The sequence below is a fragment of the Hyperolius riggenbachi genome, chromosome 1 (assembly GCF_040937935.1).
Source record: "Hyperolius riggenbachi isolate aHypRig1 chromosome 1, aHypRig1.pri, whole genome shotgun sequence".
Taxonomy (NCBI): Eukaryota; Metazoa; Chordata; class Amphibia; order Anura; family Hyperoliidae; genus Hyperolius; species Hyperolius riggenbachi.
Window position 1 is genome coordinate 135,107,724 of NC_090646.1, and position 144,179 is coordinate 135,251,902.

Below are 144,179 nucleotides of genomic sequence, written 5' to 3' on the forward strand. Positions count from 1 at the left end.
CTCAGAATTATTTGCATCTCATTGACTATCCCTAATGGTGCTAGAGGACAACTGGGAGCTAGTCTGGAAGCAAGTCAAGGCAGAAGTCTATGCCTCGTAGAGACATACGAGGCATGTGGCCTGACGGAGATTGGGATCCGATCCCTTGGGGAAATTGCAGGGCCGACACAGGTACACATACAGATGTGTCGCAAGCCTGTAGACTAATAATGTGTTCTGTTCCTATGTGGGGGTCGGAGGGCCGAAGGAAAGCTGCAGGTGTGATGCGAGATCTAGGTGAGTTGGGAAAACAATGCTCTTTGAGCCAGGCGCGTTGATGACTGAGCGGTCAAATATGGTTGGGGTTGCTGTACACATGCTGGACTCTCGGCAGAGGTGGTTGCTATAGGTTGTCTCAGCCAAATTTAATGTAGCATGTTTATGGGGCTTAAAGTATACATGAGGCGTAGTAAAGAATTGCATCTTTACTTACATGGGGGCTTCTTCCAGCCCCTAGAAGTTCCTGTGTCCCTAATTTCTGTCACCAAGTCTTCTGGTGTCACCTCCATAGTGGCTGGCATTCCAGTCAAGTTGGCTGCTTCTGCTCACGTGTGGGTGTGTGCATGCGTTGCTTGCGGTTGCTTTCTGGGCAAGTGAGTGCTGTTGTACCTCCGCAGAACACTTACAGCCATGGGAGCTCGACCACAAGCGGCACATGCGTGCAAATATGCATGCGCAGAAGCAGCCAAACTGGCCAGGTCGCTGGCCACTACAGAGAGGACAGCTGACAACTGGGTGACTGCAGAACTGCGCCGAGGGACAGAGACTTCTTTGGACTGGAAGAAGTCCCAGGTAAGCCGCAGGAGAGATACGTAGAGGGCGCACTTCTCTTGCAGAGACTGGCCGAAGTTACAGGACCAGGTACCGGCAATACAGAAGACTGAGGACAGTGGCGTGGGATCGATCTGTGCACATGGGGCTGGAGGAAGTCCTAGGTATGTATAAAACTTTGATTTCAAATCGTCTCAGGTACACTTTAAGACACCAGCAATCAAGAAAATACTCAGAATAATTTTAACAATACTTTTTCACCTACTTTTTGGTACTTTTTCAATTGCAGAGTGCTGAAAAGTTATTTTTAAAAGAAGATGAAAAATTTTCTCCTAGCAGAAAAAGTTAATGAAATCGGGCCTTATGCCCATTGTGTTGTGGTGCAACGGACAATATATTTGTATCACAATTATATTCCACTGGCAATTCCACACTGCGTTTGTGATTTTGGGAATAATGCACAGCATGCTGTACTGTGTACACCGCAACGGTTAGGTGTGATGCATCTTTTCACTGTTGCATTGCTGGTCTATTTTTCAGGATGCACATGTATAGTGTTCACCTACTCCTTACTCCACAGACAGTCGAACACAGGTTTAGTTCAAGAAGATTTTTAGAAGACAAAAGAAAATTAGTATTTACAACAAGGATGTTTCCTGCAGCTGCAGTTCAGATTATCTTGGTATACAGCACTTAGGCTTGTACAAGAGATATTTGTAGCACCCATTAATATAAATATATATATATATATTGACTCTGAGCCCTCCTTGGCAAAAATAGCATCCTTTAATTTACCTTGTGCATTTTATGGATTTTCTTGCATACAGTGTGTATCTGGGAAACGTAATCATTAAAGCTCTAAATGAGTAGAAGAGCTATGAATAAAAAAAAAGTAGCCTCCTTGTGAAATGGAATATCAATTCCATTCTCCATGTTACCAAAGGTTAGGAACCTCTCGGTTAGTACAAAGAAGTAGTACCATTAATTGATATATCTTGAGACTGACAGTGTTTATGCAAAGAAAATGTTTTGGCTGCTTTTGGTTGGCTAGTGACTTCAAAGAAGGCCACACAGCAACAGATCCAGATTGACTGTTCGAGCTTTAGTAAATACTTGAACGTTGTTTCTGAAATAAATCCTTTTATAGTAAACTCCAAGGGACCGGACACGCACGGGCGACTTGCTTGGAAGTCGCCGGATTACCGGACAGCAGCCTGAGAGGACGGCGAGGGACCAATGTGCCTGAAGGGGGCTGGAGGAAGCCTCAGGGATGTATACTGAATTTCATGACGACAGTTCATCCCTATCTGAGGGCAGCCTTTCTGTACCTAAAGCCCCTCCCCCCCGCACACACTTGTTATGGGACTTCTTCAAGAGACCCTGAGCTGTTCTTAAAATCAACATTGGGGCTTCCCCCGGCCACCGGAAAGATACACAGAGGGCGCACTTTTCTTGCACAGACTGGCAGCAACTGGCACAACTAACGGGTCCCTATACTGGAGCTGCAGGCAACGAAGGACAGCGGCATGGGAGCGATCTTTGCGGATGGGGCTGGAGGAAGCTCCAGGTATGTATAAAACTTTTTTTTTTTTTTTTTATGTGGCCTCTGGTTTCTTTTAACCACTTCCTGACTGCCCATAGGCGGCGGAAAGCGGCTGAGGTAAGTACCTCCCACAGGCACTTTTTTTTCACTGCGGGTACACTTTAAACATTGTCTGAGCTCACATGCTGAAGCATTGATGAGAAAAAATGACTCCGGCTAGATTCACAGTGGGACGTTGCGTTTTGATGCCACGTTAAAGTCGCACCGCAAGCTTACAACGCAACGCGCCCAAAAAGTGGCAACACAGCGTTACCGTCGCATACAGCAGATACAGTAAAAAATACAGGCAATGAAAAGTATGCTTCCAAGTCATTACTGAGCATGTGCAAACAGTCCAACGCAGCTAATAACGTGTATAACGCACTGCATGCAGTACTTTTACTTAACGTGCAGCGTTAGACACCAACGCAACGTGTGCACTGTGAACAGGGCATTGATTTTTCATTGCAGTGAGTTATTCTGCGTTAAATGCTGTTTTAACGCGCGACTTTAACGTCCCACTGTGAACTTAGCCTCCCAGTTATTGACTGAAATAAGATATAGAGACTGGATAGTGTACTCTTGCCCCGAGATTTGGGTGGTTTAAATACAGCGTTCTGCGGGGGGAATGCGGCATTTCACCTATGCTCATATTGCTAAAGATAAATGAACACTAAAAAGAAGAATTTTAGATTGCTTCAGACTTTCTTTAAAGGGACACTTAAGTCAAACAAAAAAAAAATGAGTTTTACTCACCTGGGGCTTCCAATAGCCCCCTTTAGCTGTCCGGTGCCCTCGCCGTCTTCCTCCAATCCTCCTGGCCCCGCCGGCAGCCACTTCCAGTTTCGGTGACAGGAGCTGACAGGCTGGGGACGCGAGTGATTCTTCGCGTTCCCAGACACATTAGCACCCTCTATGCTGCTATATGGTATAAGATATGTGCTATAGCAGCATAGATGGCGCTATTGTGGCCAGGAACGCGAAGAATCACTCGCGTCCCCATCCTGTCAGCTCCTGTCACCGAAACAGGAAGTGGCTGCCGGCGGGGCCAGGAGGATCGGAGGGAGACGGCGAGGGCACCGGACAGCTGCAGGAGGCTATTGGAAGCCCCAGGTGAGTAAAACTAATTTTTTTTGTTTGACTTAAGTGTCCCTTTAACCATTTCCGCCGCCCGGACGTGAAGCTCACGTCCGGGCGGCAGCTCTGCAGCGCTCCCGTGCTTGGGCGCGCCCCCGCATCCCCGCTGTGCCGCCCGGTAGCCCTGGAATCAGTGAAAGGGAACATGGTTCCCAATCACCGATCCCTTTCCCCCGCAGAAAAACCGAAGCGCTCACCTGTGAGGCTTCAGTTCTTCTGCCCGGAGAGAGTTTTGCATCGCCCTTGTACTTCCGCTTAGCAGGAAGTACAAGGACGGAAAACAAAAATTAAGGTGGCCATCTTGTGGCCAAATAGTAAAACTACAGCTACACATTTTAAACATTACAATTTACACAGATAACAACATTAAAAATTAACTGTTTATGCCCCACACCAAAATATTCCCCAAATAAAAATTTTAATGGAAAAAAAATTACAATAAAAAAAAAAAAAAAAAGACATAAATAGTTACCAAAGGGTCTGAACTTTTTAAATATGCATTTGAAGGGGGTATACTACAAACATTTTTTAAATTATAAGCTTGTAAATAGCGATGAACGCAAAACGGAAACAATGCACCTTTATTTCCAAATAAAATATTGTCGCCATACATTGTGATAGGGACAAAATTTAAATGGTATAATAACCGAGACATACGAGCAAATAAAATACATAGGTTTTAATTATGGTAGCGTGGATTATTTTAAAGCTATAAAGGCCGAAAACTGAGAAATAATGAATTTTTTCCATTTTTTTCTTATTAATCCTGTTAAAATGCATTTACGGTAAAGTGGCTCTTAGCAAAATTTACCACCCACAGAAAGCCTAATTAGTGGCGGAAAAAACAAGATATAGATCAATAAATTGTGATAAGTAGTGATAAAGTTATTAGCGAATGAATGGGAGGTGAAAATTGCTCCGATGCATAAGGTGAAAAATCCCCGCGGGCTGAAATGGTTAAAGAGAGTCTGAAGCCAGGCTAAAATCTCCTTTTTACCTTCTATCTGTTAAGAAGTATCAGTAGACCTAAAACACAGCATTCCCGCAGCACAACGAGGGGTTTAGACCCCCCAAAATCCCGGAGTAAACATCCATGGCTTTCCTGGTCGTGAAATTTGCTGCCCAGGGAGGCAGAGCTTAACGCTGTAGCTCTGCCTCTACTGATCTGCCAATCTGCCCGCGGATCTCTGCCTCTCCCTGAGCCTCTCTGTGAAGGAAGACTGAGAGGGGCTGGGGGGGGGGGCGTCGATCAGCGCAGATTGACTACAGTAGAGGCAGAGCTACAGCGCTAAGCTCTGCCTCTACAAGGAAGCGCTGCCTTAAACTTGCCCCTAGGAGTTGGGGGGGTCTAAACACCTCGTTCTGCTGCGGGAATGCAGCGTTTTAGGTCTACTGATACTTCTTAACATAGAAGGTAAAAAGCAGATTTTAGATTGGCTTCAGAGTCTCCTTAAGGGCTCTGCCTCTGACACAGGAGACCTGGTTTGGAATCTTGAATCTTCCTGTTTAATAGAGTTGGGCCGAACCTCCGATTTTAGGTTCGCGAACCGGGTTCGCGAACTTTCGCGGAAGGTTCGGTTCGCGTTAAAGTTCGCGAACCGCAATAGACTTCAATGGGGATGCGAACTTTGAAAAAAAAAAAAAATTATGCTGGCCACAAAAGTGATGGAAAAGATGTTTCAAGGGGTCTAACACCTGGAGGGGGGCATGGCGGAGTGGGATAGATGCCAAAAGTCCCCGGGAAAAATCTGGATTTGACGCAAAGCAGCGTTTTAAGGGCAGAAATCACATTGAATGCTAAATGACAGGCCTAAAGTGCTTTAAAACATCTTGCATGTGTATACATCAATCAGGTAGTGTAATTAAGGTACTGCTTCACACTGACACACCAAACTGTTCACTGAACAGAACAGGTATGCAGTGGCGGGTTCACTGAACAGGTATGCAGTGGCAGGATCAATGAACAGGTATGCACTGGCAGGATCACTGAACAGGTATGCAGTGGCAGGATCAATGAACAGGTATGCACTGGCAGGATCACTGAACAGGTATGCAGTGGCAGGATCAATGAACAGGTATGCACTGGCAGGATCACTGAACAGGTATGCAGTGGCAGGATCAATGAACAGGTATGCACTGGCAGGATCACTGAACAGGTATGCAGTGGCAGGATCAATGAACAGGTATGCACTGGCAGGATCACTGAACAGGTATGCAGTGGCAGGATCAATGAACAGGTATGCACTGGCAGGATCACTGAACAGGTATGCAGTGGCAGGATCAATGAACAGGTATGCAGTGGCAGGATCACAGTACAGGTATGCAGTGGGCTGAGGGCTCACTGAACAGAACAGGTATGCAGCCAGGAAGAAGTTAAGCCTAACTAATCTTTCCCTATGAGAGACTGCAGCAGCTCGCCCTACTCTCACTAATGCAGGCACACGAGTGGCCATAACGGCCGCCGCTGCCTGCCTTATATAAGGGGGGGTGGGGCTCCAGGGGCTAGTGTAGCCTAATTGGCTACACTGGGCCTGCTGACTGTGATGTAGAGGGTCAAAGTTGACCCTCAGGTGCATTATGGGGCGAACCGATTTTTTGCGAACTTTTGCCGCAAAACGTTCGCGTGCGACACCCGCACGCGAACCACCTAAGTTCGCGCGAACCACGTTCGCCGGCGAACCGTTCGGCCCAACTCTACTGTTTAATAAGCCAGTGCCTATTCAGTAGGAGACCTTGGGCAAGACTCCCTAACACTGCTTCTGTCTAAATAGTGCATCTAGTGGCTGCACTAGATTCTCCGCCAGGAGAAAAGTGCAATATAAATGTTACTTGTTTTGTCTACTATAGTAACGCTTCATGTGCTTGAGTATGACGATCCCTGATAAAGTAAACTTCAGATAACAACTTTGCCCCCATCCCTTGCAGTTTACTATAAAGGGATTTTACTGTAATAATAATTGGGTGTAAGGCTTCTTTAAAGGAATGCTGTAAGGGGAAAAAAGAGTTGAACTTACCTGGGGCTTCTAATGTTCCCCTGCAGATGTCCTGTTCCCACACAGCCCCTGTACCAATGCTCTGGTTCCCCCCCCCCCCCCCCCCCCCCGCCGGTTCACTTCCAGAATTTGCTACACACTGTGCCATTCGCCAGCTCCCAATCCCGTGGTGTTTGGGGACAAAGGGGACCCCATACTATCATTTTTTGCAGGTGAGTCCTTTTAAGTCTAGTTATGCCCCTGGTGGGAAATAACTGCTTTTTCCAACTGCCAAGCAATCAATATGTCCCTCTGTGTAGATGAAACAGGGCAGGTTGCTACAACCACTCCACTCCTAGGTCGGGAGCAGGACACCAGCACCCATATGTATTGTACAAGAGAAGAATCCCGCTGCATTGGCCTTGGATTAAAATTCCAATTTTTATTTTTTTATTAAGCAATGTAGGCAAACTGCATAAAACTGCTCATGCGTATCGATCGGAGTGATCTCATGGCTCCTTAAAGGGGAACTGAAGAGGGAGGTATATGGAGGCTGCCATGTTTATTTCCTTTTAAGCAATACCAGTTGGCTGGCAGCCCTGCTGATCCTCTGCCTCTAATACTATTAGCCATAGCCCCTGAACAAGCATGCAGCAGATCAGGTGTTTTAGACTTTAAAGTCAGATCAGACAAGACTAGCTGCATGCTTGTTTCTGGTGTTATTCAGATACTACTGCAGAGAAATAGACCAGCAGGGCTGCCAGACAACTGGTATTGATTAAAAGGAAATAAATATGGCAGTCTCCGTATACCTCTTACTTCAGTTCCCCTTTAAAGGGACTCTGAGGAGTGCCCGAATTTAAAAGAATACACTTAGCTGGGGCTTCTTCTAGCTCACCGTAGGTGGCAAGGTCCCGCGGCGTCCTCCTGGGTCTTCTTGTTCAGCCTTTGCCGGCCCCCGATTATCCGCGTCACCTGGCGACACCTGGGCCTGGTGTCGGCCGGCTCTTCCTGGTTATTGACGCAATGCGTCATCACGCCGGCTGGCGTGACAGGTCTGCGAATGCGCAGACCTGTAAGTGAAGCCCCAGGTAAGTGTATTCTTTTCAATTCGGGCACTCCTCGGAGTCCCTTTAAAGAGAACCTGAACTGAAAATAAAAAGTCAAAATAACCATACACAGGTCATACTTACCTCCTGTGTAGTCTACTCCTCAATCTTTCTCCTCTCCTGTGTCCCATTTGTCCACTGTGATCAATGGAATTCTCAATCCTCCATTTTAAAAATGGAGCCGATGGTCAGCACACTGTTAAACTGTAATAACACCCACTTGAGCCATAGGTAAACATGGACACTACCTTGCACATTCAGCTGTAACTGACAGCTGCTGATATACAACTGACAGCAACTGGTATATTTCAGTTCTGACAAAATATTGTCAGAACTGGAAGGGATCACTGTAAGAAGAAAAATGGTAAGCTTCTGAGAGGAACCGATGGTGAGGTTAGTAAGTAATATTTATTTGCAGCTATGTCATGTGCTTATTTTAACCACTTCACCACTGAGGGGTTTTACCCCTGAAACACCAGAGCAATTTTCACCTTTCAGCGCTCCTTCCATTCATTTGTCTATAACTTTAACCACTTGATGACCCACCCTTTACCCCCCCTTAAGGACCAGCGCTGGTTTGATTGATCTGTGCTGGGTGGGCTCTGCAGCCCCCAGCACAGATCAGGGTGCAGGCAGGGAGATCAGATCGCCCCCCTTTTTTCCCCCCTATGGGGATGATGTGCTGGGGGGGTCTGATCTCTCCTGCCTGCTGTGGGTGGCGGGGGGGCACCTCAAAGCCCCCCTCCGCGGCGAAATTCCCCCTCCCTCTCCTACCTGCTGCCTCCCCCTGGTGTTCCGGGCTGCACAGGACGCTATCCGTCCTGTGCAGCCAGTGACAGGATGTGGTCTGTCACATGGCGGCGATCCCCGGCTGCTGATTGGCCGGGGATCGCCGATCTGCCTTACGGCGCTGCTGCGCAGCAGCGCCGTACAAATGTAAACAAAGCGGATTATTTCCGCTTGTGTTTACATCTAGCCTGCGAGCCGCCATCGGCGGCCCGCAGGCTATTCACGGAGCCCCCCGCCGTGATTTGACAGGAAGCAGCCGCTCGTACGAGCGGCTGCTTCCTGATTAATTAGGCTGCAGCTGGCGACGCAGTACTGCGTCGCTGGTCCTGCAGCTGCCACTTTGCCGACGCACGTTATGAGTGTGCGGTCGGCAAGTGGTTGATATTACTTATTGCAATGAAATGAAAAAAAAAAATTGTGGAGTGTGGGAGGAGGTAATGAGTTAATTTATTAACTAATGTATTTGTATATGTAAAATGCTTTAGGCTGTAGTTTTACTATTTGGCCACAAGATGGCCACAGTGATGTTTTGTTCATGCGACCTGTAAGCGTCTGGAAAGACGCTTACAGGAAGCACTATGAGGCTGGAAAAATCACAATGATCGCACTGTTTCTCATAGAAGCAGCAGATCATTGCGGGGGCTTAAATCAACGAACGGGAATGGTTTTTCCCGTTCATTGATCTCTGGGCGAGCGGGCGGCGGCGTGCACGAGCGGCGGGCGTGCGGACAGCGGTGGTAGCGCGGGAGGTACGGATTTCTCCGTCCCTTGGTTTTATAAGGATGGAAAAAGGGACGGAGATATTGGTACCGCGGGGGTAAAGTGGTTAAATAATATTACTCACTTTGTGTTCCCTTTAATCATAGATGATATGTGTGAGCTGTGTTATGCTGTTTGTCTACATTGCTTAAAGGGGCACTACAGCGAAAAACTGTAAAATTTAAAATATGTGCAATCATATACAAATAAGAAGTACTTGTAAAATGAGCCATAAATTACTTTTCTCCTATGTTGCTGTCACTTACAGTAGGTAGTAGAAATCTGACAGAAGTGACAGGTTTTGGACTAGTCCAACTCTTCATAGGGGATAAAAATTGGACTTTTAATCCACGGCTGGTGCAGCGGGATTCTTCTCTTCTATGATGTCCCTCTGTGCATAGAACTCCCACTAAACGAACATTCCACACAGATTACCTGACAGGACTAAAGATGTTGCCAGCTGTGATAAATCTCAAACGTAAATCAGCTACACAAAATATTTTACAATGGGAAAACACTGATTAAATAATCTATAAATTAGTATTGTAAAAAAATAAGCAATTTTATTCATTATGTTATTTTCGCTACAGTTCCTCTTTAATGCAATCTCACGTTTACCGAGAATCGTGACGCTGGCTGGCACTATTGAGAAGCTGGCTGGCACTACTGCCCCAAGTTCTTCCTGACGTGAATATGCACTGAACAGCCTGGCAGAGGGCTCATGAGAGTACCTGTCAGGGCATACAGCTGTGGGGATAACGGTACTTGTGTATTATCCCGTCTAGCAGGACAGCTCGTCCGTTAGACAGGCTTAAAAAGTCTGCACTGTGTTTCTTTAGCAGCTGATTCATCACAGATCAGCTGCTCTGTTTGTTCTGCACGCCTAATGACTTAACGAGCTGAAAGACGTTTGTGCTGGGTGAAAGGAGAGGGTGTCCCGTGAATTTCTATCACATCTTAATTAGCCACTTAGCTAGAAAGCAGTTCCTTTGACACGAAGGCTCTGAAGTCCGTCCTCCTCCCTCCTCTCAATGGGCTTCAGATGGCTTTTTGATCCTTTTTTTTCCACACAAAACAAACGCCAAACCCCCCTCAAAGGACGGAGACATGAAAGCGCCCGGGCCGCCCCGCTGTCATGAGGAAAGCTGTGTTATTAGCCCCTCTAGCAGAACGGCTCGGGAGCAGCAGCTGATCTGTGGTGAATCAGCTGATCAGGTAACAGAGTGCAGACTTTTTCAGCCTGTCTAGCTGGTGCTCACACAATCCTTACTGGGCATATGTGTGTAATATTGTGAGTGTACAAAGAAGCATTTCATACTCTACTATAAGAAAACACATTTTGTCTCGAGCAGAGTATTACAGCAATCATTAACATTGAAAGATCTACATTTTTACCTTTACATTGACTCATGATTTATTGCTCTCCTTTCACCCAGCACAAACGTCTTTCAGCTCGTTAAGTCATTAGGCGTGCAGAACAAACAGAGCAGCTGATCTGTGATGAATCAGCTGCTAAAGAAACACAGTGCAGACTTTTTAAGCCTGTCTAACGGACGAGCTGTCCTGCTAGACGGGATAATACACAAGTACCGGGATAACTGCTGCCAGGACGGGTGACAGAGCAGCGCTGTCATTGCACCAGCCTGGCTGTATCCTCTGTTGACAGCTGACTATATCAGACAGGAGGACAAGCCCCAGAGACCGCTATAGGCAGTGCATTGGCAGGGCGTTCCTTTCTTTCAGCCACTCCTGTCTAGCAGCCCGCATAGGGGGTGTGTCACTGGGAGAGAATGGGTGACATCGCGATGGAGAGGGTGGACAGGGAAGGGTTGCTATGAGCGACAGGCTGTGTTCTATAGAGGCCCAAACCGGGCTTCCTGCGCGCCATTTTCAAACCGCTCGTCTGCCCGCCGCTCTGCGCCCCGACCATTGCCGCATCCCCTCAGCCGTGTCCTAGCAACCCTCGCCGGCCGCAGCGGAGGAGGCATGAGGCCGTAAGAGCGCTGTGCGGAGGGATACGACGGGCAGGACTTCCGCTACATACTCGGTAAGACCCCGAGTGCATACCATTCATTCTAGGGATATACTCCCTGTTATATGGCCAGGGAGGAGGGTGGCAGCTGACACTAGGCCTCTGTTGTATCGGGGCCCCGTCCCAGGATGCCTTGCGGCGCAGCTGCTGCTGAGGGAACTTCTCTCCCAGCCAAGAGGGCCAGTATGGAGAGAGAGACATCTACTTCTCTATGGAAATGCTTCTTCCTAACAGACCTGAAACTACCTTTTAGTCCAGTTTTGGGCTTAAATAAAGAGAACTGACTAGTCATTGCTTCCAAAAAAAAAGCAAAACTTTGTTTTTATCCTTATTTAGTTTTCTGAAGCTGAAAGTTTAACATCTCTCTGATTGGAGTGCTGACTATACATCACAGGCTGATCCCTGATCAATTTCAGCATGAAATCTTTTAAGGACCGGTCTTGTGACCCTGCCTCGCTGTTGCTGCCCCCCCCCCCCCCCCCAATGTTAGATGTCCGCCCCATTGTCTGCATTTAAAGCCAATGGTTACCACTTTAAAAATAAAAAAGTCAGATACTCACCTAAGGAGAGGGAAGGCCCGGTCCTTATGAACCTTCCCTCTCCTCTCCCGGTGCCCTCGGTGCTGCGCTGGCTCCCCCGTTCATGTCCGCCGCCGCCGCAGGGACTTCGGAGGTCTTCGGGAGCACTCGGGCTTCTGAAGACGGGCCGCTCTATACTACGCACGCGCGAGTGCGTCATAGAGGGTGCTCCCGAAGGCTTCCGAAAGCTCCCTTCGGCTGCGGAAGTGGCAGTATTTCACCGAACTGGTCGAATACTGCTACGGGGGATCCTGCGCGGGACCGGGCACCGGGAGAGGAGAGGGAAGGCTCATTAGCACCGAGCCTTCCCTCTCCTTAGGTGAGTATCTGACTTTTTTATTTTTATAGCGGTAAACATTCACTTTAAATACTTTACCTCTCTGCTGCCCCCCAATATCTGCGCCGTACTTTCGCATTCCATGGCATGTGACTACGTCACACATGCTCCCCACATGCAATATGCTGGTAAACGTGGGACGTGAATGTGGCAGTATGGCAGACACACGGGGGCAGCAGACGGGTAAAGTATTTGCAAGCATGGGCATCCATTGTGGTCGTCGCGATATCGTACGTCATTACTGTCGCTCTCGGCCTGAGATTTTGCTGCGCTTGTCTACTTTAGGTGACCCAGCAGGAAGCCTCATAGGGACATTGAGCTAATGTGACTGGGTGAAAGGCACCCTCTCGAATTGCTAGGTTTCCAATAGGTTGTTGCAAACTATACCCACACTATTTGGCCAATCATAATGCTTTGTGCTGTTAGGCCACATTTCCACTGCAGTGTGAAATTTTCACATCCAAAAAATTGTATAAGATTTTTCTGATTGATGAAAATTCGCTTGTAAGTTTGTGCGTTTTATGTAGGTAGAACAAATGTTTTGTAAAAAAATAATACCTTTTAATGGCTAACTGATAGAGTTAAATTATGCAAGCTTTCTTGGATTTAGTCCCCTTCTTCAGGCATATTTCCAGATGTTAGCTGAAGTAAAACACTGATGCAGGTAAATAGTGAACACGAAGATAACAGTTGTGCTGGTTACTGTTTATCCGGCTGGAGCCAGTGAGTTAGTGCAACCATACATGAAATCCAGCAGGTTTCTGAAGATCATGAAGCCAAATCAATCATGTTACATAAGGAGTCATCAGAATTGCTTTATTTCGCCAAGCACGGCTGGACCGTGCCCGGAATTGGATTTGGCACAGAGATAAGGCACAGTAAAAGTAACATGACATTGGAAGTAAGACAACACAGAACTACAGAGTTAGCAACATGTTACAGAAGGTAAAAGAGTAGTACTAAATACAGGTAGTCCCCGACTTACGAACGACCCGCCGCGATGACGTCACGCCGCCGGGGACTACCTGTTCTGCGCCGTTTTAAATGCAGAGTAAGCGCAGCGGAAGGTAAATAGAGGACATCTCACCTGATCCTCGGCGGTAGAAGGTCCCATCGTGGTGCCCGTAAGCTGCACGGCCCGTCCTCTCGCTCCGTCCACTGTCCTCCCGGCGGCTTCACATGCGTCACATAATGGCGCATTAGCAGACGCCGCCAATAGGGGGCTTCTCCTGATTGTGTCATTATGCGGCGCATGTGAAGCCGCCGGGAGGACAGTGGACGGAGCGAGAGGACGGGCCGCGCAGCTTCCGGGCACCACAATGGGACCTACTACCGCCGAGGATCAGGTGAGATGTCCACTATTTACCTTCCGCTGCGGTTTCTCTGCATTTAAAATGGCGCAGACAGGTAGTCCCGACTTAAGGACAGATTCAGGTTAAGAACGAGCTGACAGTCCCTATCTCGTTCGTTAACCGAGGACTACCTGTACACACTATAGCAGAGAACAGTGATCAGGGCAGCAGCAAACATGGTCAGATGACAGTCCGTAGTTGGCTACAGGGGGAAGCGTTTGTGGAGAGAGCAGAGTTCAGGAGTCTAACGGCTGTGGGGGAAAAAAGTGTTCCTGCGTCTTGTGGTCCTAGATGAGATGGACCGGAACCTCCGGCCTGATTTGTGCCGACTGAAAAGGCTGTGGCCTGGGTGGGAGAGGTCACCAGTGATTTTCATTGTTCCGGAAAGCAATTTAGTGTTGTGGATGAGGTCTAAGGGGGGTAGAGGTTTCCCAATTATTCTCTCCGCTGAGCTGATGACCCTCTGAATTTTATATCTGTCGCTAGAGGAGGAACTAGCGTACCAGACCAGGATGGATGAGCAAAGGACCGACTCGATGGTGGCAGAGTAGAAGGATCTCAGAAGTTCCTGGAGCATACCAAGCTTCTTTAGTAGGCATAGAAAGAAGAGTCTTTGCTGCGCCTTCTTCTCAGTTGAGATAGTGTTTGCCCTCCAGGTCAGGTCATCAGAGATGGTTGTGCCCAGGAGGCGGACACTAGATACCCTTGCAAATTCAGTTCCGTCGATATAGATTGGGGGTGGGTTAGTGGCATGCTTTCTGAAGTCAATGACCATCTCAACGGTTTTGGATGTGTTTAGGACTAGCCTATTCTGTCATGAATCCTGTTCCACAATGTAAACCTTTGGTTAATGTCTTGAACATTTTCATAAATTTGTATTTAGAAATTTTTCTTAATTGTTCATTTTTGAAGTTACAAGTACTTTTAGATCTTGCATGCTGTGTCCTGGTTCACAGAAGTGTTGGCCCACTGGTGTGTCTATTTTACCCTCATTGATTTTAAAGCGGTGATGGTTCATTCTTGTACGCAGTTTTTGTCCTGTTTCTCCTATATAGATTCCTCTTGAGGGGCATTTCATGCAGCGTATCATGTATATAACATTGGATGACTCGCAGGAAAATTGGTCTTGTATTTGATGATATTTCTGTGAGTTTTGTATTTGGCTTGTGCCCAAAATATAAGGTATTTGATATCTTCCTCAGTGTCTTAAATTTTGGATTGTAGGTTACCACAATTGGGATTCTGTTGTTTTCAGTCTTTGGGGTGTACTTCAACAGTTCCTCTCTTGATTTTTAAAGTTGTCTGTGTCTGTCTCTGTCCTCTGAATTAAACATATTCGGTTATACCTCAGAGCCTTGCTGTAAACAATAGATTTTTTGGTGTGTTCCGGGTTTTATGCAAATTTTTGTACGCGAATAACGTGGAAATTTGCGTTGCTATGCATTGCCTATGCTTAGCATTGTACACGAATCGCATGCAATGTTCGAAAAATTGATGCAGGACCTCAGAGATATATATATATATATATATATATATATATATATATATATATATATATATATATATATATATATATATATATATATATATATATATATATATATATATATATATATATATATAATATAACCTATGCTCATCCTTCTACAACTTGCTTATGCCCTTTATGTTGCTGGTGTAACTTTAAATTTACTTTGTGGCACTCTGACGTGAATTACTCAACCCTAGCAAGTTTTGATAATAATAAACCGTATATAAGCAAACGCCCTTTATTAATTCTGTATATTGATGCCGTGTGTGTGTGCAGAGGTGCGATAGCCTTTCTGCACCTCCTGTGGCCCGGCATCTTTCTCCGTTCATCTAAAAAATGTCCTGATACAAAGCAGGGGTCTGCACAGCAGCAGTAAGTCTGCGGGAGTATGCGCATACTCCGGCAGGAAGATACAGCTGTGTGCGTTCCCTCTGACCCAGATATACTAGGATATACTACGCGCGCATGCGCAGTATGTCCGCTTGGGCAACTCTGACCGCAAGGGCAGGCTTCTCGCTGGAGTGCGTACTCTCGTGTACGTACTGTGGCCCTGTCGACAGCTGCTTTGGACCGGCACCTCTTTTAGATGAATGGAGAAAGATGCCGGGTCACAGGAAGTGTGGTAAGAAATATGTGCATCTCCCCACACATACATGACGTCAATTACAGAATTATTTAAAGGGAACCTTAAAGGATATCCAAAGTGACATGATGAGATAGACGTGTATGTACAGTGCCTAGCACACAAATAACTGCTGTGTTCCTTTTTTTTCTTTCTCTGTCTAAAAGCGTTAAATATCAGGTATGTAAGTGGCTGACTCAGACAGGAAGTGACTACAGTGTGACCCTCACTGATAAGAAATTACCATTTTTATCTTTCTTGCTCTCAGAAGCCATTTTCTGCTAGGAAAATGTTTTATAGTTGGAATTTATCAGTGAGGGTCACACTGTAGTCATTTACTGTCTGAGTCAGGACTGAGTCAGCCACTTACATACCTGATATTTAACTCTTTTAGACAGAGAAACAAAACAAAAAGGAACACAGCATAGTTATTTGTGTGCTAGGCACTGTACATATCCATGTCTATCTCATCATGTCACTTCAGGTATCCTTTAACTAAAGGGGGAAAAAAAGTTTCACTTAACTAGGGCTTCTACCAGCCCCTGGCAGCCAGCCTGTGCTTGCACCATCCTGGAACAATCCTCCGATCCTCTACAGCGGCTAAGTTTCGTTTTCTATACAGTGAGGCGGAAGAGATGGCAGCGCTTTCCTAGACATTCTACATCTTACTGACTAACTGCATAGATGTGCAGAGCCTAATTATAGGCAGGTTACACAACTTGCATACAAATCAGATGCAACAAAATGGAGGATGTTGGCTTCCAAAAACAGTTTGCGTGGAGAGTGTTCCTGTACTAGACTCTTCCATCGTGTTGAGGGATTCTCATGGAAGAGACCCGAACCACTAATTAACAAAAAACATAGTGTGAACCTGGGGGCAACTGGCCATAAAATGGTTTACACTTTCTCTAGGAACAGGGAGAAATTGGAAGTGCTCCTAATCAGGCTACACCTGAAAATACTATTAACAGGGTTGGTAGTAATTTCAGGTGCAGCCTGATTAGGGGCGCTGCCAATTTCTCCCTGTTCCTAAGTTACGTTATTGGCAACTGGCACTTCGCCTGCGTGGTCCTGGCCGTGCGCATTCTTGCTCACGCCGCCATCCTGCACATGCGCATTATGAGATTTCTCTCACTGCGCATGTGCATGAAACTAGGCTGCTGAAGGAAACCAGAGGATTGTTCCAGGACAACACAGGGAGGCTGGTAGAAGCCCCAGGTAAGTGAAACTTTTTTTTTTTTCGCCTTTAGTTAAGGTTACCTTTAAGGGCTAAGGTGTCCTTTAAAGCAAACCTGTGACCAGGGCTGTGGAGTCAGTACAATAATTATCTGACTTGTGCCCAGTGCACACCAAAAAGCGCTAGCGTAAGAGCAAATGCTTAGTGCTTTTTGAAGTGATTTTATTTTAAGGCGATTCTAGGCGTGTGCCTAGCAATTTTCTAAGCTTGCCTAGCGATTTTTGGAGCGTTTTGGTGTAGCGTTTTTTTTTATATTTTGTTACAGTAGAGCTGTAACTGAACAGCTTCTGTAACAAAAACGCTTGGAAAATTGCTCTGATCTAGCGCTTTTCAGAGCCATTTTCCACTTTCCTATACTTAACATTGAGGCTGAATCGCCTCAGAAATCAGCAAAAATGTGTGTGCCAGTCCTTAGACTCCTCAGTGTATGAATCCTCCAACTCAGGTACCCAAAATTGCTTTGAGGGCTCGTTTCCACTAGTGCGGCGCGCGTCTCGCAAACGCACGCCGGCACTGAGCGGGTGGGCGGGATAGCAGGCGAATCCCATGAGCCGTGCTATGCACGGCTATGGGATTCGCAGCCTCCGCCGCAAATTCTGTGCGGCGCCGTTATCCCCTATGGCAGAGTTTCCCCGTGCGATTCATGTGCGAGGAAACTGCGGAATCGCGGCGGAAACCGCGATAGTGGAAACGGGCCCTGAATCAAACTCCACAGCCCTGCCTGTGACTATGAGATATTAAAAAGTTAGATACTTACCTTGTGAAGGGAAGCCTCTGGATCCCCCAGAGCAACCTTTCTCACCTTTTTACATTGGAGGAACACTTCAAATAATTTTTTGCATCTCAAGGAACCCCTACGTTAGCGGGTGAAGTGGGGATTTCTTTTGTATAATGCATGGTGGGTGTGGTTGTTCATTGTAACAGTCTTGTTAGCTTCTATTCCATGCTTCTTACTTACAGTCTTTCCTATTATAGTAGTGCAAGTTAGTGTTCTTTGCTATAGATCCCATAATTACAGTGCTCCCGTATAACAGTACTCTTTATTACACTGCAACAACAAGATGTGTGCATCACCAAGCTGAACCTGACTCATCAGGCTGCAAACTTAGCCCGAACGGCTCAATTAAGGGCACTGCTTGTGCAAATTTGCATTTGCTTTCACTTGCCAGAATATGCAGGGTCTTAACTAACTACACTGCAAAATTTTGCCCTGTGTACGGGGAGCTGCGAGTAGGCCACCCATGCCGCTGTGAAAGGAGAGTGGCATGAACAGAGTTCCAACCCTCTCACTGCTCGGAAGCACTGCAGCTGCATGCTCAGGGGCTGAGAAGTGTAGACGGCTCTCCCGAGCGTGGCCGCTCCAGGAATAGCTGTCCACTCCCACCCCCCATAGGATAGGTACTTACCTTGTAACATACTCTGTCCATCTGTATGGAAATCTGCAAAATTAGCACATTTTGGGAGCACCAAGGGAAGAAGGGGGAGCACTGCAGGGACTTATTATGGTGCCATTCGTTATACTGTCTCCCAATTCTATTGCTATTTATTGTGTTCCTTATTATTCTGACTTTCAATGTAATGCTTCTTCATACAGTACCCCCTATATAATTATAATTGTGTGCTCTATTATACTCCACCCCTACCACATTTGGGGTGAGTGTACAATGAGTGAAGAGGACACAGAGGAGCCAAAGAGGTACTATTGAAACTTTCTCAGCCCACCACTGTCACGGGAGGGGGAAATGCCAGGGAACCCCCGCGAAGACCTCAAGGAACCCTGGGCTTCCAGGGAACTTAAGTTGAGAAATTCTGCTCCAAAGGCTTCCCATGTCCTTCTCCAGACCCCTCCTGGACATTGGAACCCTATAGAACTTTGTGTTTGTGCTCCCTTATGTGAAACAAGTGCAGCCGCACTGCAGAGTAGCATGGACCAGCTCTGGCTTCAGTGAAAAAAACCAAGCCTGATTAGTCTGACTGCAGGCAGCAGCCATTGACAAGAGCTTGTGTACAGCCTTTGGGATGTCCTAGCACTGGAGCGATCTGGAGGCGGCTCTGCATTATTGAGGTAAGTATCCAGTTGGGGCATTTTTTTCTCGCTACAGGTACTCTTTTTAAAGATAACCTAAAGTCAAAAAAAAAAATGAGATGAACTCACCTGGGGCTTCCCTCAGCCCCCTGCAGCCGATCGGTGCCCTCGCAGCTCCGCTCCGATGTCCCAGGACCCGCCGGCGAGCACTTCCGGTTTGGCCGTCACCGGCCGACAGGCATGGGAACGCGAGTGGTTGTTCGCGTTCCCAGCCTGTATATCGCCCCCTATGCGGCCAGGAGGTCGCAATAGCAGCATAGAGGGCGATATACAGGCTGGGAACGCGAACAATCACTCGCGTTCCCATGCCTGTCGGCCAGTGACGGCGTAACCGGAAGTCGTCGCCGGCGGGTCCAGAGGCATCGGACCGGAGCTGCGAGTAGTTACTTCCACTGACATCACCTTCCAGCAGTAAAAATGTCACCGTGTGATAAATGTCAGAATGTAAATCGGGGAGAGGAAAGCTTTTACAATGAACAAACACTGACTAAATCATTTATACATAATTATTGTAAAAATGAAGCACTTTTTCTATTACATTATTTTCACTGGAGTTCCTCTTTAAGTGCAGGAGCTTTATTTTACACACAGAGTTATGTCTACAAAGCTACTAGATGACATGTGCCCGGAGATGGGCTTTTCCCATAGATATAGAAGTCTGCAACATTAGTGCAGTAATAAACTGAACCTTAGATCTGTAAAGCGCTATACAAATGTTGACATTATTATCACGATTTTATTTCAGTTTAGAAAGCAATGTATTGTACAGTAGATGGGGGTACTTGTTTGTCCTGCCATGTGAGGCTTCCTTGTTAAAGTCTTGACATCTTACAAAACTTATAGAACTGGTCAGATCATGTATTGCTTCCGTTTGGTAATCCTGTCTTCATTTTTTCCCCTCTTGGTGCACAAGCCTTGTTTCTGGTTCTGTCTTGTGGTCACACAGGCAGCAGGCATACATGTACTGTTTGAAGCTGGAAAGATTCAACTTAAAATATTTAGTATATTATTTTTTCCTAGAAGCACTTTAGTCCCTTGATGGTGTTGCGATAGAGATCTCTACAATGACCACTGCCGCAGAAAGAAAGTTCATTAATCTCCGGAAGCGCCTGGACCAGCTGGGCTACAAGCAGCCACTGGGCATTGAGTCTTTGCCACTTGTTGAAAAGCTTTTCAGGTATGCTGGTGTCAGAAGGCTATTCACTATAACTATACATTTACTATCCCTGACCTTTTTCAAGTAGATACAAAGTAACATGACATACATACCATCTAACAGGAAGTACCATCCTAATCAGAAAGTAAAGCTTTTAAAGGTACGTAGCCTGATCATGAGAGTAGACAACAAATTTGGGTTTGCTGTGTCACAAATATGTAGCATGATAAGTGCTCATTACCAAGCAGCACTTGGCTTATACAGTGCTGTCAATTAAAATAAGAGTTGAGAAATGTTTTTTTTCCCACAATAATGCCTCTTGTACATCTTCTTATTATCTTTTGGGAGACATGTCATTTCCCATCAAAAAATTACTTGCTGGTTGAATTAAAGTAATTTTTTTTTCGTTAAAGTGTAACTGTCGGGCATAAAATCAAAAATCAATTCTTTATTTGTATCTGGTAAACAAGTAATACGGATGCTAACCAGGCAAACCAAACGTTAAAATCACTATTACTTTTCTTGTTTATAAATGATCATTCCCCAGTTTACCTGACTCTTATTTGGTACGTTGCCGCACAAAGGAAATTGCAGGGCATGCTGGGTTGTCTTTTTTTTTTTGCTTCTTTATTTCCCCTCAGACTTAACTAATGTACAGAAGCAAAAAAGGACAACCCAGCATGCCCTGCAACTTCCTTTTTGCTGCAACGTACCAAATAAGAGTCAGGAAAACTGGGGAATGATCATTTATAAAAAAGAAAAGTAATAGAGATTTTAACTTTTGGATTACCTGATTGGCATCCTTATTACTTGTTTACCAGATAAAAATAAATAATTGATTTTTGATGTTATGCCCGACAGTTACACTTTAAATAAAAGTGTTTATTAAAGCATTTTTCAAAAAGTTACAATCATACACATTGAATATTCTGCAAATGGTTTCCAATATCATAATTAATAGGTTCAACACATTACAATGGAAAGAAGAATGGAAAAATGGGTACGGTAAGTAACATAGTAACAAAGTTAGGACATGCAGTTGTTTGTCCAGCGATCCCAAACTTTATTGAATTTACCCAGACAGTTTTGATGTGCATATATTAGTTTTTTGTAGGGGAGTGATTGATTAATGTTAGTTTTCCAAGCTTCTAGAGAAGGAGGAATGGGAGAGAGCCATCTATAGGTAACACATTGTTTGGACACAAATAGTGTTTCAGATAAGACTTTATCAAATTTAGCAGTGTCTTCGTCTAGGAGATTCAGTATGCAGGATTTTATATCAAGGGAGATGGGCAAGCCCATCAAGTCGTGCAGAAAATCAGTGACTTGTTTCCAGAAATCAGCATCCGGAGGGCATTGCCATATAAGATGTAAAAAAGATGGGTTCGGAGCAAGACTTTAAAGAGAATCTGTATTGTTAAAATCGCACAAAAGTAAGCATACCAGTGCGTTAGGGCCTAGGTTCTCAAACGTGTGGTACGCGTACCCCAGGGGGTATATCTGATGGTTCCAGGGGGTACTCGGGCTTGACATACTCAACCAAGAATAACACATTTAGAGTTTTAGAAAATGCTAAATATTATTTAAAACAATACCAAATTAGTATTTTAGCTAATTAAAAGCAATAGTAAATGCTTGGAAATTGTTTAGACCCAATTATGTACTACGATTAAACTTATATTTGTCAAGGGGTACTTGTGATAATGTTTACTATGCTAAGGGGTACTTGGTGAGTACAGGGTTTTAAAAGGGGTACACACCAATAAAATGTCGAGAAACCCTGCGTTAGGGGACATCTCCTATTTCCCTCTGTCACAATTTCCCCTCTCCCCGCCACATTAAAAGTAGTCAAAAACAGTTTTAAAAAGTGTGTTTATAAACAAACAAAATGGCCACCAAAACAGGAAGTAGGTTGATGTACAGAATGTCCACACATAGAAAATACATCCATACACAAGCAGGCTGTATACAGCCTTCCTTTTGAATCTCAAGAGATCATTTGTGTGTTTACCTTCTGTCCCCTTGCAGCTCTCATGCACGGAAGAGTAACAGGCTTCCTACGGACAGCTCTGCCTGTGCCTGTGTTTGTAATTCCTCAGTATGTGTCAGCCAGTTCCTTTCACAGCCTAACAGAGGAGGATTTTTATCCAGCTCTCTTTCACTGATATCAGATAGCAGAGACTCTGCTGGCTTATGTAAATAACACACACACTGGAGTGTGCATAGAGGGGCCTGGAGAGGGTTGTGCATAGCAGTTCAGCACGGAAGAGTTGGCAGCCTTCCAGACACAGGATGACAAGTCCGACAGGGGAAAGATACATTGATTTATTACAGAGACAGTGATAGTATAAAGTGCTGCAGTAAGCCAGAGCACATTAGAATAAGTTTAGGAACTTGTAGGATGGTAGAACAAAGCATGACATTTTTGTTACGGAGTCTCTTTAAGGACAAAATTTAGAGGCGAAAGGGGAAAACCTGATAATACGAGCTGGGGTAAGATAATTTTGGTGAAGAGTACAGAGTTGTGCGAGTCTGTCTTTCAAACGGGGAAACACGCTATGGAGAGGATAAGCAGTCATCCCATTCCTCCTCATCTAACTGTACTCCAAGAGCAGACCATTTTGTCATGGCTTTTTCAGTCACTGGTACAGCATGAGGATCTAGTAAAATATGGTATAATGTATGGTACCTACATGGTGTTTACAAGGGCCATTCTTTAATTCTTCCATAATCAAAGAGACTGTGGTGCAGGGTAAACCATTTAGGAATTGAGCCAGTAGAGCATGGCATAGTTGAATATACATAAAGTGCTGGATAGGTAACAGTGATAATTGAGTCTGCAAAGCAGCCAGAGCCATGCAATACTTGACCCAGATATATAATTCCTTTATCATAGCACATAACAGTATTTTCAAGTTTTGCTAGTTCAGGGAGAGATGGGTTGTTCCAGGAGGGGGTATGGTATTCTAAGGAGGGTATTGAGAATATTTTGGAAACTGATCGCCATATCAAACTTGCTTGTTTTAAGATAGTGTTATTGGGTAGATTGGAAAGCAGGGTACCTTTAAGCAAAGCAAATGGTAAATTGTTGAATAAAAGTAACTTTCAGTCAAAATTTGCCAGGGGTATGATTAATTATGGGCAGCACTGTAAATGGCTGCAGAAAGAGCCTCTCAGCAAATGTAAAGGCACACCTTGTGCAACTGCATCTGCAGTACCAGAAATAACAAGGGTCAAAACCAACAACACTATATCTTCCTGTCACTAAAAGACGTGGTTTACATAAAAATGCTGACATGTTGATAGGGGTGCCAAGTGTAGGCTTCCTTGTGCCTCCTCATCTCTCTTGAGCTTTACCCAAGCTATGGAAACACATATAGGCTATGTGACGTGGGAGCTACATTACCAGAAAGGGGGAGCAATACAGGCAGTGCACCAGGCAAATTCATTGCGTAGAAGTTCCACCCGCAGCTGCATCCCGGAGGGAGCACAGGTATAACCCCAACCCCGCCCCACCCAGTGCTGCCACCACCTGGGAGAGCCATGTACAACTATTTCCCAAAGGAAAGGGAATGTTGAAATGTCACAAATAAGTATCTCATTACCAAACAGCACCTGGCTTATACATGGCTGCAGAAAATAGTGTAGTTTCGGTCCTTGCTATTTCTGGTACTACAGATGCAATTGCTAGTTTTGTCGTTCGAATCCAGGTTTACTTATTTGGAAACCCAGATAATGCCGTCTAAAGCCGTTCAGTACCATTACGATTGCAAAGAGTCATGGAGTTGCGTTCCACCAGAATCCAATGCTTTTTCCTTCTGCCTTGGGGAAAGCTTCAGTCACATGAAACGTGACGTGACACGATTCGATTAATCCGTTTTCAAGCTGCATAAATTTGCAAACACAATTTGCATAGTCCTGAATCAACTGGTAATTATTTGCATTTCATTGACCATCCCTAAACAGAGGATGTTGGCGGTGTGTGTCAGAGAACTTCTTCATTTGTGGGGAAAGTTGTTTTTTTATTAGGGCCTATTGGATTAAAAAAAAAAATACTATGGGCCTGTTTCCACTACACGCAGATTGGATGCAGAAAAACTGACTCCAATGAATGCCTATGGGAAAGTCTGCATCAGAAAAATTGCGTTTAGTGGAAACAGGCCCATAAGCATTCATTGGAGTCAGTTTTTCTGCATCCATTCTGCATCCCATCTGCGTGTAGTGGAAACAGGCCCTAATGCGTGGATAAGAAAATAGTTGGGATGCTGGAAGGGGATATTTGAGTTGCAGATGGGAGGTTAATGGGGTTCCATTCTTGTAAAGACATTGGCCCAAATTCAATATGATATCTGGGCCTAGAATTTAAAGAGAACCAGAGACGAAGCACCCTCATGTATTTTACCATATATATCAATGGGAACATGACAGTAATCACCTACTCTGCTCTTTGTTTCATTCTTCTCTGCTAAATCTGCCTGTTATCAGCTCTAATAAGAATCCCTCACTGAGCATTCAGTCTAGCTTTGCCCCGGAATGATTATAGCTGAGTCAGTCTTCTGTGATGTATTTTCAAGCCCAAGTCTGACCCCTCCTGGCTCTGCTTTTTTGCTATGTATCCTCGGCGGGCTTGGACTTGAAAAGACATCGCAGAAGACTGACTCAGCTATAATCATTCTGGGGCAAAGCTAGACTGAATGCTCAGTCTGGGATTTTATCAGAGTTGATAACAAGACTGAGCAGTGAAGAATGAAACAAAGAGCAGAGTAGGTGTTTACTGTCATGTTCCCATTGATATATGTGCTAACATACGTGAGGTTTCTTCGTCTCTGGTTCTATTTAAATAACTAAGATGGAGAAGAGGTTAAAGGAATTAGAAGGAAAATCATACTGTAAAGATGTTGCAACAGTTACAAATGAGCAGCTTAATACTTCGCTTCTCCGGCATGAAGTCCTTTCTTAATGTCTGACATCTATTAATGCAAACTATTAACCACTGTTGACATTTTGGTTTGTGTGTATTTCACAGTGACCTTGTTCATACTACAGAGAGCCTTCGCAATGCAAAGCTGAGCGCCAGCAAGAATGAGAAGGAGAACAAGAATTTTGACTCGGTGATAGAACCTTACAAGGCAGAAAATGCCAGACTTGTCAGGGAAAACAATGAACTGCACTTGGAACTCCTGAAGATTAAAGAAGATTCAGACCGTCACATTAAAGGTCAGGCACCCGCTCTTGAGAGTCTAAACTAAATGAAAGCACCAGTGAACTAGTTAAGTACACTTTGCCTCTGACACAGGAGACCAAGGTTCAAATCTTGGCTCTTCCATTTCAGTAAACCAGCACCTATTCAGTAAGGAGATCTTGGGCAGGATTCCATAACACTGCTACTGGCTATAGAGCGCACCCTAGTGGCTGCTGCTCTGGCGCTTTGACTCTGCCAGGAGAAAAGCATGCTATAAATGTTCTGTCTTGTCTTGCCTCTTGTCTACCAGCCTTGCATTCAGGTGAGTATCTGATTTTGATCCCGAGCTTTGGCTCAGGATCGCTTTAACGTTGTACAGAATTATGCAGTCATAAACCAACTTGCTCAAGAGAAAGCAGAGGAATGAGCACCACCCACAGTCGGAAGCTAGGACATGCAGCACTGTAGAAACAACTAGTGTTAAGCAAAGAAGACTGGATGTAAAGAAACATTTTATTATCTCAATACATAGCGCAACATTCATCCGGCTATTTTTTCTTTTTTTTTGGTTAAAGGGAACCTAAACTGAGAAGGATATGGATTTTCCTTTTAAAATAATACCAGTTGCCTGACACCCCTGCTGATCCTGTGTCTCTAATACTTTTAGCCAGAGCCCCTGTACAAGCATGCAGATCAGGCGCTCTGACTGAAGTCAGACTGGGTTGGCTGCATGCTTGTTTCAGGTGTGAGATCCAGATACTACTGCAGCAAATTGATCAGCAGAAGAGAGTCAGGCAACTGGTATTGTTTAAAAGAAAAAATCCCTATCCCTCTCAGTTCAGGTTCCCTTTAAGCATATATCAACCTGCTATCTCTCTCATATCTTCCACAAAGTAGCTGCATGCCAAAAGGTACGGCTGCTTGTATCTCTTTATGTGCATTCTCTGCACCAGGCATCTGGCCGCTGCTGTGAACACGTCAGCAGAGAGACACATCTCCGCTAGGGGCTGCAATTTTACTTTTTTAAATACTCATTGGTTGCAGCATTTAAAGTGAACCTTAAGCCAGAAAAAAAGAGTTTTACTCACCTGGGGCTTCTACCAGCCCCCTGCAGTAGTCCTGTGCCCTCGCAGCCACTCACTAATCCTCTGGTCCCCCGCTGCCAGCTAGTTTTGTTTTTGCCGACAGGCCCGTCAGGACTGGCCACGCGTAGCTTTTTCCGCATTCCCGACTGTAATTAGCGATATTGCAGACCGCAAAGCGTACAAAAATACGCGTCACGGCCCGCAATATCGCTAATTACAGTCAGGAATGCGGAAAAAGCTACGCGTGGCCAGACCTGACAAAAACTAAACTAGCTGGCAGCAGGGGACCAGAGGATTAGTGAGTCGCTGCGAGGGCACAGGACTTCTACAGGGGGCTGGTAGAAGCCCCAGGTGAGTACAACTCTTTTTTTCCCCACAATCCTTCAGGGCAAAGGTGAGACGTAGCTCCTCCCAGGAACAGGAACAGACAGCACTTCCCCTATAAAAAAGTCACATGGTTAGTCCATCCTCAGTGCTGTTTGTTCCTGCGTCCAGGCAGGTCGGCATCTCCCCTTTGGGTGAAGCCTGTGTGCTGGGCTGCAGGTGGATCTCTCTGGGTGGCTGAGACTGTGGTACTGAGGCAGTCTGGCCATGCGCCCCAGGCTGGAGCTTTCCTGGGGTTTGCCTACCTTTCTCTCCCGCTTCCAGGGAGAGCAAGAGTGGAAGGCGTGGGTTCCCCTTGGCGGCCTTGCGGCGGAGTGAGCAGGACGGAGGTAAGCCGGCGGCCATGTGCAGCGTGGAGCTCATTGCGGCCATTAGGACGCTTGGCCGCGTCCGGATGCGTACTTTCCGGCGGGTATGCCGAAAGTAACAATTTGTAGTGCCGGCTCATTACTCTCTCTGCAGCTTCCGGGCCGCCACTCATCCATTCGCGGCAGGCCAGGTATGTTTCAAGGGGAAGCTGCGCGGGCCTGTAGCACTGTTGCTCAGAGAGAGTTTGTCCTGCGCTGGATGTGTCAGCTGGAAGCATGTCAGACGCTGAGAGGATTGAGAGCAACCAGGCCGCCCAAAAGGTGAGATAATGGTTTCTCTTTCTGGGCTGATTGTGCTATATGTGTGAGCAGAGTTACATGCCTTGTTGTGTTGTTGTTTATGCCAATACTAAGGCTTCTGCTAAATCTGCTGCTGCTGCTGCGGATAAGCACAGGCATCCTCCTAATGATAAAACATGCCCTTTGTGCAATTTTATGTTGCCCTATGCAAAGACTGTCAGTTGTGCATACAGAGGGTTGTAGGGGAGGAGCCGGGTCACTCTGTTCAGGATACATTAAATCCTTTAGAGAGGTGATTAATGCTTCATTGGAATCAATTAAGTCCTCATTATTGAATGCTAATCCATCCACTTCTCAGGTTGCTGTATCTGGAGTATCTGTGACTGAAGTTGATAGTTTCAGACACTAGAGAAATACAATCTGAATCTGTTTCAAAGTTTAAATTCTGTATTGAGGATGTGGTAGCTGTTTTGTTTATTCATAATCAATTATACAAAGCTGAAGGATCCACTTAATTAAGGGCTGGTTCAGACGGACGCTTGCGGAGCGTTTACCGCAAGCGTTCGGACCGTCGCGGTAAACGCTCCCATTCAAGTGAATGAGAGCGTTTACACCAAGCTTTTGCGCGCTTTTACCCGAACGCGGCGTTCGGGTCCCGATTTTCGCGAGCGTTCGGGCTGCCCCTGGAAGCAACATGTAGCTTCCAGGGAGCGGCCAACCGCGACGGCTAATGTTCCCCTACGGGAAAAAAAAACCGCAACAGCATCACGACGCGACCGAAGGCTACTGAAAGCCTGACCGCTCAGCCGCCGCAACGCCCCCAGACGCGACGCTACGCAGACGTCCGTCTGAACCAGCCCTAAAAGGTGGATGTTTATTTGAAAAGGTCTTGGGAGGCTAGTGTGGCTATGTTTAGGCCGGCTTTTACCTCTACATGTGTGGCCACAACTTTGGAGCTGTGGATTAATCAGCTCAAAGCTAACATACTGGCTGGTGCACCTGTTTTGCAATTGTTTAATCCTATTGCTATTTTCATTTAAACTGCTGCATATTTATCAGATGCTTCTGCTGAAGCAATTAGGTTTACTGCCAGGTCCATTGCTCTGTTTCTATTAGAGCCTTGTGGCTTAAAATATGGGATGGTAATATCTCATCCAAAAACAGGCTGTGTGGTGTCCCTTTTTCAGGTGAATTGTTGTTTGGTCCAGAACTGGATTCAGCTTTGGAAAAAACATTGAATAAAAATAAAGTTTTGCTTAAGAAACAGAAGACTGTGGTAACAATATTTTTCGTAAGCCAAGGAGTGATCAAAAGGATGCCTCTAAGGATTAAAGTAAAGGCAGGAGGTGGACTTTTGACAAGTCCAGGAAAGGGGGCTTTAAGTCTAAAGCTCTAGAGTCCCAGTCAGAATCCCAATGACTCGTGTCAGGCGGTGGGGGGAAGGCTAAGATACTTTCTCTTAGGTGGGCAAAAGTGTCAAAAAATCCATTTATTTGCCAGACAATAATGTTTGGTTTCCAAATAGTTTGCCCTTCCTCCACCATCAAGATTTGTGATCTCAAAGGCCCTAAGAGATCCCACTCTGGTTCCATAGATTTTGAGCATATTGCAGAACATGCTAAGACAGAATTATTATTATTATTATTATTATTATTATTGATTTATAAAGCGCCAACATATTCCGTGGAGCTGTACAAGGTAATGGAATTCATCCTGTGCCTGATTCTGCACCTAACAAACCTGAGTCGGTTTATGAAAAATTTTCGGATGGAATCAGTAAGGGAGTTATTGTTTCCAGAGGCCTTTATGGCATCTCTGGATCGAAGAGATGCATATTGGCATATGCCGATTCACCAAAAATCACAAAAATTCTTAAGTTTTGCAGTGAGAATAAATGGGATGGTAGAACACTACCAGTTTGTTTGCCTCCTGTTTGGGATCACTTCTGCCCCAAGAATGTTCACAAAAATTCTGGGAGAAGCATTAATTCCGTTAAGGGAACAATCGATTTTAATCATTCCGTATTTAGACGACTTGCTTATTCTAGGAAGTTCAGCAAAACAGCTGAAAATCCATTTGAATCTGGTATCAGAACATCTCCGATCCCTAGGTTGGATCATCAACCTGGAGAAGTCCTCTCTAATTCCAAGTCAGAGAACTCAGTTTCTTGGCATGCTAGTGGATTCAGTAAAACAGATGATTTTTCCTTCCTCCCAAGAAGATTCTGAAGATAAGTTTGGCAGTGAAATCATTACAAGGGGAAGACAAAGTTTCCCTAAGAACGATTTTGTCGGTGTTTGGGTTAATGTCATCCACGATGGTGGCAGTTCCCTGGGCATTAGCGCATATCGGGAAGATACAGAGGGTCCTCCTAGAAAATTGGGACGGTCGTCCACAAACATTAGATTTCAAAGTCAAAATCCCTCAAACTGTGTGTCTCTGCAACGGTGGTTGGAGGAATCCTACCTTATGAAGGGCAGGCCTTGGAAGGGGCCTGTAGACAACGTAATAACTACGGATGCAAGCGCCTGGGGCTGAGGAGCTCATATAGCTCACAGAGCCTTTCAGGGGAAATGGACAAAATCAGTCTCAAAGGTTATCCAATTGAAAGGAATTAACAGTAGTAAGGCTGGCTTTATTTCAGGTGCAATCGATACTGTTGCAGTCCAATGTTCTGATCCAGTCGAACAACGTTACGGCAGTAGCGTTTATCAACAAACAGAGGCACGCGATTCCTGTTGTTGCAGGAGGAAGCGGAGGACATCTTGTCTTGGGCAGAAAAGAATGTGTCATCCTTGAGAGCTGTTCATCTCAAGGGAACACTCAATATACATGCAGACAAACTGAACAGAAGCAGGATTCTGTCATCAGAATGGTCTCTAAACAAGGAGGTGTTTTCGCAGACATCATAAAACGATGGGGAACACCGTCAATCGATCTGTTTGCAACAGAAGACAATACCCAGATTCAGACTTGTTTCTCTCTCAATCCAAGAGATCAAAGCAGGGGGGTGAATGCATTCATTCAAGAGTAGAACTTTCCACTTCTGTATGCATTTCCTCCTCTCAATTTGATTCCCGCGGTCATCAGCAAATGGAGAGGTTGTCAAAATTGGATGATTTTGATAGTACCTTGGTGACCGAGAAGGAGCTGGTTTTCAGCTCTCAGGTTAGCATCAGAAGACCCTTGGAGACTTCCTTGCAGGCCGGATCTACTGCTACAAGGGAACCTGTGGCATCCGCATCCAGGAAAATTGAATCTGTTAGTCTGGATCTTAAATTAGCCTTACTCAAAAAGTTGGGAGTATCTGAGAAGGCAGCCTCTACATTTGTTACTAGCTGTAAGGAAGTTACTAGGAGGATCTATCTGAAATACTGGAAGACTTTCCATCTTTGGTTATCTGGCTCTAAGTTTGATAGCTTGTCAGTCCCAGCAGTCCTGGTTTCTCCAGGACGGTTGGGATAAAAATATTTGTGAGTACGCTTAAGGTGCAGATTGCTACCTTATCTGCTTTTCCAGGTATCCCCTTGTCTTCCTCTCCAATACTGAGATTTCGGAAGGCTCTATCTAGGAAACTGCCAGTTTACAAGCCATACGTTTCTCCTTGGGATTTATCGTTAGTATTAGAGGGGCTGTCCAAAGGTCCTTTTGAGCCGCTAGGGGACAGTTCTTTTAAATTTCTTACATTAAAGACGGTATTTTTAGTAGCCATCACTACAGCCAGAAGGGTTAGTGAGCTACAGGCCTTGTCTATGAAAAGTCCTTATTTTCAGGATAGGTTAGTATTACAGACGGATCCAAAGTTTTGTCCAAAAGTTATGTCTAGGTTTCACAGGTCGCAGGATATTATTTTGCCTACCCTCTGTGAATCCAAGTTGTGGAAAAGAGAGGATTTTTCACTCATTAGATGTTAGAAGATGTGTTCTGGAATACTTGAACAGAGCTGCAGATGTCTGGAAGACCGATTCCTTATCTGTTTTATTTCAGGGAAAACTGTAGGTCAGAGAGCTTCTAAATCTACTATAGCTAATTGGATTAGGTTAGCTATTATAAAAGCTTTCAGAGTTATGGGAAGTGAGGCTCCTGCCTCATTTAAAGCTCACTTTTCTAGAGCTAGGGCAGCTTCTTGGGCTAATAATGCAGGGGCTTCGCCTGAGCAAATATGTAAAGCAGCAACGTGGTCAAGCTTTTCTACGTTCATCTGTCATTACCGAATTGATGCAATGTCTGCACACGACCAGGCGGTTGGTAGAAACGTTCTCCAAGCATTGGTCCCACCCTGAGGTTGTATTACTTGTTAATCGTCTCACCTTTGCCCTGAAGGATTGTGGGGAAAAAGCAGAGTTAGTACCTGCTAACGATGTTTTCAACAATCCTTCAGGGCAACGATCCCACCCGGGTGTTAATTGTCTGTGTCTGATAGTTGCACGGTTATGGGTTAGTGGAATGTTCACCTGTCGGGTACTTGGCTAAACGCACTGAGGGTGGACTAACCATGTGACTTTTTTATAGGGGAAGTGCTGTCTGTTCCTGTTCCTGGGAGGAGCTACGTCTCACCTTTGCCCTGAAGGATTGTTGAAAACATCGTTAGCAGGTACTAACTCTGCTTTTTTTTTTTTTTTTTTTTTCTGGCTTAAGTGTCTCTTTAAGTACATTTTACTTTAAAAATGCAATTATCCTCATTATATTGTCATAAAATAAATAATGCTATTGATAAATCTGCCTATCGAGGCTGGTAGCTGTGCATTTGGATGTGCAGATCACATTTAGGAAAACTGGGTATCAGTTATGGACCATGTAATAGTCAATGGTAACAGGAAGGTAAATATTGGCCCAGAACACACTGTAAAAGAGCCACTGTAGTGACGCATGGTAGAATGCAGTAAATTATACAGTATACTGACGTTTATAAATTATTAGCCTGGTTTCATCCTCAGAAACACTTCCTATATCTAGATTTTGCTGTATATTGGTATGTAGCCCCTCCCTCCCTGTGATGCTTAGCCTAGGCTGTTTACCTATGAGAAATTCTCCTCCCAGAGCATTCTGGCAGACCAGGCATTATTTTAACTGGGTTCGGAATTCTCAAAAAACATTCCGCAGAGCTGCACCTGACAGGATTAAAGACGTCGCCGCCTGTGATACACTTCAGAATGTAAAGCAGGGTGTCAGGGTGAGGAAACATTTTACAATCGGCAAACCCTAAATCATTTATAAATTAATATTGTAAAGAAAAATAAGCAATTTCATGTTATTTTTGCTACAGTTCTTCCTTAATATAAACATGCATTCTTTTATCCTATGTATATTGTTGTCGCATGTTATTTTCATGCATTCATTTCATTTTTTATTTCTTGAAGACTTGAAAGCTTCTCTGAGAAAACTTGAACATCAGACGGCTGATCTGAAATTTTTAAACAACCAATATGTTCATAAAATCCGCTCAATGGAAAAAGAAAGCAAAGCAAAAACAGAGAAGATTCAGCAGCTGCAAGAGAAAAATCTGCAAGCTGTGGTGCAAACACCAGGTTAGATTGTGCTGAATGAGCATGTGAAGCTGTGGTGCAAACACCAGGTTAGATTGTGCGGAATGAGCATGGGAAACTGTGGTGCAAACACCAGGTTAGATTGTGCTGAATGAGCATGGAAAGCTGTGGTGCAAACACCAGGTTAGATTGTGCTGAATGAGCATGGGAAACTGTGGTGCAAACACCAGGTTAGATTGTGCTGAATAAGCATGTGAAGCTGTGGTGCAAACACCAGGTTAGATTGTGCGGAATGAGCATGTGAAGCTGTGGTGCAAACACCAGGTTAGATTGTGCTGAATGAGCATGTGAAGCTGTGGTGCAAACACCAGGTTAGATTGTGCGGAATGTCATGTGAAGCTGTGGAGCAAACACCAGGTTAGATTGTGCTGAATGTCATGTGAAGCTGTGGAGCAAACACCAGGTTAGATTGTGCTGAATGTCATGTGAAGCTGTGGTGCAAACACCAGGTTAGATTGTGCTGAATGAGCATGTGAAGCTGTAGTGCAAACACCAGGTTAGATTGTGCTGAATGAGCATGTGGAGCTGTGGTGCAAACACCAGGTTAGATTGTGCTGAATGAGCATGTGAAGCTGTGGTGCAAACACCAGGTTAGATTGTGCTGAATGAACATGGAAAACTGTGGTGCAAACACCAGGTTAGATTGTCCTGAATGAGCATGTGAAGCTGTGGTGCAAACGCCAGGTTAGATTGTGCTGAATGAGCATGTGAAGCTGTGGTGCAAACACCAGGTTAGATTGTGCTGAATGAGCATGTGAAGCTGTGGTGCAAACACCAGGTTAGATTGTCCTGAATGAGCATGTGAAGCTGTGGTGCAAACACCAGGTTAGATTGTGCTGAATGAGCATGTGAAGCTGTGGTGCAAACACCAGGTTAGATTGTCCTGAATGAGCATGTGAAGCTGTGGTGCAAACACCAGGTTAGATTGTGCTGAATGAGCATGTGAAGCTGTGGTGCAAACACCAGGTTAGATTGTGCTGAATGAGCATGTGAAACTGTGGTGCAAACATCAGGTTAGATTGTGCTGAATGAGCATGTGAAGCTGTGGTGCAAACACCAGGTTAGATTGTGCTGAATGAGCATGTGAAGCTGTGGTGCAAACACCAGGTTAGATTGTGCTGAATGAGCATGTGAAGCTGTGGTGCAAACACCAGGTTAGATTGTGCTGAATGAGCATGTGAAGCTGTGGTGCAAACACCAGGTTAGATTGTGCTGAATGAGCATGTGAAGCTGTGGTGCAAACACCAGGTTAGATTGTGCTGAATAAACATGGAAAGCTGTGGTGCAAACACCAGGTTAGATTGTGCTGAATGAGCATGTGAAGCTGTGGTGCAAACACCAGGTTAGATTGTGCTGAATGAGCATGTGAAGCTGTGGTGCAAACACCAGGTTAGATTGTGCTGAATGAACATGTGAAGCTGTGGTGCAAACACCAGGTTAGATTGTGCTGAATGAGCATGTGAAGCTGTGGTGCAAACACCAGGTTAGATTGTGCTGAATGAGCATGTGAAGCTGTGGTGCAAACACCAGGTTAGATTGTGCTGAATGAGCATGTAAAGCTGTGGAGCAAACACCAGGTTAGATTGTGCTGAATGTCATGTGAAGCTGTGGAGCAAACACCAGGTTAGATTGTGCTGAATGAGCATGTGAAGCTGTGGTGCAAACACCAGGTTAGATTGTGCTGAATGAGCATGTGAAGCTGTGGTGCAAACACCAGGTTAGATTGTGCTGAATGAGCATGTGAAGCTGTGGTGCAAACGCCAGGTTAGATTGTGCTGAATGAGCATGTGAAACTGTGGTGCAAACGCCAGGTTAGATTGTGCTGAATGAGCATGTGAAGCTGTGGTGCAAACGCCAGGTTAGATTGTGCTGAATGAGCATGTGAAGCTGTGGTGCAAACACCAGGTTAGATTGTGCTGAATGAGCATGTGAAGCTGTGGTGCAAACACCAGGTTAGATTGTGCTGAATGAGCATGTGAAACTGTGGTGCAAACACCAGGTTAGATTGTGCTGAATGAGCATGTGAAGCTGTGGAGCAAACACCAGGTTAGATTGTGCTGAATGAGCATGGAAAGTTGTGGTGCAAACACCAGGTTAGATTTTGCTGAATGAGCATGTGAAGCTGTGGTGCAAACACCAGGTTAGATTGTGCGGAATGAGCATGTGAAGCTGTGGTGCAAACACCAGGTTAGATTGTGCTGAATGAGCATGTGAAGCTGTGGTGCAAACACCAGGTTAGATTGTGCTGAATGAGCATGTGAAGCTGTGGTGCAAACACCAGGTTAGATTGTGCTGAATGAGCATGTGAAGCTGTGGTGCAAACACCAGGTTAGATTGTGCTGAATGAGCATGTGAAGCTGTGGTGCAAACACCAGGTTAGATTGTGCTGAATGAGCATGTGAAGCTGTGGTGCAAACACCAGGTTAGATTGTGCTGAATGAGCATGTAAAACTGTGGTGCAAACACCAGGTTAGATTGTGCTGAATGAGCATGTGAAGCTGTGGTGCAAACACCAGGTTAGATTGTGCTGAATGAGCATGGAAAGCTGTGGTGCAAACACCAGGTTAGATTGTGCTGAATGAGCATGTGAAGCTGTGGTGCAAACACCAGGTTAGATTGTGCTGAATGAGCATGTGAAGCTGTGGAGCAAACACCAGGTTAGATTGTGCTGAATGAGCATGTAAAGCTGTGGAGCAAACACCAGGTTAGATTGTGCTGAATGAGCATGTGAAGCTGTGGAGCAAACACCAGGTTAGATTGTGCTGAATGAGCATGTAAAGCTGTGGTGCAAACACCAATTTAGATTGTGCTGAATAAACATGGAAAGCTGTGGTGCAAACACCAGGTTAGATTGTGCTGAATGAGCATGTGAAGCTGTGGAGCAAACACCAGGTTAGATTGTGCTGAATGAGCATGTGAAGCTGTGGTGCAAACACCAGGTTAGATTGTGCTGAATGAGCATGTAAAGCTGTGGAGCAAACACCAGGTTAGATTGTGCTGAATGTCATGGGAAACTGTGGTGCAAACACCAGGTTAGATTGTGCTGAATGAGCATGGAAAGCTGTGGTGCAAACACCAGGTTAGATTGTGCGGAATGAGCATGTGAAGCTGTGGTGCAAACACCAGGTTAGATTGTGCGGAATGAGCATGTGAAGCTGTGGTGCAAACACCAGGTTAGATTGTGCTGAATGAGCATGTGAAGCTGTGGTGCAAACACCAGGTTAGATTGTGCTGAATGAGCATGTGAAGCTGTGGAGCAAACACCAGGTTAGATTGTGCTGAATAAACATGGAAAGCTGTGGTGCAAACACCAGGTTAGATTGTCCTGAATGAGCATGTGAAGCTGTGGTGCAAACGCCAGGTTAGATTGTGCTGAATGAGCATGTGAAGCTGTGGTGCAAACACCAGGTTAGATTGTGCTGAATGAGCATGTGAAGCTGTGGTGCAAACACCAGGTTAGATTGTGCTGAATGAGCATGTGAAGCTGTGGTGCAAACACCAGGTTAGATTGTGCTGAATGAGCATGGGAAACTGTGGTGCAAACACCAGGTTAGATTGTGCTAAATGAGCATGGAAAGCTGTGGTGCAAACACCAGGTTAGATTTTGCTGAATGAGCATGTGAAGCTGTGGTGCAAACACCAGGTTAGATTGTGCTGAATGAGCATGTTAAGCTGTGGTGCAAACACCAGGTTAGATTGTGCTGAATGAGCATGTAAAGCTGTGGTGCAAACACCAGGTTAGATTGTGCTGAATGAGCATGTGAAACTGTGGTGCAAACACCAGGTTAGATTGTGCTGAATGAGCATGGAAAGCTGTGGTGCAAACACCAGGTTAGATTGTGCGGAATGAGCATGTGAAGCTGTGGTGCAAACACCAGGTTAGATTGTGCGGAATGAGCATGTGAAGCTGTGGTGCAAACACCAGGTTAGATTGTGCTGAATGAGCATGTGAAGCTGTGGAGCTAACACCAGGTTAGATTGTGCGGAATGAGCATGTGAAGCTGTGGAGCAAACACCAGGTTAGATTGTGCTGAATGAGCATGTGAAGCTGTGGAGCAAACACCAGGTTAGATTGTGCTGAATGAGCATGTGAAGCTGTGGTGCAAACACCAGGTTAGATTGTGCTAAATGAGCATGTCATGTGGTGATTGTCCATTTATCAGTTTCTAGATTTTAACTTGTGGTATAGCATTCTTTTGTACCCAGTTCATGGAACATAATTGTACAAAAAGAGAACGTCATGATTGGAAAAATATTTTATTGGAGTTTGCAAACTGGTAACAGCTGGTTGCCAAATGCAATGAAGAGATTATTTAATTAACTCTAAATGACCGAGTGACTTGTGTAGCTGTCAGTTCTATGAACATGAATTTTCACTTTTTACCCTAAGTCCAGGTAGAAAGAGAATGTATGTCATGTATATCTGATTATCTGATGTCAACATACCAGGTCTGACAATAAAGTTTGCAAATTCATCCCAGAAAAAGAGGCACATACCTTATTGCTGAATGTCACTGCGGTCACCTTTGAAATACTCACCTTGGGAGGCTGTTCACAAGCACCTACTCTACCCTTGTAGATGTACTTCTTTTTCTGGAGCTTTCCTTGCATTACTGTTGATATCCTGAATGTCTTCCTTTCAATATTTTATCTTTGGGTAAAGAAAAATGTCATTAAGGGCCAGGTCAGATGAGTAGAGAGGGTGTTGTATCAAAGTTTAGTTGTTTACTGGCTAAAACCATATTCACAGACACTGCCATTTGAGATGGTGCAGAAGTGGTGAGCTGTTGGTGAATAGTTCTGGTCATTTTCATAAATAGTTACCTTACGGACTCAACTTTTTTTAATATGTATGTCATGAGGGGAGGGTATATTGTTAATTTTTGCAAATAAGGGCTTGTAATTATTGATATAGTGTAAACGGACAACAAAGCTGAAAAATAAAATATTGCCGCTATGCATTGTACTGGGGACATAATTTAAACATTGTAATAGCCAGGAAACATATTTTTTTTCTTATTATTCCCATTAAAGAGACTCTGTACTAAAAAAAAACAAAAAAAATGTCCCCTGGGGGGGGGGGACTTACCTCGGGAGTGGGAAGCCTCAGGGTCCCAGTGAGGCTTCCCCCATCCCTGTAGCTGCAGGCAGTCCAGCGCTGGCTCCCCCGAAGCGTTCTGCAATCCTGGCTGGACAAGCCTGAGAAGGCTTGATATGTTTACCTTCCCTTGCTCCAGCGGGGGCGCTGTTACGGCTCTCAGCACGGAAATAGACGGAAATAGCCGATCTCTGTCGCGTCCGCTCTACTGCGTAGGAGACTTGCGCCTGCGCAGTAGAGCGAACCGACAGCAATCGGCTATTTCCGCCTATCTCCGAGCCGATACTGTGCCTGCGCTGGAGCTGGGAAGGTAAATATTTATATCCCCACTGTTTGGAGGGGCACAGCGAGACCGCCATGGGACACAGGAGGGCGGGAGAAGCTTTGATAGGATCCGGAAGCTTCCCCCACCCGAGGTGAGTACCCCCCAGGGGAACTTATTTTTAGTTACAGGTTTTCTTTTAAATGCATAGAGAAAATATTTTTTTAGCAAAAGGTACCACCCAAAGAAAACCTAATTGGTGGCAAAAAAACCCCGACATAGATCGTTTTGGTGTGATAAGTAGTGATAAAGTTATTACCAAGAGAATGGAAGGAGTGCTGAAATGTGAAAATTGCTCTGGTCCAAAAGAGGAACACCAGCTGTAGTGTCAAGTGGTTAAAGAGGAAGTTTTTAACCCAGTATTGAATTTCATCCCAATCAGTAGCCGATACCCCTTTACCGCAAATCTTTACCTTTTTCTTGAATAGATCATTGGGGACATCTGTATGGCCGATATTGTGGTGGAACCTCTCCTACAGTGGGATGTCAGGACCACAGCCTGAGGCTGGGTTCACACTAATATAAAATTGAGTGTATTTTCTGAATGTGCGAAAATGCATTTGCAGAACTTCTAATGGAAGTCAATGGAAAATCTCACTTGTGCTAAAATTTGTGTTTTTGCTTTTGCATGCATGAAAAAAAATGTACTTCTGACAGCATAAATTCGCACATCACATTGGATTTTCTATTGTCTTTCATTAGCCAAATTCGCATACAAACACACATTTTTGATGCAAAAAACAAACAAACACACAAACCTCTGTGTTAGAACTCTCAGAAATGAACATTCCACAGAGATCACCTGACAGGACCAAAGATGTTGCCACTTGTGATAAATTTCAGAATGTAAACCAGGGAGAGGAAAAAATGTACAATGAACACACACTGACTAAATATTTTATAAATTCATATTGAAAAAAAATAAGCAATTTTATTCATGGCCTTATTTTCACTACAGTTCATCTTTAAATTTCTGTAGGGGGAAAGAAGAGAAACATTCCTTTTAGGCGTCAGCGCATGCAGATTGATCAGCCCGTCCCGCCATCTGGAGTAAGCAGTCATCCTGTACCGCAGCCAGAGGATCCATATGTTGCTGATCTGCTGCAAGTTGCTGATGATAGGTGTGTTCTCTTGTGTACTAACCCAAAGCTCTCAGCTCATTAATAAAAATCTATCTGTAGTATCATGCTACATGCACAGTATCTGTTTTAAAGTATAACTGCAAAAGCAGTGATGTCACTCATGTTCACGTTCATGCTTTGTGTTTTAGAATTCGTGAGCTTCAGCACGATGTGACATCTCTTCAAGAAAAACTGGATATGGCTGAGAAGGCAGTAAAACATCTTACTCAGAAGGTTGGTTTCAACTTGAAACTGGAATCCTCTTGTATTATGATACTGGACGCTAGTGTAGTTTAGTGGAACCGGAAGGAAACCTCCTAGGGAAATTCTGCTAATGTACAGTAATTGGGTGGACGGCACCCTCTCACACATTTAGGTTGTAGTAAAGTACACCCACACTATTCGGCCAATCACAGTGCTGTTGTAGAGGGTGCTGTGATTGGAGTTTTCCTGCTGGGTCCCCCAAAGTAGACATCAGTTCAGGTATAAAAAAACAGTAACCCGAAATAGAATTAAAAAAATATTGCCTGGATCTGGGCACCCTCTAGTTCATGATATGCGGTTTTTCTCCAGTCTTTCCACTCATTTCTGGCCTTTTAAAATGTGTATTTTCAAATCCAAAATGGCCACGACTTGGAAGTAGTTCCTGGTCACTGCACACTCGTGAACACCGATCACGAGAGGACCTGAGTTCTGGGCATGCCTCTCATGCAATATTTTTTTCTGTCCACATCAGCGCGTCCTCTAATGTCTTTAGACATTAGAGGCGCCTACACTCTATTCCCTATGCTATCATGGCATTTTGTATTGACCTGAGGAAGTGGGCCGTGACCTGTGAAATGTGTTGTCAGATTGCTTTTTGAATAAAAACTTTTTCCAGTTGAACTGGTGTCCATATCTTCTGGAGAGGTAAGCAATTACCTCTCTTTTTATTATATCATTTTTTATTTGTATTTAAAAATACTAAAATAGAACGCACATTGGGCGCCTCCATCCTTCCCACTACCAGTCAGACCTCCTTTGGAGGTAATAGCTTTGCAGTTTTCTGTAAAGTCTATCGTACAGCAGGAGAGCGACCATCTAGTATCCAGCAAGACCTGGAGCACCGAGCAAGGATGTTTAATTCCCTGCAGGCCTATACAGGGATTGCAGGAACTGCAACCTTTGTGAGTATATACAGTGGCTTGCAAAAGTATTTGGCCCCCTTGAAGTTTTCCACATTTTGTCTCATTACTGCTACAAACATGAATCAATTTTATTGGAATTCCACGTGAAAGACCAATACAAAGTGATGTACACGTGAGAAGTGGAACGAAAATCATACATGATTCCAAACATTTTTTTTTACAAATAACTGCAAAGTGGGGTGTGCGTAATTATTCAGCCCCCTTTGGTCTGAGTGCAGTCAATTGCCTATAGACATTGCCTGATGAGTACTAAAGACTAAATAGAGTGCACCGGTGTGTAATCTAATGTCAGTACAAATACAGCTGCTCTGTGAGGGCCTCAGAGGTTGTCTAAGAGAATATTGGGAGCAACAACACCATGAAGTCCAAAGAACACACCAGACAGGTCAGGGATAAAGTTATTGAGAAATTTAAAGCAGGCTTAGGCTACAAAAAGATTTCCAAAGCCTTGAACATCCCACGGAGCACTGTTCAAGCGATCATTCAGAAATGGAAGGAGTATGGCACAACTATAAACCTACCAAGACAAGGCCATCCACCTAAACTCACAGGCTGAACAAGGAGAGTGCTGATCAGAAATGCAGTCAAGTGGCCCATGGTGACTCTGGACGAGCTGCAGAGATCTACAGCTCAGGTAGGAGACTCTGTCCATAGGACAACTATTAGTCGTGCACTGCACAAAGTTGGACTTTATGGAAGAGTGGCAAGAAGAAAGCCATTGTTAACAGAAAAGCATAAGAAGTCCCGTTTGCAGTTTGACAAGCCATGTGGGGGACACAGCAAACATGTGGAAGAAGGTGCTCTGGTCAGATGAGAACAAAATGGAACTTTTTGGTTAAAATACAAAATGCTATGTGTGGCGGAAAACTAACACTACACATCACTCTGAACACACCATCCCCACTGTCAAATATGGTGGTGGCAGCATCATGCTCGGGGAGTGCTTCTCTTCATCAGGGACAGGGAAGCTGGTCAGAGTTGATGGGAAGATGGATGGAGCCAAATACAGGGAAATCTTGGAAGAAAACCTCTTGGAGTCTGCAAAAGACTTCAGACTGGGGCGGAGGTTCACCTTCCAGCAGGACAACGACCCTAAACATAAAGCCAGGGCAACAATGGAATGGTTTAAAACAAAACATATCCATGTGTTAGAATGGCCCCGTTAAAGTCCAGATCTAAATCCAATCGAGAATCTGTGGCAAGATCTGAAAACTGCTGTTCACAAACACTGTTCATTTAATCTGACTGAACTGGCGCTGTTTTGCAAAGAAGAATGGGCAAGGATTTCAGTCTCTAGATGTGCAAAGCTGGTAGAGACATACCCTCAAAGACTGGCAGCTGTAATTGCAGCAAAAGGTGGTTCTACAAAGTATTGACTTAGGGGGCTAAATAATTACGCACACCCCACTTAGCAGTTATTGATTTGTAAAAAATGTTTGGAATCGTGTATGATTTTCGTTCCACTTCTCACGTGTACACCACTTTGTATTGGTCTTTCACGTGGAATTCCAATAAAATTGATTCATGTTTGTGGCAGTAATGTGACAAAATGTGGAAAACTTACTTTTGCAAGCCACTGTATATAAGTTTATCCTCCCTATACCGAACGATACTGCACCATTGGGCTCCCGTTCTCTCCCTACTTCTCACCTAGGTATTTTTGGCCCTTTTAAGAATCACCAAAGAAAAAAACTTTAACGAATACAACAAGCTGCTTGTTGGAAGTTTCTGGGGGCAATGTAACCACCCACAGGGATGCAGAGCCACACTGAGGGGACACAGTGGTTGTTAAATATTGCGGGTACATGCATCTGTGTCCCATCGGTCTTCTTGAATGCAGAGACGTTGGCTGGGTCATTGTGTGCTGCACTTCTACTTTACAGCACATTCCAGATGAAATTAGTCTGTTGAATCTAGAATTATTGAGTCATTATATTTGGATAGGAGCACAAAGTGACAATCAAGTAGATGGCTGCTAGATATGTACTTATGGCATAATACCTGCACTTCGTTTGTTCATTGATCCTTTTAGCAGACCTATTTTTCTGAATTGGTATTGGTGATCTGTAGTCACAGCAGTTATTGTACAGTTTATTATCCAGTTACCTTTGATGAATGAGGGTGTAGTAAAGTGCCACTCACCACATGGATGTACTCTAATTGTTAAATTGTTTGGACACTCTCCAAAATGATCTCAGTATGTGTTTTGCACCTCACATAAGCTTAAATAATAAATATCAGCCTACATAAATATCAAATACTTTTTTTACCACAAGAAGGCAGTCCTGTATCCTCATGTCCTGCTTTTCAAAATGAGTATAAACGGCTTCTGGAATGGGGCCTAATTGCAGTGACACAGAACATGTGCCCCCCTTAAAGGTCACCTGATCTGAGAGGTTTATGGAGGCTACCATATTTATTTATTTATTTATTAATCAATACCAGTTGCCTGGCATCCTGCTGATGTTTTTGTCTGCAGCAGTGTCTGGGACACACACCTAAAACGAGCATGTGGCTAATCTGGTCAGACTTCAGTCAGGAATGCCTTATCTGCATGCTTGTTTAGGGTCTATTGTTTAAAGTATTATACCTGGTACAGATCGTGAGATTTTCTGGCAGATTTAGTGACAGATCGATTATTTCCAACATGTCTGATCTCTCAATTTTCGATCGATTTTCTGTTCACTTCTATGGAAAATCGATCAGAAATCAAATCGAACATGTTGGAAATAATTAATCTGGCAGTAAATCTTCCAGAAAATCTCATTGTGTGTACCAGGCATGATGCTGGGTACATTACGGTAAGATTTTCCGACCCGATCGTTTTTTCATCTCGACTCGTTTTTCTTATCTCTTTCCATTCACTTCTATGAGAAATCGAGCGCAGAATTGATCGGGAGTAATATCGGACATGAGGGATTTTATCAATCGCATCCATCTATCACACGGAAAATTGTACAGTGTGTACCCAGCATTGGAGGCAAAGGATCAGCAGGACAGCCAGGCAACTAGTATTGTTTAAAAGAAAATTAGTATGGCAGCCCCCATATCCCTCTCAGTTCAGATATTCTTTAGCTAGCTGGCTACTCATTTTCCTGTACGGTAAATTCTTCACCAAACGCTAAGTTCTCCTTTGCCATGCAGCATTTACTGGCTTTTCTGGTGATCAGATTGGCTGAAAGTACCTTGTCACAAAGGACTTAAAGAGAAACTCCGACCAAGAATTGAACTTTATCCCAATCAGTAGCTGATACCACCTTTTACATGAGAAATCTATTCCTTTTCACAAACAGACCATCAGGGGGCGCTGTATGACTGATATTGTGATGTTTCCCACAAGAAACTCTGAGTACGTACTCCTGGCAGTTTCCTGCCTGTGAACCTTGCTGCATTTTGGGAAATAGCCGTTTACAGCTGTTTCCATCTGCCAAAAAAACATGCAGCAGCTACATCACCTGCCAACAGTAAAAATGTCACCATGTAATGTCAGAATGTAAATCAGGGATTTAAAACATTTTACAACGGGCAAACACTGACTAAATCATTTATACAGAATTATTGTAAAAATGAAGCACTTTTTTTATTACATTATTTTCACTGGAGTTCCTAAAGTGGAACTGAAGATTCACTAAAAACAAAGATTTCAACTTACCTGGGGCTTCTGCCAGCCACGTGCTGCCGTCCTTTGCCGCACCGGTCCTCAACGATCCTCCGTTCTCCTGCCGTGGTGCAGCTTAGTTACTTCCGACTTGTAAGTCGACCGCAACTGCGCTTGCGCAGCCCTGGCCACGTGTATCCTTTGCGGTCCCATCCTGCAGGACGCTATTGCAGAGGAGAACGAGAAGAAGGATGCACGTGGCCAGGACTGCGCAGGTAAGTGGAAACCTTTGTTTTTAGTAAATCTTCAGTTCCGCTTTAAGTAACCTCAATCAGATAATTTATTTTGTAAGGTTGGGGCAGGAGTTATACTCCAATAACATAACACAAACCTTTTTTAAAAAAAAACAAAAACATATTTACAGAATTTGACAAATACAGTTACATTTACAGTAATAATAGATGTTTGGATTCCACGCTGAAAGCGTTCCCCCCCACCCCCCCATTTCTGTGACTTCAATTTTCAATGTTAGTATTGATCTCCAACATAGGTTGAGCTGAGAGACAAAGAAGTAGAGCGCTTGGCCTTAGCTCTGGATGGAGGACGTTCTCATGATGTCATTTCCCTTGAAGCCAGGTACCGAAGTAATGAGAAACTTGTGGCCCATCTGAACCTTCAGGTAATTCTACATTACTCTAAATCTAGAGTTCAAAATGCAACAAACTAAAAGAAGCTAAACGGTTAACATAACAGGCGCCCTTTGTGATTACTATTATAGGGTTTAGTCCTATTTTGTAGAAAACATTGCGATAATTCAGGTTGAAGTGAACTCCGAGATGTCTCCCAGTGCTATTTTGGTAAACCATTCATATAAAAGCAACAGCTGCTGGAATTATTTTGGTATGGGCAGTTGTGATTCTTTGCATTTTGGCACAGTTGTAAATGAAATACACAGTTTCAATTAAGCATGTAGCATTGCGATCTATGCTGTTATATTATTTCAGGGCTGCTGGTCCATTTTTAAAGGAAGGATAATCCATTCTGGCTTATATAAATGCATGTGTTGCAGATTGAATACCTTCAGCAATCTAACAGAGATCTTGAAAAGCGTGTACAAGAACTTCTGGAATCCAGACATGATGCGACTAGTGAAGTGCTGAATCTGAGCTCCAAAAATGAGGAGCTGTGTAAGGGGCTGTCAGAGATTGACCAGATGGCGCAGCGGATGGAGAGAGACAAGGCAGTGGCTCTGGAGACTGCAGACGCAGAAATCGAAGAAGCAAAGGTTAGTGGCATCGCCTGAGTAGCTGAGGTAGTAAAATTCCATACATTGTTTTGAGAGTTATTGATGTAATTTTGTGAAATATGCCCTAGATCGTTTCTTACGGTAACACTTTTATAGACTGTACTCCATTATGAAAGCAGATGTCTACCATATAACACCTGATGTGAGTAACATTTATTGGAAACGCACCCTAGTTGTGTGTAAATGGTTTCCAAGCATTTGCTGTTGCTTTTAATTACCGTATATACAATACTTGGCTATAAACCAAGTTGTTGTTTTTTTTTTTTTTGTCCCCTGTGTAAAATATTGGTTTATATTGGGGGTCTATTATTATTTATTATTATTTAGTATTTATATAGCGCCAACATATTCCGCAGCGCTGTACAGAGTATATATAGTCTTGTCACTAACTATCCCTCGGAGGAGTTCACGATCTAATCCCTACCATAGCCATATGTCTGTTTGTATTGTGTAGAGTATGTATTGTGTAGTGTATGTATGTATGTATTGTGTAGTGTATGTATGTATGTATTGTGTAGTGTATGTATGTATGTGTAGTGTAGTGTATGTATGTATTGTGTAGTGTATGTATGTATTGTGTAGTGTATGTATGTATTGTGTAGTGTATGGTGTAGTGTAGTGTAGTGTAGTGTAGTGTATGTTGTAGTGTAGTGTATGTATGGTGTAGTGTAGTGTATGTATGGTGTAGTGTAGTGTAGTGTATGTATTGTGTGTGTATGTATGTATGTATGTATGTGTGTATGTATTGTGTAGTGTATGTATGTATTGTGTAGTGTATGTATGTATGTATTGTGTAGTGTATGTATGTATTGTGTAGTGTATGTATGTAGTGTATGTATGTATGTATGTATTGTGTAGTGTATGTATGTATGTATGTATGTATTGTGTAGCGTGTGTATTGTGTAGTGTGTGTGTATGTATTGTGTAGTGTATGTATGTATGTATATGTATTGTGTAGTGTATGTATGTATTGTTTAGTGTATGTATGTATGTATGTATGTGTAGTGTATGTATGTATGTATGTATTGTGTAGTGTATGTATGTATTGTGTAGTGTATGTATGTATTGTGTAGTGTATGTATGGTGTAGTGTAGTGTATGTATGGTGTAGTGTATGTATGGTGTAGTGTAGTGTATGTATGGTGTAGTGTAGTGTATGTATGGTGTAGTGTAGTGTATGTATGGTGTAGTGTAGTGTATGTATGGTGTAGTGTAGTGTATATATGTATTGTGTAGTGTATGTATGTATGTATGTGTGTATGTATTGTGTAGTGTATGTATTGTGTAGTGTATGTGTGTGTGTATGTATTGTGTAGTGTATGTATGTATTGTGTAGTGTATGTATGTGTTGTGTAGTGTATGTATGTGTTGTGTAGTGTATGTATGTGTTGTGTAGTGTATGTATGTGTTGTGTAGTGTATGTATGTGTTGTGTAGTGTATGTATGTGTTGTGTAGTGTATGTATGTGTTGTGTAGTGTAGTGTATGTATGTATTGTGTAGTGTATGTATGTATTGTGTAGTGTATGTATGTATTGTGTAGTGTATGTATGTATTGTGTAGTGTATGTATGTATTGTGTAGTGTATGTATGTATTGTGTAGTGTATGTATGTCTGTATTGTGTAGTGTATGTATGTATTGTGTAGTGTATGTATGTATTGTGTAGTGTATGTATTGTGTAGTGTATGTGTGTAGTGTATGTATGGTGTAGTGTAGTGTATGTATGGTGTAGTGTAGTGTATGTATTGTGTAGTGTAGTGTATGTATGTATTGTGTAGTGTATGTATGTATGTATGTGTGTATGTATTGTGTAGTGTATGTATTGTGTAGTGTATGTGTGTGTGTATGTATTGTGTAGTGTATGTATGTGTTGTGTAGTGTATGTATGTGTTGTGTAGTGTATGTATGTGTTGTGTAGTGTATGTATGTGTTGTGTAGTGTAGTGTATGTATGTATTGTGTAGTGTATGTATGTATTGTGTAGTGTATGTATGTATTGTGTAGTGTATGTCTGTATTGTGTAGTGTATGTATGTATTGTGTAGTGTATGTGTGTAGTGTATGTATGGTGTAGTGTAGTGTATGTATGGTGTAGTGTAGTGTATGTATGGTGTGGTGTAGTGTAGTGTATGTATTGTGTAGTGTAGTGTATGTATGTATTGTGTAGTGTATGTATGTGTGTATGTATTGTGTAGTGTATGTATTGTGTAGTGTATGTATGTATTGTGTAGTGTATGTATGTATTGTGTAGTGTATGTATGTATTGTGTAGTGTATGTATGTATTGTGTATGTATGTGTTGTGTAGTGTATGTATGTGTTGTGTAGTGTATGTATGTATGTGTTGTGTAGTGTATGTATGTATGTGTTGTGTAGTGTATGTATGTGTAGTGTATGTATGTATTGTGTAGTGTATGTATGTATTGTGTAGTGTATGTATGTATTGTGTAGTGTATGTATGTATTGTGTAGTGTATGTATGTATTGTGTAGTGTATGTATGTATTGTGTAGTGTATGTATGTATTGTGTAGTGTATGTATGTATTGTGTAGTGTATGTATGTATTGTGTAGTGTATGTATGTATTGTGTAGTGTATGTATGTATTGTGTAGTGTATGTATGTATTGTGTAGTGTATGTATGTATTGTGTAGTGTATGTATGTGTAGTGTATGTATGGTGTAGTGTAGTGTATGTATGGTGTAGTCTAGTGTATGTATTGTGTAGTCTACTGTATGTATTGTGTAGTGTATGTATGTGTGTATGTATTGTGTAGTGTATGTATGTATGGTGTAGTGTATGTATGTATTGTGTAGTGTATGTATGTATTGTGTAGTGTATGTATTGTGTAGTGTATGTATGTATGTATATGTATTGTGTAGTGTATGTATGTATTGTTTAGTGTATGTATTGTGTAGTGTATGTATTGTGTAGTGTATGTATGTATGTATTGTGTAGTGTATGTATGTATGTATTGTGTAGTGTATGTATGTATTGTGTAGTGTATGTATGTATTGTGTAGTGTATGTATGTATTGTGTAGTGTATGTATGTATTGTGTAGTGTATGTATGTATTGTTTAGTGTATGTATTGTGTAGTGTATGTATGTATGTATTGTGTAGTGTATGTATGTATGTATGTATTGTGTAGTGTATGTATGTATTGTGTAGTGTATGTATTGTGTAGTGTATGTATTGTGTAGTGTATGTATGTATGTATTGTGTAGTGTATGTATGTATGTATGTATTGTGTAGTGTATGTATGTATTGTGTAGTGTATGTATGTATGTATTGTGTAGTGTATGTATGTATGTATTGTGTAGTGTATGTATGTATGTATGTATTGTGTAGTGTATGTATGGTGTAGTGTAGTGTATGTATGTATGTATTGTGTAGTGTATGTATGTATGTGTGTATGTATTGTGTAGTGTATGTGTAGTGTATGTATGTATTGTGTAGTGTGTGTATTGTGTAGTGTAATGTATGTATGTATTGTGTAGTGTATGTATGTATTATGTAGTGTATGTATTGTAGTCTAGGGCCAATTTAGGGGGAAGCCAATTAACTTATCTGTATATTTTTGGAATGTGAGAGGAAACCGTAGTGCCCGGAGGAAACCCACACAGACACGGGGAGAACATACAAACTCCTTGCAGATGTTGACCTAGCTGGGACCCAGCACTGTAAGGCAGGAGCACTAACCACTACGTCACCGTGCTGCCCGTGTATGCATGGTATAGTAGATCATGCAGTGGCACTGCCCATTACCTCGCCCCAACAAGTCCTTTCAGACTAACCGTTATTTCTTCCCCCTCATGAATATGCTGAGTCCTGTGCAGGAAGTAACATGCACCAGGATGAGAGCAACAATTCAGCTCCTGCATGCTTACACCATTCTTCTCTCTACAGCTCCTCCCACTCACACATGCTGAGTCTCAACTGTGTCCTCTGCTGCTGCTGTGTTCCTGCCCCGCCCTGGATTTTGCCCTCCAGGAAGGGAGTGGGGATATAGATTGGGGCTAGGGGTCTTCATATTTTAAGAAGCCACGTCCCTTAACCTTTCCTCTATAAGTCATTGTGGTCCCTTTCATTATGTGCAGGAAAGGTTTGACACTATTGGTTATATATTTGTATAGATTATCAAATGTATCTAGTTATTCCTCTGCATTACCAATAGTACATTGTTTCTGCAGATGTGAAGTATGTGTCTGTGAAGCAGTGCCGGCAGCTTGTCTTTACGTAGATGTAAATCATTGCAGCAGATAACCTGACTGAGAGCTCTAGAAATCATCACTTAATGTGCTGTTTCATTTCAGAATGAAATAGAAAGGCTGCAGATGGAAGTTCATAAACTTGAAACAGTCTTGTCTCAGTACAAATCTGTAAGTGATGCATTCTTATATAAAGACACAATTATTGTTAATAAAAGATTTTATTTATTTTGTAATGTGCAGTATATATTTTATTATTTTTATGTTAATTTTTAAAATTAATTATATTTGCGAATCTTTGGTTATAGTCTACTTTAGGGGAACCAGCAGGAAACCTTATAAAGAACAATTCTCCAATCACAGCACCCTCTACAACACGAAGTTTTCTGATTGGCCGAATAGTGTGGTCATATGTTACTACAACCTATCTCAAACCTAGAAGATTGAGAGGGTGCCGTCCACTCAATCACGTTTGCAGAATTTTCCTGTGAGGTTTCCTGATGGTTTAAAGTAGACGGCAAAATCCTATATAAATAATAGATGTTTAATACATAACCTACTTTATTTGCCCCAGTTTTAAAGTTAGTGAATGGGGATGGACAATTAGATGCAAATTATTCCGAGTTGATATTCTTACAAATTCTGCATGCAAACGTATGCAGCTTGAAAATGGATTGATCAAATCTCGCCAGGGTAGAATTCAATCTGTCAATTTTCAAGCTGCATAAATGTGTACATGAAATGCGCATAATCCTGCATCCTGAACAATTTGCATCTCATTGACCATCGCTATTCATAAAATAGAAACGAATTACTTTTTGTTTATACACTGCCTGTCCAAATAAAAGGTCACCACTTGGATTTAACAGTGCTATGATCTGCAGGTCTAGGTTCGTAAAAATGTGGCGCCCAAAGAATGAGGTTAGCTGTATGTTTGAGAGTGTACTGAATGTCCCGGTAATTCCTTCAGTGAATTTCTTCTTTGTTGATGGCATGGCACATTCCAAAATGACAATGCCAGGATTCATTGGACTAAAATTGTTCAGGGAGCATGAGGCATCATTTTCACAAAAGGATTGGCCACCACAGAGTCCACACTTTAACCCCTTTGAGAATCTTTGGAATGTGCTGTAGAAGAATTTGCGCAGCGGTCTGACTCTCCCATGATCTCTACAAGATATTGGTGAAAAATGAATGCAATCACGGATGGAAATAAGTGTTGTGACATTGCAGAAGCATATTGAAACAATGCCACAATGAATGCGAGTTGTAAGGGCCCATTTCCACTACGTCTGAATTTGCAGCATTTTCCCGCATGCGAGCCGGTCGCAGAAATGCTGCCTATTCAGTCATACCCAACATGGCACAGCTATAGCAATTTCCGCTGCGACTTCCCAACAGCACGGGTGGTGTGTCCGATTCGGAAATGGATGCTGCACCCCAATGGCAATAGGCCCTAATGAAAGCTAAAGGCTGTCCAATAAAATATTCAGGTGTGGTTGCTTTGGACACGTAGAGTATGGTGTTTTCCTGCAGTAGTTATTCACTGCCCTTTTTTTCCAAAATCAACTACATTTCTAAATGGGTATAGGCGGGACCTAAATATTTGCATATAATTGTAGAAAGCTGGTCTGAAAATACAAATATATTCAGTTTTAGTGAAGATATTTTTTGGCTATTTTATAGTGCAAAAGACTTGTTTGTATTTCTTGTAGGATCTGAATACATGTGAATTTGAAAAAAATAAGCTGGAGGATGAGCTAGAAGTTAGAAAAGAAGAAAGCCGCAAGTTTGAATCCCTCCTGAATCACGTGGAGAATGAAAAAGGGCGGCTTTCAAACAAACTTGAAAAACAGATGGTAACAGGTAAATATACTGTGCTAAATTTGTCGAATATGTTGAAATCTATGGTGGGCATAGGGGAATTAGGTGTAGTGGCACAGACCATAGGCATATGTTGGGTGATGGTCGCGTGCAGTAACTACAACCTATCCCATTATTGAAAACCAGCAAGCGCTCGTGGCCAGGCTTGTATTTTTAACATGTTTGCGGTTTTAATGTAACTCTTTTGATGCACATTATATATTGCCAAGGCTTCAATAAAATGTATGTATTTGAGTCCCCCATCCTAATTTGTATAGGTGGAAACTGTAGAAGGGTAAACTTGAGTCAATATACTTGGAACAAATACTTTAGGTAGTCCATCATATTACATAGCAGTGGTAACATTGTACAATTGAGATCGAATCAGTTCATTTCGGCGCTGAATCACGCCTGTTTTGGCGCAGCTATAGCAGCAAAACTATAGTCCGTGCCCGCGAGTCTGTAATTTTTGGACCCCAGATTACATGTCTGTGTGATCGAGTCTCGAGTTGCCACAACTCAGGGGGAATAGTATTTTACTCATATGTATGCCAATCAAGATTGTGGCCCATATGCAATTCATTTTTTTCACCTGAGTTATCTCCTAAGAGATCATTTTTCATCTTCTCTTTAAAATAACTTTTCATATGGTCCTGTATCATAGATGGGCATATTTAGACTTTAATTTAGAATATGGCTTAGGTGTAACCATCAAAAATTGAACATCAGCAGTTTAATACCAAAAACGTTTTCTGTTTTGAAATGTTAAATGATACATTGTTTGCCATTTTTAGAACGGGAATTGGTGCTAGAAGTTGAGAGGATGAGGACACACTACGGCATTTTAAGAACGGATCGCTCACCCTCTCGAATGGACTCTTTTGTGAAAACCTTAGAGGAAGAACGGAATCATTATAAAGCAGAGTTGGAGAAACTGGAGAAAAGTCTTAATATAAGAGGCCTCTCTAGAAATCGTTCCACCCTAAATAACAGCAGCAGAACACTGGGCTCCCCAGACAAGGTAGTAGCTATTTACCCACCTAACCTTTTTTTAGGTTTAGTACTCACTTGTGCTGGGCTTTGTTCGGTACTCACTGGTAAGGGCTTCATTTATATAACTGTTCTGTAGAAAACTGGTGCCTGTGAAACATCATATCAGCCATTAATGGCCATGAGAGAATGAGGACATCAATTGAAATGACAGAGACTGGGTTACATCACTAGTGCTATATTATGCTACCTGGTCAATATAAAATGTATCCATTCCAGCTTCTGTGCACTTCTGATAATGAAGAAGTGAATTAATAACAACAAACATCGTTTGTAAAGCGCTTTTCTCCCATATGACTTTAAGCATGGCTCAGACCAGTAATTGGCTGACTTGTGGTACAGAGGTAGAATTCTATAAGTCTGCAAATGCCAGGCTAAACAGGTGGCTTTCCAGTATGGATTTGAATAGCTCCTGGGATAGGTCTGTCTTTACTGAGTGTAGTAGGGAATTCCAAAGGGTAGGGGCAGTATGACAGAAAGCTCTGGCTCCAAAGGATTTCAGGTGTGCTCTGGGAGTGACCAAGTTTATGGATCCTGCTGATTTGAGGTAAGAGGTGTGGTGCAGTTCCAGCAAATCCTTCATTTATCCAGGGCCTAACTTGTGTAGGGATTTGCATGTTAACAGTCCAATCTTGAAGAGTATTCTCCATTTTACAGGTAGCCATTGCAGAGCGCGAAGAATCTGTGTAATGTGACTGTGGCGAGGCTGTTTTGTTAGCAATTTGGCTGCAGCATTCTGTACAAGTTACAGGCGTTACAGGTCCTTGTTTGGGAGTCCTACATAGAGGGCATTGCAGTAGTCTAGCAGTGATGTGATGATGGCGTGAACTAGGGTTGGAAGATCCTCTGGGGGAATAAGATGTTTAATTTTTCCATTGTTCCTCAGATGAAAGTAGGAATATTTGACTACAGCTGAGATTTGATTTCTGAAGCTCTGTTCCCCATTGACTAGCACACCAAGGCTGCACACAAGGTAGGAGCTGTTAACGTCAGAGTTCCCAATCCTGATTGGTGTAATGGACAACAAGGACCTCAGTTGTGTCAGCATTCAGTTTCAACCAGTTGTCATTAATTCACCCCTGTAGCTCTGCTAAGCAAGAATTTCCTTGTGGATTTTGGAGTAGGGTCTGTTCCACCAGGTTTGAAGGACAAGTATAGCTGAGTGTCTTCGGCATAGCAGTAGTATGTCAGGCCATGTTTTAATAATAATACAGTGTATTTGTTTGTTTCATCAGTAGTAATTGGTGGAAAGCTGCCTGTTTACAAACAGATCTCTCATGTAAGAAAAGCATTAAATCACAAAACTTTCTTGTTCTCCTTAAGATTAAGGCTTTTTTTCACTAATGTCAGGTTTGTTACCCTTCCAATGGCAAAAAGGAAAAGTCCTGGCACTCCCTTACCACACTAATGTCCATGTACACAGCGGCTCCCCTTGGCAAGAAAACAGTACAGTGAAAGTCAAAACCTAAGTAATCGTAAACTCCTCAAGTTCTTACCGTTGGAGGTGCAGACTCAGTAGTTGTTGCCCATGTAGGTAGTTACGGCACGGCTAGTCTGTAAGGTGCTTCTGCCGTGGATGTAATCCTAGCACGGCTCACTGCAAACATTGCTCATCTTCTCCTGTATCAGCACTTCCTGCTGCTGTGATCCAACTTCACTGAACTCTTTTTAAAAACCCTGAAAACTTGCAAGGCTGCTTAGGTTAAATGCTGTTATATGGGCATCAGATGGACCTCAACCAGTCAGTGTTACTTGGAATATTCGATCCGTAGTATAAATGGGCCACAGCCCATCCATTTTTTTTTAATGTGTCATTAAATACTAGAAGAAGAAAACTGTTCTGGGCACCGTTCAGCATGTATGTGCTTCATTTCCAATTGTGTGTATTCGTCTGACCAGCCATCATTCAACAAACTGGTGGGATTATCTCCAAGATGGGTGCGTGGGGTAATGGTGTATCGGCACGATGACTGGTGCATGGACCGGCTTTCTTCTATGCCTTTTTATATTTATACAGTGAAAAGTTGGTCTTTATAGATATTTGTATATATTGTTAATACTGACTAATAGTAGCATTATAGTTCAATTACCCATCTCTGTAAAAGTACTGTTACAATTACAGCTGCAGATTCTTAGAAGACGTTACATCATATCACACAGTTTTCCTCTTCTGATATACAGATGTGAATTGGAGCTCATTTTGCTTCTTGTTTATTTCCCCTATGTAGAGCTCACCCAACAGTTCTGATCTCCGCCGCCTCACCAGGGAGCGAGATGAACTCCAGGAAATGCTAGACAGGTTTGAAAAGCACATGGTTGAGATTCAGTCCAATGTGAAGGTGCTTACAATGGAAAGGGATAAGTTCCGGGGACTTTATGAGCAGGTAAGGACCATGAGGCGTTGTTCACGTTGATGCTGTAATTAAAGTGTCATTTTATTTTTTTCTGCAGCTGAGGACATGGGTGCTGCTGTACTTATCCCTTATTTGGGGATGAATAAAAAGTTTGTAAAAAAAAAGTCAAATAATTTGCTTTCTTTGATATTTAAAAAGTAACTGCCAGAGATTCTTCATTTCTGAGCTGATGCAACATTATATGCAGTTTGGATGCAGCTTTGAAATGAGCAAGTCCAAACTGGCAGCAACTGCCACATAACTGGAAATTACTGCCTAATTATTTTCAGTCCTCACTTAGGGCTGGTGCACACTACAAGAGCTTTTCTGAGTGCTTTTTGATTTTGTGATTTTAAAAGCTCCTGCTAATGTTAGGATGCTCTTTGTTGACTACAGCTCCTATGTTAGGATGCTCTTTGTTGACTACAGCTCAGCATTTAACACCATCGTACCTAGCCAGCTGACCAACAAACTCCATGCACTAGGTCTTGCTCCCTCCATATGTACTTGGTTATTGGACTTCCTTACTAATCGCCCTCAAACTGTCAGACTAGGAAAACAGACATCCTCCACCCTTACCCTGAGCGCTGGCGTGCCACAGGGCTGTGTACTAAGCCCTCTCCTCTATGCACTTTTTACCCATGACTGCCAGCCTATCCATACCTCAAACATAATTGTTAAGTTTGCAGATGACATGACTGTCATTGGGCTTATATCAGACAATGAGGAAGCTGCATACAGAGAAGAAGTTAGGAACCTGACTGCATGGTGCAACATTAACAACCTGTTATTAAATACAAAGAGGACCAAAGAAATTATTCTGGACTTTAGGACCACCAAAAAGACCACTCACCTACCGCTAATGATCAATGCAAAGGCTGTGGACAGAGTTTCCAGCTTGGGAGTCACCATCGCTGAGAATCTGTCCTGGGCTGACAATGCTTTAGCTCTAACTGACAAAGCACAACAACGCCTCTACTTTTTGATAAAATTAAGGAGCGCTAACCTCCCACAGAAGCTGCTGGTTAATTTCTAAGGATGCACTATAGAAAGCGTTCTGACCAATTGCATGACAGCCTGAAACAACAGCTCCACGAAGGCTACTAGAAAAGCCCTGCAGCGAGTTGTTAAAACAGCAGAAGCCATTATTGCCACTGAACTACCATCACTGGAACTCTTGTATAATACTCGCAGCGTGAGAAGGGCAAAAAACATTATCAAGGACAACACTCACCCTGGAAATGCCTTGTTTGAGCTCCTTCCATCAGGTAAACGTTTTAGATCAATCCGCTCACACACAAACAGACTGAAAGACAGCTTGTTCCCATCCACCATAAACTTGATGAACTCTGAATCCTCTCTGAAATAATTAACACGGTGTACAAATTGTTTAAATATCTGTAATACCTGGCATACTTGTATAATTTCTACTCTTCCTTGTTACTATCACTATGTTCCCTATATGCACTGTGGGGTAGTCATGAAAAGTAATTTCGTTGTGTTACACAATGACAATAAAGTGAATTGATTGATTGATGTGTGTGTGCACACTGGAGCAATGTGATTTTTCTAAATATCCCCCATAGCATTGCATTACAAGAGCTTGTAATGCACCAGCCCTTACATGTTACTGGAGCATATGACAAAACTCCATTGTTAATAAAAAAAAAACCTCTTCAAACACTTCAAGCAAATCAGTCTTTGCAAGCTCATAATTTGTAGATTAATCAGTAAGTTGTTACCTTCTATACTGGTGCTAAATGCAATGCTATCAACTATTTACAGGCCCAAAATGAGCTGATGACGGCGAAGAGAGACCTGTCTCCTCTCCGCAGAAGTAACTCTTCGGTGAAAGACTTGCGCCACCTAGAGGAAGAAAGAGATTTAGTCACATCTGACCTGCGCAGAGTTCAAGATGAAAATGAAAGTCTTAGGGACAAAATAAAGGTATCATTACATATAATTTTTATTTTTTCTTTAATTCTCCTGAAGTGAAATCAATAGTCTATCTAGGTTGCTTGAACTTTTCATAAGTATTTCAGTTAATTAATTCAAAGCATAAAGGATTGATTTCAATGCCTATATATATATATATATATATATATATATATATATATATATATATATATATATAAATATATATATATATTAGTACTTCTAACATATGTGTGTCAAAATGGGCCTGATATTCTGTTACTCACATCAGGGGCTATTTGGCTAACACCATCCTTCATAACAGAGAATGTGCTGTAATAATGCTGAAAACACTGCTGCACCCTTTAGAACGAGTCAGGAAATATCTGGGGAAATGGATTAGTTGAGCTGCTGTAGCACAGTGGTTTTATTGTTATAGAAAATAGAATGGCTGGCCTCTCTGTAGGGGAAGGTTCTTATTGACTACATCATATAGTACCTAGGTTCTCAACATGCGGTACGCGTACCCCAAGGGGTACTTCTGATGGTTCCAGGGTGTACTCATGCTTGATATACTTAACCAAGTATAACAAATTTAGAGTTTTAGAAAATGATAAATCCTACATAAACAACACCAAATTAGTATTTTAGCTAATTAAAAGCGATAGTAAATGCTTGAAAATTGTTTACAACCAATTATTATGTACTACGATTAAATATTTATTTGTCAAGGGGTACTTGTGATAAGGTTTACTATGCTAGGGGGTACTTGGCGAGTACAAGCTTTTATAAGGGGTACATACCAATAAAATGTTGAGAAACACTGATATAGTACTTACAGCAGTAGCACAGAACATTTTTTTTCTTTAGAAATGTATCGAAGCATATTATAAGCAAGGGGAAAACAATGCTCAAATGTTTACAAGAACTATATAAATGGGAATACTTTACTTTGAATATGGCCAAGCACCATACAATTTTCTTTCTTTTTTTTTTTTTTTTTTTTTATACAAAGACCAGTTCATTGTGCAAAAGAAGTAGTAGGCAGGTACAGCTAAGATACCGATATGTTCAGTACGGTGCACAGCAGATCACCCGGATAATCAGGTGTGGCAGAATAAAGCTTCAGATTGTGGATCTCTGTCACCCAACGGTTCGTGTATTGATCCCTGCTGGGTGACAGAGCACTGATACTGTACAGATGCATCATCAGCCTCTGGCTAAGGACATCTGTTGCTGTGGAGAGGGGCAGAGGTATAACGAGTGGGTGTGACAGAGCAGCTTCAGGCTGGTGAGCAGCAGTGAAAACAATGCCATTGGGCAGTGCATCAGGCATCACTAAAGAGCCGACAAGCTGGCTCTTCACCAATCATTGTGCGACTGCTGTAAACACTTTGGTCTAACCACCCGTACCTCGGCCATGGCAGTCGTTATCGTCCGCCACAGCCAAGTTCAGGCCATCGTGGGTATGGACATTAATTTCAGGTGACTAAATGAAACAAGTGTTTTGTTTCAGCAGGCAAAGCAGCTGTCAGAGATTTCTTAGTACAGTATGGAATGTGTTTCTTTTTTTTCTTAGGAACTTTTACATTCAGTACATTTTCTTGATTTGGTTTTTAGTTTTCAAACATATAATCAAATTTGTTAATGGCTTCACCAGTAGAGTTGGGCCGAACGGTTCGCCTGCGAACGGTTCCATGCGAACTTCAGTGGTTCGCGTTCGCGTCCCGCAGGCGAACTTTTGCGGAAGTTCGGTTCGCCCCATAATGCACCATGAGGGTCAACTTTGACCCTCTACATCACAGTCAGCAGGCCCAGTGTAGCCAATTAGGCTACACTAGCCCCTGGAGCCACTCCCCCCCCCCCCCCTAATAAAAGGCAGGCAGCGGCGGCCATTACGCTCACTCGTGTGCCTGCGTTAGTGAGAGTAGGGCGAGCTGCTGCAGACTGTCTCTCATAGGGAAAGATTAGTTAGGCTTAGCTTGTTCCTGGCTGCATACCTGTTCTGTTCAGTGAGCCCACCATACCTGTTCTGTTCAGTGAGCCCACTGGATACCTGCATACCTGTTCAGTGAACCTGCCACTGCATACCTGTTCTGTGAACCTACCACTGCATACCTGTACTGTGAACCCACCACAGCACACCTGTTCAGTGAACCCACCACTGCATACCTGTTCAGTGAACCCACCACTGCATACCTGTTCAGTGAACCTGCCACTGCATACCTGTACTGTTCAGTGAACCCGCCACTGCATACCTGTTCTGTTCAGTGAACCCGCCACTGTATATCTGTTCAGTGAACCTGCCACTGCATACCTGTTCTGTGAACCCGCCACTGTATACCTGTTCTGTTCAGTGAACCTGCCACTGTATACCTGTTCAGTGAACCTGCCACTGCATACCTGTTCTGTGAACCCACCACTGCATACCTGTTCTGTTCAGTGAACCCGCCACTGCATACCTGTTGTGTTCAGTGAACCCGCCACTGTATACCTGTTCAGTGAACCCGCCACTGTATACCTGTTCAGTGAACCCGCCACTGTATTCCTGTTCAGTAAACCCGCCACTGCATTACTGTTGTGTTCAGTGAACCTGCCACTGTATACCTGTTCAGTGAACCTGCCACTGCATACCTGTTCTGTGAACCCGCCACTGTATACCTGTTCTGTTCAGTGAACCCGCCACTGTATACCTGTTCAGTGAACCTGCCACTGCATACCTGTTCTGTGAACCCACCACTGCATACCTGTTGTGTTCAGTGAACCCGCCACAGCATACCTGTACTGTTCAGTGAACCCGCCACTGTATTCCTGTTCAGTGAACCCGCCACTGCATACCTGTTGTGTTCAGTGAACCCGCCACTGTATACCTGTTCAGTGAACCTGCCACTGCATAATTGTTCTGTAAACCCGCCACTGTATACCTGTTCTGTTCAGTGAACCCGCCACTGTGTACCTGTTCAGTGAACCTGCCACTGCATACCTGTTCTGTTCAGTGAACCCGCCACTGTATACCTGTTCAGTTAACCCGCCACTGCATACCTGTTGTGTTCAGTGAACCTGCCACTGCATACCTGTTCTGTTCAGTGAACCTGCCACTGCATACCTGTTCTGTTCAGTGAACCTGCCACTGCATACCTGTACTGTTCAGTGAACCCGCCACTGCATACCTGTTCTGTGAACCCGCCACTGTATACCTGTTCTGTTCAGTGAACCCGCCACTGCATACCTGTTCTGTTCAGTGAACCCACCGCATCAGTGCGCATACCTGTGCAGTTAAGTGAACCCACCTACCTACGTGAGTGCACGCAGTGTGATATACCACTCCGTGCATACCCGATATGGACAAAACAGGTAGAGGAAGAGGTAGTGCCAGAGCCAGTGGAAGGCCACCCGGCAGGTCTGTGCGAGGTCGTGTAAATGTAATTTCGTGTGGACCTGGCCCACAGTACAGTGCTCGGAAGAAGGCACGTCCCATCACCTCCCAAGATTGTCAGGACGTGGTTGAGTATTTAGCGACACAGAACACCTCATCTTGCTCAGCCACCAGCGCTACTACTAGCACCACTTCCGCTGCATTTGACACTTCGCAAGAATTATTTAGTGGTGAAATCACTGATGCACAGCCATTGTTGTTACAGCCAGATGAATTTTCACCAGCTCATATGTCTGAGTTACGCGACAACACTATGGATGTAACGTGTGAGGAGGATGAAGGACCTACTGATGGTGCATGTTTGGATTTTTCTGAGGCAAGCGAAGCTGGGCAGGATGATTACGATGATGACGATGATACGGATCCTCTGTATGTTCCCAATAGAGGAGATGAAGAGGGGGACAGTTCAGAGGGGGAGTCAGAGAGTAGTAGGAGGAGAGAAGTTGCTGAAAGAAGCTGGGGCAGCTCTTCGTCAGAAACAGCTGGTGGCAGTGTCCGGCACCATGTATCGCCACCTATGTACAGCCAGCCAACTTGCCCTTCAGCATCAGCTGCTGAGGTCCCCATAGTGCCCACATCCCAGGGTGGCTCAGCGGTGTGGAAATGTTTTAATGTGTGTGCCTCAGATCGGAGCAAAGCCATCTGTTCGCTCTGCCAACAAAAATTGAGCCGTGGAAAGGCCAACACTCATGTAGGGACAAGTGCCTTACGAAGGCACCTGGAGAAAAGGCACAAACAGCAATGGGATGGCCACCTGAGCAAAAGCAGCAGCAGCACACAAAAGAAAAGTCACCCTCCTTCTCCTCTTCCTCCTTCAGGTGCATCATCTGCTTCTGCCTCTTTCTCCCTTGCACCTTCACAGGCACCCTCCTCCACTCCGCCTCTGCCCTTGAGCGGTTCCTGCTCCTATGCCCACAGCAGCAGTCAGGTGTCCGTGAAGGAAATGTTTGAGCGGAAGAAGCCAATTTCGGCCAGTCACCCCCTTGCCCGGCGTCTGACAGCTGGCGTGGCGGAACTGTTAGCTCGCCAGCTGTTACCATACCGGCTGGTGGACTCTGAGGCCTTCCGTAAATTTGTGGCCATCGGGACACCGCAGTGGAAGATGCCAGGCCGCACTTATTTTTCTAGAAAGGCCATACCCCAACTGCACCGTGAAGTTGAGAGGCAAGTGGTGTCATCTCTTGCGAAGAGCGTTGGGTCAAGGGTACACCTGACCACGGATGCCTGGTCTGCCAAGCACGGGCAGGGCCGCTACATTACGTACACAGCCCATTGGGTCAACCTGGTTAACGATGGCAAGCAGGGCGCAGCGGACCAAATTGTGACACCTCCACGGCTTGCAGGCAGGCCTCCTGCCACCTCCTCTCCTCCTGCTACATGCTCTTCGCTGTCCTCCTCCTCCTTGGCTGAGTGGCAGTTCTCCTCTCCAGCTACACAGCCCCAGCTCCGCAGCGCCTATGCTGCATGCCAGGTACGACGGTGTCACGCCATCTTAGACATGTCTTGCCTCAAAGCGGAGAGTCACACTGGAGCAGCTCTCCTGGCTGCTCTTAAGAAACAGGTGGATGAGTGGCTGACCCCGCACCACCTGGAGATAGGCAACGTGGTGTGCGACAACGGCAGCAATCTCCTTGCCGCTTTGCATATGGGGAAGCTGACACACATACCCTGCATGGCACATGTCATGAATCTAGTTGTTCAAAGATTTGTGTCAAAGTACCCTGGCTTAGCGGATGTCCTGAAGCAGGCCAGGAAGTTCTGTGGGCATTTCTGGCCCGACAACTGGACACTGATGAGAAATGCATGCAGGCTCATGCGGCCGTTTGAGGAGGTGACCAACCTGGTGAGCCGCAGTGAAGGCACCATCAGCGACTTGATTCCCTACGCTTACTTCTTGGAGCGTGCTGTGCGTAGAGTGGCAGAGGAAGCTGTGAATGAGCGTGACCAGGAACAGTTACGGCAGGAACAGGCATGGGACCAATTTTCATCAGACCCAGCTGTTTCCTCAACACCTGCGGCAGCACAGAGGGGGGAGGAGGAGGAAGAAGAGAAGTCGTGTGCAGAAGACGAGTCAGACTCAGAGGATGATGAGCAAGGTGTTTCTTTTGGGGGAGGAGGAGGAGGGGACGGCGGCAGGAGAACAACCGCAGCAGGCGTCGCAGGGGGCTTGTGCCGCTCAACCTTCCCGTGGTATTGTTCGCGGCTGGGGGGAGGAGGTTGACTTACGTGACGTCACTGAGGAAGAGCAAGAGGAGATGGATGGTACATCTGGATCCGACTTTGTGCAGATGTCGTCTTTTATGCTGTCCTGCCTGTTGAGGGACCCCCGTATAAAAAACCTCAAGGGGAATGAGCTGTACTGGGTGGCCACACTACTAGACCCTCAGTACAGGCACAAAGTGGCGGACCTGTTACCAACTCACCTGAAGGTGGAAAGGATGCAGCACATGCAGAACAAGCTGTCAACTATGCTTTACAATGCCTTTAAGGGTGATGTGACAGCACAACGCCAGCAAGGTACCACTGTCACTAATCCTCCTCCCGTGTCCACGCAGTCAAAGACAGGACGCTCCAGCGATCTCATGGTGATGTCGGACATGCGGACGTTCTTTAGTCCAACGCCTCGCCGTGGCCCTTCCGGATCCACCCTCCACCAACGCCTGGAACGGCAGGTAGCCGACTACCTGGCCTTAAGTGTGGATGTAGACACTGCTGTGAACAGAGATGAGGAACCCTTGAACTACTGGGTGCGCAGGCTTGACCTGTGGCCAGAGCTGTCCCAATTTGCCATCCAACTTCTCTCCTGCCCTGCCGCAAGCGTCCTGTCAGAAAGGACCTTCAGCGCAGCTGGAGGCATTGTCACTGAGAAGAGAAGTCGCCTAAGTCACAAAAGTGTTAAGTACCTCACCTTTATCAAAATGAATGAGGCATGGATCCCGGAGGGCTGCTGCCCGCCCCAAGACTAAGTCAGTCCCCGCACACACAGCATCTCTGCCTGCACGCCGTGTGACTGGCTGCCTGGCCTGCCCCAAGAAGACTAAGTCGCTCCCAGTCCCTCCACACAGCATGTCTGCCTGCAGGCCGCTTGACTACCTTCTCCGCCACCACCAACAGGGTCCGGGACTCCAGGCGGATTGCTGAACTTTTTAGGCCGCTGCTAGCAGCGGCCGCTGTAATAAATTTTCTGGTGCGTGTACATGACTGCCTAATTTTTCTGGCTGCACTGCGGGCAGCTGCAACAACAAAAGAAAAGGCATGTACATGCGCCCATTCCCCTTCGTGATCATTACCTTGCCGTGGCGAAGGGGCTTGCGTATCACAATGAAGCAATGACCGGCGCCTAGATGAGTGTCTCGGGGGGCACACCCACGATAATAAGGTCGTTGCCTCATTGTGGTCAGACCAAATTTGATCAGCTGGACAGTCACTGTTCTGTCATTCAGCTACATCAGCCAGACGACCATATGGGCTGTAAAGCCACCAAAACCTGCACTCTTGCCATGGTGCGCACCAGTCCAGCACGGCCGTCACTACACAAACAGCTGTTTGCGGTGCGTTACACGGTGTGTCAGTGTGAAGCAGTACCTTAATTACACTACCTGATTGATGTATACACATGCAAGATGTTTTAAAGCACTTTAGGCCTGTCATTTAGCATTCAATGTGATTTCTGCCCTTAAAACGCTGCTTTGCGTCAAATCCAGATTTTTCCCGGGGACTTTTGGCATGTATCCCACTCCTCCACCTGGGGGTCCAGGTGTTAGAGTCCCCTTGAAACATCTTTTCCATCACTTTTGTGGCCAGCATAATTTTTTTTTTTCAAAGTTCGCATCCCCATTGAAGTCTATTGCGGTTGCGAACTTTTACGCGAACCGAACCTCACGCGGAAGTTCGCGAACCTAAAATCGGAGGTTCGGCCCCACTCTATTCACCAGTAGAGATTGTTTTTACGCACGCACGCACACACACACACACACACACTTTTTGGGGACATACTAGACTTTCTTTGGGATATTTTCTTTTACTTTTGCCAAGAATTTGTGTTTCATTTTTGCAAGCATGCATGCTGTTCTTATTAGTAGCAAAATTAAAAAAAAATGTACTCCCCTAAGGCTTTAGAAGTTTCAGAGGACATACATATCCTGTCTTAAAAACAGCAAGTGGTTAAAATCATCCAGAATTTTTCACCATGATCAAATAGTTTGGGGAATTTGATAGGTGGTTGATTCAAAGAGCTCATTTCGGCCAAGCATTTATTCCTTTCAAACTGTTTGTAAACCTGTGAATATATTGCAGGTGCTCCTCAGCATGAGCTGTGTGGCTTGCACCTCTCTTACATTGTGTGTTATGTGAGTGAATAGCCGGTAAAATGTACTGGAAAATATACCAAATACTTGTGATTTGTTATAAAATGATCCGTGGGTTACAAAAAGAGTTGAAGGCTATTTCAATGATGATTGAGCGTGTTTTCTTACAGCGTTCCCCAACCCTGTCCTCAAGGCCCACCAACAGTGCATGTTTTGCAGGAAACCACACATAACCACAATTAAGGTAATTAGTGTCTCAGCAGAGCTGATTAACTGCCATCTTTGGTTTTCCACAAAACAGTACTGTTGGTGGGCCTTGAGGACAGGGTTGGGGAAAACTGCATGAGTCTGAAGTGTGGCATTTGTTTTGGGTTAATATAATTGCCCTTCATGTAAACATACTAACAGAGCTTCTACCTAAGTGATGCAAAGCTGCTACCAGAGCAGTTTGGCTGGATTGGGAACGGGCACATTGGGTCCTGCAGTAAAATGCAAATGTGTTTAGTTCACTTTGGAAGGCATGTCCAAGTGAGCACATTTGGTTATATGTATGCAGGTCTGTAGAGTCGGAGTCAAGGAGTCGGAGCAATTTTGGGCACTTGGAGTTGGAGTCGGAGTCTGATTTCATAAACTGAGGAGTCGGGAGTCCGAGTCGGATGATTTGTGTACAATATCCACAGCCTTGGTAAGTATTAGACTAGGGAGTCGGAGTCGAGGAGTCAGAGCTATTTTGGGTGCCTGGAGTCGGGATTTGAGTCGGTGGTTTCATAAACTGAGGAGTTGGAGTTGGAGTCAGAAGATTTTTGTACCGACTTTACAGCTCTGTATGTATGAGATGGCTTTATTTTATTTTCCATTATCTTTCAGGCTCTGCAAGAGGTTTCTACAACAGAAAGATTTAAAATGAGTCAAAGAATATCTGATCTGGAAAGCTCAATACACATGGTAACTATCACTTTATTGGAAGGCTACTTGCTACAAACCGTCTGTTCCTTCTTGTGCAACTGAAGTCTTTCAAGAGATCATTTTATTATGAAGGTGGTGGGTACGGAAGGTAGGCAGTGTTTTGAGGGTTTGAATGTTGAACTGCCCCAAGCTCTACCAAAGCTATAAAATGCCTATACAGTACTATGTAGACCCACTCAAGTGAGACTTTACAAAACAGTTTCTGTAGAATGTTACAGCTATGTTACTGTTTATACTATCTAGCAATAATGATGTACACAAGAAAAATCTGAAATAATGTATCTGTACTGCCAACACATCTGTGAAGCTCTCATGTTAGCTTTTCAGGGCCCATTTTATGTAAACATTCACTGCTGCCTATTTGTAGGTACCACTGAGTTTAGATATAATTTCTTGACAGAATGCCAAAAGAATTCCGAAATTATTATTACTGTCACTGGAACAATCTGTATATTTAAGGATCATAGTTCTATTGTCCCTAACTTTATTATATAACAATTCTTCAAAAGTTTCTGAGGAAAGATAATTTCAGATTTTTTTTTACAAATATATATATATATATATATATATATATATATATATATATATATGCCTCACCCTTAACCCTCCCTCTACCGATGCCTAACCCTCCCACTACCGATGCCTAACCCATAACCCTCCCACTCCCGATGCCTAACCCTCCCACTACCGATGCCTAACCCATAACCCTCCAACTTCCGATGCCTAACCTATAACCATCCCTTTACTGATGCCTCACCCTTAATCGTCCCTCTACCAATGCCTAACCCACAACCCTCCCTCTACCGATGCCTAACCCATAATCCTCCCACTACCGATGCCTCACCCTTAAACCTACCTCTACCGATGCCTAAACCATAACCCTCCCTCTACCAATGCCTCACCCTTAACCCTCCCTCTACCGATGCCTAACCCATAATCCTCCCACTACCGATGCCTCACCCTTAACCCTACCTCTACCGATGCCTAAACCATAACCCTCCCTCTACCAATGCCTCACCCTTAACCCTCCCTCTACCGATGCCTAACCCATAATCCTCCCACTACCGATGCCTAATCCATAACCCTCCCACTACCGATGCCTAACCCATAGCCCTCCAACTTCCGATGCCTAACCTATAACCATCCCTCTACAGATGCCTCACCCTTAACCTTCCCTCTACTGATGCCTAACCCATAATCCTCCCACTACCGATGCCTCACCCTTAACCCTCCCTCTACCGATGCCTAACCCTCCCTCTACCGATGCCCAATCCATAACCCTCCCTCTACCGATGCCTAACTTATTACCCTCCCTCTACCGATGCCTAACCCTCCCTCTACCGATGCCTAATACATAACCCTCCTCTACCGATGTCTAACCGATAACCCTCCCTCTACCGATACCTAATCCATAACCCTTCCTCTGCCGATGTCTAACCGATAACCCTCCCTCTACCGATACCTAATCCATAACCCTTCCTCTACCGATGTCTAACCGATAACCCTCCCTCTACCGATACCTAATCCATAACCCTCCCTCTACCGATACCTAACCCATAACCCTCCCTCCCTCTACCGATGTCTAACCCATAACCTTCCCTCTACCAATCCCTCACCCTTAACCCTCCCTCTACCGATGCCTTACCCATAACCCTCCCTCTACCGATGCCTCACCCTTAACCCTCCCTCTACCGATGCCTAACCCATAACCCTCCCACTACCGATGCCTAACCCTCCCACTACCGAAGCCTAACCCATAACTCTCCCTCTACCGATGCCTAACCCATAACCCTCCCTCTACCGATGCCTAACCCATAACCCTCCCTCTACCTATGCCTAACCCATAACCCTCCCTCTACCTATGCCTAACCCATAACCCTCCCACTACCGATGCCTAACCCTCCCACTACCGAAGCCTAACCCATAACCCTCCCACTACCGAAGCCTAACCCATAACCCTCCCACTACCGATGCCTAACCCATAACCCACCTTCTTCTGATGCCTAACCAATTTTTAGAGTTACAGCATACTCTGGACCAAACTAATATCTGTTTATTAGTTTAATATCTGTAAGATGGGCTTAGATTTTCACTTTTTTGAAATTCCTGTCTATTAATTTACCTTTTAGCTGGAAACTGAGCGCTTTGAACTCAAAACCACTATTTCTGAGCTGAAAGAAACAATCTCATCTTTGGAAAATGTGAATCGATCACAGTCAGCTAATCTGGCTCAGACACTAGATGATACTTCCCAGTATAAAGCTGAGCTGAGATCCTTGAGGTGAGTGACTGATTGGCTGCTTTTCCACATCCTACATAGACATGCATTCTAATACAAGCACATCTATTTCTTCCATGACATGTGATTTAGGCTGCTTAATGAGCAACTTCAAAAATCTATGGAAGATCTCCAGCATCGCCTCAGTGTCAAATCCAATGAAGTACAGTTAACCCAAGAAGAGGTTGTAGCATTGGAGGAAAGAATAGGTACTTTATCTATATAAAAATCAAAACTATAGTTAAAATTGGGAACATGCCCGCAACACACCGTGTGTGGATACAATCTAGATAGCTTTATTGGTACATCCAAAAGACAGCCTGGTGGTAGCTGATGCATTTCAGACACATGGGTCCTTAGTCATAACTCACCAGAAACAAGACAGGAAGTGACCTATATACAGAAAACTCCTCCCATCCAGGGCTGAACCAGACACATGGGGGATAATTGATTCGACCAGCTCCTTGCATACTACAAAGAGTTGGAACGAAGTACTAGGGGGCAAGTTAAAAACCAATACAAAGAAATCGATCGTTACGACATTTTGGGGAATCCATTCCCAGCAGATGAATCAAACCTGCAAGGCATCAAATGAGTGTTGATGAGTGTATGGGCCTGCTACTTAAAGTGAACCAGAGACGAAGCACCCTCATGTATTTTACCACATATATATGAGTGGGAACATTAGAGAAAACACGTACCCTGCTCTCTGTTTCATTCTTCACTGTTCACCCTGCTTCTTATCAGCCCTGATAAAATCCCCGACTGAGCATTCAGTCTGGCTTTGCTCAGGAATCATTATAGCTGAGTCATTATAGCAGAGCCACAAGGGGACAGGCTTGGGCTTGAAAAGACATCAGAGAAGACAGACTCAACTATGATTCCTGAGCAAAGCCAGACGGAATGCTCAGTTGGGGATTTAAACAGGGCTGATTAGTAGCATGCTGAACTGTAAAGAATGAAACAGAGAGCAGGGTAGGTGTTTTCTCTAATGTTCCCACTGATATATATGGTAAAAAACATGAAGGTGCTTTGTCTCTGGTTCACTTTAAAGGAATACTGTAGGGGGGTCAGGGGAAAATGAGTTGAACTTACCCAGGGCTTCTAATGGTCCCCCGCAGACGTCCTGTGCCTGCGCAGCCACTCACCGATGCTCCGGCCCCGCCTCCGGTTCACTTCTGGAATTTCAGACTATAAAGTCTGAAAACCACTGCGCCTGCGTTGCCGTGTCCTCGCCCCGCTGATGTCACCAGGAGCGTACTGCGCAGGCAAAGACCATACTGGGCCACCGTAGGACGCTTCTGGTGACATCAGCGGGAGCGAGGACACGGCAACACAGGCGCATCGGTTTTCAGACTTTATAGTCTGAAATTCTAGAAGTGAACCGGAGGCGGGGCCGGAGCGTCGGTGAGTGGCTGCGCAGGCGCAGGATGTCTGCGGGGGACCATTAGTAGCCCCAGGTAAGTTCACTTCGTTTTCCCCCGACGCGCCCAACAGTATTCCTTTAAGGCTTGCAATCAGTGTTAAATGAAAACTACAGTTCACAGCAAATAATGTTAGTGCTTTTTTCCTTTTTAGAAGTTTGGTTTTTATCTGCATACTTATACAGTGTTTTGCAAAAGTATTCAGCCCCCTTCAAGTTTTCCACATTTTGCCATATTACTGCCACAAACAGGAATCAATTTTATTGGAATTCCACGTGAAAGACCAATACAAAGTGGTGTACACGTGAGAAGTGGAATGAAAATCGTGCATGATTCCCAAAATTTTTTTTTAAAAATAACTGCAAAGTGGGGTGTGCATAATTATTCAGCCCCCTGAGTCAATACTTCATAGAACCACCTTTTGCTGCAATTACAGCTGCCAGTATTTGAGGGTATGTCTCTACCAGCTTAGCACATCTAGGGCTTGATTCACAAAAGAGTGCTAACTGTTAGCACGGCCGTTTTCGCGTGAATTTTCGCATTGCGCGCGATCGCGAATTTTCGCGCGAAACGATAACGTTTTCGCGCGCAAACGCGAATTTTACCGCGAAATCGATATCGTTTTCGCGCGAAAATTCGCGATCGCACGCAATGCAAAAATTCACGCGAAAACGGCCGTGCTAACAGTTAGCACTCTTTTGTGAATCAAGCCCCTAGAGACTGAAATCCTTGCCCATTCTTCTTTGCAAAACAGCTCCAGCTCAGTCAGATTAGATGGACAGCGTTTGTGAACAGCAGTTTTCAGATCTTGCCACAGATTCTCGATTGGCTTTAGATCTGGACTTTGACTGGGCCATTCTAACACATGGATATGTTTTGTTTTAAACCATTCCATTGTTACCCTGGCTTTATGTTTAGGGTCGTTGTCCTGCTGGAAGGTGAACCTCCGCCCCAGTCTCAAGTCTTTTGCAGACTCCAAGAGGTTTTCTTTCAAGATTGTCCTGTATTTGGCTACATCCATCTTCCCATCAACTCTGACCAGCTTCCCTGTCCCTGCTGAAGAGAAGCACCCCCAGAGCATGATGCTGCCACCACCATATTTGACAGTGGGGATGGTGTGTTCAGTGATGTGCAGTGTTAGTTTTCCGCCACACATAGTGCCAGAAAGTTCCATTTTGGTCTCATCTGACCAGAGCACCTTCTTCCACATGTTTGCTGTGTCCCCCACATGGCTTGTAGCAAACTGCAAATGGGAGTTCTTATGCTTTTCTGTTAATGGCTTTCTTGTTGCCACTCTTCCATAAAGGCCAACTTTGTGCAGTGCACAACTAATAATTGACAGATTCCCCCACCTGAGCTATAGATCTCTGCAGCTCGTCCAGAGTCACCATGGGCCTCTTGACTGCATTTCTGATCAGCGCTCTCCTTTTTCGGCCTGTGAGTTTAGGGGGACGGCCTTGTCTTGGTAGGTTTACAGTTGTGCCTTACGCCTTCCATTTCTGAATATTCGCTTGAACAGTGCTCTGTGGGATGTTCAAGACTTTGGAAATCTTTTTGTAGCCTAAGCCTGCTTTAAATTTCTCAATAACTTGATCCCTGACCTGTCTGGTGTGTTCTTTGGACTTCATGGTGTTGTTGCTCCCAATATTCTCTTAGACAACCTCTGAGGCCGTCACAGAGCAGCTGTATTTGTACTGACATTAGATTACAGACAGGGGCACTCTATTTAGTCATTAGCACTCATCAGGCAATGTCTATGGGCAACTGACCGCACTCAGACCAAAGGGGGCTCAATAATTACGCACATCTCACTTTGCAGTTATTTATTTGTAAAAAAAAAAAATGTTTGGAATCATGTATGATTTTCGTTCCACTTCTCACGTGTACACCACTTTGTATTGGTCTTTCACGTGGAATTCCAATAAAATTGATTCATGTTTGTGACAGTAATATGACAAAATGTGGAAAACTTCAAGGGGGCCGAATACTTTTGCAAACCACTGTAACTTGTCGTATACCATATGATTTGCAGTCAGGGGGTATTGGATTTTGTAGTGTGGCAGACAATCTCTTCCACCAATTTTTCTCCCCTTTTTGTTAACAAAGGGCCTGATTCACAAAGCTTTTCTGTTAAATGATCTCACCTTATTTATGAACTCACAATTTATCTCTCCTTAAATGACTTAAAGAGGGACTCCAGTGAAAATCATGTAATAAAAAAGTGCTTCATTTTTACAATAATTATGTATAAATGATTGTCAGTGTTTGCCCATTTGAAAATCTTTTAAATCCCTGATTTACATTCTGACATTCATCACGTGGTGACATTTTTACTGCTGGCTGGTGATGTAGCTGCTGCTTGCTTTTTTGGCAGTTGGAAACAGCTGTAAAAAGCTATTTCCCACAATGCAACAAGGTTCACAGACAGGAAACTGCCAGGACCATGGTCCTCAGTTTCTTGTGGGAGGGGTTTAACCACAATATCAGCCAAACAGAGCCCCCTGATAATCTGTTTGTGAAAAGGAATAGATTTCTCATGTAAAAGGGGGGTATTAACTACTGATTGGGGTGAAGTTCAATTCTTGGTCACGGTTTCTTTTTAACTCATGATTTACCTCTCCTTATTTGTTTCATGCATTAGCACTCCTTACAGTTAAGGTGATAAATAAGTAATTTTTGTGATTTAACCCCAAAGTGTAGTATTTGTTCTTTCAGTATAGAGCATATTTTAAACCCATTGAACGGTAGGATTGTTGCATTAGATGCCAGTGCTTGCTGATTGCTGTAGAGGGCAGGGCACTTCAGTTGTCAGTGTGATCTGCCCATCTGTGGCAGGTCTACAGCAATTAAAGCTTTTACTGGAAGCAGGAGACCATTTAATTGTAAATTATAGTAATATTGCTTTGGGACAGATTACACTTTTAGCAGCATGTTCTGCTGCAATGTCATCTGTGTGAAATAGAACTGTGGATTAAGAACGCCCACCAGGACCAGCATGGCAGGGAGGCTGATTTCCACCAGTAGAGAGGTGACGCTTTTTAAATCCTCTTAGCAGCTGACGGAAATGAAAGCCTTTCTTTACAGCGGATTTCTCACATCTTGTAATTTGTTTTCTTCTAAAGATGAATTAAATCAAAAGGTATTGGCACAGGCATCTGAAATGGCTATGCTCCGAAACACCATTTCTGTCCTGGATAAAGAGAAGGATAAACTGCAGGAAACTGTGGATGAGAAGACAGAACGGGTTGCTTGTCTGGATGATAACCTAGAAAATAAGGTATGTGTGTAATCAAGGAAGATCTACATAGCTGAAATACAGTACATATTACACACCACATTATTCTGTTATGTCATCTTCTCATTAAAGAGTACCACCAGTGTAAAAAGACAGAGCCTGTCATACCAGGCCAGTCTTAATGCTGCAATGCCGGGGGGCCTTCTCAGGGTTAATTACTTTCCTGATTCAATGTAATTGGGGCACGGGTAAAGCTTCGCCCCCCCCCCCCCCTTCCCCCCCCCCCTTTTTGGGAAGCTAATTGCGACCATGTTCTCGAAGTCTGATGAAAATTTTTGGAAACCCGCTTGCGTTGCCACAGCACACCCTCAGCAAGGCAGCCACTAATTAAGCCATGGTTGAATGAATTACGGCAGATCAGGTAAATATGAAATCCTAATACATCCCAGCGCCCACTTTATTCTGCATTGTGTTTGAACTTCCATGGAGACTTGGAGACTGGACATAGATGTCAATTCAGGCCTAAGGTGTCTGTATATGTGACATAATGTAGATGTGACTGCATACATATTCCTATACATGGCACTGGGCCCAATTATACCCTGCCAAGGCTTGTGGTGCAGAAACAGGAAGTAGTACAGCATGTCCTGCTAGGATTATTGAATTAAGAGCTGGATTCCGTAAAAGTGCTTTGCCAGGAGAACACAAGACTGATGGAGTTTCCAGCTGGTTGCACTGGTCTGTTTTCTTGCAGTAGGAAACGCTCATACTCTAATGCAAGTGATGGACCAGTGTAGGCCGTCTGGAGTTACTACAGTGCTCTGGTGTTCACCCAGCATGGTGCTTCTGCTGCATGCTGCTGGTTTATTTAATAAGAGGTATCAGTTAGCAAATTATACCTTACTGTGTCCAGTTTTGGGGGCCCAGTCCTAGCAGTGATACTAATGTCAGAGCATAGTCGGGCTTCACCTACCCTCCCGTTCATTTTCATTAGCTTGGTACTGTGATAGACAGCCCCACTTACCAGCTGGGAGATGAGGGTGGAGCACATCACAGGTGTAGGGCCTAAAGTGACTCTGTAACAAAAATTACAACGTTTTTTCTACCATCCTACAAGTTCCTAAACCTATTCTAATGTGTGCTGGCTTACTGCAGCTCTTTCTACTATAACCATCTCTGTAATAAATCAATGCATCTTTCCCCTGTCAGACTTGTCGGCCTGTGTCTGGAAGGCTGCCAAGTTCTTCAGTGTTGAACTGTTCCTCTATGCACACTCCAGTGTGTGTTTTATTTACATAAGCCAGCAGCTTCTCTGCTATCTTATCAGTGATAGAAGAGAGCTGGATAAAAATTGTCCTCTGGAGGCTGTGAAAGGAGCTGGTCTGTCACATACTGAGGAATTAACGACATAGGCAGAGCTGTCTGCAGGAAGCCTGTAATGTTCAGTGCATGAGAGAAGCTGGGGACAGAAGGTAAACACACACAAGTGATCTCTTGAGATTCAGAAGTAAGGCTGTATACAGCCTGCTTGTGTATGGATGTATTTTCTATGTGTGGACATGCTGTACATCAACCTACTTCCTGTTTTGGTGGCCATTTTGTTAGTTTATAAACAAACTTTTTAAAACTGTTTTTGACTACTTTTAATGCGGCGGGGAGCGGTGAAATTGTGACAGAGGGTAATAGGAGATGTCCTCTAACACACTGGTATGTTTACTTTTGTGCGATTTTAACAATACAGATTCTCTTTAAGGTGGCCATACACTGGCAGACCGGAACCAGATTCAATAAAGAGGTAGATCCCTTTCTGATCAGATTTTGATCAATTACTGCCTCACACTGCAAATAGATTTTCAATAGATTTCACTTAGAAATCGATTTAAAGTCCACGGAACCGCCCTCATGCATATTCTCTCCCTGCCCCCCCCCCATCTAGTACTCCCTTCGGGACCCTGCAGAGTGTTAGCAGCAGAGTACTCTCACCTGTGCACTGACACGCTCCTCCCGTGTCCTGTCTCTATCCATCCATGCTGGTTGCCTTTTCCCCTGTGACCCCGCGGCATGTACATAGTCACATAACATATGAGGAACCAGTGCACTGGGAGGGAGGGGGGGGGCACAGGAGGAGTGTGCCAACAGACAGGTGAGTGTTCTCCACTGTCAACGCTCTAAAGGGGCCCAGGGAGCACTATTTGCAATGGGTTGGGACCTGGGTGCATTTGGCTTCTGACCCTTCCCCTTTCGAGATCTTTTTTGCTGTACCAATCAACAGGTTTGCTTGATTTCGAACGGACAACACTAGAAATTAGGATCGGGGGGGCCATGTTTGGTCATTGATCTCTGTGGGGCATCGATCACAGTGATCGAATCTGCCGGGGAAAATTGATGTCTGTCGACACCTTTAGTGTACCAGTACTTCAGATACAGAAGATATAACCATACATCTGTATTAACAGTTTTACGTTAAAACACTTTGCAATGTTTTACAGGAAAAATCAATTACAAACTTTAGGCATACGCTTTCTGAGCTAGAGGCAACTATTGAGTAAGTAATGATGTTTTCCATAAATGTATTCATATTTTCTGTGTATTGTAGTAATAGGTAAGGCTTTAGTTTGCATGTAATGTATGTATACATTATATTTCTGTATATCTGGTGAAAATTAAATAAGTTTGGGGGTATTTGAAAAAAATAAATGCTATCCATAAGCAATGCCAAATTCTCATTTTTCTGGTCTACTGTAAAGTTCCCTATCTATATTTTTAGGCAGTTCCAATTCACAAACTAGAACATAAAGGGCACTTGTGGCTCATTTGCAAAAGCTAGTTCCTGTCTGTAAATAAAAGCACAGATATATTTTAAATGCAACATTACAACTTTTTGTAGTCTGCAGCCCTATTCGTAAACAGTTAAAGGGCACCTGAACTGAGAGGAATATGGTGGCTGCCATATTTATCTCCCTTTAAACAATACCAGTTGCCTGGCAGCCCTGCTGATCCTCTGCCTCTAATACTTTTAGCCATAGACCCTGAACAAGCATGAAGATCATATTTTCTGTGTCAAACTTCAGCTGCAAGCTGCATGCTTGTTTGAGGTGGGTTCCTACTGCAGCCAAAGAGATCAGCAGGACTACCGGGCAACTGTAATGGTTTATAAGGAAATAAACATGGCAGCTTCTATTTCTTTCTCAATTCAAGTTTCCTTTAAAGGACAACTGAAGCGAGAGTGATATGGAGGCTGCCGTATTTATTTCCTTTTAAGCAATACCAGTTGCCAGGCTATCCCACTGATTATCTGCCTCTAATACTTATAGCCATAGACCCTGCAAATGAAGATCAGGTGTTTCTGACATTATTGTCAGATCTGACAAGATTAGCTGTATCCATGTTTCTGGTGTTATTCAGACACTGCTGCGGCCAAATTGACCAGCAGGGCAACCAGGCAACTGGTATTATTTAAAAGGAAATAAATATGGAAGCCTCCGGTTTTCTCTGACTTCTGTTGTCCTTTAAAGTGCCAAGGTAGAACATGTATTTCAGTAGGTATACTAAAAGAAATTTACCTGGAGGCTGCCCTAGCAGCTTCCTGGTGTACAGTGTACATGCATACTGAAGTCCTATTACAAACCACTGTAGAATCTTTCCCCCTGTTAGCCAAGCGATTGCAGATATGTGCAACTAATAATTCTTATCCAAAGTTTTGCTGTTCCTGCAAACTTCTTCCATCCGTCCACATAAGTCTTATTTTCACATTGGGTGTACCTACATGGATAAATAAGAACCTTCAGACAATTGATTTCTCAATTTTTACAGCTATAGTTAGACCTAAACTTAATTCCATGTTCACCTGTGTAGATTGCTTTCTCATCAAAATATACACCAGTAATGTTACTTTCTCAGGAAATATGTTTTTATTAGTGAAACCATTCTTAAAGCATCCATAACAGTGCTGCATGAGAGACTGCCTCCCAAGAGCATTGTGGGAGAGTGAAGTCATCTGTAGTATATAAAAAAAATAATAATAATTTATGGACAGTTGGGTCTGTTTTTAGTTGAGTATTGTAGCACATAGGATTTTTTTTTAAATTAAAAGCATGCCAATTTTATTGAGTCAAGTGCAGCATAAAGAAGTACAAACTGGGATCATTTAACGAGATTGTTAATTTTGACCAATTTGATGTAGTTCCACTTTAAGGATAGGTACTTTCACTGGCTTAATGGAAATAAGTTGAGGTAAACTATACGAACTTTATACTGGTTGAACTCGATGGACGTATGTCTTTTTTCAACCAAAATAACTATGTAACTATGTAAGATTAGGTTGATTTTATTTATATACATGAGGGGAACATACAAACTCCATTCAGATAGTGCCCTGACTGGGATTTGAACCGACCCAGCGCTGCAAGGCAAGAGTGCATTCCTCTATGCCAAAGTGCTGCCTGATTACACCACTTCTGTACCCTTTCTATATTAGGCATAAACTGACTCAGCTGCTTGCCTTTCTCTTTGCACATCATGGCCCATATGCAATTCACTTTTTCACCTGAGTTTTCTCCTAGGAGAATATTTTTATTTTGGTTTTAAAATAACTTTTTAGCATTTTGCATTGGAAAAAGTACCAAAAAGTAGGTGAAAAAGTACAGTAAACATTATTTTCAGTATTTGTTTGCTTGCTGGTGGTTTAAAAGGCATTTTGGTACTTATCCGTTAGCCGGGCGCATCCTCTAGGTGGCGACAAAACTCCACCAGAGTAACATTTTTCACTACTATCCATGTCGGCCTGGAGGGGGAATAGTAATTAGCGCCACCTGCCGGATGCGCCCGGCTAACGGATAAGTACCGGCATTTTATTGACAAGTTTGAAAATTTCACCTAGAAGAAAACTCTGAAAACTCAGGTGAAAAAATTAATTGCATATGGCCCCATGTGCTTTTCAAGCGTTACAGCTGAAAGAACATCTTTACTTTTTGCCTTTGTTCTCAAGACTTGTATCATCAGACCTTTCCTACTTGAGACTGCTGTACAAACTGAGATTTTTTTAGCTGGTTTTAAGTTGCATCTTACGTTTGAATCATATAATCATATAATATGAATCATCTTCATACTGGCAGCCAGCTGAAGGACTCCATCAGTAACAAAGATCGGGAGTTATCAAGTCTGCGCCGCCAGCTGGATTCTGCTAATGCTGATCTTACAGAATGTGTTAGGCTGAGAGAAATTACCCTGAAAGAAAACCGAAGACTGCAGGATGATCTGGCCACCATGACTCGAGAAAATCAGGTACCTGGGCAAATGGTCTCAAAATGCCTCTTTTAGGTCTGTGCCACTTTCCACACTTTATATTTGAAAAGATCAATATGGCTAGAGAGAATCTGGCACCTGAATAAATACATTTTCACCTCTGTTTTCTTTATATTTAGTAAAGGCCATCAATAACCAGAGAGTCTGAATACTTGACCAAATACTTGATGCACTTGTAGGCCCTAACCTCCTGATTTGTCATAAGTTACATTTTGTTTACAGTTGGAGGAGTTCACCATTGGGTGTCGTACTTCATTTTGGGGGGCTCTTATAAAGTATATATAATGTAAAAAGTATAAAACTGTAAGGAATTTTCTGTGAATTTATTTTGCTAACTTAAACACACCCTACCTCTACAACTTCCGCTTGTTTTAGTTCATATAATGTACACCAATGAATACAATAACATTTAGAATTTGCCTTGTTCAGTTTTGGGTTTGGTTGAGGGTTAATATTACAGGTGCTGCAGAGATTGTGATGGTGGCACGTGGCTGAGCAATGCTTGAGAAACACTGCTCCAAAAAGGCTAATCCTGATTCTTTCGCTTTTCCCTTATACAAGTGTCACATTACCCAATGCGCAGAGAATCTTATAATCTAAGACTTGGCAATCCACTGTAATAAAGTTCTCTGAAGTTGAGAGAAATACTTGTAGCTATATTCATGAGGAATTACAGGTCTCTTGAAAGGATTTGGTCTCCCTTTCCTCAGTGATTAACAGATTTATTCTCTTACATCTATACATAATTGCTTCATGTTAGTAGAACGGCTTGGTTTTCATCTTTACAAAGCTTACAAAAAATCAAGAAGAATATGTGACATAGCAATGTGCCTGCTAAAACCCATAGAAACACGACTAATCCTAAAGCCGGACTAGTTAAGTCTAGTTATTTGGTGCCTTGCATTGCTCACCCTTCCCAACACCTGTTCTGCTGTCTAGTTGGGTGTGCAGACAATCCAAAGGAGGGATCCGCACACAGACTTCCTGTAAGCATACCTACAAACAATTGAGTGTGTCAGCACACACACCAGCCACAATGCAGCTTTTATTGTTCCAGCACACACATCTAAAGCTGGCCACTAACTGTCCAATTTCTAGCGAAAAATCGTTCGAGCGATCAGAAATTCTGATCGGATTGGTTGTAAATAATCTCCATTGGTGGACACAATCGATTATGAACGAGTGAAAAAAATGTCGCCCGAATGAATTTTCGTCTAACGAAAATTTGGATTTTCTTGGTGGTCGTGATAGATAGGAAGCAACGATTGGTTAGTTGATGGTGTAGTGAACGATTTTTCGTCCGATCAGAATTTCGGATCGCTCGAATGATTTTTTGCTAGAAATTGGACTGTTAGTGGCTAGCTTAAGACATCTGACCGCCTCAGCTGGCGATCATTTCGGGCCTATCCGGTCCACTTTGTCATGGCATAGGCAGGTAAAACATGTCAATTGTGTCTATAGTTGGTGTGCAGCCTCCTCCCCCCATAACATCTGTATATTTGTTGGGATAATAGAACCTCATCACTGCTGCCTAGATGCAACAGTCATAGCTCCCATAGGCAAATCTGAAGCAAAAATAAAATTGAGATAATGAATTTTATGTGTAGTGCGGACAATAAACAGAACATTTGTAGCAAAGAAAAGAGTCTCATATTTTATTTTCAGTTACATAGCTTTATTTATAACTTTGCATTAGACTGTCACAGTTGCAGTTTAGAATCCACACTCATATGCAATTAATTTTTTATCTTGTACTTTAAATAATTAGTCAGCTCTTTGCAATTGAAAACATACCAAAAGGTAATAAAAAAAAATACTATCAGAATTATTTTAAGTATTTTCTTGCTTGCTGGTGGTTAAAAATACTTTTTGTTGACAAGTTGCGTAAATATCACCCAGGAGAAAACACAGAAGAAAAAAAACTTATCTCAAGCTGTCTCTCACTGTTTTTTGGTTGTTTAAAGGGACTCTGAGCACCTCTCATGGGTATGCCTGTAAGCATACCCACGAACAATTGAGTGTGTCCACACACTTACCAGCCACTTGTTTTATCCAAACTCCCCCTGGTATTGCCGCTATAAAATGCATGGGGCCAGACGACTTCCAACAAAGTCGTGCTATGGCCCCTCTGGAGGAGCCCCTTGCGTGTCACTTCCTCTTCCTGCTTCATTCAGTGATGCACTTCTCTAACAGAGAAGACAGGGGTGACCCGGAAGTTATAGCATAGCCAAGATGGCAGCCACAATTTTTAAACTGAAATAGAACGAAAACTATTTGGTGTAGAATGGCGATTCAAGCATCAAATGAAAGACGAGAGCACAGGCGACAGAAAAGTATGTATCTTTAAGTACTTTGCAGTTCTGGCCGGAGTCTCTTTAAGCTCTTCAGAAAACGGGACTGACTTTGACCAAGTCGAAGAACCAGAGAAGGTCTTTTACATAGATAACAACTCAAGGTTTGTTTTTTTTATACCGGAAACCTTGAATTGATAAACATATAAAATAAACATTCACAAATGATACTAGCCCTTATTACTAGGGCTAGTATCATATGTAAATATGTTGACCTTATCATGTCAAATGTCGCTTCAGTTTCACTTAAAGGTGGGCAGATGATTGCTAACCCAATTCCCTTGAAATATTGATTGGGCACGATCGTTCAGATCCACTATCTGTAGGAAAGCTGCTATGCAATTCGATTGGATTAATGGAATCAATCCATTTTTTTGATTGACTCCATCAATCTGATTGGATTGGTTAGCAGCTTTCCTTTCATTATTGGACCCAAATGATCATTACCAATACACTACGGTTGCGTCTCCAGGTAAGTTGGCAGGTGCCACAGGGAGCAGACCAAACAGCCCAATACAGAAAATGTTACACGGAACAGTGAGCAATGGAGGCCAGTGCTAAACTTGACTGTAGTAGTCTTTCTGTAGTGTGTGTAGTGGGGGAGGTGCCAAATGAACTTTAAAGGACATCTGAAACAAGTGGTATATGGAGGCTGTTATGTTTATTTCCTTTTATGCAATACCAGTTGCCTGGCTATCCTGCTGATCCTCTGCCTGTAATACTTTAAGCCATAGATCCTGAACAAGCATGCAGCAGATCAGGTGTTTCTGATATTATTGTCAGATCTGCCTGTCACAGACCGCGAGCCGGTCTGCGGGTGGGGTAAATCGATCAGCGTCAGAAATCCTCTTACACGGTCATTTGTTCATCACGAAGGGTAACCCGCATTCGCAATTTGACGAACTGACTCGCGAAGGGAGCGTTCTGATACCAACCGAATCACTCCACACACATATACAATTCAAAGATCTGCCACCAAGCGAGTTACACAGCCCGCTACTGTAATTTTACTAGGACTTCGAGAACACTTTAGTAACCCCTAGCAGTATGCAAGAATCTGGGCCAGATCGTTATGTCTGGGCCGGGTTCTCGCATACGGGTTATAAATGTATACTTCTATTAAACACAGGGTAGCGAGTTCAGGAGAATAGGTACGATTGTGTATGTTCAGCAACAGGTCATAACCGCTAAACGATTTTTAAACGTTTAATAACACAAATGCATTACATACAGTTATATACACCTATTAACATATAAAACACAGAGCTTCAAAATAAAAGGAATAAAATCAGAAAGTTCTTACTTAGTTAGCTGAGCAGTCCATTTGAATCATGAAGAAAATAGTCCAGTTTAAAAGTAGGCATTCAGTTTAAAAGTCCTTTGTATACTGCAGGCGCTGGCTCTCCTTAGCGCCGGCATAGACGTTCCTTAGTCGATGGAATTTGGAGAACTGGGTGGAGTTCCTTGCAAACGCTTTTTACTGACCAGAGTTTTGGGGCGGTCACTACCTGGAAAGTAGGTGTGTTGGAGGCAGGGTTACCTCCTGGCAAGTCAGGTTACCACCCACAGGCTTGGAGCAAGGAATGTACCAATTATTAATAATTTGTGTAATTCCGCCCCAGATGGGTGCATCGCAGATCCGAGACCATATTCATAAGCAGCATGCGACTCTGTATTAAATGAGACTATACACGCCTAGTCTAACGAATTTGCTCTACGCATGCCGGATAAAGCGGTTTCTCAATTGATTCCTGATAGCTAGAGAATGATAATTCATGTGAATTATAGACCTGTTTCCTAGGTATCAGGAAATGTAATTTTGGTCTTGCTGTGACAAACCTATTTTGAATTATTAATAAGTTAACGTTCCCTTTGTGTGAAGCTATACGCTTGGAGGGAAATTTTGAATCTCAACCAGTTTGAGCTGGTTTTCCTTTTGGGGAAAGATGAGCTATGTACCAAATGGCTTCTCGGCAGGGGAGCTAGCCACGTGTGAATTCTGTCCTGACCTGAACAGGATGTGGGGGAGGTTACTGTACTCAGTAAGAGAGAGGGACATTGACATCTATTGTGCATTTACCCAAGACTGACAGGGACTGCGCACGACTATTGCGAAAATCGTTGGCGTTTACGCGCACGACTTTCGCAATATCCGTCACATCTCTCCCCTACCAGACGGACGCACAGAGTGGGTCTGCATGACCCGCTCTACGTGCCGCGTAGCTACTGAACGGGTTCTCCGCAGCGCGACAGACCGTCGGCATTCTGGTGCCGACTCCCCGCCTTATGCTGGATTGTGAAGTCATACTGCTGCAGGGACAGACTCCAACGCATGAGTTTGCCATTGGTTCCAGCAGCACGATTCAGCCAGGTAAGGGGGTTGTGATCCGTGATGATCGTGAAAGAGCGACCGTACAGGTACGATTGTAGTTTATGTAGGGCCCATACAATCGCCAAGCACTCTTTCTCGGTGGTTGAATACGCTACCTCTCGGGGAAGCAGCTTCCTGCTCAGGTAGAGGATAGGGTGTTCCCCGCCCTTCTCGTCTACCTGGCTGAGAACTGCCCCGAGTCCGTAGTCAGAGGCGTCGGTTTGCACCAGGAACCGACGTCTGAAGTCCGGGGCTTGAAGCACAGGAGCGCTGACTAGCGCCTGCTTCAAGGCCTGGAAAGCGGCCTCACACTCCGGGGTCCAACGGACTACCTTGGGGTGCTTTTTACTAGTGGCATCGGTCAGGGGCTTGGCCAGGGTACTATAGGCTGGGACAAACTTCCTATAGTAGCCTGCTGTGCCTAGAAAGGCCTGGACCTGCTTCTTGGTGATAGGCCGAGGCCATGCTAGGATGGCGTCAACCTTCCCAATGTCAGGTCTCAGGGTGTTGCCTCCCACCCGGTGTCCTAAATACTGTACCTCTGTCATGCCAACTTGGCACTTACTGGGTTTAACTGTCAAATTGGCAGAGGACAGCCTCTCTAGAACCTGCGACAAGTGATTGAGATGTTCATCCCAGGTGGTACTGAACACGGCAATATCGTCCAGGTAGGCTACGGCAAAGTCTTGCATCCCTGCCAGCAGGTCGTTTACAGCCCGCTGAAACGTGGCAGGCGCATTTTTCATGCCAAACGGCATCACCGTGAACTCGAAGAGGCCGAATGGCGTGACAAATGCAGATTTTTCCCGCGCGTCGGGTGCAAGAGGAATTTGCCAATACCCCCGGCTCAGGTCCATGATCGTTAGATAGCTCGCAGCAGCCAGCTTATCCAACAATTCATCGATGCGAGGCATGGGGTAGGCGTCAGTGGTGGTGATGGCGTTCAGCCTTCGGTAATCCACGCAGAACCGAGTTGTCTTGTCCTTTTTGGGGACGAGGACAACTGGGGCAGCCCATGCACTGCAGGATTTCTGAATCACCCCTAACTCTAACATCTCCTCTATCTCTCTCTTCATATCTGCCTGTACCTCAGGAGAGATGCGATAGGCAGATTGCCGGAGGGGCGGATGGGCTCCTGTGTCTACTCTGTGAACAGCGAGATTGGTTCGCCCGGGGGTACTGGTGAACGTCTGGCCATGCCTTCCTAACACCTCTTGCAGCTGCGCTTTCTGTGAAGGGGTGAGTTGGGGGTTGACATTGACCCCACCTTCGAACCCCCGTGTGTCGGCCAGTAAATCTAAAAGGGGATCTGTCTCTCCTGGTTCCAGCTGGCTACACACTGGCAAAGCATACTGCGTTCTGTCTCTGTGGGCCTTCAACATGTTCACGTGGAAGCTTTTTTGCCTTCTACCTCCCATGTTCACTAGATAGGTAACAGGGGTCACCCGCTTCACTACAGTGTACGGTCCCTCCCAGGCGGCGTGCAGCTTATTATGCTTTACCGGGAGTAACGCATACACTTTGTCATTTACCTCATATGCTCGGTCTCTGGCATTGCGGTCATACCACATTTTTTGATTGGCCTGTGCCCGGGCCATGTTTTCCGTTACCACCTCCATGAGTGATTCCATTTTGTCCCTGAATTTAAGGACATAATCAATCACGGACGAGTCGGTGGGGTCACCTTTTCCTTCCCACGTCTCCCGGATCAGCTTCAAGGGACCTCTGACATTCCTTCCGTACAGGAGTTCAAAGGGTGAGAACCCGGTGGACTCCTGTGGCACCTCTCGGTACGCAAATAACAGGTGAGGCAAATATCGCTCCCAGTCCCCCCCTTGCGACTCGACGAACGTTGAAAGCATCTGCTTCAGCGTCCCGTTGAATCGCTCGCAGAGGCCGTTGGTCTGCGGATGGTAGGGGCTGGAGACGATGTGCGTCATTTGGATTTTTGTACAGAGAGCCCCCATAAGGTCAGACATGAATTGTGGTCCCTGGTCTGAGAGCATCTCAGCAGGGAAGCCTACTCGTGAAAAAATGCCAAGTAGTGCATCTGCCACTTTGTCTGCCCTTAGGGAGGAGAGTGCGGCAGCCTCTGGATAGCGGGTGGCATAATCCACCACCGTCAAGATGTATTTTTTCCCAGAGCTGCTTGGAATGGGCAGGGGTCCTATTATGTCAACTGCCACCCTCTGGAAGGGTTCACCAATGACTGGCAGCGGACAAAGAGGAGCCCTGCAGGTTCTTCCCTTCTTAACCTTCTGGCACACCGCACATGACCGGCAATAATTAGTCACATCGGACCGAACTCCAGGCCAGTAGAAATGCCGTTGAATGCGGTCAAATGTTTTGTGGATCCCTAAGTGTCCTGCCAGGGGAATGTCATGTGCAGCTTTCAGCACATGCCCTCGGTAGGCCCTTGGTACCACAAGCCACTTGGCATCCAGGCCTGTCTCCTCTGTGGTGGGCTGTATCGGTTCACTATACAGCTTCCCACCTTCCCAGTACACTTTAAAACTGGCACCGTCTGCGAGTGGCTCAGAGGCCTGCCTTCTGAGCGACTCCAGACTGGGATCGTCCCTCAGTGCCTGAACAAAACCGTTAGTCTCAGCCAGCTGGCCTGTGGTATAGGTGGCCAGCTGTTGAGGGGTGCTATCCCTGGGGTTGGAGCAAGGAGGGGGGGCTGCAGCGCCTCCTGCTTGCTCCGAGCTCAGGCGCTTAGCAGTGCTGCTGCGAGTCACTGCTAACACAGGTATAACATCATCACCATCATTGTCATCATTTACATTAGTTACACATATATTGAGAGCATCATTGTCAAGTTCTGTAGTAGAAAAGCCAGGATTGGATGGCTGTACATTCAAACCCAGTACCTCTGTAGAAGGTACTACCACATCCCATCCCCTCTCCTGTTCAGTCCCAAGGGTGCACAGTACCTGAGGGTTGGCAGGGGTTTCCCGTTGGCTGGCGGCAGGCTCATAATACGACACTAACCTGCCCAGGTCAGTTCCCAGCAACACGGGAACAGGGATATTATCCCAGATGCCGACTACTTTCTCTTGGGGGCCTACACCCCAATCAATCTCCACACGAGCCTGGGCAATGTGGGAAAGGGTGCCCCCCACTCCTGTGAGGGTGAGGTGCTTATCAGGGATAATGTCCTTTTCCGCAACAAGGTGGGAACGAATCAAGGTGATGTCGGCGCCGGTATCTCGGAGGCCAGTGACAATCTGGTCGTTCACCCGTACAAGCTGATGGTTATCGGAGCTGCGATGGGTGCCCTCCTGGCCGACAACCAGAGCCGATGGGGAGGAAAAGGGGTTGCTAGGCAGCCTCTGACTGGGCCCTGGCGCTGTCATCTTTGCCTTTGGACAGGCGGACTTGAGGTGTCCTCGATCCCCACACTGGTAGCACTTGGGAACATAGGTCGCATCTGACGAATGAGCAGCAGGTGTAGCCCCCGGCCTCTGTGGCTGTGGGACCCGGTTCCCACGGTTCGCAGGGGGAGGAGAGCTGGGTTGCATAGGTCTCCCCCCTCTCCAGCTCGGGACTGGAGGTTTGCGGCTGTCCGGCACACGGGTGGCCACAAAAGTGTCTGCAAGTTCTGCGGCAGCTTTGGCGGATTCAGGCTTCCGCTCCAAGACAAACTGCCGAACATCTGGAGTGCAGCAGTTCAGCAACTGCTCCTGTACGATGAGGTCCTCCAGACCTTGGTGAGAGTCTTTTTTGAGGCCCCGCGACCACTGCCTGAACACAGTCAGCAGGCGACTCTCCAGGTCGGTGTAAGAGTCAGTGTGGCCTTTCTGCAGGGAGCGAAACTTTTTGCGATAGACCTCTGGGGTCAGCTGGTATTTGGCGATAATTGCAGCTTTTATCGCCTCATAGTCATTGTCTTTCTCAGCGGGTAAGTCCACAAACGCCTCAAGCGCTTTGTCCCGCAAGTTGGGTGTCAGATATCTCGCCCACTGCTCCTGGGGCAGATGATGCTGACGACAAGTCTTTTCAAAGGAGTGTAAATAAGTGTCCGGGTCGGTTCCCTTCTCCATTTCTGGGAATTTAAACTTTGGAGTCCCAAACGGGCCTGCTGTGGGCCGGGGTTCCGGAGCACTTTGCGAGGGATTTTGGCCTTGCGCTCGCAGGTTGGCCATTTCAAGGTCATGTCTGCGTGCGGCTGCTCTCTCCTCTCTTTCCGCTTCTCTCTCAGCAAGCCACCGGCGCTCTGCCCGTTCCGCTTCTCGCTCTGAGGCTTCCATTTCCGCCTGGCGTTCCGAGGCTTCCCGTTCCGCCTGGCGTTCTGCACGGTCAGCATTTTCTCTGACAATCTGCATGTACAGCTCAGGATTTGTATCCGCCAGTCTTTGTAAAGCATGCTGCATTCCAGCCTCAGGAACACAGGAACGGTTGGCATGGGCGGGCTCCTGCCGGCCACCATGCTCCTCAGCAGTTACAGCGACCGGTTCAGACGCGGTACCGTTTTCCTCTGGGTCTGGAAGTGGGTTGCTTTGCTCCAACCGCTCACTTTCCTCTGCCCCAGTTACAGCACTGTCTGAACCAGGAGTGTGCTCTCCCAGCATCTGCTCCGGCTGGGTATTCAGTCGCAACAAGTCGTCAATCAATTGCGCTTTCTTTTTTCTATACGTCATAATGCCTTTTTCCTCACACAAGTTTGCTAGGTCTGCCACTGACATTTTCTTGTATCTTGCTGCAGCCATTTTTGCCAAATAAAAGATAGGATAGCAAAAGAGATTGGGGGGGGAACTCTGTGCTACACGTTTAGTCTATATAAATGGTAATGCACCGGTTATCGACCACAGATTTTTGATCTGTTCTGGCAGGTTAATCAAATAACGTTGCCGTTGATGTTCTGAACATACACAAATCCCAAAAAGCTGCCAAACAAATGTCACAGACCGCGAGCCGGTCTGCGGGTGGGGTAAATCGATCAGCGTCAGAAATCCTCTTACACGGTCATTTGTTCATCACGAAGGGTAACCCGCATTCGCAATTTGACGAACTGACTCGCGAAGGGAGCGTTCTGATACCAACCGAATCACTCCACACACATATACAATTCAAAGATCTGCCACCAAGCGAGTTACACAGCCCGCTACTGTAATTTTACTAGGACTTCGAGAACACTTTAGTAACCCCTAGCAGTATGCAAGAATCTGGGCCAGATCGTTATGTCTGGGCCGGGTTCTCGCATACGGGTTATAAATGTATACTTCTATTAAACACAGGGTAGCGAGTTCAGGAGAATAGGTACGATTGTGTATGTTCAGCAACAGGTCATAACCGCTAAACGATTTTTAAACGTTTAATAACACAAATGCATTACATACAGTTATATACACCTATTAACATATAAAACACAGAGCTTCAAAATAAAAGGAATAAAATCAGAAAGTTCTTACTTAGTTAGCTGAGCAGTCCATTTGAATCATGAAGAAAATAGTCCAGTTTAAAAGTAGGCATTCAGTTTAAAAGTCCTTTGTATACTGCAGGCGCTGGCTCTCCTTAGCGCCGGCATAGACGTTCCTTAGTCGATGGAATTTGGAGAACTGGGTGGAGTTCCTTGCAAACGCTTTTTACTGACCAGAGTTTTGGGGCGGTCACTACCTGGAAAGTAGGTGTGTTGGAGGCAGGGTTACCTCCTGGCAAGTCAGGTTACCACCCACAGGCTTGGAGCAAGGAATGTACCAATTATTAATAATTTGTGTAATTCCGCCCCAGATGGGTGCATCGCAGATCCGAGACCATATTCATAAGCAGCATGCGACTCTGTATTAAATGAGACTATACACGCCTAGTCTAACGAATTTGCTCTACGCATGCCGGATAAAGCGGTTTCTCAATTGATTCCTGATAGCTAGAGAATGATAATTCATGTGAATTATAGACCTGTTTCCTAGGTATCAGGAAATGTAATTTTGGTCTTGCTGTGACAAACCTATTTTGAATTATTAATAAGTTAACGTTCCCTTTGTGTGAAGCTATACGCTTGGAGGGAAATTTTGAATCTCAACCAGTTTGAGCTGGTTTTCCTTTTGGGGAAAGATGAGCTATGTACCAAATGGCTTCTCGGCAGGGGAGCTAGCCACGTGTGAATTCTGTCCTGACCTGAACAGGATGTGGGGGAGGTTACTGTACTCAGTAAGAGAGAGGGACATTGACATCTATTGTGCATTTACCCAAGACTGACAGGGACTGCGCACGACTATTGCGAAAATCGTTGGCGTTTACGCGCACGACTTTCGCAATATCCGTCACACTGCCAAATTTAGCTGTGTGCTTGATTTTGATGTGTTATTCAAACACTACTGCAGCTAAATAGATCTGCAGAGCTGCCTGGCAACTAGTATTGCTTAAAGGAAATAAATATGGTAGCCTCTATCTACCTCTTGTTTCAGTTGTCCTTTAAAGTAACAATTCTCCCTTTCTCACTTATTGGGAACTGCACCATTAACCCTTTTGGGACCGGCTGCCTAACTCCCCTTAAAGAGACTCCGTAACAAAAATTGCATACTGTTTTTTATCATCCTACAAGTTCAAAAGGCTATTCTTATGTGTTCTGACTTACTGCAGCACTTTATACTATCACTGTCTCTGTAATAAATCAATATATCTTTGTCCCCCCCCCCCCCCCCTGTATTCAGCAACCTTTACTCACCTCCCAGGCTCCAGTGATGAGTTGCTGTGTATTCCTCCGCTCTGGCCGGCATCCCCGCTCATACTGCCGCTCACTTCCTTGACGTCATGAATCCGGGACCCGATACATACGTCAGAGCGAGCGGAGATGCCAGCCAGAGCGGAGGGGAGTGCCAAGGGAACGACAGGAAGGTGAGTGGATCATCTTCTTTTCCCCCACCGCGCAGCTCTTACTGGTGATCACTATGCTATGATCCGCCGGCGATCGTAGTGATCAGAAGCCAAACGCGATGGCTCCAGATTACTGAGGGGAAATGTCAGCTGTCCTATGACAGCTTAATCTCCCCTCTCGGGTGTGCACAATCGCGGCGGAACGCTTCGTTTTCGTGGACGTTGAATCTATGTCCAGTCAGAGTTTCTGACTGGTCCAGTCGGATTCCAATCTATTTTTGGTACTTTAAATGCAAAATCTATCTGAAACAATTTGGACGTCTACACATGATGCAGTTTCTTATCAGATCACTCGTTGATCTGATGGAAAATTGAACTGTGTGTATGAGGCTTAAAGGAATACTATCGATACCCAAGTGTTCTAAAATGACAATGTACAAATAATGTCTAAGTAGCTGTGTAAACCTTTTCCTACTTCTCATGTTAAATATCAGAGGCAAAAGCTGTAATTTATTGAGGGTAGGATTTAGCTATATTGGGACAAATCAATTGCAGAAGGGGTGTCTGCTTCAATGTACAGCCAGAGTTGCATATCAGACTACAGAAAGCAAATATCAAACTCTGAAAGCAAAAACAATATGAAAAAGCTGTGACAATTAGTTACATTTCCTCTGCTCTCTTCAGACACTTCAGTCAGAAACAGAGTTCCCAACAGCTGCAGCTCCTGTGTCCTGTCACACATAGTTAACTGATCAAGTGTAAGGGGAATTTCCCCTCTCCTCATGGCTCAGTCAGCCGTCAGTTTTGGCGTCAGTAAACTTTGAATGTATTTTGCTAACAGTAAACAAAGAAGTTGCTACTAAAATGTATACACCAGTACTTAGCAGCACTTCCCAAACAATTCCTGTGTCAATTGAAAAAAATATGTGAATCGATAGTATTCCTTTAAGCCATTTTCTGATTTGTATGCACTTTGGTTTTCCAAGTACAGATACTGCAGCCAGAAGTACAGAAAGGCCTGATGAGTATCTGGCCATTGAGTTGGCTGTATGCTTAACCTCATGCCGACCAAGTCACGCCGCGCGCATCTCCGCTTGGATGACTGAGCTCCGCTCCATCATCCTCCCAGCGGCGATCGCTACTAGGAGACTGTTAGATAGCGAAACCGCCGTCTATTTACACGGTACAGCGCTGTGATCTATGGCAGCGCTGTACTGGGGACAGCCGTGTGACACAGCTGCCCCCCTTGGAGACACAAGAGTTATCGGCTGTCGTGACTGACTGGCGAAAAATAAAGAAATATTTTATTAAAAAAAAAAAAATAAACATCCTGGGAGCAATCATAGCCCACCAACAGAGTGCTCTGTTGGTGGGCAGAAAGGGGGGGGGGAATCACTTGTGTGCTGAGTTGTGCGGCCCTGCAGCGAGCCCTTAAAGCTGCAGTGGCCTAATTTTATAAAAAAATGGCCTGGTCTTTAGGGGGGTTTATGCCCGTGGTCTTTAAGGGGTTAAGTTTGTTAGCAAGAGTCGTGTGCTTATTTTTATAATGAAGGCATGCTAATTAGGTTGTAGCGGTGTTTTATATTTTTACTGGATGTATTAGAGTCTGAAATTGAGTTTCATTGTTCCTTTAAACCTGCAAACACACAGATTTTCTTCTGTATATGTTAGATATTCCAGTAATATCACTTACCTGTAGTAATGCTTAGCCACTTTGTTGATTTTTATTAGACAGTTACTCTGGAATTAGAAAATGCAATGCATGAAAAAGAAGATTTGAAGCTGAGAGTGCATGGTTATATCTCGGAAGTTGCCAAAATTGAAACATTAATGGCAGCAAAGGTAAGTGTATCTTCAATTTATTCCTTCTTAAGTTAACATTAAATGACTAAGCCAGGTCAGGGTCCAGGTTCAGAGTGAATGAAGTGTCCTTAAAGAGACACTGAAGCGGAAAAAAAATGATGATATTATGATTTGTATGTGTAGTACAGCTAAGAAAAAAAACATTAAGATCAGATACATCAGTCTAATTGTTTCCAGTACTGGAAGAGTTGAGAAACTCCAGTTGTTATCTCTATGCAAAAAAGCTATTAAGCTCTCCGACTAACTTAGTCGTGGAGAGGGCTGTTATCTGACTTTTATTATCTCAACTGTAATTGAACTGTTTACTTTTCCTCTGCTAGAGGAGAGTTCATTACTTCACAGACTGCTCTGAAAGACTCATTTTGAATGCTGAGTGTTGTGTAATCTGCACATATTATAGGATAATGCAATGTTAGAAAAAACACTATATACCTGAAAATAAAAATATGAGAATATTTTCTTTGCTGCTAATCTTCTAGTAATTATTCACAGTACACAACCAATTCATTATATCATATTTTTTTTTCGCTTCAGTGTCTCTTTAAAGAGAGTCTGAAGCGAGAATAAATCTCGCTTCAGACCTCATAAATAGCAGGGGCATGTGTGCCCCTGCTAAAACACCGCTATAGCGCGGCTTAACGGGGGTCCCTTCACCCCCAAATCCCCCTCGATACACCCGGGGAGCGCTTCCTGGTTGGGGCAGGGCTAACCGCCGCAGCCCTGCCCCACGCGCGTCTGTCAGCGCGTATCTCCGCCTCTCCCCCGCCCCTCTCAGTCTTCCTTCACTGAGAGGGGTGGGGGAGAGGCGGCGATGCGCCGCTGACAGATGCGGCTGGAGGCAGGGCTGCAGCCGTTAGCCCTGCCTCCAGGAAGCAATAAATCACGACCAAATCTGCGACAAAGTGTGGCAGTGGTCGCTTTGGGGGTGAAGGGACCCCCGTTAAGCCGCGCTATAGCGGCGGTTTAGCAGGGGCACACGTGCCCCTGCTATTTATGAGCTCTGAAGCGAGATTTATTCTCGCTTCAGAGTCTCTTTAAAGAGAACCTGAGGTGGGTTTTAAGAATGCAATTAGGACACAGAGCCTGGTTCTGCATTTAATGTCCAGCCTCTGTTACTATACTGTGCCCCCAATTCCCCCCCCCCCCCCCCCTACGCTCTGCTGTCCCCCAGAAAAAAAACGATGTGCAAGCGACATGCAGCGTGTCGTTAGCAGGCTGTTTACATCCATGCTGTCATTTATCGCCTCTCCCCCGCCTCCTCTATATCTCCGCTCCCCGCCTGCGTCCCTTCCCTTACCGCCTCCGTAAGCTGATTGGAGGGAAGGGACGCAGACGGGGAGCGGCGATATAGAGGAGGCCGGGGGAGCAGCGGTAAATGACAGCCTGGATGTAAACAGCCTGCTAACGACACACTGCATGTCGTTAGCACGGCAGTTTTTTTTTTTCTGGGGGACAGCAGATGCTGGGGGGGCCCTTTCACTAATCCCAGGCAGCGCTGAAAGATATGAGCAGTACTACAAAGGAAAAATTATAGCCCACTAATATACCCCTGCTCCTCCCCTCATCCCCAATACCCCCTCTTATTGCCCCACTCTGTTAGATATGAGCGCACCCCCAACACCCCGTTCCCCCCCCCGTGTGCTACTGTCGTTTGCCGCCTCTCTATCCCCCGCTGAGAGATATGAGTGCACCTCCCTCCGTTCCGCAACCTTCCCTCTACCGCCGGTTGCCCCCTCTGAAAGCCCTGGCACCTCTGTAGAAATGAGCAGGACTTTTATTACTCACGCGGCTCTCTCTCTATCCAGCGATTGCAGAACCCCATCTCCTCTGCTGATCAGCTCCGGGCTGCTGTGCACAATACCGGGGGACGCGGCTCAACCCTCCTGGCGGTAACCCCGAGTTCGGGGTAAGCCGCGCAGGAGGATTTCTCAGGCCCCGCTGGGCCAATTTGCATAATTTTTTTAATATAAGCAGCTAGCACTTTGCTAGCTGTGCGTGCACACCGATCGCCGCCCCCCCCCCCCCCCCCCAAGACCCCATGCGCTGCCTGGCCAATCAGTGCCAGGCAGCGCTGAGGGGTGGATCGGGACTCCCTTTGACGTCACGACTTCGGTGACGTCATCCCGCCCGTTGCTGCACAGAGGCTATCATATAGCGAGCCCCAGGCTTGCTAAATGATTTAAAAAAAAACAAACAAAAAAAAAACTGCTGCGCTGCCCCCTGGCGGTTTTTAATAGACCGGCAGGAGGATTAATGACGTCATTAAGCCGCGTCTCCCGGTATTGTGAACGGCAGCAGGAACTGATCAGCGGAGGAGGAGATGGGGTTCCGCGATCATCGCTGGATAGACACGTGAGTAATACAAGTCCTGCTCATTTGTACAGAGGTGCCGGGGCTTTCAGAGGGGACAACGGGCGGTAGCCGGGAGGTAGTGGGAAGGTTGCGGAACGGAGGGGTGTGTGCTCATATCTCTCAGCGGGGGATTGAGAGGGGGCAACGGGAGGTGTCGGGGTAGTGCACTCATATCTTAACAGAGCTGCGGGGGATTGAGAGGGGGCAAAGGGAGGTTGCGGGACAGAGCGGCGGTGCTCATATCTAACAGTCGGGAAAATACCGCACAGATTTACCCGATTTCCGCATGATTACCGCACGCTTTCTCCCTCTGTCGGTAATATAACAAATTACATTCTCATGCGGAAAAATGTACCAGAATTAAAAAATAAATCAATAAATAAATAATGCAGTATTTTCCCGAAATATGTTATGTATTGAACGTAAACCCCTACTAGAATTGAGCCCATTGTCTCTTGTTATGGCCTCCTTGCTGTTCATTGGGCACTGTCTTACCTCCTACTTTGTCCTGTATGTTCCTTGTATGTGTCAAAACCAATTTTGGGCACAACCCTGTCATGCTTTACTAGTGAATCTGATTCTGAAGTAGAATGTGAACCTGATCTTCCAGGAACAAGAAAATCGAGATCTTCTTGACCGGTTCCGAATGGTGCACAGCCAGGCTGAAGAATGGGAAGCTAAGGCACAGAACGCTGTAGGGGAGAGCAGTTCCATAAAAATGGAGTTGCTGTCCGTGGATACAGATAGAAGACATCTACGAGAACGGGTAGAAGACATGGAGAATGAAATCAGGGAGGTAAGCCTTGTGCTGTGTAGCTTTCTTTAAAGAAAATCTGTAACGAAAAAACGTCCCCTGGGGACGTGGAAAGAGCGTATACTGCGCTGGAGCCATGGGGGTAAATATTTACATCGCCGCCGCTCCGGGAGGATTTTTGCCGCCACCGCGGGACCGAGGAGGATGGGGGAAGCCTCCGGATCCTATTGAGGCTTCCCCCGTCCTCGGTCCCACGGTGGCGGCAAAAATTCTCCCGGAGCGGCGGCAATGTAAATATTTACCTCCGTGGCTCCAGCGCAGGCGCAGTATCCGCTCTTCCCGCGGAGATAGGCGGAAATAGCCGATCTCCATCGGGCCGCTCTACTGCGCAGGCGCAAGTCTCCTGTGCCTGTGCAGTAGAGTGGACCCGACGGAGATCGGCTATTTCCGCCTATCTCCGTAAGTGATCCATCTGGAAAGCAGTGTATACTCAAGTATGAGAAATCTCTTTGCTGCTAATGGTTTTAGTGCTACAAGTTTGTAGTTCTGCCACTTGAGATTACTTTTTTTCTGTTTATTCTGTTGCAGCATATGAATGCCCACCATGCTTATGAAGCTCAGATCTCATCTATGGCAAAAACAATGTCCAAATTAGAGGAGCAGCTCAGGCTTCAACAAGATGAAAAGGCTCTGATTCTGTCAGATTTGGCATCAGTGAGGGAGCTGTGTGTAAAGCTGGACTCTAGCAAAGAGCAGTTTTCTAGACAGCTGACCACTAGAAACATAGAGTATGAAAGAGTAAGTAGCCTATCCACATACACAATTGTTAGAATGTTGGCTCTGTCACACTCAAGCTTGTTTCATACAATAGGATGTTATTTTGTTATTTGCACTTGCAGACTTATCAGTACTACCAAAGTTCCGCTTTAAAGAGAAACTCCAGTGAAAATAATGTAGTAAAAAAAAGTGCTTCATTTTTACCATAATTATGTATAAATGATTTAGTCAGTGTTTGCTTATTGTAAAATCTTTCCTCTCCCCGATTTACATTCTGACATTTATTACATGGTGACATTTTTACTGTGGGCAGGTTATGTAGCTGCTCCTAGCTGTTTTGGCTGTTACAGACAGCTGTAAACAGCTATTTCCTGTCTGTGAACATTGTTACATTGTGGCAGTTTGCCCAGAGTACCGCGGTCCCAGAGCTTCTTGTGGGAGGGGTTTCAGCACAAAATCGGTCATACATCGCCCCCTGATGGTCTGTTTGTGAAAAGCATTATATTTCTCATGTAAAAGGGGGTATCCGCTACTGATTGGGATAAAGTTCAATTCTAGGTTGGAGTTTCTCTTTAAAGTTTACCTGAGCCAAAGTTCGGGTAAAAAATCAGATGCTTAACTAGAGAGAGTGAAGCCTCTTGGATCCTAATGAGGCATCCCTTGGCGTCCTCCCGTTGCCGGGTGCGGAGCCTCCAAAGATGACCAACAAGGGATTGTTGGTAATCCGATTGGGGACGTCGTCATTTTCAAGCATGTGCACGGCCATACTGCAGCTGTGGGTAGTGTCAGATGATGGCTCTGTGCAGAAGAAGCAGCACCTGTATTGTGTGCACCAGTCTCTGGGTCATGTGACTGACTTCTAAAAGGAATATTTCTGTGACCGATGTATCAAGTATTAAGCACCAGTAGTAGCCTACTATGTCTTTATTTCTATGCAGTCCAGTTCCTGGGCATTCTTTTTGTGTTTTATTTGGCTTAAATGTACTTCTTCTAGGTCATAGATGAATTGGAAGACATCAGGTCGGAAGGTGAACTTCTGAAGAAACAATTAGCCAGTGAGAGGCTCACTATCAAGAACTTGGAAACATTGCTAGCCACTAATCGAGAGAAAGAATTCCAGAGTCATCTGACCACCCATGAGAAGGACTCTGAAATTCAGCTGCTCAAAGACAAACTTACCCTTTCCGAGAGTAAACTGTGAGTAGCTGGTTCCCTGCACTTTAATGTCTTAATGCACAAGTAAACCTGTATTGAGGGAATTGTTTGACCAAAAATGGTAGTTTCCTGACTCTTAATATTTGACTGGATAGCAGATGTTTAGATGAGGAAAGTCCATAGAGAGACAGAATATCTGGCCGCCGTTCTTGTTCCATTGAGTGGTCTGGAAAGTATTTTGAACTGAGGGAAATGGAGGAACAGAATCGTCTTCAGGGAACTGCATATTTTCTACCACAAAGGTTTTCTTTTTTGTAAGCTCTTCAGAATAAACAAATACACCAAGAGACCAATTTCCTAAGCCAAAGGATTGCAATTTACACTTCTTCAGTTTAGTATGTCTGCTGTGGGCACCATCACTGGGTGAGATGCAACCACAATGTGCAGAAATTGCACGTCATAACTCACAACCAAGTCTACTGAAATAATCCTCAGTAAAACAGAAAGTCAGGATCCACAACATCGAGGAGATGCTGGAGTGCTCTAAGCCCAAATGGAAGTCCACAAGAGTGTATGCAATAGAAGCAAATGGCTGGGCACATCCAGTCTAAAACATCACATTTATTTTTAGAAGTTTAAAAAGCCATACATACATTCCAGAAGCGCATTTCAGTATGGAGAGAGAGTATGCACGTTAAGGATCCTTAACATACATACTCTCTCTCCATACTGAAATGTGCTTCTGGAATGTATGTATGGCTTTTTAAACTTCTGAAATTTGATGTTTTAGACTGGATGTGTCCAGCCATTTGCTTCTATTGCATAGACTCAAGTCTACTGAAATAATTAACGTTACACTGCCTTTTGCTATTCAGTGAGATGCCTGGTAAACATGTACTATATGTGAGAAGTGATGGGGTAAAACATTTTGTTTCTAATTAATAAAGAACATATTTCCCACTCTCTCCCTCCTCAACCTTCTTTTATCCACTATGTAAGTAAGGTGAAGCCAGTGAGCATTCCCCCTAACCATTATCAACCCACTTATACTATATTGCCGTAATGGATACCCCTCCAACTCTTTGAATTCAGATACTCCAATGACTTCCATCGCAAGAAATCCATTTGTGAAATTTCCTCCTTACTCAACTGTCAACTGCTAGTGGTGTTAAAACAAAGTGTAAATAATTGAAAACCGCAGTAGCTCAGCCATGAAATGATAGGCCATGTAAATCGGATTAAGAATTGCATATCGTCAAACGTCGTGTGTAGGCAAGCATCCCAATACCTTTGCCAATATGGTATAGCTTTAAATATTTGCCAATTTCCCCCACACGTACAGAAAAGGTTGATAGTCAGGTGGGCATGAGGAAGGGCTTAATCTAAAAGAGAGTTGAGCGTCGGCATCAGAAAGGTTAAATGAGTCTGGCATAGGAACCTGGAAAAGGTTTACATGCGTCAGCTATTGTTAACCAAATGATGGGGAAAAACCATGAAAACATTGCTTCACACAGCCTTGCTTAGAGAGTACACCATACCAAAATCACCCGTACTGATTCTGCACTTATGACTGTATATATTTTAAAAACTTGGCATACAGTGAACCAGCCTTTAATATTTATATACCATATTTTTCGGACTATTAGACGATCCTGACCATAAGACGCACCTAGGTTTAGAGGATAAAAAAAATATATACTAAACCTGTTGCTTCCATGGTGAAGGGGCATCTTGTGGATTATGCCCCCTTTGTACCTCATGCCCCCTTGTACTTCTTGTGTCCCCCCTGTGTCTGCCTCTGTCCACCTTGTGTCCTCTTGTCCTCCTCTATGCCCCCTTGTGTCCTCCTCTATGCCCCTTGTGTCCTCCGTTTCTCCCCCTGTTGGAGGTTTGTATTGGAGGTTTGTATTGGCAGGTGTTCACAAGTCAGGAACTCCCTGCATTTGGACTATAAGAAGCAGTGACTTTTTTCCCCCACTTTTGGGGGAGAAAAAGTGAGTCTTATAGTCCAAAAAATACAGTATTTAGAAATGACTAGGATATAGCTGCGGTATTGCAAGATGGCCTAAAAGCTGAAGTAAAAGAGGAACAATATGATTCATTAACACCAGCGCTCAGACATCTGGATCAAATGTGGTGCAAGTGCTCCGAACTACCACCCCGGTGTCAGGAACCTGATTTATTAATGTGGGCAAAGCCTCCCACATCTGCAGTATTTTTTTTCCTGTGGTTTGATAACTGAATACCTATGAATATTGATTTTAAAGATGAATGTCCCTGTTATGCAATAGTAACATTTGAATGTGTGTTCCACTGTTCTGTAGGAACACGCAGGCTCGTGAAGTGGCAATGCTTCGAAGTAAACTCACACAGCTACAGTCTGACTTTGATGTTGCAAAGAGGCAGCTTACCACTGAGAAATTTGAAAGGTAAATACATAATAGGGATTATATGGGGTAAGTCAGAGTTCCCCAACCCTGTCCTCAAGACCCCCCAACAGTACATGCTTTACAGGAAACCATAACCATACACACGTGAGGTAATTAGTGTCTCAGCAGAGCTGATTAACTACCTCTGTGGATTTCCACAAAACATGCACTGTTGGTAGTCCTTGAGTACAGGGTTGGGGAACACTGGGGTAAGTGATGAGGGCCTGCCAGCCCTGTATCAATGGTAAAATGCTTGTTTAAAATAGATCTGCAGAGTTTTTGGAATTTACTGCACAACGCAGCATCTACCCTCTTGTTGAGAAATGTAATAGTAAGGTAAATGTCTTAAAGCAAAAAAAACAAGCTGCAAGATATCTATGAACAGATTTGCAGGTCTTTTCACAATATGCTGCTCTGTTTTATAATTAATTAATACATTCTATAAAGTGTTGTTGGGTATTGACATTCAGGACAGTGAGCATTATTGAATGATACTTCTTCTGTCACTGTTCTCTGTCTCATAATCACAGTAAACAAGACAATAACAGTGCGAATACACACACACACACATATGCACACACTTTCCAGCTTTACTTTGTTGGGAAACTTCCACTTTCAACGATACCACTTCCCCCTTCCCCAGCCCTACGGGATGTGCACCATGTCACAGATTAGTGACACATTTTCTACAGTGCTCAATTGGAGGAAGCACTGCCCTGAACTCAATGCAGTCGGTATTACGTAGTCACATGACTGCTGTATTTAACACTGAAAATGGGATTTTTAAAGCTGTTGAAAAAATAGTTTTACTGTTAATAGTGTCTACAAGATAGCGGTAAGGTCCATGTTTTATGAAGGTAGGTAATCCTGGAGATGTACTTTACTGTTGCTTTCATTATATCACAGAGAGCGGGCTGTTCAGGAACTGCGCAGACACGGTCTATCGACATCATCTATACGTATATCTTCACCATTAACATCCACAATGAAGTCCCCTGCACTATCTCCAGAGCGTTCCATATTAAGATCCGTAGAAAGAACTGCTGATAAATCAGGAGAAAAGTAAGTCATTCAAATAACAAAATAAAATAGAAAAGCTGGCACTTGATGCAGGCAGTATTAACCCTATGTGGGAAATAAAGCTGTGAAGATTTTGTACAGGAACCTAGTGCCCGGCTTTTATTCTCTAGGAAGAAAAGTAAGTCAGTTTGTTGCCCTTTCTGATTTTTAAGTAGGTAAGATAAATCATATAAAATAAATACTGGTGGCCAGTCAGTAATTACAGTAGTTAAGTTTCTGCATCCAGCGTGTTGAGCTACAAACCAAACCGCCATATACAGATGCTACAGTATAATCCCTATTGCCTATTTAAAATGCATTAGAAAAAAAGTCTTCACTTGTGACACTTCCTGGAAAATGTGCAATACTGAGAAACATTTTGGGGGGTTATTGGTTTTTTTTTTTTTTGGGTGGGGGGGGGGGTGGGGGTCAAGCTATAACTCACCTTAATTGGGGTGAGAAATTCAAAGTTAGAACAACTCCCAAACATTTATGAAGTAGTACCACTTCTAAGGTTAAACTTGTGCAGATAACATTGAGATATGTGTAAAGCACACAAGGTGAACAGTGCTGTTGCCATTAGAACAGTTTGAGATTCTGCTGGTACAGGTTAAAAAATATACCTATATTTTAAGATATAGCTTTCATTGGCCTTGGTGAGAGAGGACACAAAGTTTTATATGAACCCACGTAATCCAAATCTTTTGATATATGTAGAAAAATGATGACATGATGGGCACAGCCATTGCTCATGATTTTACAGCAGATTTAACGAAATCAGTGCAAAGAAAACGGGAGGGAAAGTTGGGCTAGTTGTTGGGAGGCACCAGTCCAAATCCTTCTTCTGGACTTCTGCCTCCCTTTTTCTCCAGCTGTCTGTACAACTGTCATGATAAATCTACCCTTCAATACCTAGGTGCTGACATCACACTGTGGGAGGGGTTTCACCATAATATAAGCCATACAGAGCCCCCTGATGATCCGTTTGAGAAGAGGTAGAGATTTCTCATGGGAAAAGCGATATCGTCTACTGACTGGGATGAAGTTCAATCCTTGGTTATAGTTCCTCTTTAAATAACTGAGAAATCACAATAAAAACAGATTGCCAGTACTATCACAAGCTGGGCATATTAACCTGTTCAGTATCACGATCACCCGACGGATCACAGTCCAGTTGTGGCTAAGTTGTGGCATGTGCAATCTCGTTTCCTAGTGGAAAAGAGGCCTTAAAGAGACTCTGTAACAAATTGTTTATCTTTATTTCTTCTATGCTATAAGTTCCTATGCCTTTTCTAATGTGGTCTGGCTTACTGCAGCTTTTCCTAATTGCACAGTAGCTGTGTTATCTCTGTTATATGATCTAATCTTCTCTCTATAGTCGGCACAGTCAGGCTGAGGCAGTCAGACTGGAATGTGCAGGGCTGCTTGTGATTAGCTAGAAGCTGTACACACCCCCTGCAGGCTCTGTGTGACTAACACACTCTGCTTAGCTGAGCCTATTAGAAGCTGGTTAGTTTGTTTGTAAACACTGCCTAAAACTGGCAATTACAAGCCAGGTTTGCAGCAGAGAATGGCAGAAACAGCACAGAGGGGACCAGGAGCACATAATGAATAGAATGGTATGCTTTTTATTGTAAGAATTTCAGAGTACAGATTCTCTTTAAGCAAACTAGGCATGACTATAAGCCATAGATGAGTAGGACTATAATCCAAGATTGGTATGACATAATCCACAGATGAGAAAACCAATTGGATGCAAGCCAGCACAAGCGGCATAATGAATTAGTGTTCAGAACAAAGTTACAAAAACACTGAGGTAGTAGAGTTTTAGCAATGCAGCAAAGTCTGAGTGGTATAAGCAAAGCTGTGTTAGCAAAGGTGCCCACTAACAGTACAATCTTTTCGTCAGGGTCGTTTCGGGTCGTTTAGATCAGTTCTGATTCCATCGTAAAATCCAACACTCGGATTGACTACAGTTTCTGTTCCTATCGTAGAATTATTTTACATCGTTTTTTGTCACACATTGCTCCACACACTTGCACACAATGTTATGCTGCACAGAGCTTTCCAGACATCACACACACATCCATGACCATACATCTCAGCCATGCTGCATCAGAAAGAACACATAAATATAATGTGGAATGGCCCTGACTCAGCAGAAATGTAACGGTGGAATAGTGGGCAGCACAGTGACATAGTGGTTAGCGCTCTCGCCTTGCAGCGCTGGGTCCCCAGTTCATATCCCAGCCAGGTCAACATCTGCAAGGAGTTTGTATGTTCTCCCCGTGTCTGCGTGGGTTTCTTATGGGCACTTCGGTTTCCTCCCACATCCCTAAAACATACAGATAACTTAATTGACTTGCCCCTAAAATTGACCCTAGACTATGATACAAGCACTACACGATACAAACATAGACATATGACTATGGCAGGGATTAGATTGTGAGCCCCTCTGAGGTGCAGTTAAGTGACAAGACAATACACTATGTACAGCACTGCGGAAGATGTTGGCGCTATATAAATACTAAATACATAAATTCTAAAAAATAATAATGAAACATAAAAAAATACACTGACGAATCCAATCCATTAAAAACGAGATCATCTTCCAGTGTATGTTCAATTTTAACCAGTTCACCCCCAAGGGTTTTTATCCTAACGGACCAGAGCAATTTTCAGTTGTCAGCGCTCCTCCCTTTTATTCCCTAATAACTTTATTACTACTTATCACAAGAAAATGATCTATACCTCGTTTTTTTCGCCACCAATTAGGCTTTCTGTGGATAGTACATTTTGCTAAGAATTTTTTTATTCTAAATGCATTTTAATGAGAAAAACAGAAAAAAAAAGAAAAAAATCATTATTTCTCAGTGTTCAGCCTTTATAGTTTTAAAATTAAACATTCTCCTGTGGATAAAACAAACACGTTGTATTTGCCCAGTGGTCCCGATAATTAAACCGTTTAGATTATGTCCCTACCACAATGTATGGCGACAGTATATTATTTTGAAATATAAGTGGTTATTTTTCTGTTTGTTCTGGCCATAATTACAAGCCCCTATGTAATAAATTAAAATTAATTTTCCCCCATAAAATATAGAATAAAAAAAGCTGAGTCCCTAAGGCAACTATTTATTTATTTTTTTTAAGCTGATTTTTTTTTTTACAAGTGTTTTTTTTTGGGGGGAGGGTTGGAAGTGTAATTTTATTAATGATGTGTATATACTTGAAAATGTATGTATTTTGTAAGTGTAATATACTTTTTGGCCACAAGATGGCGCTGGTGAACACTCATAGGACGTGTTCACTTTTTTTTTTTTTTTTTTTACACACTTTATTAAACTGTTACATTTCCTGTTTATGTGAATGGACGTAGCCGCTGTTCGCGGTCACGTCCATTCACTCCAGGCACTGCGATTGGGTAGAGGACTGTTCAGTCCTCTTCCCCAATCGCCCAGCACGGGATCCCGACGGTAATGGCGGCGGTAGCGGCGGACACACGGCGGTAGCAGCGGCGGGAATGCGCGACGTATTAAAACGTCATGTTGCTGTTAATAGCGGTAAGCATGACGTTTTAATACGTTAGGATGGCGGTAAATGGTTAATAGAAGGAAGATCACTGAAATAATTCTCGGCGTATGTTCATTTTATATATGAGAATAACTGAAAGCGTTCTGAAGAGCTGAAACTAAAGAATCTTTTTATTGCATACAGAAGTGTGAGCTTCAAAGAATGACACCTGTGAGGATCTAAGCCACAGAAGGAGCTCCACAGAAGGAGTGTTTACTTCCACTGTCGTATTTGGGTGATGAAATCAGTATTGACCAAGAAGAATCTACTGCACAGCTACTGCATAAAGCACTAATGCCATGTCTAAGTGCACTCCAAACCAAATATATGAATACCTCACCTTCATTTTCATTGTGAGGACTTACTTGAAAATAACTAATGGTCTTGTAGCACAATGGTGTTATGAATGTTTCCTCACCTGCGGAATATCTCTCATGCTGTATGGCAATGGAGGGTTTCTTATGTGCTGCTATGATTGTCATACTACAGACGTCCATTCCATCCACAGTCCCCAGGCTGTGGTTTTAAGCTGGGAACCACCATGATGTCATACATTGCTAACATCATTCCAGTGTCTTACAATGGCAATTTGAGGTTCTACACTTGCACTATATGTATACAATTTACTGTCTTTGTTTAATATTGTGACTGTGATGTATATTTTTAAACTAACATGTGAAAGGTACCGAAGCTGTGGCTAAGTGCACTGCTATGGATAAGAGTACTTTCATCTTAAAGCCCAGCATTTTTTATACTGTATAGTATTGGAGTACATCCGTCAATTTTGTAAATATACACATATTTTTTCTCTTCTCATTTCTTAGTGCCTTCACAAATACTATCTTCATTATGGTCTCTGGAAGAGTTTTTTCTATAGACACATGGGGCTATTTATTGGAGTAAGCATAAAACATGAAATGGCAAGCTCTCTGAAAACCGTGCTTGTATAGGGTAGAAGGAAAGGGAATTTAATTGGAGAAAACAGAATCATTTGCAGATGTGTTACTTTCATGAAATCAAACATGCTGGAGGATTGATTAAAAGAAAACAAAAACAAACGAAAAATAAAGAAGTGATTTGCTTTGCACAGCTTGATGTTTACAGTGATCTCAGGAGTCAGTGCTGTTTACTATCCTCTATGGATTGACTTGTCTTTTATGGGTTTTTCCTGGGCTGCTGGTCACCCTCCTGTCATGCCATCAACAGAATGCCTCGGTCAACATTAAAACAGACCTGACATTTCATATGGAGAACTCTGCAATACATGAGAAAAATCCCACCCAAATGAATGCTCAGGGGTCGATTCACAAAATGTATATCATTTATTATCTTGCCTTATCTTTTTTCTACCTTATTACATTTATTAAGCAAGCAGGATAGAAATATTTAAGTTATGTTACTCAGGAACCACTTATTTTCAGTTTTTGTTTTTTTTTTTTGAAAAGTGCTTATTTTTATAAATAAAGTGAGAAATGGATAAGGAGAGATAACTCGTGAGGCAAGTTTTCTCAATACGACCCATTGTTACCTCACAGGCAAAACTGACTTGGTGGGTTTACAGATCTCTGCATTGTTTTGCTGCTTGCCATTTCATGAAAGATGGCAGTAATATTGCCAGCAATATCACACAAACTTGATGATTAATGAATGTGTGTGTCTATCTTTCAGGGATGTCTGCATCTGTATATCACTTTCACAAATGCAGCTTTATTGTCCAACTAGTGCCTACAAGTCAATTCAGTACATCAAATCTTATGCTGGATACACACGGTGCGTTCCCGCACTCGATTCCCCGCTCGATTCCCGGCCGCTCGATTATTTCCGACATGTCCGATTCCTGTTTCGATGGATCGTTAGGTGGATTTAGCATACTTTGCATGAGAATCGACCTAACAATCATCGAAATGCGCTCGGAAATAATCGAGCGGCCGGGAATCGAGCGGGGCATCGAGTACGGGAGCGCACGGTGTGTACCCAGCATTATTCCTCGAATGAGATGACTGATATTACAATTGACATTTTAGCCTTTTACTATCTAAATTAACTCTAGCCTATGAATGTAATGTATGTTTACTTTTGCATGTTTTACCTCTTCGCTGTACATCATATTGAACTGTCTATTGTCTACAGCTCACCAATACACTGTGTAATTCCATGGACCACCTACATTTCTGTTATCTCTAACAAATGGTAACGGGTAAAAATGAAATCATGGAATCGTGTTTGGCAGCGTACAATGCCTGTTAAAGCCCAACAAAAAGTTAAACTACAGGACAGAAATCAAGAATAGTGCTGACAAGTTCAATACTACCCTGCATGTCTTATCTACCTTAGCTGTCATTTTCCAGTGGTGTGTAGTGGCATGCATGTAATGAAGGCTTCTGGAAAAAAGGGCACAGGAGATTGCTGTTAGCAGAATATAGGTAAGATTAACGATATTCTAGTACTGAATTACGAAAGTAAAATATCAGTAATTTTTACCAATATTTTATTATGACTTAACCTAAGCCTACTCTCACACAGAACACTCGCTCTATTGATGCCTAACTTTTAACCCTCCCTCTACCGATACCTAACTCTTAAACACACACACACCCCCCCTGCGGTGGCACCTAAAGGGTGTGCCCACATTTCCTCACAATGATGCAAAATATTGCTTTTATAAAGGGGCACCCTTTTTTCAAGCTTTGGTGAAGTAGGTGTGTTTGGTCCTCCGTCCATGAATACTAGGTGGCACTTGCTTCTACATGTGCCACTTAATTTTAATCTGTGGGGAGCTACTGTATAACTGAGTAGATGGGTGACCGTGACATGTTTAGAGCTACAAACTGGCATTTTGAGACCAGAAAAGGGAGGAATCCATTCATCTCCATTATCAGGATAATTGACAATCCAAGCTCAGAGTTCCCCAACCCTATCCCCAAGTCCCACCAACAGTACATGTTTTGCAGATAACCACAAACGTGCACAGGTGAGGTAATTACAGTTTCAGCAGAGCTGATTACCTCTGAGGAATTTCACAAAACATGCACTGTTGGTGGGCCTTGAGGTCATGTTTGGGGAACACTGCTTTAGCTGATAAGGCGTGCAGTGCAGTGCTGAACTTGCCAGCACTAGTCTTGCTGTCTTCTTGTTTACCATGTAGGTGAGCTTTAAACCTTTGCCTTCTTTGTAAAACGTTGTACAAAGTGTTTTTAAGAGACTAGATATGTGTGAATTTTTACTGTACTGTATTGTAATATAATCCAATTTCTTGTCATATATATTTATTTTTATAAAAACTATTAAATTACTATTTATAACAAAATAAAGTTAACTTTTTTTCTTTTTATTTTGAACTTGTTTGTCTAATTTCTAAGGATGAAGATGAACAATGTCAATAATGCAACACACACACACACACACACACACACACACACACACGACTTACCTGGGGCTTCCTCCAGCCCACCGTAGCCTGCAAGGTCCCCGGCATCCTCCCCTTCTGGCCCCCTCCGCACTCCCGCTGGCATCTACGTTAAGGCACCAACTTCGGGTGAAGTCACATGTGCTCACCCCTGCTGCGTACCCATTGCGCGTGCTCACCCCTGCTGCGTATACATCGCATCATCACGCCGGCTGCCGTAAGAGTCCTGCACATGGGCGGTTTACTCTTAAGAGCACGCGCGACTTCACCCAAAGTTGGGGCATTACCGGAGCCACCAGCGGGACCGCGGAGGGGGACCATGAGGATGCTGGGGGAAGCCCCAGGTAAGTCCCATTTTCTTTTTTAGGACACCACTCACAGTCTCTTTAAGAGCACTTTGCAAGACAAGCAATGAGACTTTGATGTGATAACATGTATCAGAATGTATATGTGACATCACATCATGACAACTGAGGCGATGGTTCTTCTCCCTTTGACGCTGCAGGATTGGACTTAATCAGAGTGTAGTAACTGTACAATGTTACATTGAGTGACATCTTTAAATGTAGGAAAAAGCAACTGTCATTGGTTAGTTTCTTTGTTGAAGTCACACACACAGGTCGGGGGAGCAAACCGATAGCATTGATCCTGTTAGTTATAGTAAAAGTAATTTTTACTTTATAAAGTACAGTACTTTGCATGAAATATTTTTCTATAAATGTTTTAGGATTGTGGAACGAATCAATTGAGTTTCCATAGATCCTTATGGGGCAATTTGTTTTGATATGAGTGCTTTGGATTAAAAAACATGTTTCTGGAATAAATAACGCTCGCAAGCCAAGTTTCTACTATATATGTATATCTTCTTACATTAAAAACAGGCTGTGTAATGAAAGGTGTATACTGTAGTTACCTCTTCCATTGAGGCGGCATCACTTGCAGATTTTTTTTTTTTATTGTTCCTAATCTAATGCTGCTCCTGGAAGCCCCCCCCCAGCGATGACTGCAGTACACTGATTCTCATAAGAAATTATTACTGAAACTTTAGTTACTGCCCGCTCACATTAGCGCACAAGTGCTTTGGTGACTGGAAGCAGAGGTTAGCATGTTATTGTTTTTTAGAATCACAAGGACCGAAGTCCAGCTGTCACATGCATCATTTTCACTGCTACAGAGACATCGAACATTTTTTCTGCATGTGGTTGGCTTCTGGACACACAGTCACCTGACAAGCGGTAGCTGTTTATTGCCACCCCTTTAACAAAATGACCAGACAGCACAATATCTGTGTATTACCCCCACATTCTTTTGGGGAACACAGAGGAGAGGATAAACCTAATGCCCTAAGGCTAGATTCACACTACACACATGGCGGCAGAATCAAGGATCCATTCACCCGTGTTCATTGTGGTGGTGGAGCACAAAGTTCCGTCCTGCCAAACTCTTCCAGACACCGCACAGAAATTCCACATGTCATAGGTAGCAATCCTATCTTTGACATGTCTGTTACAACAGACACCAACGGATGTGGACACACTCAGTGCATCGTTCCTTCGGATCCATCATGGCTGCCCATGTTTTGGCTGCAGCGTAATGAGAAACTAGCCTAAATGATGGGACAAATGTGCTCTAGAAACTGAAAGAAGTATCCATGTACAGTAACAACTGTTACCGTGTTTCAGAGACCAAATTATATTTTATTAGTTCTTCATTACAAGATAATTATAGTGTAATGCATTATATTAGAATGTAATTAGTTCTGTGCAACTCACAGCAAGGAGCAATGAAGTTTCTTATCTTAATAATTATGTGCCAAAGTTACCACTGATTTATGTTAAACTGTTAGTACACTTATACTGTGTGGTTTAAAATGTCTTAAAATTGGTCCATGAATATATTTGTAGTAGACTTGCATTATTGAAACAATCTCTATTCAGTTTGTAGTTTGTGTGATGCTTCCAAAATGTGCTTGTGATATATCCCCCCCCCCCCCCCCCCCCACTGCTCCACTTGTAAATTGTCCCTTTGCACTCCTCTTCTGCCCTGTACAGATTATCAGTCCTTAATCCCATGCTAATAAAGGATTATGGGACTAGACACGAGTCATTTTTTGCTGTAAATAATTTTAGTGACGTGTCGGTATCTTTAAACAGGGCTTTAATTAATAATGCAAATATAATGCTTTACTGATTAGAGCCCATTTTAAAACTGTTTAAGGTTCTTTTTTCCGTTAGCCGGGCGCAACCACTGGGTGGCGATAAACCTCCAGCAGAGTTACATCTTTCCCTACAATCCATGGCGGCCTGGAGGGGGAATAGTAATTAACGTCACCTAGTGGTTGCGCCCGGCTAACGGAATAGTAACCTGTTTAATCACCCTTAAATACATTTACATTAATAAATTAAATTATACAGTGTAATGCATTCACAAGCAATTATAATGCTTTCTGGTGACTGTCATAGCTGGTGAATACTGGTGAAGGCTGGGGATATGTGGTTCTAGGCAAAGAACAGAGCACGGATCCATAAGAAATCACCAAAAGGCCATCCGATCTATTTGCTTTCAGCGTCATGGAGACTTTTCTGATGCATTACAAGCGCAGCATCTGACTAACGACCCTTTTACAAGGACGGGTGTCCATGTTAATGAGACCTTAGGAAGAACAAGAACTTTAGATATGTAGTGCATCTTTTTGGAAGCAGTACATTTATCAGTAATGAAAAAATATAGGAACATTTTAAATTGTTGTTTGAAGAAGAACTTTAACCCAGGGTTGAACTTCATCCCAATCAGTAGCCAATAACCCCTTTCCCACAAGAAATCTTTACCTTTTCTTGTGTAGTGCAACTGGGACATCTGTGTGGCTGATATTGTGGTGAAACCCCTCCCACAGTGTGATGTCAAGACCATGGCCCTGAGAGTTTTTTGTCAGTGCACCTCGTTGCATTGTGGGAAATAATGGCTGTGTCCATTAGCCGAGCAAGCAATATTCCCTGTGTGTGTACACACACACACACACACACACACACACACACACACACACACACGTCAATACATATTGGGACATGGACATAATTCTAACATTGTTGGCTCTATATGCAACCACAATGGATTTGAAATTAAACGAACATGATGTGCTTTAACAGCAGATTGTCGGCTTTAATTTGAGGGTATTTACATCCAAATCAGGTGAGCAGTGTAGGAATTACAACAGTTTGCATATGTGCCTCCCACTTGTTAAGGGAGCAAATGTAATGGGACAGAATAATAATCATAAATCACTTTCACTTTTTAATACTTTAAGTCAATTACAGCCTGAGGTCTGAAACACATAGACATCACCAGGCAATGGGTTTCATCCCTGGTGATGCTCTGCCAGGCCTCTTCTGCAACTGTCTTCAGTTCCTGCTTGTTCTTGTGGCATTTTCCCTTCCGTTTTATCTTTAGCAAGTGAAATGTATGCTCAATCAGATTCAGGTCAGGGGATTGACTTGGACATTGAATAGCATTCCACTTCTTTCCTTTCAAAAAAACTCTTTGCTTGCTTTTGCAGTATGCTTTGGCTCATTGTCCATCTGCACTGTGACACTCCGTCCAATGAGTTCTGAAGCATTTGGCTAAATAGGAGCAGATAATATTGCCCACAACACTTCTGAATTCATCCTGCTGCTTTTGTGAGCAGTCACATCATCAATAAATACAAGAAAACCAGTTCCATTAGCAGTCATAAATGTCCAAGCCATGACACTACCACCACCATGCTTCACTGATGAGGTGGTATAGTTAGGATCATGAACAGTTCCTTTCCTTCTCCATACTCTTCTTTTCCCATCACTCTGGTACAAGTTGATCTTGGTCTCATCAGTCCATAGTGTGTTGTTTCAGAACTGTGAAGGCTTTTTTTTTTTTTTTTTTTTTTTTTAGATGTCTGGCAAACTAATGTGGCTTTCCTGTTTTTGAGGCTCACCAATGGTTTACATCGTGTGGTGAACCCTATGTATTCACTCTGGTGAAGTCTTCTCTCGATTGTTGACTTTGACACACATACACCTACCTCCTGGAGAGTGTTCTTTGTCTGGCCAACTGTCGTGAAGGGTATTTTGTTCACCATGGAAATAATTCTTTGATCATCCACCACAGTTTTTTTCCATGGTCTTCTGGGTCTTTTGGTGTTGCTGTGTTTGCCGGCGCGTTCCTTCTTTTTAAAAATGTTCCAAACAGATGTTTTGGCCACGTCTAATATTTTTGCTATCTCTCTGGTGGGTTTGTTTTTTTTAGCCTAATGATGGCTTGCATTACTGATAGTGACAGCATTTTGGATCTCATCTTATAGCACACTTGAAATGAACTCTGGACCTTTTATCTGCTCATTGTAATTGTGATAATAAGGGAAAAACACACCTGCCCATGGGACAGCTGAGAAGCCAATTGTCCCATTACTTATGCTCCCTTAACAAGTGGGAGGCACATATGTAAACTGTTGCAATTCCGACACCATTCACCTGATTTGGATGTAAATACCCTAAAATTAAAGATGACAATCTGCAGTTAAAGATAACCAGAGATGAAGCATCCTCATGTATTTTATTACATGTATCAGTGGGAACATGACATTAAACACCTACCCTGCTTTTAGTTTTATTCTTCTCTGCTTAATCTGTCTGTTATCAGCTGTGATAAGAATCCCCGACTGAGCATTCAGTCTAAGTTTGACCTGGAATCATTATAGCTGAGTCAGTCTTCTGTGGAGTCTTTTCAAGCCCAAGCCTGCCCTCTCCTGGCTCAGCTTTCCTGCTTTGCATACTCAGCTGATGACATGGGAGGGGCTGCTCCTGCAGAAAGAAGCTCTGAAACAGACAAGTGTGATCTGTGTGCACTGTGCAGCCAGTCATCAGTATTATCTACTGTATGCAGTTTCATTTCTATGAGAGACACTTCCTACAGGCAGCCACACAGCATACCAGAATAAAAAAGTTGAAAGCACACCGATGAAAGCCTGCAGCAGCAGCCCTGCTTGACTATAGTTTCATAGAGCCTACACAGTACATCCAGAACAGCTCATAACCTGGAAGCAGAAGGGATATGAGCCGGCGGTCATATTGGATTTTTCCTGGAGCAATAATGGATAAAAAAAAAACTCAAAAAGGCATACCAGAGTGGCGAAATTATCAGGTAGAGCATTTATTCTTTACAAGCTATCGACTGATATGTTTTTGTGTGAATCGTTAATCTCTGGTTTCCTTTAAAGCATGTTGTGTTTTTTTAATTCCAAATCCATTTGTCTCAATTTTTATGAACCTGACTGCATGTTTGTGTGTATATATAACACACACACACACCCCTTTTAGCTTGATACATTGTTAATGTGCTTATAGATAATACCAGTTGCTATCTTTTTTTTCTTCTCTGTAGTAAAGATGATGTCCTGCAGGCTCAAACAACATGAACGAATTACGCAGCGGGTATCAAATCATTTCTTTGATCTACAGTATCTTCTATTTTTCAACTTCTCCCATTGTATGTTATTGATTTTTTTTGTCCCTACTATTTATCGTTTGGTAAAATTCCTCCTAAATAGTATGTTGAGGACCACCAACTACTTTATAAACTTCATATTCGATTGGAAGAGACCTTAACGCTTTCTCATACAACGATTTTGCGGTTCTTGATACAATAAATGCCCTTTTCTCTTCATAAGAGTCATTGCTAGTTTAGTGGTAGAGAGGAAAAAGCACAGAGAAGTCCGGGAGCCCAATCTGGTGCAATATCATTATTAGGTCAGTATAAGTAAAAAACACTTGAAAATATACTCACAAAAGTAGGTTGCGGAAGAGGCAACCACTCGTAAGCGCAGGTGGGGAGAATACCGTCCCCACTCGGCCTTTAACTTTCCGGACGGTCGCTGCTCCAAAAAAAGGATTTATATCGGTCGGGTGGGCCCTCGACTGAAAATCACCCTTAGAATATAAGGGACTACAGCAGGTTCAATACGGGTAGGAGGCGCCCGGTCCGGGTAAGTTCTTTCAAAGGTAGTACTATATATTGATATGCATCTTTTTTGGTTCTATAGTTATAGTTCAAACAAAAAGCATAATTAGCTTGTCCTACCTTGGTGGTGTGTGGTGGGACATAAACGAGTAGAAGTTCTAATTTAGATAGATCGATTTTAATTGTGCACTGGACAACGCGTTTCGCGTCCCGCAGCCGCTTCCTCAGGTCTATAAAACAAGTGCCTGTAGTATCTGGTATCAAGGTATCCGGGCGCCAAGATTGCTAGTTGTTCCATATGAAAGGGGTTACTGTGTCACCATAGTAGTACTTAATAGTTGCCTGTTTTCACTAACCACTGTAAGGAGCTGCAGTGAGTTCCTATAGTGTTATGAGAAATCACTATAGACTCTACTGCTACCCCACTTTTGCCATATGACCACTTGGCTGCCTCTGCCTTGGTTGCAAGGCCAGGCTATACTATGGATGGGCATGGTTGGACTGCAAAAACCTTGGAATCCAACAGCATTTAGGAAGTTAAAGCCCCAGTCAATAGTGCAAACAGCACTATCAAAGATGTAAGGCTGTATAGGATGCAGACCATGTTTAGTTGCACTCCTCCATATAAATGCGGTTTGAGTCCTATGGGAGAAAAGCGCTTTACAAATGTTATCGTATTGTATTGTTTCTGTGTTTTGTGCTTACTAAATTACTGTAACTGCCCATAGACACTGTAAAGCAACATTTAGTGACTTGGGGCCCGCACATTTTTGGCCATATGTTGCTATGGATATGCAATGTTTAGCCAAAATAATCCCAGCAGGTAGAATGAGAGAGATCAATTTGTTTTCCTGATTTGTAGCCAATCAAAATGTCACTATTATGGGTACTTTAAGGCACAAAAATAGGGTGCAAGAACTGTTTTCATGTGATCTCAGTAAATCTCAGGAATAATGTGTTGCTCTGAAATGAACAAAGAGTTCAGCCACTGCGCCAAATTAATATCTCCTGTATAACAAAATTGACTTAAGCCCACCTTGCCTGAAAAAGCACAGGGTCCCTTTATGATAACAGCGTGTAATCAGATATCAGTGTAGGCCTCGGTCACATGATAAACTGTCTGGAGGCCTCACAACTCTGTACTGTTAAATCATGATTTGGGTTTGTGGACCACTTTGAAAACCATCACTTGTATAAAAGCCTACGCAGAAAATGAAAGAATACTGAACCTTTGTTATGTTAAAGCCATGTAGGCTGCTCATTAACATGGACTGCCGTTCATAAAATACTTCAGACATGGAACAAAGTTCTCCATTGTGTGATGTCATGTAACTGCACTGTCCAGACTTTATCTACACATCTGTGCACAACGTTAAATAGCATTCTGTGCGTAGGTTGTTTGCATTTGTGGATGCAGAAACAGCTAAACATTTCATAATATTACTAAAAAAATAAAGTTATTGTTGCAGAATTAACTTGGTACTTGTTAATACTTACTGTACAGTCACCATACCTTAAAATGCATGACTCAATACAGTATAAGATCTTTTGGTAGTGTCAGATGGAGGAAATTTCACTCCAGCATTTTAGCTAAATCTCACACAGTGCGTATTCTTATTTAATCTAGTTATCACTCCACCATCACATTGTGATATTGAGAAAGCCTAAATCTTTATGTACATTTTATGCCTGATACACACCATGCAATTTCCCTTCAGATAGACAGGTCGAATTGATTATTTCCAGACCCGATCTGATTTCCGATCATTTTTCACTCAAGTACAAAATCGATCAGAAAAATTATCGGAAATCAGATCGGACCTGTCGGAAATAATCAATTCGACCCGTCTATCTGACAGGAAATTTTCTGGTGTGTACCAAGCAAGGTTCCCAAGGTTGAGTGACTCAAAATAATAGGACAAGGACACGAAGCATCACAAATGCAGCACAGTGGCATAGTGGTCAGCTCTCTCGCCAGCGCTGCAAGGCCAATATGGAAGGAGATGGGGAAGCCTCTAAAGGTTACTGAGGCTTCCCTCTACCTAGGTAAGTATCTCATTTTCTCCCCATAAAAACTCACAGGTTTGCTTTAAGGAATTGCTTATTGCTCAATAAAGGTGGGGATGAGAAAAGAATAGCATCCATGTACACTTCAATGCCTCCTCTCTAAAAGAAGTAATCATCAAGCTCCTTCTCCAAAAACCTTCCATGGATGCAGACACAATGAGCAGCTACTGATCTGTCTCCAACCTCCCCTTTTTAGGGAAACCAGGCTCTCAGCAGACAATATCTTGGACCCTCTACAATCTGGCTTCAAAAAACACCACAACTGAAACCGCCCTTATCCAGGTCTGCAAAGATCCTCTCATGGCAAGGGACAAAGGGGAATGTTCCATCACAATCCCGTTGGATCTCTTAGCAGTTTTTGATACGGTTGATAATGAAAACTTGCTCAACTGATTGCAGGAGTACTGTGGCATCAGTGGCTCAGTCCTCCAGTGGTTCAGATCTTTCTTTACAGACAGAACACAGAGAGTATCCCTAGGACCTGTCATGTCCAACCCTGCAACTCAAACATTTGGAGTGCCACAAGACCCAATCCTATTCTTTCTGCTGTTTGCAATCTACATGTTACCACTCAGTACAATCATCTAACATGGCCTAACGTACCACTGCTATGTCGATGACACACTCAGATATACTGGTCCTTCAAACTTGGTGGAACAGACCCTACTCCAAAAATAAATTCTTGCTTAGCTGAGCTACAGGAGTGGATGAATGACAACTGGTTGACACTGAACTCTTTTGAGAACGGTTATAGAAGCTTGAGAAACAATGTATGAATGGGTGAATATGTGGGATAGCGTGCACGTTTCAAGCTTGGTTGGGCATAGAACTTTTCAGCAACCCCACTCAAATGTCCTATAAATTATAGCATATATATATTTGGATTCCATGCAACTGGTTTGGCCCACGCACTGCCATGCATCTATATGGTTCCAGATTGGCATTTTAAGCCTCTAATGCTGTTATTATAAGCGATTTTAGTGTCTGTCCTCTCGTTGTTTGCCTAACCTCCACCTTAAAACAGACCCAAACTCTTGCATGGCACACAATAAAATGTCTTCATAGTTGGTAAGAAATTCATTGCTCTGTGTTCTGTGTGCTTTTGGGGAGATTAGCCTGTCTAATTAGCTTTTATAATGAGTAGACACTGAAGATTAGGACCCTTTCCCACTGAGAAGCGCGATCACGCACCCCGCAATTTCCACTTGCCGGGTTTGCACCGTCTGCAACGGAGCGTGATTGCAGGCAGAATTACGCAGGCTGGCAATTGCGATTCGGGAAAAAAATTAATTGTGGTCAGGGGCTCCTCTAGCCATTTTTTCACTCCAGGCGACAAAGACTATGGCCCCCCCCCCCACGTGGCGGCCACTATGCGTGTGTCCCCCCCCCCCCCCCCCCCCATGGCGCCCACCCGAGGTGAAATTAATCAGAATGTGGCAGTGTTTCACCCAAAAATAATCGTAATGCGCCAGTGTTTCACCAGAAAATCATAAGGCAGCAGCGTTTCACCAGAAAATAATAATATTGCAGCAGAATTTCACCAGAAAATAAAAATAATGCAGCAGCGTTTCACTAGAAATTACACTTGCTGCGGCAGCGTTTCAACAAAAAATATACATAGGCAGGGCTCCACTTTCATGAGGCACAAAGGGGGGCAGAAGGAAGCACAAAGGAGGACAGAAGGAGGTACAGGAGTACTGAATAAGGCACACAGGGTGATATAGGGACGCACAGGGCGACAGAAGGAGGCATGAGGGTCAGAAGAAGTCACAAAGGACAGAAGGAGGCACAAGGGAACAGAAAGAGGCACAATGGGGGACAGAATGAGACACAAAGGAGGACAAAAGGAGGCACAGGAGGACAGAAGGAGGTACACAGAGGGGCAGCGGGTGGTACAGGGGGGCAGAAGAAGGCATGGGGCCCAGAAGGAGGCGCAAAAAAGGACAGAAGGAGGCACAGGGGAACCGAAGGAGGCACAAAGTGGGTCAGAAGAAGGCACAATGGGGGACAAAAGTAGGCACAGGAGGAAACAAGGGGGCAAAGAGGGACTGAAGGAGGCACACAGAAGACAGAATGAGACACAAAGGGGGCAGAAGAAGGCACGATGGGGGACAGAAAAAAGCACAAAGGGGGCAGAAGAAGGCACAGGAAGACAGTAGGAGGCACAAAGGGAGACAGAAGAAGGCAGAGGGGAATGTAAGGAGGCAGAGGGAGACAGAAGGAGGCAGAGGAGGACAGACATAGCCACAGGGAGACAGAAGAAAGCACAGAAGGTGGCACAGGGGGACAGAGGAAGGCACAGGGGGCAGAGGTGGCACATGGGGACTGAAGAGGCACATGGAGACACAGAATGAGGCACAAAGATAGATAGGAGACACATGAGGACAGAAGGAGGCAGAATGGGACTGAAGGAAGAACGGGGGCAGAGGTAGCACAAGGGGCAAAGAAAGGCACAAGGGGACATATGGAGGTACAGGGGGACAGAAGGAGGCAGAGGTGGCACAGGGGGACTGAAAGAGGCACATGGAGACAGAAGGAGGCACAGAGGGAGACAGAAGGACAAATGGGGTCAGACATGGCACAAGGGACTGAAGGAGGCACAAGGAGACGGAAGGAAGCACAAAAGGGACAGAAGGAGGCGCAAAGGGGGGAAAAGGATGTACAAGGCACAGAGGGACACAGTGGCAGCTGCCTGCAACTTACGCTAAGCAGATGCAGCAAAAGCTAGTAATAGAACACCTATGGGGGCATGGCTTCATCTGGTGGGCGTGGCTTAACACAGCAACATGGCACCCCCAGGACCAATGGCACTCCAGGCAATGGCCTGTACTGCCTATGCCTAGAGGCTCCCCTGGTTGTGGTATTGGAAAATGAGCACTGCAATTTACGTTATCGCAGTGCTTATTTAGTACTAAAGAGAAAAGATACCCCTATATTTTTTGATTGATATATATGGTCTGCAGTGGTGCTGTGTATAGGGGTATCTTTTCTCTTTAGTACTATGTATACATGCTCTACCCCAGCACACGCAGTCATTATTACTTGGGGTGCTGACAAACTCTTTTGTATCGCAGTGCTTATTGTGATTGGCAAACTGCTGCAATCTGCTAGTGGAAAAGGGCCCTTAAAGAGGGATTGTCAGCCTCAAAATCAAATTCCATTTACCCACTGCTCTGTTTTTATTATGCAGCCTACAACCTGACCCTGCATTGCAAGCATTCCTATCTATTCAGAAATGTTTCTGCTGTATTAAGTCTTATCTCATTCAGCCAGCTCTATTTAGTACATTGCCGATGAGGAGGCTTATCCTCACCCCTCCCACATTCCTGCTCCTCACTGATTGGCTGAGAGCAGTTCAGTGAGCTGCTGAAATCTGATCTATGCTGTGCTCACATGTGTTTACAAAGCAAGTGAACAGGGCAGTTTCTAGGAGAAAAAAAGTAAGGGTGAAAATTACATCAGGATTTGCTTCAGTCAGCAGCAGTAAAGATGGTAAATGCCAGGAACCGTTTTCTCTTTATTTACTGTATAAAATTCACTGAAATCAAAGTGTGTACAGTACAATACATATGTAAGTAGAACAAATACTTATATACTTATATGTGTGTTTTTTTGTGTTTTTCTTCCTGGTACAGTATGACTGCCCCTGCTGCTTTAACCCTTTCTGTGCTCCTTAGGAATGTGCAGGAAGTTAACACCTCTTTTAACCTCCCCGGCGTTCTATTGAGATCGCCAGGGAGGCTGCGGGAGGGTTTTTTTTTAATTAAAAAAAAACTATTTCATGCAGCCAACTGAAAGCAGAGCGGCGGCGATCAGGCAGCACACGCGGCTGGCAAAGTGCCGGCTGCGTGTGCTGCACTTTATTTGATAAAAATCGGCCCAGCAGGGCCTGAGCGGCAGCCTCCGGCGGTGATGGACGAGCTGAGCTCGTCCATACCGCTCAGGAGGTTAATGCCTACCTCTTTATTGAAAACCCCTTTCTGGTGCTTAAATTTAAACTCTTCCCTTCGTGGTATCCTCCCTGCGTAATAACTATTCTTCACATTCGAGCCTATGAAATTTAGCTACCACCACCACCAACACACACACACACACACTCACACACACTCTTCTCTAACACTAAGCACCCTAATTTATTCATAACATCTTAACGTCTAATAGTTGCCTAACCCTATCCCAATACCTTTCATCATATAAATGCAAAGTACAATACAGTGGTTTGCAAAAGTATTCGGCCCCCTTGAAGTTTTCCACATTTTGTCATATAACTGCCACAAACATGAATCAATTTTATTGGAATTCCACGTGAAAGACTAATACAAAGTGGTGTACATGTGAGAAGTGGAACGAAAATCATACATGATTCCAAACATTTTTTACAAATAAATAACTGCAAAGTGGGGTGTGCGTAATTATTCAGCCCCCTTTGGTCTGGAGTGCAGTCAGTTGCCCATAGACATTGCCTGATGAGTGCTAATGACTAAATAGAGTGCACCTGTGTGTAATCTAATGTCAGTACAGATACAGCTGCTCTGTGACGGCCTCAGAGGTTGTCTAAGAGAATATTGGGAGCAACAACACACCAGACAGGTCAGGGATAAAGTTATTGAGAAATTTAAAGCAGGCTTAGGCTACAAAAAGATTTACAAAGCCTTGAACATCCCACGGAGCACTGTTCAAGTGATCATTCAGAAATGGAAGGAGTATGGCACAACTGTAAACCTACCAAGACAAGGCCGTCCACCTAAACTCACAGGCCGAACAAGGAGAGCGCTGATCAGAAATGCAGTCAAGAGGCCCATGGTGACTCTGGACGAGCTGCAGAGATCTACAGCTCGGGGGGGAATCTGTCCATAGGACAACTATTAGTTGTGCACTGCACAAAGTTGGCCTTTATGGAAGAGTGGCAAGAAGAAAGCCATTGTTAACAGAAAAGCATAAGAAGTCCCGTTTGCAGTTTGCCACAAGCCATGTGGGGGACACAGCAAACGTTGAAGAAGGTGGTCTGGTCAGATGAGACTAAAATGGAACTTTTTGGCCAAAATGCAAACCGCTATGTGTGGCGGAAAGCTAATACTGCACATCACTCCGAACACACCATCCCCACTGTCAAATATGGTGGTGGCAGCATCATACTCTGGGGGTGTTTCTCTTCAGCAGGGACAGGGAAGCTGGTCAGAGTTGATGGGAAGATGGATGGAGCCAAATACAGGGCAATCTTGGAAGAAAACCTCTTGGAGTCTGCAAAAGACTTCAGACTGGGGCGGAGGTTCACCTTCCAGCAGAACAACGACCCTAAACATAAAGCCAGGGCAACAATGGAATGTTTAAAAACAAAACATATCCATGTGTTAGAATGGTCCAGTCAAAGTCCAGATCTAAATCCAATCGAGAATCTATGGCAAGATCTGAAAATTGCTGTTCACAAACGCTGTCCATCTAATCTGACTGAGCTGGAGCTGTTTTGCAAAGAAAAATGGGCAAGGATTTCAGTCTCTAGATGTGCAAAGCTGGTAGAGACAGATCCTAAAAGACTGGCAGCTGTAATTGCAGCAAAAGGTGGTTCTACAAAGTATTGACTCAGGGGGCTAAATAATTACGCACACCCCAGTTTGCAGTTTTTTTTTAATGTTAGGAATCATGTATGATTTTCTTTCCTCTTCTCACGTGTACACCACTTTGTATTGGTCTTTCATGTGGAATTCCAATAAAATTGATTCATGTTTCTGGCAGTAATATGACAAAATGTGGAAAACTTCAAGGGGGCTGAGTACTTTTGCAATCCACTGTATATATTTGTGTATGAGCCAGAGAGTGTTATGTCTTATTAGACCTATCATTTTCATCTACATTCTATAAATTGTGTGACCAGCTGATTGCATCATAAATGCTGCAATTCTAATCATATAATGTGAACTCAAGATTGTCTAACTGCTATCTACTGCACTGTTAATATCTTCTGCGTAAATACCATGTTAAGGATTTAGTAATCGGCTACCGGATGGCCATTATGTTTATTTTATGAGGCACTGCGATATCTGGAAAAGTATTCACCTGGGACACTCAGTGCCCTTTTTCATCAAAGGCAAATTGCATTCTGGGAAACAATTCTCTCATCAAGAGGAAATATTTTTCCTCTGATGACTTGGTTCATCGTCCTCTAGCAGGTTCACTTTGCTGTATACACACAGGTCTGTAGTCTTCTGTGAAATATATTTACCACTGAATTAATCCAAGCAGACCCTAAATAGAACAGCAGCTACTTTATTTCATTTTCCTGGTTTACAAGATTTCTGTATGTGTAAAAATAGCAAAATTAGAGATAATATAAAGCATGTAACCAATTGTGAAATAGAGGGAATTTCAAGGGGAATCAGATCTTTTTTGGGGAGGTGTTTGTAGAGGGGAGCATCCAGCCAGATTTTCAGTATTTTCTAGGAGAGCCATAAAGAGTAATGCCAGTGCCACTTTGACAAATAGGAAACACATTTTTTCACCAGGCTGTCAAAAAACATTTGAGGTGTGTTATGCACTGTAATAGTGTCCATTCTCACTTGACTGTGTCCCTCTCCCTTCTGGATCTACTCACCTGTCTTCTGTGTCTTCCACCGCCATTCAGGTCCCTCCACTGCTGCTGGGCTAGGTGGCAAGTCCCAGTATATAGCACAAATCTCTGAAAGAAGAATAGGGCTCCTTTTGTATTGCAAAAAAACAATGGGAATCCTCCCTAGTACCAGGAAGGATTCTACTTGGTTTATGGTGGACCAATGAGAATCCTCCCTGTTGCTAGTCCTATTCTTCGGCCAGGTATCTGAGCTATATACCAGGACTTGTCCCCCAGCCCAGCAGTGGAGCAACCTGAATGGTGGTGGCAATGGACCGGATGCACCTGCTGAGTGTGAACACTGTGATGGGGCACAATGTAGCCACTCAGGATACCCTGTGAATGAATGCACAGTTGTGCATCCGGTGTAGTGTGGACCTAGCCTTACCCTGGGCCCTTTTTCAATTCATTTTTGCGCCTATGTTTTCTCCTAGGACATCATTTTTCATCATCTTTTTTTAAGAAAAACTTTTTGCTATCTGCAGTTAAAAAGTACTAAAAAGTAGGTGAACAAGCACTGTCAACATTTTTTTGTTTGCTAGTTGCTTAAAAAAAGCATTTTAGTGATAAGGTGTGAAAATATCACCTAGGCCAGTGATGGCTGACCTTGGCAATCCAGCTGTGGTGAAACTACAAGTCCCATGAGGCATTGCAATACTCTGACAGCTCTAAGAATAACTGGGAGGCAGAGGCATGATGGGATTTGTAGTTTTGTCACAGCTGGAGTGCCAAGATTAGCCATCACTGACCTAGGTGGAAACTTGAGAGAAAACGTGAATTGCATATGGCACATGATTCCACGTGCACAAAAACAAATATAACTGTATGGGTGATAAAAAGTAGAAAAACACATCTATATTGAACATTATGTAAGAGTTTTTGGGGTTTTTTAACCCTCCTGGCGGTTTGCTAAAAAATCGCCAGGGGGCAGCAAATCTTTTTTTTTTTTTAATTTTTTTTTTTCATGTAGCGAGACAAAGTCTCGCTACATGATAGCCGCTTCTCAGCAGCATCCCCCCAGCCCCTCCGATCGCCTCCGGCGATCGGCGATCAGGAGATCCCGTTCAAAGAACGGGATCTCCTGGAGGGCTTCCCCCGTCGCCATGGTGACGGGGCGGGATGACGTCACCGACGTCGTGACGTCAAAGGGGATTCCGATCCACCCCATAGAGCTGCCTGGCACTGATTGGCCAGGCAGCGCACGGGGTCTGAGGGGGGGGGGCGGCGGCGGATCGGCGGGTAGCGGCGGCGATCGGGCACTGCACGCAGCTAGCAAAGTGCTAGCTGCGTGCAGCAAAAAAAAATTATGCAAATCGGCCCAGCGGGGCCTGAGCGGTGCCTTCCGGCGGCATAGCCCGAGCTCAGCTCGGGCTTACTGCCAGGAAGGTTAAGCATAATTTTATTAGTCAGATTTTCAGCACATACATTACATCATGTAATGTATATAACGAGAACATAGATATAATATCAAGAACCAACACCGTGTAGGTTCACTTATGCACTACAGTAAGTCTAATTTATACCAAAAATTACCCATCTGAGCATATAATATACAACAATGTCTACACTTTCACATAACAGCCAACCTTACTTTAATTCCGCACCTATCAAAAGTGCGCACAACGGAATGTGTGTAGACTAACATAAACACACTTTCATGCCAGAAATAAGAACCAAAAACACAAACAAGTAAACCAAAAGAACAAACAGTCCCGCAGTCTAGAGCTTGGCATAAAACAGACACAGGGCTCGATTCACAAAGCGGTGATAACCCAGTTAAAGACTTTTAGGCGTGATAACCATTAAACTCAGTTTAGGCATGATAAGTTTAGATCGCAATGTCCCACGCGCAAAGCAGCGCCATTAAACTCTATGCGACGTTTCGCGCACCAGACTTTGCTAGCGCAAAACTTTTGATCAGCTGTGCACTGTGGTGCTAACCCAGTTGGTGCTATAGTTATCATGCCTAAACTTATCACGCCTAAACTTATCACGCCTAAACTGAGTTTAGGCGTGATAAGGGGCATTTCACCAGCGTGCTAACAATTTGCACCGCTTTGTGAATCAGGCCCTAAGTCTTGTGGTACTTGGTTCAGGTACCCAGCGTACTGTGAGGAGGATTGATAGTCAATCCAGATCGCCCATTTAGCATAAAACTTATCATATTTATCTTTACTCGTCAGAACCGTCTCCTCCACCTGTTGTATCTCATTGATTTTACGAAACCAATGATCTGTCGTGGGTGCCTGCCGAGACCTCCATAACATAGGTATAAGGCTTTTTGCCGCATTCAACATATAAGGAACCAACGTACATTTGTACCTCTTAGGCCCCGTTCACACTGCACGCGGTTTTAGCCGCGTTTTGGAAACGCGTGCAGGAGGCCGACACGCACGTCATCATACAGTGCACTGTCTGATGTTCACACTGCATGCGGTCCGGGAACGCATGCTGCACGCATTTTTTGCAAAAACGCGCGGCTGTCCCATTCACTTTTCAGTGATGGGATCAGCCACGCAACGCATACAAACGTGGATGGCGTGCGTTTGCATGCGTTGCGTTCCGCACGCATGGCCGTCCACGTTTTGTAATGTGAACGAGGCCTTAGACTTAGTCATATGTAGCAAAATACAACTGGCTGAATCCTCTATCTATCTTCAGGGCCGTGACAGAGCTGCATATTATAACCTCTGACCAAAACCCCCTCAACCTAGGCCATGCCCACAATAGGCGAAGAAGAGAACGCTTCTCCCTGCAAACTCGCTAACATTTATCGTCACCGGTTTTATGTATCGAGGCTAACCAATCTGGGGTCCTATAGCATCGTGTCAGTATCTTAAAGAGGAACTGTAACGGCAAAACGTCCCCTGGGGGGTACTCACCTCGGGTGGGGGAAGCCTCCGGATCCAAATGAGGCTTCCCACGCCGTCCTGCGTCCCTCGGGGGTCTCGCTGCAGCCCTCCGTACAGCCGTGACGTAATATTTACCTTCTTGGCTCCTGCGCAGGCGCTCTGATGGCTGTCGGCTCCGAAGTAGGCGGAAATACCCGATCGCCGTCGGGTCCGCTCTACTGCGCAGGCGCAAGTCTCCGGCGCCTGCGCAGTAGAGCGGACCCGACGGAGATCGGGTATTTCCGTCTATTTCCGAGCCGAATGCAGCCACAGCGCCCCCGCTGGAGCCAGCAAAGGTAAATATTGAAGTTACAGTCGGGCCTGTCGCCGGCTGTTCAGAGGCTGCAGCAAGACCCCCGTGGGACGCAGGACGGCGTGGGAAGCCTCATTAGGATCCGGAGGCTTCCCCCACCCGAGGTGAGTACCCCCCAGGGGATCTTTTTAAAGTTACAGAGTCTCTTTAATGTCAGAGTTTAATCTCGATTTAAGAAGGAAAATAAAATGCTAACAGTGTTATAAAAAAAAATCCTGCTATGTTTGTCTTTAAAGAGGAGCTGTTAGGTATAAGGTCTCAGAGAAAATAAACACATATATCAGTAGCTAAAGATTGGCTGTACTTACATTACATATGCATTTCACTGTCCACGTTTGGATTTCACAGAATTTGTATATAGTATATGCAGAGATAGATGCTCCTGACAGCTCATGGCAGGCTCCATGTTTTTCTGTCAAATGTGTCGTCATGTCCTGCCTGCTTCCTGATCACAGATAAGCTCCTACTTGAACAACACAGTGTGCAGTGAATATTAATGAGCCATGTGGCTAGGAACAATAGCTGACTCCTGCAGAGTACTCTGCCCAGAGATTTATCAGTGCTACACGCTGGACTGATTACAAGCTTCTGTAACGTCTCATTAGCAGCCGAGGGGAGGGCCCCAGAATGCTTTGCAGTTTAGTATGCGGCTTGCGTCCTTATGGGTCTATAACAGACTTGCTGATAAGCACACATCAAAGGTAACTGAGATTTTTATCTTCACTAATGGCTTTTGGGCTTCCTTCTAAACTGTTTAACACAGGAGAATAGAGGTTTAAATTAGCTTCTGCAGCCTGACAGTTACTCTTTAAAGGACAACTATCAAAGTTAATTAAAATTCTACATGCCACATATATTTCCAGTAATTACTAGCAAATGGCAATACAAAGGCTTTTTTTCATCTTTTCATGTTGTATATGAAGAAAAATGAAATTTACAGAGAACGGTTCTCACTGTGGCCATTACTATGGAGGACTGTGCCCAGCACGTCCAGCATACAGAAACAGTCTTCACTGGCTCTAATTCTGTGACTGGAATCTGTTCAAAATAATAGGAAGCAGAAATATAGCTTCAAATGTGTGTAAATAATCATCAGCTGAAGCTCTGGGTTCCTGTCTGTGTGTGTCTCTCTCTGCTACACAGTGTAAAGTAAACAGTTTACAGCCAGGTTACAGTTCAGCTCTGCCTCCCCCGGTGCTGACACAAATTTACAAAACAGCTGGTAAACACGGCTTTTCTTTTCTCACAGGCTGTGCTGAGAGACATCTGAAAAGCATTTTCGTGTTGCTGGCTAAAAGCTCTATGTGGGGTTTACAGAAAAATGATAGTTCTTTGATAGTTGTGGGGAGGTGTGTAGTCCAGAGGAGTCCCAAGACTTCCTACGGATACAGGAAAAACACAGGGAGAGACCAGGGGCCCTTTATGTTGTAGTATATTTATGTCAAGTTCTGGATAAACACAAAGTGATGAGGTACTCACAAAGGTGGTTTGCAAGACCAGCAACCACAGTATAAAAACCAGTGAGGAAATCCTGTCCCCACTCTGGTTCTTTGTTTTCAAATGTATGGGTCGATATCTAGAAAAAACGATTGTTTGGGTACACAAAACAAAAAATTCACTGCCCCTAATAGTTGGGGGGGGCTGTAAATAATATCACTGGGAGGGAGAAGGCGCCCAAAAAAATAACCATGGATGTAATAAACATAAAATGGCTTACCTCTAAGAAGAAGGGGCAATGCCAATGTAAGAAAGAGATTTCAATAATCAGATAGGCCTATCTTTTAGGCGCTCCAAGCTCTGCACCTTGGCTACCCAGATACTGCTTTATTTTATCTGAGGAAGCAGACTGTGCTCCGCGAAACGAATTTCTTATGTTGGCGCTGCCTCTTCTTAGAGGTGGTCCATTTTATGTTTATTACATCCATGGTTATTTTTTGACTCGCCTTCTTTGATAGTGGTTCTTTAATAACAGTATGGAAACTACATAGATATTAGACAAAGCAAAAAGCTGTTGTGGGACAGTCTGTCTATTCTCTAAAATTTGAAACTTGCTCTGGTCCCTCCTTGTCCCTAAAACTGAACTGGTTAGTAAAAGAGACTAGGGCCAGGCTTAGCACTTGGCAGGGGCTTAGAGGCACAAGCGTGCTGAGAGATGACTGTCATGGGTTTGCAAACCTTTCTGGAACTGCACAGATGTCACTGCCTCATCTCAATTAGCCTGTCCATTCAGCTATCTATGCTACATGCACAGAACCTGCCTGGTCACCAGCAAGGGAATATAGAGTTCTGGATGCACAGTCCCATCCAGCCCATCCCACCCATCAAGCTTTATGTGCTCCAGGGGCGGGATCATCTGTGCTGTTCCAGGATGGTGAGTCCAGGCACACCAAGCAGGGGGGAGGAATGACACCTGGGGAACAGGGCAGCCAGCACACTTCTAGTTTGATTCGGCTTTTGAACTGGCGTTTGCATCAAGATGTTCAGGTTCTGTGGGGGGCGGAGTTTATGGCATAATACATTTTTGTGCCTACAGGCTCCCCAGGTGAAAATCCGGACCCGAATGAGGCAATAATACCCGTTAATTGTTCGCTGTATAAACCCTGAAAGCATACGTTGATATTTCAATGCAGATTCAAGATTATAAGGAAAATTTTGAAAAAAGGCCCAAGGTGTGGGGAAGTCAGAAGTGTCTGGAAGCTGTCCTTGTACTGGTGATTTACTTTCTACGTTCAGAGAGAATTTGTTCTCATATTCACCTGAGACACAGTGTACAGCAGATACTATTTCTGCCTCTGTGCTGTCTCAGCTAAGTAGGCAGGAAAACACCCGGCCCCTGTGTACTGGGGGCTTTATCTACGCCGCACACATTACCTGCACAGCTGCTGCTCACAATGTCCTGCCAGGTAAAGATGGGAAGGAGAATTAATGAAAGCAATAAAGGAATCTGTCAAATGTTTTCACCGGCAATCCATTTTCGTAAATTAATGTATACTGCTCTAAATTTAAATGCAAGATAGTTCTGTAAACTACTGTATAACCACTTCTGTGTTCCTCATCCAATGCCTGAATCCTAATACAATTTATTTATAGACATTCTGGCTTGCTCATGCATCCTGTCTGGGTTTTATGTCCATGCTCTACAGACTGATATGCTTAACATTAACCTTCCTAACAATATGCCTATTGCCTAACACTAACCTTCATAACAAAATGCCTAACACTAACCTTGCTAACAATACTGTATGCCTAACACTATCCTTTCCACCAATATGCTCAACATTAACCCTGCTACTGGTACATCTAACACTAATCTTCCTACTGATATGTTCAACACTAACCCTGCTTCTGGTACGCCTAACACTAACCTTCCTACCAATGTGGCTAATGGTAACCTTCCTGCTGAAACGCCAAACACTAACCTTCCTATTGATACTCCTAACACTAACCCTGCTACCGTTATGCCTAACACTAACCTTCTTACCAATATGCCGAGCACTAACCTTCCTACCTATACACATAACACTAACCTTCCTACCTATACACATAACACTAACCTTCCTACTGATACACTAATCTTCCTGCTGATATACCTACCACTAACCTTCCTACCGATATGCCAAACACGAACCTTTCTACGGATACACCTAACACTAATCTTCTTACTGATATGCCTAACATTATCCTTCCTACCAATATGCTGAACACTAACCTTCCTACTGATATGCTCAACACTAACCCTGCTTCTGCTACGCCCAACACTAACCTTCCTACCGATAAGCATAACACTAAGCTTCCTACCGATGTGCCTAATGGTAATCTTCCTGCTGAAACGCCAAACACTAAACTTCCTACTGATACTCCTAACACTAACCCTGCTACCGTTATGCCTAACACTAACCTTCTTACCAATATGCCGAGCACTAACCTTCCTACCGATATGCCTAACACGAACCTTTCTATGGATACCCCTAACACTAATCTTCTTACTGATATGCCTAACATTATCCTTCCTACCAATATGCTGAACACTAACCTTCCTATTGATATGCTCAACAGTAATCCTGCTTCTGCTACGCCCAACACTAACCTTCCTACCGATAAGCATAACACTAACCTTCCTACCAATGTGCCTAATGGTAACCTTCCTGCTGAAACGCCAAACACTAACCTTCCTACTGATTCTCCTAACACTAACCCTGCTACCGTTATGCCTAACACTAACCTTCTTACTAATATGCCGAGCACTAACCTTCCTACCTATACACATAACACTAACCTTCCTACCTATACACTAATCTTCCTGCTGATATACCTAACACTAACCTTCCTTCCGATATGCCTAACACGAACCTTTCTATGGATACCCCTAACACTAATCTTCCTACTGATATGCCTAACATTATCCTTCCTACCAATATGCTGAACACTAACCTTCCTACTGATATGCTCAACACTAACTCTGCTTCTGGTACGCCCAACACTAACCTTCCTACCGATAAGCATAACACTAACCTTCCTACCGATGTGCCTAATGGTAACCTTCCTGCTGAAACGCCAAACACTAACCTTCCTACTGATACTCCTAACACTAACCCTGCTACCGTTATGCCTAACACTAACCTTCTTACCAATATGCCGAGCACTAACCTTCCTACTGATACGCTAATCTTCCTACTGATATACCAAATACTAACCTTCCTACCAATATGCCTAACACCAACCTTTCTACTGATACTCCTAACACTAACCTTCCTGTCAATACTTGTATTCAATCACTGGGCATACTTCAAACCCTGTAGAATCATAAGAAGCATATAGTGCCCAGTACTGCTTGTATTAGGCTAATGCTAACACCTCGTGACGCACACCTGGGGGTAGTGCCACCACCTTATGAAGAGATTATAGCAGGTCCCCCCTCTGTGCCCGCACTCACCGAAAGAGCGTCTTGCTCTATTGCATATCACACCATACTGCTTTGCCAGCCAAGGAGATTAAGGCAGATGATGAACAGAAATCCATTTATTGGAATAAAAGCATCCAGCAGGCTTACAGTTCAATGGCTTCCTGTCAATACGCTTAACACTAACTTTTCTAAATTACTCCTAACATTAATAGTCTATCGCACTCCAAAATGAACTGCTTCGCTGGCTACAGATCCTGTCAGACCTGGGGGGAGGCACTCAGGAAGGTGAGTGAGCCACCTTTCCATCTTGAGGAGCCTGTAGGCACGTGCCTACATTGTCTTATGGTAAATCCGGCCCTGGGTCCTGTGATTGGATTGTGCTAGGGCTTACACACTGGATCAACAAATTGGGAGCCTGTCATCTTTTTTTTTCATGTACTGTAATGTACTTTTAATAAATTAATGCACTCTCATATAGCACCAACCATCCATATATCAACATTTTACATCTTATGGTACCGTACATGCCAGAGATGGATTAATATGAAGTTTAATTCCCCCCCCCCCCCCACCTAAACACCACTTTAGCTGATATGACAATAGGCTATTATCAAAAAGGATAACCTTTCTAGGAGCATGCTCCAATGTCCATGAAGGTAAAAAAGTATTTTCTTTCTTCAGGCTCACTATAAGCAGTACAGTGTTTTGATGGCTGCTAGCAAGTAAATGTATGCCGATCTGTCAGTGTAAAGCTCACCCCTTATGCATATAAAACATGCCTCTATATTAATCATATGTACACACTCATTACAGCTAATGCCTTGGCTAACCTCACTGGTAAACAGACAACAATTCCAAAGACTCACAGGTATCCCGTATATCTTCTTGTGTGTGTGTATTCATTGTAAATGTTTTGTCTCTCCCTGATTATACCTGAACAGTTTGGTATGATAGGAGTAGAGGCTATCATATAAGGTGACACCAAGGCCCATAGACACACACAAGGCCCTAGGCATCAACCTTGGCTGACTTGTGAATTACCCAGCTCTGCACGCATACATAGAGCTTAGTGTACTTATACTTTTCCAGTGGTTTCTATGTACCTGTTCTTGGTAAATGATGCTGTACAGCTCTCCAGATCATCTACAAGTGCAGATGTGGTTTACTTATGCACATGCTCATGTCCCTGCAGGCTTAAACTGAACCTGAGGATGATTTTGAGAAAAGGATCTTTACATACCCGGGGATTCCTCCAGCCCCCTGTAGTCCGTCTTCTCCCTTGAAGTCCACAATCCAACTGGGCTGCCGGCTACTGCACATGCGTTGTTCAGGGCCGCATTCCTCCTTTATCGCTCTGTAGCCAGGAGTGTGATTGGGTGGTGCGTGCAGCCAGGAGCGCTCATGTATGGTAGTGCACGACTTTATGGGGCTGACAGCAGCTCAATGGAAGGATGGCGAGGGAGTTGACTGACTACGGGGCCTCAGGTAAGTATAAATCCTTTGGATTTCTTCATCTCAGGTACACTTTAAGTAAAGTATTGCCAGCAAGCAGATCAGTGCCTGAAAAAAAAAAAGGGTAGTGCTTTCCTGTTCCAGGTCCTAACTGCTGCTTCTGCACACATATCTCCTGCTTACACCCCTTTGCTTGTTCCGGTTGTTACTAGGGTTCCCTGTCCTATGTACTGGTTGAGACATATGGAAATTGACATACTTATTTCCTTTTAAACAATGCACATTGCCTGGCTGTCCTGCTAATCCACTGCCTCAAATACTGTCAGCCATAGACCCTGAACAAGCATGCAGATCGGATATCTCTGACATCCTGATTGGTTGCACATTCCCAGGACTTATGGGACAATTCATTGCGGTATAACAAAGATTATCCATATTCCATATTGGATGGACTAACATAAAATATTTATAATGTGGTAATGCATTGTAACCTGACCGTTATAAATTATATAACTGTTTATAGTCCGCATTATGTTTTTAGAATTCATCTGTGGTGAGAGCTGAAGAGGAAATCGTGTGTAACAAATGACTGCTTTATTATTATATATTTAGTATTTTTATAGCGCCAACATCTTCCACAGCAATGTACAGAGTATATTGTCTTGCTTTATCAAGTTATAGTCACATCCTATTGCCTCTTAAAACCCTTTGTTCTATTACTGTAGTTAAAAGATGTGCATGCACATAAAAGAGGTATAGAGGTTGCCATCTTGACTTCCACGTAAAAAAAATAGTGTCTTGCTTACAATGCTGATCATCTGGCAACAACGTGTTTTAAGGCCTTGATTCACTAACAAGCGCTAAGCTGGTTAGTGTGCTTTAAGGACTAGTGGGCGCAAACCACGGAGTTACCGGCTGCGCGTGCACTGCACTGGGCTGTGCGCGATGTAGCTTTGCGCTTTGCTTTAAAGTAATACTGTAGGGGGGGTCGGGGGAAAATGAGTTGAACTTACCCAGGGCTTCTAATGGTCCCCCACAGACATCCTGTGCCTCTGGTTCACTTCTGGAATTTCAGACTTAAAAGTCTGAAAACCACTGCACCTGCGTTGCGTGTCCTCACTACCGCTGATTTCACCAGGAGCGTACTGCGCAGGCACAGACCATACTGGGGTTGCGCAGTACGCTCCTAGTGACATCAGCGGGAGCGAGGATTATTAGTGCCCGCAAAGCTTCATTTCGGGCACTAAGTGGTCTTTCACTCCGGCGCTAATACTTAGCGCCGGTTAGTGAATCAAGCCCTAAGTAACTAAGTTATATAAAAGTTGGAAGAACTGATCAGTATATTTGCTTTAAAGTAATACTGTAGGGGGGGTCGGGGGAAAATGAGTTGAACTTACCCAGGGCTTCTAATGGTCCCCCGCAGACATCCTGTGCCTCTGGTTCACTTCTGGAATTTCAGACTTTAAAGTCTGAAAACCACTGCACCTGCGTTGCGTGTCCTCACTACCGCTGATTTCACCAGGAGCGTACTGCGCAGGCACAGACCATACTGGGCTTGCGCAGTACGCTCCTAGTGACATCAGCGGGAGCGAGGATTATTAGTGCCCGCAAAGCTTCATTTCGGGCACTAAGTGGCCTTTCACTCCGGCGCTAATACTTAGCGCCGGTTAGTGAATCAAGCCCTAAGTAACTAAGTTATAGAAAAGTTGGAAGAACTGATCAGTATATTTGCTTTAAAGTAATACTGTAGGGGGGGTCGGGGGAAAATGAGTTGAACTTACCCAGGGCTTCTAATGGTCCCCCGCAGACATCCTGTGCCTCTGGTTCACTTCTGGAATTTCAGACTTTAAAGTCTGAAAACCACTGCACCTGCGTTGCGTGTCCTCACTACCGCTGATTTCACCAGGAGCGTACTGCGCAGGCACAGACCATACTGGGCTTGCGCAGTACGCTCCTAGTGACATCAGCGGGAGCGAGGATTATTAGTGCCCGCAAAGCTTCATTTCGGGCACTAAGTGGCCTTTCACTCCGGCGCTAATACTTAGCGCCGGTTAGTGAATCAAGCCCTAAGTAACTAAGTTATAGAAAAGTTGGAAGAACTGATCAGTATATTTGCTTTAAAGTAATACTGTAGGGGGGGTCGGGGGAAAATGAGTTGAACTTACCCAGGGCTTCTAATGGTCCCCCGCAGACATCCTGTGCCTCTGGTTCACTTCTGGAATTTCAGACTTTAAAGTCTGAAAACCACTGCGCCTGCGTTGCATGTCCTCACTACCGCTGATTTCACCAGGAGCGTACTGCGCAGGCACAGACCATACTGGGCTTGCGCAGTACGCTCCTGGTGACATCAGCGGGAGCGAGGACACGGCAACGCAGGCGCAGTGGTTTTCAGACTTTAAAGTCTGAAATTCCAGAGGTGGGACTGGAGCATCGGTGAGTGGCTGCGCCAACACAGGATGTCTGCAGGGGACCATTAGAAGCCCCGGGTAAGTTCAACTCATTTTCCCCTGACACCCCTACTGTATTCCTTTAAGCAAGTCATGCTTAAAGTAATTAGGTATATGGACAGCCAAGGATAATAATTATGAGATGCTCTAGATTAGGGGTCCCCAACCTTTTTCAGCCCGGGTATCGCTGCTATCCAGACCAAACTTTTCTCTGGGGATCGGGGGGTTCAGGAAGCAGGGCAATGGTTCCCATGGTAACGGCAATATACATCGTCGCTATAGGGAGCCGCTCTCCTGCTTCCTGTCTGCTTTGAGACGAGCTGCTGTAAAAGAAGGTGCCGCGGCCCGGTATTAGTCTGCGGACTGGGGGCTGGGGACCCCTGCTCTAGATGTATGTATGTATGTACTCCAATGAGATCAGCCAAAAACTTTTGACAGATTTGTATAAGATACTTATGTTACCACTCAAAGCCAAACAGAACTGAAGATTAAATCAAAAGATAATTCATTGTATGTGTCACAATGGTATATAGAACTTTCCTGGAGTTTCACATTCATCTTTTCAATCCAAAACAATAATTTAAGGGTTTATGTTTTAGCTTAGAATTCTGCACACCAGCCATGTCTGTGTGACCTAAAATCTGGTTCGTTCAGCTCCCAACAAAAAGGTCTCCCGATCTGACCCCCTTAGACTTTTATCTTTGGGGTCATCTGAAGGCAATTGCTATGCTGTGAAGATACGAGATGGGCAGAACTTAAAACTACAGATACTGGAAGTCTGTGCTAGCATTTCTCCTGCGGTGTTGCTATCAGTGTGTGAAGAGTGGGAGAAGAGGTTTGCATTGACAATCCAACACAATGGGCAGCCCATTGAACACATTTCATAAGTGGTCAGAAACTTGTAAATAACTCATGAAATAATAAAGTTACTTTAAAACCAAGCATACCATTGTTTTTCTTGTGAAATTGCCAATAAGTTTGATGTATCACATGACCCTCTTCCTATTGAAAAAACAAAAGTTGGATTCAAAATGGCTGACTTCAAAATGGCCATCATGGTCACCACCTATCTTGAAAAGTTTTCCCCCTAACATATTCTAATGTGCCACAAACAGAAAGTTAATATCACCAACCATTCCCATTTTATTAAGGTGTATCCATATAAATGGCCCACCCTGTACATATTGTAAAATAAGCAGGAATAAGTACTTTTTAAATGGACAACCTAAAGTAATACAGTATTTGCAAGGCATTCATAGACAATTATGGAGTTCTACTAACATATATGTGTCAATGAATATTTGAGATAATATAATGCTCTACAGACTATTGGCAAACTCTATCTTTCAAAAAGGGTTATATACTGTAATAATATCGTAAAACATTGACTGGGTTTTCAGCATGTGGCACACGTACCCCTAGGGTACTTGTTGAGTTCACAGGCTATTTGAATTTGTTGCAATCAACAGTAAAGGTGGCCATACATTAGAACGAGTATGAGCAGATTCGACCAAGAGACAAATTTATCTCTAATAGAATCTGATTAGAGATAAATTTGTCTCTAATCGAATCTGCCCATACACTACAGGCCGATTCCCGTCCGATTTTTAGCATGAAATCATCAGGGAATCGGCTTAGCCGCCGCTGTCCGCCCTCCCGCTGTCCCTAAAATGTATACATGTATGTAATGTAGTGCATTTATACATTACCTGTTCTGTAGCAGTTTGTCGCGTCCATCCGTCCATCTCGCCGGGTCGCATGCACGCTAGCGGCACATAGCGTCTGAGCGCCGCCGGCGTGTATGCGGAACCCGGAAATGGACGTAAACCGAGTGGATGCTGACACCGGACAGGTAATGTATAAATGCACTACACACTGCATACATTTATACATTGCGGCAGGGGTTTTGTCGTCTCGTCGCTCGTTCGCAATTCGTCCGCCGTACGACTGCGCACACCAATTAACGTATCTGTATGTTTTTGGTATAATAAATCTTCCATACCTACCAAGATGAGAAAGAGGGGTAACTTATAGGGCAAAAAGATGTTAGTGGAACATGTGCCTGTTGCATATCCAGTCACAGCTCTGAGACGGCCCCCAGTGCAGAGACTGAAGACGTTTATTTTATTCTTCACATCACACTTGTCCTTTCTTACAGCTCTTCCTTTATACAGTATTAGCATTTGGAAATACACAATGAAATAATTCAGATGTTGCGCATAACATTTACCACACTACAAAGCACAACTTTTAGATAAATCTCTACATCAGACTTAAGGTGCACATTAACGGTACTATTTTTTCTTCAGATTCGATCTTTCAACGCGATTTGAATGATCAAAACTAATCGTAAGGCAATTGTTAACATTATTAGAACGATTTAAAGAGACTCCGTAACAAAAATTGCATCCTGTTTTTTATCATCCTACAAGTTCCAAAAGCTATTCTAATGTGTTCTGGCTTACTGCAGCACTTTCTACTATCACCATCTCTGTAATAAATCAACTTATCTCTCTCTTGTCAGACTTGTCAGCCTGTGTCTGGAAGGCTGCCAAGTTCTTCAGTGTTGTGGTTCTGTGATGCATCTCCCCCCTCTTGCCCCCTCCATGCACACTGCCTGTGTGTTATTTTAATTAGGGCAGCTTCTCTCTTCTCTTATCTTTTACAAGATGGATAAATCCTCCTGAGCTGGCTGGGCTTTTACATACTGAGGAATTACATACAGGCAGAGCTGTCTGCACTCTGCAGGAAGAAACAGCCTGACACTTCAGTGGAAGATAGCTGCAGGGGGAAAGAAACACACAAATGATCTCTTGAGATTCAAAAGAAAGGGTGTATACAGCCTGCTTGTGTATGAATGTATTTTCTATGTGTGGACATACTGTACATCAACCTACTTCCTGTTTTGGTGGCCATTTTGTTTGTTTATAAACAAACTTTTTAAAACTGTTTTTAACCACTTTTAATGCGGCGAGGAGTGGCGAAATTGTGACAGAGGGTAATAGATGTCCCCTAACGCACTGGTATGTTTACTTTTGTGCGATTTTAACAATACAGATTCTCTTTAAGAAGGTTTTACATTCCAATGCGATCACAAATTCCAACTTTTGCATCAGTATTTTTTCCTTTTTCAATCATTTCACGATTTGCGCCACACGAAGTGCATTTTTCTATACAATTTGATCATAAAAGTTGCATTGAATGATCGAATCTGAAGGAAAAATTGTACCGTAAATGGGCACCTTTAATACTGGATACACACGATACGTTTTTCCGCTCGATTTTCCATCCGAACATTTTTCCCGCTCGATTCTTTTATTTTCCGCTCGTTTTTCTTATCGTTTTCTATTCACTTCTATGAGAAATCGACCCAAAAAAACGATTGGAAGGAATATCGGACATGTCAGAAATTAAACCCATCTATTGAGTGGAAAAACGTATGGTGTATACCCAGCATAGGAGAACCAGCTGAGGCAGAAAGGTGGATTGAGGGATTTGGTTCAGAAAGAGGGACTGTGCCTTCAAAATGGGGAAATTGTGGACTGTGAACATCTCGTGCTCACTGTTGTGAGCTGTACTCCTAAATACCCTCATGCAGCTAAACTACTATATAAAAATCCCCAAACTGCTGTGGCACTGCCCTCTGTAAATGCACTAGCTCAGGTGCTTTGGTATGGCTTGTGGTAAGTGGCCCGGGGCTTTGTGCCTATAGATTGCTGGGCGGATAATAAGCAGCCCTATTCTTTTGTCTGCTATGTGCACACAGTGTGGCAGACACAGCAGCGCTGTCCCCGTCCTCCAGTGTATGATGATGATGATGAGTAGGATGAGGCTGCAGGACACATAGCTGCTGCTGCTGCTGGTACATCCCCATGTGAATAGGAGGTAAGAGCTCTGTGCTGGTCCCTAGGTATGCAGGGTGTGTGAGAACACCGGAGGAGCATGTGACTGCTCTCTTACATTGCCATGGTGTGGCAGCAAGCTTCAGCTGCATGGAAAGCAATGGAGGCTGCCTGACAGACAGCCTGGGAGACTGGAGACAGCAGGCTGCTGCTGGGGTCGGTCACACTGCAGGGAGATTTATAGGAGCCGTCTCTCTCCATCCACATCTCTGCAAGGTAGGCTGTCGTTGTATCTGTCTCCAGCGTTTTCTCCTATCACCCCTCTGTGTGTCTCCCAGCTGCTTTGTTTGCTGCTCAGCTAATAGACTCATCATTACAGCTTATAATTGCTGACATGGAACACAATGAACGATGTGCTTTTGTTTTAATATTAAACTGCCCATCAAATTCTTATTTTCATATTTCCACCCACTGGCTTCTCATTAGTAATACCCTTTTATTAATATCACCCTCTTATCCCTATGTTTCATGTTAAGTGTATTAATGAATGCATGCCTGTGTACAGTATACTGACTACATGGCTCCAGTGATGCCCAGCAAGCTCCTGGTAGTGCTGGATGGGATATTAGTACACAGTGGTAGTGAGTACTGTGCCTCCATTGATAAGGACCGCCTCCCCTGGGGTGTACAGTGTAGTACCTCCAGCTGTGAGAGTATCTGTGTGAGTGATTTCCTGGGCAAGGGACAGGCTGCAGATGACAGCAGTGGTGTGTTGTAGGCAGCTCCAGGCATCCTCCTCATACAATATTGTCTGCTGGCTGCTTCGCTATGCCTGGAAACTGACACACTCCATTGTGACAGCTCCATCTTTGTGTTAACTCCATCTAGCCACTCAGTTCTTCTGACACAAAAACTGGAGCTTTTGTCTCTTCAGATCAATAGAATGATTACATTGTGTCAGTCAAAGGAATGCTCCTTTGTCACTAAAGATGCCATTTGTTTATGCATACAGTATAAATTAACTGCATACATTCTAGTGTACTTGTGTGTAGAGAGGGATCCTTATAAGTATCTGTGCATGTAAGTTGGTAAATAGCTTCTTTTTCCATGTTGCATTTTAGAAAGATTGTATTTATCAGTTTGTTTTGATGATACCTCTGCTGAGACCATGGCCAGTAGCATTACACACCAGTGTTTGGTAAGGCCTGTACACACCTGCAACTTTATAGGCTAAAACTGTTCTTCATGATCATTTCGGGTGCCTTTCCGGTGTCTGCATAGTTGTCTCCATAGTTGTCTCCTAATGTCTGCGGAATTATCGTTGGCGATAAGGCCTAACAAATAACCACACCTTTCAGTTATTCCTTACCACAACTTGCCATATTAAGTAAATACTTTTGAGGGTCTCTGGCTAGACTTGGGGCCAGTAATAGAACAATCTAGTTTTCTGTTCTCTCAGACTATGAAGTGGGCCTTAGCAGCAAGGCTCAGTGACATTTTCTTTGAGGCCTAGAAAGCTAAATGTTTAGATATACAGTATATGTTCTCCTTAACACAGTCAGTTCTACTCATTTCTCTACAAAACTACTGAGTGTTTACCCTACTGCAAGGAGCATTAAAAAAAAAACATTTATATCACGCTTTTCTCCTGGGGGGCTCAATGCGCCAGAGCGGCAGCCACTAGGACGCACTCTATAGGCTGTAGCAGCATTAGGGAGACTTGCCTAAGGTCTCCTACTGAATAGGTGCTGGCTTACTGAACAGGCAGAGCAGAGATTCAAACCCTGGTCTCCTGTGTCAGAGGCAGAGCCCTTAACCATTACACCATCCAGCCGACATTTCATAAGTCGGAACCACTCCATGTTGATTGAGATGTGGAGTGAATGTAGTGAGGTGATTGCAGCCTAGAATGGAATGGGCCAGGACTGGATAGAATCAGGGCAGAAGAAGGACAGTTGTAAAGGATATGGAGTTGGGAATGGAGTGGGTTCTCAGCAGTGTAGTGGGGTATCAGCTGATGGAACTGGGAATGGTGACTGGAAAGGAGTGAGGAAGGAATGAAGATGACACAGTTGTAGAAGAGACTTGAATAGGCAGGTCATAATAAAGAGGATCAGAATAGAGGAACAGGCAGAGAGATCAACATTTAGCGTATATTGTACAGGATGTAAATAAAGTTTGGTTTATTCTGGAACATCGGTAGTGGATAGTGTAGTCAATGTGCTCTACTCTCTCCAGTGATCTGTAGGTGGTGTCCCCACTGACTGGGCTGTGGAAGCATTTCATACCTTCAGATATGGCAACACATTCGTTACCCTCTGATTATCATGCTGGTCGTAAAAAATGTCTGTGCTAGTATCGCCACAGACATTCCCTTATCTGGCGCATACAGACTGTGTGAGCAGGATCTGATCTACATGTCCAGCAAACCTAGTGGAAACCGACCCCAATCCTTATTTTCATTAAAATGTGGTGATCCTTTTCGTTTTGGGTCTGGCATTTCCCAAGGTTTAGGCAGAGGGATCGCTGGCAGGTGAGGTCCCAATAGGAAAAAGATTAAGAACCTCTGATCTAGTGAATACCAAAAATGTAAAAGTAGTGTTCTAATGAATCATTATTACATTTATAGTCTCACTTTGTAGTGTTTACTTATAATACATGTGTCTTAAAGAGACACTGTAGCGGAAAAAAATTATGAAATAATGAATTGATTGTGTAGTACGGATAATTACTAGAAGATTAGTAGAAAAGAAAATTATCTCATATTTTTATTTTCAGTTATATAGTGTTTTTTATAACATTGCATCATTCTCTAATATTTGCAGTTTACACACTAAACTTGCAGTCTTGTGAACTATTGACCTGTCCTCTGGAGAGAAAAAGAAGATACAATGACTGGCAGTTGAGATAACAAGCTTCAGAAGACAGAGCTCTCTGTGACTTTGAAAGTTGTGGAGCTCAATGGCTTTTTTGCATAGATAACAACTGGAGTTTCTTAACTCTTCCTGTATATTAGACTTGTGTCTCTGCTCCTAATGTTTTATTTCTTAGCTGTACTACACATACAAATCATTATATAATTTTTTTTTCACTTCAGTGTCTCTTTAAGAGCGCTACAAGCATAAACCTGGCCCTAAAGCCCCGTACACTCGCTAGATGAAACTTGGCTGAGGCGGCCGATACTAAACACCTCTGCCAACAATCCAGCGTGTGTACATCAGCCCCCAACCATGACCAGCGTTCAGGGAAGGCTGCATGACATCACTCTCACTCCATTCCCCCATAAGAGCAAAACACATCACTAGGCTAAGGCTAGAGATGCGTCTGTACAGCCCTGACCCTGCAATGTCGCCAGAGGGATGGGTTGCGATCCCCACTAGGCGACATGCCTCGTACGTGTGTATGAGGCTTAAGATACGCATATACTACTGGAGGTTTTTACTACGAGGGTCATCTACAAAGTACACACTAGGTATTCTTTTGGCATCATTTAACTTGCACCTGTCATGTTAATCCCTTCTCTTCCTGCACTGCTTTTCACATTACTGCAGAATCACAGTAACTGTTTGTTCAGCAGTAATAACATAAAGCCTCCCATTCTCACTCCCTCCATCCCAAATACATGAGAAGTGTGATGCTACTACAACAAAGGGATCGGAAATAAATAAAGGAGGTGATTATGTGGAGAAATAATCTGAACATACAGTGTTTCTAAAATACAATTAATAACATACTTCTATAGTTGATAAAATAAAAATGGCTGTTACGTTTTGGATGATCCTCGTAGATCAGATGTTAAAAATATGAAATCTAACAAACGTCAGAGTGTTGTGCGATCAGCAGTTGCATATTTGTATCAAGCGGTAGAAATGGTGGTGGTGCTCCTATTGATATTTGATCAGATTTCTGATAAAAGCACAATTAATATCTAGCTTAGTAATAGAGTAAATGATTGTTATCAGAAACATGGATCATTTACCTGATCTACCACATATCTAAAGGCCCATACAAATACACACAGGCACAGGTAGGCACAGATCTAAAATACCAACTCATAGCTTAGTAGTTGGGAAGGTTATGTGTCACCTTTTTTTGTATAAAATGAAGTTTCTGCTGCTAAAGATGCATGTCTTTAAATTTTGTCATGTAAGCAAAAGCAATGGACCTTAGGCTCCTGCAGCTCAGATATCCCCATCCCATTGTTCAGACTGTGAGAGGGAAGGCACAGGTTGAATATCTCTCTGAGGATTGTAGCCTGTAGCACTGACAGATTGTTGTACAGGAAGCTGATAGTGGCTGGGCTTCTGATGACCAAGGAGCTTCTACATAGTAAATGCAAGCTCTGGAATGGAGTGCTACACAGATCTAAGAAAACATTTGTGACCGAAGTTAGGATTTTAGGCACCTTTATTGGTGCCAGCATCTCAACACAAGACTGTGTTTGCCCTCATTGTGGTTGGGTATGTAACCTTGTACACATGATAGAGGGTCTTTGGCCAAGGCAGCCGATTGGGGCCTACTCTGCTGAGAATTTACTGTGTGTATAGTGGCCCTGATGTATCTGAGAGATTCAGAGTGCCGGGAAAAGAATCGACCCTTGCTTCGTCAAGTTGGTCTGCCTGACAGGGGATCTGAGGCTACTATATACATGCCTGATTATCAGCTGAAGTAAAATCCAAAAGGTCCCCACATTCACTATTCACGACATGTACAAGATGTTCAGTCAGTCACCAATGACAGATTCGGGGCCACGGCAGGTCCTCTTTGTAAAGGCAAAGTACCATTCTGTTGTATGCCTTGACAAAGGGAACCCTGAACGGACATCTGGCACATGTGAATAAACATCATTTTTGTTCATATTTGTCCTTTGGGATTTTTCTTGTGACTGATAACTGGTCAAGCACCTCTGAAAACTGCACGGTGTGCAAATTGCCTCTCGTTGATTATCGGCTGAGACGATCATTATGGGCTGCCTCCACCGACTTTAATCACAGCATGTGGATGGGGCTTTATTGTGGTTTGAAAGTTTGTTTACCTTGCTGTGTAAAGACCTTCAATCAGTGTCACCCTTAACGATTGTTGTCTGATCGTTAGGGTGACGCTGCGGGGAACGACTGCTGTAAAGATGAGAAGCTTGTACTGTTCAGTGGAGAGGGTAGGAGGGACAACAGGGAATTGCACAAACGAGCGGCTTCTAGTGGACAGGGTAAGCAAAAACACAGTTTGCTTATTTGAATGTGCCATTTAGAGATCAAGAGTGCTGGATCAGTAAACAACATTGGGAGCACCTGTACACACGCTATATCTGCCATGGGAAATATATACAGGGCTTAATGTGAACCCGAGGGGGCAATAAACTGATGAGATAAACAATAATATTTATGCTCCTACTTCTAAAAATCCAATTTTTTTTAGATATTGCATGGTTTTATTTTATATCTACACATTTACAAACTAGATTGAATGTTTGGTTGCCTCTGCTCAGTGCCAGCCTAATAAGTGTCCCAGAGTTAGAAAAAGGTTAATAGTTCATGTATTTTATTACTCCCTGCCCTCAAAAGTTATATTGTGCTAGGAAAACTTTATGGCTGTAATTTGCTTATCAGTGATGTTTACTATATTCCCGACAAAGTACAGACAAGACAGAAGCTGTCACTTCCATGCCTAGAAATCAACACATTCAGGCAGCAAAATAAAACAAGTAAACAGCCTGGTTATTAATATGTTTAGCACTGTACATACACATGTTTATTTCACCACTGTTACTCTTTAAAGTGACACTGAAGCAGAAAAAAAAACTCATGATATAATGAATTGGTTGTGTAATATGGATAATTAATAGAACATTAGTAGCAAAGAAAATAGTGTCATATTTTTATTTTCAGGTATATAGCTTTTTTTATAACATTGCATTATTCTCTAATAATTGCAGTTTCCACAATACACTCAGCATTTTAAATGATTTCACAGAGCAGGCTAGTGGCCCTTTGAACTTTTCTCTGCAGAAAAACCATAAACAAAGAAGAAACAATGAGAGACAGTTGAGATAAGTGCTTCAAAATACAGCGCTGTCCACCACTTTATAAAGTCGCAGAGCTGAAAGAACCTCTTTTGCATAGATAACAGCTAAAGTTTCTTAACTATTCCTGTACTGGAAACAATATGAGACTCAAATCTGTGCTAATAAATTTTTATTTCTTAGCTGTACTAAACATACAAATTATTATATCATAAGTTTATTTTCACTTCAGATTCCCTTTAAGCATGAAAACCTGATGCTGCTGGGTTCTCCTCCCTACTTATATTTTGTGATTAATAATCCCCTGGTGTTTATCTGCACTTTGTACTAATTTATTTTATAGCTCTGTGTAATATGTTCATAAAAGGATTATAGAAAATATGCTAGATTATGTTTAACATATTTGTAAAAACGATCCCACATCCTCTTGAAGTCTAAACCTGGTTCTGACCGGCATGGTGGAATTTATGGACAACAGCAGAACGTTTAAGCTAAGCCCAGTACAGTCTGCACAACAGCACTTGGTTTGCTCAGCACTAAGAGACTGCAGACAGGAGATAAATGCAGAATTAGGTATCTGAGCAGTTTGTAGGTGCCAGGCCTGACACCTGGGGCAGGAGAGTGTGTTCAGGTGACACCTCCATGCCTTGTGCTGTACTTTCAGGCGGACAGCTGAAGTATTCTCTGCGTAAAGAGTTAACAGAAACCCAGTATCTTCCTCAATGCTTTGTGAAAATTTAATGCCTCCTCAATAATGGTTGGGAAACTGATCTGCTAGTGGGAGTGCTGAAGGGGGGTGGACAGATAGAAAGGGTAAGTGCTGTTTATGGCGATACTGCTGCTAGTAAAT

General features: G+C 43.8%; 2 protein-coding genes across 7 annotated transcripts in view; both read left to right on the plus strand.

Moving 5' to 3' along the window:
* The first annotated feature begins 10,058 nt into the window (after positions 1-10,058).
* On the plus strand, positions 10,059-112,330 carry CEP135 (centrosomal protein 135). 4 transcript variants are annotated; one of them, XM_068278580.1, is made up of 26 exons: positions 10,059-11,205; positions 19,957-20,110; positions 25,116-25,306; positions 32,709-32,876; positions 39,294-39,435; positions 39,585-39,669; positions 44,771-44,899; positions 45,290-45,505; positions 49,833-49,898; positions 51,443-51,593; positions 52,385-52,611; positions 54,869-55,024; positions 56,819-56,980; positions 65,558-65,635; positions 67,786-67,937; positions 68,028-68,143; positions 72,481-72,635; positions 75,083-75,138; positions 77,708-77,876; positions 91,167-91,277; positions 94,261-94,446; positions 94,993-95,202; positions 96,176-96,378; positions 98,661-98,765; positions 99,672-99,827; positions 112,216-112,330. In XM_068278580.1, the coding sequence occupies exons 2-26, from the start codon at positions 19,998-20,000 to the stop codon at positions 112,247-112,249; spliced, it is 3,537 nt and encodes a 1,178-aa protein (XP_068134681.1). In that variant the 5' UTR covers positions 10,059-11,205; positions 19,957-19,997; the 3' UTR covers positions 112,250-112,330. The 4 variants fall into 4 exon arrangements, with proteins under 4 accessions (XP_068134681.1, XP_068134683.1, XP_068134680.1 ...); XM_068278579.1 differs by having other exon boundaries at positions 10,621-11,205; positions 19,954-20,110; XM_068278581.1 differs by lacking the exon at positions 112,216-112,330 and adding an exon at positions 103,542-103,742 and having other exon boundaries at positions 10,622-11,205; positions 19,954-20,110.
* A 24,944-nt stretch (positions 112,331-137,274) lies between these two features.
* CRACD (capping protein inhibiting regulator of actin dynamics) overlaps positions 137,275-144,179 on the plus strand; it is a 219,971-nt gene continuing 213,066 nt past the window's right edge. For 2 of the 3 annotated variants that reach the window (XM_068278592.1, XM_068278590.1), the window contains exon 1: positions 137,384-137,586. The gene's annotated coding sequence lies outside the window, so the exon portion shown is untranslated. Of the gene's footprint in view, positions 137,354-137,383; positions 137,587-144,179 lie in introns of those variants that run through there. The other variant, XM_068278594.1, reaches the window with a different exon arrangement.

Coding starts and splice junctions, on each gene's coding strand:
- CEP135 (XM_068278580.1), top strand. CDS start 19,998: ATGACCACTGCCGCAGAAAGAAAGTTCATTAATCTCCGGAAGCGCCTG. Junction 44,900..45,289: donor TGGCCCATCTGAACCTTCAG/GTAATTCTACAT, acceptor CATGTGTTGCAG/ATTGAATACCTTCAGCAATC. Junction 51,594..52,384: donor TGAAAAACAGATGGTAACAG/GTAAATATACTG, acceptor TGCCATTTTTAG/AACGGGAATTGGTGCTAGAA.